Raw genomic sequence first — 105,985 nt, forward strand, 5'->3', positions numbered from 1 at the left:
AACTAATCAGTATTTTCTGCCTATGCAGCAGAGCCGCACCCTTTCTCCGCCATCTCTCCTAAACTACAGAAGCCCACATCTGGGGTGACATCATTAGACAAACAGCCCTGCAGGCAAAGTGAACCTCTGAGCAGATTCATCTCACATTACTATATACCGTTAGATTGTGATTGGATGTACCAAAAGTTCATTTATAAACCAGCAAAACTTTGAAAAGATCCCTTTATTAAAATGACAAATCAGTAGGCAGCTAGAGAAAAAAGGAAAAGCCAACCAAAAGGCAGGGTTTGTTAATGTGAAGTGTATCTCACCAAATGTCTGAGCAGCAACGCCTGATAACAATCCACACATGCAGAGCAAAAGTCTGACCAGAGCAACAAAAGCAAAGGCACTCTTGGTACAGACCCCCTGAGGAGATCAATTTGCTCTCCTCTTGTTGCAGGCTATTCAGCAGGGTTGAATAGAGGACAAAGGGCGGCTTGCAGCAGCAGGAGGTTCAGCAATGTTTTCTAATGGGGTGTAAAGACAAACAAATGACTGGGATAAGGCGTGCTCTTGTCATTTGGGATGAGCCTGTGATTTACACCTGGATTACTCCCCTTGATAAGGGATAATTAGTCTGGGATTTCTGTGATCAGTCCTGATTTATCAAATTTCAGGGATGGTTTCAGGTCATTTCTATAGAAATAACACAAGGATAATCATAATTCCTCAATTATGGTTTGATGCAATCTAAGTTGAAGACAATAACACTTAATTGGTCAGAAATTGTGAGTATTTTAAATAACATAGCAGTATGTTGGACTTTATTATGACAGGAAATAATATTTCATCAAAACAATCAAAATTCTGATCAGGAGAGTTTATTTCTAGATGCATATTTTTCAGATTATGTCCAACAAGGGCTAGTTTAAAGTCTAAATTAAAGTAAAACAGATTGTTATAAATAGAAAATCAATAAAATGTATTTGTATAGCACATTACAGCAGCAAAATATTTCAAAGCTCTTTACATCATAAAAAAATAAGAATAAATGTGCAATAAAATCATGAAAAATATCACTCAAATACTCACTAAACATCAGAATTCTCACACAAAATCATAAACGCATCAACTAGATACACTTGATAAGGGATATGGTCAATGTGTAATAAGATGTTTTGGTTTGAGCAGCTTTTCACCTGGATTTGTTTAATGGACTTCAAATCAAAGGAAGCTCTAAACATATAAAGTAATTTCCATCAATCTTCTGCAAGAGCTTAATCCAAACTGAGTTACCTGGGGTGCAGGTGTCAAAATTTCTTGTAAGGAAAAGATTTATTAGCAGTGCATCCCATTTTATACAATGAAAAGAAGACGACAAACATTTATTTGTTTGAATAGAATAAAATTGGAAAATGGGCTTTAAGGGAACAAGAATTAAACATAAAAACGTAACAGTATACTGCAACTTTTCAATTTATGTTTGCTGGAGGAAACTATTAAATTGCATAATTCAGTGTTCTGAAGTACCATAAATTGAAGAAAAAAAAACAACCCAGAAAAAAAGAGAAAAATCATTACAATCATAAAGATAATAAACACTTTAATTAACTTTAATTGAATAACTGCGTTTGTGAATACCTTTGGCACTGCTATTGAGCGACTTAATGAGAAAATCAAGAAATAAGTGAAGATATAAGGAAGATAGTTACCTCCAGGTTTCTAGATTTCTAAGGATAATTTCAGGCTAAGGAGGGGGAGGGGTTTTTGTCCCAGAGAGAAACATGTGAATCATCAAATACCTTCACTATAACTGATAATAGAGTCCTTACCCATAGTTAAGCAGTTCATCCCAATTTTTTCCTTACATCTTATAAGGGAATTTAACCAAATATTAGGGAAATCTGTGTATTATACTGAAGTTAGAAATTAACTGAATACTACTGATACAAAAAGGATTTAGCAAATAATTTCAGCGATAAGAAAACATGTATTTGTATTTAATGCCAGACAGCTAGGAAATCATATAGTCATATGACTTTTTAAACAGTAGATGTACATATTTGTTTGCAAGTGTATACCTTTATGATTGAAGACAATATAATACAATACTAATGTTTTAAACTAGACATTTTGAAAAACTGATGAGAAAGGGGCCAGAATGGCTGCTGAAAACATCACACTGAAGGAATTCAAAGATGATCTATTAGTATAAGTTGTGCTTTACATGTGAAAAAAGCAAACCTTTGTTTCATGTATCTACACTAAAGATTTGTAAAGGTGTTTCATTTTCATTTTAGTGTTTAGAAACATTAACATAATAAAACATAGAGGTAGCAGCTTCATTATCTGGGATTACATTTGTTTAATTGGTACAAAGAGATTGTTTTTTGTTGACAAATAAATCACAAACCTGTCCAGAAACTAATCAATTTACATTCAAAGCCTCCATGCATTTGTAAGAGAGCTAAAGCTTTAAGTTTTATCATAAAAGAGAGTCAGCATGCACCAAATTTCAGATAAGTAGTTTTGCTGATTTCAGGAAAAAATGGCCTCCAGAGTCCGGAACTTCACTTGACCGAAGCCTTGTTAGTAAAACAAAAGTGGACCATTTAAAGGAAATATCTTTATTTGGAGAGCTTAAGCAAAGTGAAATTCATTTTTCATTTTTTTTTTGGATGCTGAAGCTGAAGTGCTGCAATGAATTGTCAGTTTACAATGCTACAATGGCATAACTTGTGCAATGTATAATGTACAATTACTTATTAATACCACGTGCAATAACCTGTTTCTTTAAATTTGATACCCAGTGCAATAGCTATATATAAATATCCATCTATATAAATACCCATGTAAATACCCGGTGCAATAACCCTGTATAATACTATAAAAAGAAAGGAAAAAAAAAACAAAAAACACTTCATCTGTCATATGTGGACGCACTGTATATACTGTATATACTCCATGCACCTTTTTCTTCCTTTGGCACCTTCTTCTTCTCTTTTTCCCTATTTGAGCGGATGTAACGAGTTAATTTCTCTGCTGTAAGATCAATAAATTCAATCAATCAATCAGTTTAAACATTTTGACACATATAGAATCATGTTAATGCTGATATTTTTATTTCAACCATCCATTCAAACAGGTTTGTTCATCATCCAGATGTTTGTCACATAATCAATGATTTATTTTTATTTTTATTTAACATTAATCTAATTTATTGTGCAGGATTCAATGCAGATGCTGATGCTTTTGAAGAACCTCTTTTTTTCATATCAGTTTTTTATCATCCACACAAATTGTGCATAGAAATCATATGAATCTACTGAGATAAAATGGAATATTATATAACCAACACAAATAAAACAGTTTTAAACCCTTATGCACAAAAGAGATGTAGTCCCTTTAATGCACTGCGTTCTATGTAAAACTTTGGTTGTTGTTTTTTTTGCAGCTCAAATTACCTGAACGCAGTGATTGGCACCTCGGTGCAACCCTAAGTACTATGATAATAACTGCGATAAGTAAAGGTAACTTAAAAAGCAGAGAGAAAGGGGTATGTGTAAAAAGAAAATAAAGGAAACGCGCATTTTACGGTGAGAAGAGGAAAAAGAACTCATAGAACGGGTTAACTTTGAGTCATAGCAGACTCCGCCAGAAGTAGAAAAATGAGAAAAAAAAATTCCTCCGCCACGACAAAACTGAGAACGACTACTTCTTTTTTCTTTTCTTTTCTTTTCATTTTTTCTTTACACCACATATTCCAAGCAAAACATAAGTCATCTCACGTATTTAAAAACGTTTTGAAAGGTACCCTATTCAAATAAAGATCTTGGGTGTAAATACTTTAATTATCTTTTTTTAATTCGACGAATAGATCCTGTGACTTTGAGCGGAAGGATATGAGTTTTGGAGGCGTGTTGACTTCAGCGTAAAGAGGTGCGAGACTTTCTCAGCGCCGCGACTGCGAGGATGAAGCCAACTCTTTTTGGGGACGATATCTTTTAAACTTTTTTAAAGTAACAGCTAATAGAGCGCATGTAGACAAGTAGTGGTATTATGTAAGTAGGCGCTTAAGTTGTTTTTAACCATTTGGATTTAGCGTTAACCCTCATAGTAAGGCATTTTTTTTACCGAGAAGTAACCGTTGAAGGGAGACAGCTCAAATTTTGGGCTGGCTGCCCTATGTGGATTTTACAGAAGATATGGAAAACATACCCGGCTTCTTCTTAGGCACGGTTCTTGTCCTGGGCGTCTTCTTCCCGCCGTTATCTCTAGGTAAGTTTTCTACCTGTCGAAGACATGTTTTGGTGGTAGTTTATAGTTGGTATTAAACACGTTTTGTTGCCTCGGCATCTGTGGGACATGGGGCACGCAAAGCATCTCTCTTTCTCGCTCACCGCCTGTTTGCCTCTTTCTGACTTTATAGTTAGGCGACCTGTGTCGAAAAAAGTTAGTAAATTAAAATCCTCCTAATTTAAGCGAGACCCATTTTGGCGCAACTTTTTTCGTCACGTAAAATCTATAGATTTACCTATACGTTTAACAAAACATAAACTTTTTTTTGTTAAGTTTGGGTTTCAGTTGCTTAAAATGGTTGCCTTTCTCTTAAAACGCTGGAAAGGAATATGATTAGTTCTATTTTATCCATACATTACGGTATTAATCTGAGCAGCGTTGCACCACTGTCCAGATGTTTACATCTAGATGAAAATAATTCAAAATGGACATTTAACCTTCATTAGGCTGCTGTGATGAAGCAGAAAAACTGTCAGAAAGGATGAGGTGGATACTAAATGGGTTTTATGTTGCATACTTTCCAAAGGCATTGGGCTTTTCTGTTCTATCAGCTACCTGGCACGTTTTGAACCAGTTGAAATGTCAAGTGCATATTTTCTCAGTGTGTGGGATAAAAGGGACAGCAAGGGTGAAGTTTAGAGATGCACTGATCAGGCCTTTCCTGGTCTGTTCAAGTTTTTGCTTTTCTTTGAAATCTGACCTTCTGATTAAGGATTTTTGTTTTCTTACTGATTAGGATTGATTTATTATTAAAATGTTTAGGTTCTCTGTTTTACTTTTTTCATACAACCATTCAGTTATGAATAGCTGTGTAGAGATCAGGTAATATGTGAATATAATAACTCTCTACACACATTTTCTTTTGAATATAGGTTTCTTTTTTGTTGTTGTTTTCTTTAAGGTTTGATAGGCAGCCATATTGGATTGTGAACATGTTGTAGGTGATAAACTTCTTATTTCACAGCTTTAAATTTCCATTTGAAAACATAATCCTGTTGTATTATATGATCAAGCATAGAGGTCAATGCAACCAGTATCTATATGTGCAACATCACGCTAGTGAAGGATGCAAAATTATTCAGGCTACTGTATTTCAGGTGATATTTATACATTTTTTGCTTGCAAATAACAGATATATCCAGTAGAATAAAGTCTCACTGAGCTTGATATTTAGATCAAAATAGATACGGATGTGAAATAATAATGCTTAAATATATGGAAAGGGTTAGGGAAATGATGATGGAAAAGAGGCGAGTGATGATTAAAAGAAACTGATGTAATCATTTAAATATTAAATGACATCAGAATTGAATATTTTAGTGTTTCGTGTCACCTTTAATAACAAGCTGGAAAAGTAAAGATTTGCAGTTTGTTGGGTCTAAAAACAGAAAAATGTAGAAGATAAAATCTCATCTGTGAAGTTTAATCTTTCTCAGTATTTAGATTTCTGATGACTGTAACCTCATCAATTTTAAAGGGTATTTTACATGTCTGTTCAGAGGTGCTCATCATTTTCCCCCTTCACCATGTTGCATTTTTGGTGATTTTGTATAACTGGGTTTATAGTCTGTTATCTTTTATAGGTTTAATACATGGGAAACATGTTTTCATTGCTTTGCTTCTAAACTATCCAGTAGAAATTGACTTGGCTTGCTGAAGAATGAGTCATTGGGTCTATACAAGGACAATTAAAGCAATTAAAGGATGCATGGTTTAAACCCGGTAACAATTCAATAAAAAGCATCTGATGTTTGTTTTTATTTATCTCCTCATTATTTGAAAAAGTGCCTAATTACAATAAGAATTAAACACAAAGCGATTATAACAAAACAGTTTGGTTGCAGATAGAAAATAGCAATACACTACCCAGTGTTTCAGTGTACCCAAATGGTAAAATGTTAGCCTGGGTGCCAGTCAGAACTTAGTCCCGCCCACAAGGTTTGAGTTCGGGGAAGTTCGGTCTGGCTCTGCTCCATAGTAGCGCGAGTATTAAAGCCCACTGTCAGGCGATCCAATCAAATTGTCAGGGCGGACTTTATACGATGATGGACAGATGATCAACACTAATGTAATCAACCACGTGACCAAAGCGCGCTAGGGTGACAACAACAATGGCTGCCGCTGGAGAGTTTGGGTGAGTAGATTCTGCTATTAGGTCTGTTCTAGAAGATATCGACAGCAAATTAATTTTAAAAGAGGAACAGAGAAACGCGAAACTGCACGCTTTGATTTTTGTGGACAACAACTATGCCTCGCTTAACATACGTCACGCACTCCGTTGCTCTTATTGGTTGTAGATCTATCCAATTGAGTGCAGAGGCATTTTTTTTCCTGGTTCGTTCGAAACACGCCCCATAATCACAGCTCTATGGAGCAGTATCAGACTCATATTCTGACTAGAATTGAGTCGGACTACGTCAGGCTAGTAAAATGTATTTATTATCACAATTTTTTGAAACCATTTAGCTTAATTTTGTGTGATGGTTGTTGTTTTTTTCTTCTTCACTTATTCGTGCTGTATTTTTCATGCACTGTAGGTGAATTATGAATAGTGATATCAGACAAAAGAGGAAAAACACAATGTAAAGGGCTGCAGGCTGTGCAAGGAGAAACACTGGAATGCTGTTGGTGTTTGACATTCCTCCCTTCTCTGTTGTTTCCCTCTCCTCCTTTCTCTTAAACACACACACACACATTTCCACTTGGTGCACAAAGGCTTACTTTTCTTTTTTGTTTTTTGTGCTTTTACCTGCTAATGATTGTTTTAGACACTGCAGCATGCCTTTCCATTTTAAAACAGTTGCCTCCTTTAGGTTTTAACCCCTAATGGATCTGCTTTTTTTTTTTTAACTGCAGAAAATTTTTACATGGATCCTTTTTTTTTTTACATTTAGACAGCTTTAATGATTATTGGAAAGAGAAGATACCTCTATTTAGTTTTAAAGTAGTTACTTAATAAATGCAGCATTTATTTTTTGCTGATGTTGTAAAATTTGTGATGATTCTGCTTTCTTTTTGTCATTGAGGTCATTGCTTTTTGTGTTAAAGTGTCTCTTATATCTGTGCTAAAAAAGATTAATACATGGCCATTAGCTGTAGATAAGAAGCTAGAAATAATTTCCATGCTATTTTACATTTACGCTGCTGTTTTCCTGGTGGAATAACACAACCATAACCATAACAAGCTTTATTATGTTGCTAGTTAAATGGGCTTTGGTAGCCGATCTGTTGTCCAGTGCTCAACACACACAGTGCTTGTAGCTTCCTAAACAGAAGCTAAAAAATCAGTAACCTTAATACATGTGATGGCTGACGGTCCTTTAATTTCAACATCATGACTCTCTTTTGTCATTTTTTTTTTCATTTTTTGTTTTAACAATTGAGATACACTATATTGCCAAAAGTATTTGCTCACCTGCCTTGACTCACATATGAGCTTAAGTGACATCCCGTTCCTAATCCATAGGGTTCAATATGACGTCGGTCCACCCTTTGCAGCTAGAACAGCTTCAACTCTTCTGGGAAGGCTGTCCACAAGGTTTAGGAGTGTGTTTATGGGAATTTTTGACCATTCTTCCAGAAGCGCATTTGTGAGGTCGCACACTGATGTTGGACGAGAAGGCCTGGCTCTCAGTCTCCACTCTAATTCATCCCAAAGGTGTTCTATCGGGTTGAGGTCAGGACTCTGTGCAGGCCAGTCAAGTTCATCCACACCAGACTCTGTCATCCATGTCTTTATGGACCTTGCTTTGTGCACTGGTGCACAGTCATGTTGGAAGAGGAAGGGGCCAGCTCCAAACTGTTCCCACAAAGTTGGGAGCATGGAATTGTCCAAAATGTCTTGGTATGCTGAAGCATTCAGAGTTCCTTTCACTGGAACTAAGGGGCCAAGCCCAGCTCCTGAAAAACAACCCCACACCATAATCCCCCCTCCACCAAACTTTACACTTGGCACAATGCAGTCAGACAAGTACCGTTCTCCTGGCAACCGCCAAACCCAGACCCGTCCATCAGATTGCCAGATGGAGAAGCGCGATTCGTCACTCCAGAGAACGCGTCTCCACTGCTCTAGAGTCCAGTGGCGGCGTGCTTTACACCACCGCATCCGACGCTTTGCATTGCACTTGGTGATGTATGGCTTGGATGCAGCTGCTCGACCATGAAACCCATTCCATGAAGCTCTCTGCGCACTGTTCTTGAGCTAATCTGAAGGCCACATGAAGTTTGGAGGTCTGTAGTGATTGACTCTGCAGAAAGTTGGCGACCTCTTCGCACTATGCGCTTCAGCATCCGCTGACCCCGCTCCGTCAGTTTACGTGGCCTACCACTTCGTGGCTGAGTTGCTGTCGTTCCCAAACACTTCCATTTTCTTATAATACAGCTGACAGTTGACTGTGGAATATTTAGGAGCGAGGAAATTTCACGACTGGATTTGTTGCACAGGTGGCATCCTATCACAGTTCCACGCTGGAATTCACTGAGCTCCTGAGAGCGACCCATTCTTTCACAAATGTTTGTAAAAACAGTCTGCATGCCTAGGTGCTTGAATTTATACACCTGTGGCCATGGAAGTGATTGGAACACCTGATTCCAATAATTTGGATGGGTGAGCAAATACTTTTGGCAATATAGTGTATATCAAATGGGTATACTTGTCTTAAAATGTAAAATAGCTATTTTTCAGCAAGTTGACTGGCTGTGCACAACAACAGGTTGGGGTGCTGCATCGTACACCCAGACATAAACCTCTCGATCACATTCTCCAACATCTTATTTAAAGCACTTAAAACATTCTATGTTATCTCTAAGAGTTTTTTATTATTTTAACCATAACCTCGCTCCTTGATACTGGTAACTTCAGTATGATTTACCTCTCATAGCTACGCATGTTCAGATATATAGTTTTTGACAGTAAAATATTCAGAAAGGCAACATTATTATTGTCTTTGTTGTCTCTGCTACCCAAATGTTACTCATCACTTATATTTGTTGCAAAGGGCATTTGTTCCATAAATGTTGTTAACATTATGACCATGTAAGCTGGTTATGGATGCATGAATGCATGGCATGCAACTCTTAGAGAGTAAGCTAAAACAAAATTTATCTGATTAGTAACCTAAAGTTTTTGACATGTTTTAAAGACTCTTACAATCAAACAGTATTAACTTTAAAAAAAGCAAATTATGTAAGGAAAGGAGAACCTACAAAAATAGGTATTTTTAGAGATACCTTGCATTTCTACTGTACTCTGAGTAAATTGTACTTGTGTTTTTTCTTTTTTTTTTCTTTTTTTTTACTTTAACTTATATCATCATCTATTTGTGGTCTTTTCTTTTTTAGCAATGTTGTCCTGAAGTTTTGATTTGCTTCATGGCTGGGGCAGCAGTGAAGCCAAATGTTTTCAGTGAGATTGCCAAAAAATAAATCATGAATGTGTAGTTTATGTGCAGTCAGTGATTAGGGGTGAACAATGTGAAAAGATGATAACTTATGTTTTATTTGACCCACTATGTGGTAATGGGGAATGCCTGACTAAAATTTACTGGAAATAACACTGATTCTTTTTGTGACGTTTTTACAAGTCTTTACCTCCTGTTCATTTATATAGAAACTCCCAACTCAAGTCCCTTCCATTTCTCTATTTTTGCTGTTGATGTATGAAGAGCTAAATTGTATTTTCATTTAATGCAATGAGCTAAACCCTGTCCTACTAACTAAATTAAGATGATCTATAAATCATTACATCATTTCCCATGGTACAAACACTGCTGCTTACACATTTCTTATTAAATTGACATTATGCTTTGTATTATCTCAATTTATTATTTCTTTGTGGTTTTTGTCATGCTTTTCATGCATTAGGTTGTTGCATATGATAATTTTCTAGTGCATAATATCGAGAAAATATGCCTTGATTAGATTACGAAGAATTGATAAACTAGAATCACACCTGAAAACGCAGAACTTCGCCAAGTCGCTAATTTCTCAGACATATTGCAGCTTACACCTTAAGTTCATACCTGTATCTACAAAATCTTTCAAAAAATTCTTAGATCCAGGTGGTGATCCGGATCCTTACTAAAATGTTATAATTTGTTGCCAGTCACAATACGCACATTCTCTAAAAATTTCAGAGAAATCTGAAACTTTTTTAGTTATTTTGAAAACAGACAAACTAACGGCAATGAAAACATTACCTCTATGGTGAATGTAACAAAGCATTTTTTTGATGTTCGAGACTGTTCGGAAAAGTAATTGCTCTGAAATTATTGCTGTCAGAATTACCCAAAATAAGCAGAGTGGATCCCAGCTTAGTGAGGCAGATGCGAGCAGTTTGACAGATCAGTGGCCCTACAGTGTTCTTCTTCTTGAACGAGCGTAGGTGTCATTGTTGTGCCACACGACCTGGTGCTACTCGCTGGGTGTGGGCATACATATGGCTGCATATTTTACCCCAGTGCGAACAGTAGGCAAACCACCGTGCGTATGTGCATCTGTTTAGGTGTTTGTATGTGCTGCCTTGTGCAAGCCGACAAAGACCAGCAATTGTGCCATCCATGGTTTACTTCCATTTGACTCTTGCTGAAGCGTGGTGTGAAATGTGATTTATCTGCATCAAGCTTTGGCCTGAGTCCTGGAAGACAAAGATTTTTATTGAGCAAGCCCACATAACTGCATTATTTACTGAACTCCAGATTGGACTGACACATTGTGGCTGTTTGAAATGATGTGACTTAGAATATCTTCTTTCGCATATGTTTTAAAGGTTTCTTATTCTCTCAGAATTCTTACTTTCGGTGCGCTACATTAACTTTAGTTTGGGTCTGTTATTTCGGCTAGTTTATTGCGGTGTGTTGATGGCTTGATATCAGAACTTATTATGTGAAAAAGCAGAATTCAGGTAATTGGTACTTCATTATTTTAACAGTATCTTAATTTTTTAGTATGGATACAAAAAATCAAAAGACAACATGGACAATGGAATATTGACTACCATTTGTGAAGCTGATATTATGGCAGATTATTTCTTTTTATTCGTGCAACTAAAAGTTAGGGTCAAATTATGAAAAGGGCTTTAAAGCATGAGAGCATGGTGGATATTTTAAAACTGTGGGATATCTTGTGACGGGTATGTAATCCAAGCCTATCTGGTGCCGTTGAAGTCATTTGTTGAATCTGCAATGTTGCTTGCTATACTAACAACAGAAATACAGAGGAAAATGAACAAAAGAAAAAGGATCAAGGCATCAAAGTTAATGTATTTGGAAATGGTTGCCTAGAAAATAATTTCTCTATTAAAATGAATCACATTTTAATTTGAATCGGATAGTAAAATATTCTTGTTCAATACTTATAATAAACAGATATCAGAATTTGCAGCTCGAATGTCTCTTTATAGTTTATGAGCTAAAATATTTAGCTGATATAGTGTTGGTCAAGATTGCAGGTTGACAACGCAGCTTTAGTGTGTGAGAATTAGCTTTTTTGAAACATGCTGATAAAGACGATTGTCTTAATATGCATCAGGTTTATCCAGCAGGTTTAAAATGAAGTGAAATGATTAGACATAATGCTTTGAAAGGAGGATAAATTTGAATCTGAAAAGGGTGGGGAAATTCCCTACATTTGTCTTTTCTGGACTGCTCACCTTGTTTTTTGTCTCTTTCTGTAATCACACTCTGACGCACACTGACAGTAACATGTGCACAACAGTATGTTCTGGTGTCCTGGTGTTTCAAAACAGCTCAGCCCAACTTTATATTCTGCTAAAACTCTCCTTAGTTTTCCATGTGTTTCGCAGGATCACATTAGATTTGAGCTTAATAGTTTTCTTTTATACCTCATTTAAATCGCCCCTTTATCTTTCAAAACTAATAACCTGCCTTTATGTATGTGGCCTGTCGTGGTGTGTTACTGTGTTTGTGCAGGAACTTGTGTGATTGATTTAGTCACAGAAGACAGGGATATTCCTGTGCACATTCATTCCGTAGTAGATCAGGATTTAAGAAGACTTTAAAGTTTTGGAGGGGGGGATTCTTATGAATTAGCTTCAGACATCCCAGTTAATCACATGAATTACCTGATTTGGCTGGCTTATCTACCTCTACAGTTAGACACCACCCTGAATCTGATGCAGAACTGAAATGAATACTTGAAGCCTGCGTGAGGTTTAGGCTGAGATTCTCTGGTTGCCGTTTGTGTGGGCCTGGAAAGCTCCCTTCAGGGGGGAGGCGTTGAGTTTGAGGTTTCTCCTTTACTCTCTCTCTCTGCTACATGCTGAGCTAAAAGTATTTTATTGCAAATTACCAAGGCAACATTGTTTTTTTTTTTACCTTGCTAGATGAAGAGGCTTGAGGAGCAATTCCAGGAAATGGGGTTACTTCCTCACTCAGCGCCAACAACTTCCTGCCCTCTTCTGTATGGATATCTGCAAGTAGTCAGGGACTGCCATTTGAGAACAGCCTTTTGTCTAGTTTCATAATTGCTTCCCCATATTGATCTACAGCTTTTAGCACCTTTGCCATGGTGAAGTGCTGTAATGCAAGGGACCTAGGTTTGACTACCTGTTGCGTCATGAAGGGCATCAAACGAAAAATCTCTGTGAACAAGTCATAATGAATTGTTCTGGGGACCCCTGAGTAAGGGAGCAGCTGAAAGGACACAGACATCAATCTACAGCTTTAAACTTGAAACACTAAACTTTTTTTTAAACTTTATTTTCTTTTTACTCTTTACTAACACAATTGTTTTTCAATAGAGTGCTTTAAAAACTAACACCATAAACAGCAAAAAACAGTAACTGTTCAGCTGTGATTTGAGATGTGCTGAAGAATTCATACCACAAGCATTCATCACCTGTATCTCCCAGTATCTGTGATAGGCCGGTATGCCACCTTATCACACAGGTTGTGACATGTTTTTGATACTAGCACAGTGTAAATACACTGATTTGTTATCCAAGAGCTACTAAAATATTCAAGATGTACAAATGGCTTGATCAATTTCATCACATAGTCCTTTGCATTTTAACAAAAAAATATGTATTTTATTTTATCAATTTGTTATATTATGTACCGTATTTTCACGACTATAAGGCGCACTTAAACGTCTTTTTTTTCCCTCAAAATGTGCGGTGCGCCCTATGGTGCGGTGTGCCTTATGTGTGTTGTAACTGCGACTTTTGAGACCACCTCATTGAGGAGATGATGAAAGAGTGGCTGAATGTAAGGAGACCAGGTGTTTTTTTTCCACCCCTCACCATCGCTGTTAATATGTAACTCCATGCGTGCCCATCTCACAGCTGATGTGAAAAACATGGGGAAACAAATTAACGCTGCTCGACATCGGTGTGAACCGGACCCAGCAGGTGCAGCAGAAGCAGCGAGTTTACATGCAAAGTCAATGGTTAACGCGCATATAGGTGCAGCAAAAGGTCCCGCAGCGCATTTTGGTGCAGCAGGTCGGGAGCGTTTAAGCATCTGAAGCGCCGCGCTTCTGCTGCTCGAGATGGAAAAATTGAAGTTTTGCTGCTGGACGCGCCGCATCAACCAATCAGAGAAGCTGATCTGGGAGCTGCCAGCGAGACAGACAGCGCTCTGATGACATATGATATTAACGCAAATGGAAAAGGCTGGATGGATGCGTGGCTGAGGCAGGTGTATGTGAGAAGACTAGGTGGTTTTTTTCCACGCATCACCATCGCTGCGTGCCCATCTCACAGCCGATGTGAAAAAAAGGTGAATCAAATGAACGCTGTGCTCGCCGTTATCCCGGGGGTCTGACAAAGGAGCTTCAACCGCTCGACATCTGTGTGAAGCAGCCGTTCGAAGTAAGGCTGCAAGCGGCGTGGGAGCGATGGATGACCGACGGAGACCACAGTTTCAGGATAAGAAGGCAGCGCCGGGCAGATTACGCCACAGTTTGCGGATGGATTGTAGATGCTTGGACTAAAGTGTCTGCTGGCTCTGTTGTTCAAGCTTTCGCAAAAGCCGGCATTATTTCTGAGGAGCTGCGCTGCACGGAAAGTGACTGACAGCGAAGAAGGGGAAATTGGCATTTCTGATTTAGCGCAGCTGTTTTATTCAGAAACAGAGGATGATGACTTTGATGGGTTTGATTAATACTTTGTAATAAATACATGAATAAAGCACAATCATACTCAGTTTTGCTCCCGCTGTATTTTTCTCCCTGAAAACTTAATTCAACAGCATCCCCGGCGCGTCTCCTCCTCTTCATCCCGGTGGCTGGCAGGTGTTTTTTCATCTAAATAATCTAAATCTTGCAGCTATATTTGCTGTGATCAGTGGGAATAAAGTAGTTTTAATATGTTTTTAAGTGAGAAAGTCCACCTGAAAACTTAATAATTGCAGTCAGTTCATCCAGATTATCTATTTCTGTCGGAGGCGCTCAGACCCCCACATACCAGCGGTGCGCTGACAGCAGAAATCTCTTCATCAGCAGCCTGTAGGCTGGGCAGCCTGGGGTTCACCGCGGCTGCTGGCAGGTGTTTTTCATCTAAATAATTTTAGCTGCAGGCACCAGGATACCGGCAATAAAAGCGAACATATTCCGTCAGCAGGTTTCAGGATTTTAAGTTAATTTAGGAGTGATCACAGCGCTGTGTCATCTGCGATGTCTCTGTCTCACGGCCAGCTGCCAGGTTTGATTAATACTTTGTAATAAATGCATGAATAAAGCACAGTCATACTCAGTTTTGCCCCCGCTGTATTTTTAAATACGCAGTAGAGGTATTTAAAGGTAGTAGAGGACTTGTACCTGTATATAAAAAACGCGCCCTATAGTCCGGTGCGCCTTATGTGTGTGTTAAATACAGAAATGGGACACATAACTGAGAGTGCGCCTTTTAGTCCGGTGCGCCTTATGGTCGTGAAAATACGGTACATTTATTTAAAGAGAAAAGTCCTGTTGGTGCAAGTCTTATTATAAACAATGCATCCATACAGAAAAGCTTTTTAAATAAGTGCCTTGTCTGTCTCATAACTACTGGAAAGTGTTTCGCAATGTTAAGGGCGAGGACCTGGTTTATTTATATTAGAAAAACATGGATTAACAAAAGAGCTGACTTTTGGCTTTGCTATACTAACTTCTTTTCCTACTTCTTTGAACTCAAATCTCATGAAAATGGGGGATTGTTAGGTTTTATTTTCCCTCTATATTATACTTTTTAGAACATGTTATTTGCACTTTCCACATAAAGCTACTTTTATGTTTTATTTCTTTATTAAATACTACTTTCTGATAAAGTTTCAAACTCGGCCCTTCCAGAAATGTCCTCCATCAGAAACCAGGGGCGATGTGGTTTCCTAGAACTCCCTCTGCTATTATCCTAATTATGTGAATAGTTGGTGGTAAATAAAGCATGACAATAATCTCAATGTTAAACTGAAGATAGAAACAAGCATGTTTCTTTATCAGACATTTCTTTATTCCTACTAACTTATGGCAAAGTCTTGGTTGTCCTGATTCCAGTACTAAGATTTTGAGATAATATGTTTGTAGTTTTAATTGTTAAAATTGAAAGAGACATTTTGTCTTTACAAAGAAATATCTTTACAACAGCCCTTTGATTACAAGCAAAACATATTTTGATGAGAGTAGTTCAGCACTGACGCATCTATTAACCTATAACTTATTTTCCCTGAATGTACTCCGGGTCGGCAGTTCACTCGCTGTTTTGCGGATGTGACGTCAAGCCTGTCCATTTTAAATGGGTCTGATATAGCAAACAATGCGTTATATTCATAATGACTTTTTTTGAATACTCAGAAGCAACCTGCATCCAGCTTAAAGGTACAGTGGAGGATGTTCTTTTCCAGGGTGGATCGTCAAAATAAGTGGTCCTCCTAATTGTCAATCATTCTGGTGTTATTTAGGTAAGACCGTTCTACGTGCTCGTCCCCATTTTCACTTACCGGTGGTGAGTCTGACATAGTGGAAAAATTGCAAATCTTCTTTTGGAAAGTAGGCTTGTATTTAAGGGTGCTCCGATCAGGATTTTTGGGGCCGATCACCTATTGCTGAAAGCAGTATTGGTTGATACCGATCACCGATCACCAGTCACCGATCACTGGGTCTATCTGAAGCCTTCTATTCAATTTTAAGTCTTAACAAAAATGTATATGTATTAAAATTAACAGAAGATAATGTATTGTGAATTGTCAACTGTACTTTTATTGACAAGAAACGTTCAACATTTTACTAGAAACATCTTAAACAGCTTAGAGCTTAACAAATAAGCCATATAAATAAGATACAAAAAATCTGTCATTGTTAATTTACACAAACTTAAAGTGTACTTAAACTTAAAGTGCAGAGCAAAGAAAACAAAATCACTGATCACCGGTCACAGATCACTGGGTCTATCTGAAGCCTTCTATTTATCATGTCATATATTCAAGTATAATAGTCTTAACAAAAATGTACCGGTATATGTATTAAAATAAACAGAAGATAATGTATTTTGAATTGTCAACTGTATACTTTTGACAGGAAACGTTCAACATTTTACTAGAAACATCTTAAACAGCTTAGAGCTTAACAAATAAGCCTTATAAATAAGATACAAAAAATCTGTCATTGTGAATTTACACAAACTTAAAGTGTACTTAAACTTAAAGTGCAGAGCAAAGAAAACAAAATCAAATATTTTGGGATGCCATGGTAAAAAGGCATAAGGTATGTATTTTAGGCTTGTGCGGTAATGAACTGAAAATAGAAGCCAAATAGAAGCTAACTTTAAAAGTTCTTTTAGCTCCTTTAACTCTACATACATTTAAAGTGCACAGCATGGAATCATGAGTCAATGAGAAAGAAAGAAGAGGAATAGAGATTAGTAGAGCCATTTCTCTTAAAGCTTACTTGTTAAGCATCAATGGCAGATTTTTCTTTAGAAATATAAGCATCTCTGCATTTTTGGCAGACAGCTTGTTCCTCTTCTCATCTACAATATTCCCTGCTGTGCTAAAAAGTCGCTCACTATCTACACTTGTGCATGGAGCACAGAGGTAGGCTCGTGCTGCTTGTGCGAGAGCGGGGAAACGACTTCTATTGTCTCGCCAAAAAACAAGCGGCTGTCCGCTCCGTGGGATGACTGGCTCTGATAGGTAGAGGTTCATCTGCGATGATGTTGAGCTGCTGATGTCACTGCCACCATGTTCCCCGTCTTCATCCAACAACTCAGCATACATAGCGTGTAAGGAGCCAGCTCGTGGGACTTTCTCTGGGGGCTCGGTGCCAGTCTCTTCCAAACTTGCCTCACCATTTTGCTGCTCCTGTCCAGTAGCAAGGACATCAGAAAGCAGCCCGCGAATCTGGGGCTTGAGTGCGTCGGAGAAATATCTGTCTTTATACCTGTTTTTTGGTTGAAAAGAAAAATAAAACTTTAATGGATTTACTTAAACAAACAAGAATCAGAAAAACTTTTTGATCTCAAAGGGCAAATTGGGTTAAGTTACAGCCTCTCCTTTCAAGAAAAGAAATAACACCATAGACATTGTTCCCTTATTTAATATATTTCATAGTTTATCCTCTGCTCTTGTTTTGATTAGGGAACTAGTTTTGCCCAAATAAGCAATAGCATACTCCAAATTTGCATTTTTACTCTGTAGTCTTAACTCTTCTTCCAAATGTTTATTTTTCTAGGAAATCCCAGCCAGCCTGCCTACTAAAAGATTAGAACACCAATCATTTCAGGCATGTATCAGTCATTTAGGCCAAGATGGATTTTTTTCTTATAAGAGGAATTTGGAAACTTACTTAAGAATTCAATATATTCAATTAATATTGACATGAGACACAGAGAGAGAAAGAGTTGTGTGAATTAAGTTCTCACCTCGGATCGAGCACTGTTGCGATGGTATACAGGCGCTTCGATTGAATGTCACTGAATCTGTTCTGGACCGCTTCCAACAATGTGGCTTTCGAAGTCTTTACACCTTGGTCCGTCTCAGCGGCTTTCTCCAGAAGACGGGTTAAGGCTCTGATGGATGGTATAACATCTGCAGCCGATGCAGTTGATGAGCTGATCTGGTGCGTGAGCTCTTCAAACGGGGCTAGTAGAGAAATCATATTTTCCACCAATTTCCACTGGCTGCCAGTGAACATGGAAGGCAAGTCATAGTCAGCTCCATAAGCACATAGGGCACGCTTCTGTTCCATCAGACTACGTAGCATATTAACTGTACTGTTCCACCTGGTAGGTACATCCTGTTGCAGCCTCTTAATAGGCTGGCCAAGTTGCTTCTGAATATTTTGAAGTCGAGAGTAGGCAAGCTGGGAATGTTTGAAATGACCGACGATGCGTCTTCCACAGGCTATTATATCAGCGATGCTGCGTTGTGATAGAACTCCGTCAGCAACGGCAAGCTGCAGTGTATGAGCCATGCACGGCAGGCTGGGTAGATCTGCATCCCTCATAGCCTTTACCATGTTCTTGGCATTATCCGTGAGAATAACGTGCACTTTTTCCTTCGGGATTCCCCATGCGCGAAACATGTCGCAGAATGCGGCAGCAAGAGCCTCCGCGGTGTGTGACCCCGAAAATTCTTGAGAATGAAGAACAACTCTTTTTAACTCAAAGTTCTGATTAATAAACTGCGCAGTTAGGCTCAACATGGACATGGGACATACATTTGAACTCCAAATGTCACTTGTGAAGCTGATTGATGTGATATTGTCCTTCATTAGGGTGTCAACATGTGCAAACACGGTTTGGTATAACTGCGGCAGGCAAACATCAGTGAAATATTTACGTCCGGGCAGAGTGTAGCGGGGATCCAAGTAATACATGAGTCGCCGGAACCCTTCGTCTTCCACAATTGACAGCGGCTGGTGATCGAGGCATATGAATTCCATTATTTTGGCTGATATTTCCTTTTTTTTCTTGCTGTCATTACTGTAGGGTTGCTGTCGTTGCAATGTCTCCGTAACAGACAGCTGAGTGAGTGGCGCCGGAGCTGCACACCGCTCTCTCTCTGCCTTAGCGCTAGCTAACGTTGAAAACTCCTCGTACTCCTTTCTGTGACTAACCTTCAAATGTCTGATGAGATTGGTGGTGTTAAAATGTCTTTGGAGCTTTCCGCCTCGAGGAATTTCCTTGGCACACACGTTGCAAATCGCTAATGTATTGTCATTTTCAGACACCTTGAAGAACTGCCAGACTGGTGAATGTAGGGAGGCCGCCATTTTAGCCGTCCGTTTTCTTCTTCTTCCCCACTTCCAGTCGCATACCAATGCAGATCAACTACAGCGCCCCTAGAGGAATCGGAGGAGTGAATCCAACAAGTAGTGCGTCTAATCGGCCCGTCTGATCGGCCTTTATGGAGACCGCCGATCAAACTATTTAAAGCCTTTATCGGCCGATAACGATCGGTGACCGATCAATCGGAGCACCCTTACTTGTATTATTGATGCAAACAGTAACAATTAAACTGAGCATGCACGAGTAAAAATGGGCTCATGTATGTTCTCGAATTAATTTAATAGGTGTTCCCTCTTAGAAGCGGGTACAGGGTTTTCACACGTGCAACCCTACGTCTTTTCAGAATTTCGCGAAAATCCTCCACTATACCTTTAACTCAGACACTAATGGAAGGTGAAAAGAGTAAAAATATGCAATTTTTATACATGTACCGCTGTCAGCATGGTGACTGCATGATGGGTTATTTTTAAAAATAAAATTTTTATAATCGGTCAAGTTTTACTTACCCATTTTTTTTACTTAACGTCAGAGCTTATTCGAAAATTTGTTGTCATTTCCTCTTAAGCACATTTACGCTTTTTTCAAAGCAGTCAAAAACCACCTCAACTGAGTGTAAAAACGTTTTTGTGAAATTGTAGTAGGTTTCTTCGAATTTAACCGTTTCAATCATTTTAATGAGCGACTTCAAGATGTGCGGAAAAAGGTTGATGGAGACGCATCTGCTATATCAGTCAGAAGTAGGGTACAAATACTTCACCAATATCCACATTTATTAGGGATGGGAGTCTTACACCACTTACAATTTAAGTTGATTCAAGTGTAATACAGAAAATTATTTAAAATAAGCTGTGCTACCAGCTCTTGAAAAAAAAGAAATATTTTTAAGAAAGTATTAGATTACAGTGACAAACAGCTAAGGAACATTGTTAAAAACACTTCCAAAGGTGTGGCTTCCACAAGGACAGAACTGTGTTTTACCTTAAGAGCACCATACCCATAGTAAAACATAGTGGCAGGAATCCATGCTATACGGTCACTTTTCCTTCAGTGAAAGCAAAGCTATGGTTCCGTATTTAAAATTATGAACTCTTCTAAATACCAGTCAGCCTTTAAGTATCTGCTAGAATATTCAAGATGATTCAGTTTTACAGCGTCACAGTTAGTCCAAACAGACATTTAAATGAACAAAAATATTTTTTACTTAAGAAATGGAAAGTTTGAAGAAGCTATGTCACCTAGATGGCGAGGAATCTGCCTCAGTCTCAGAGATGTGTTGTTTCTGCAGGGTAGAGTTGACAGATAGTTTCAAGTCCGGATGTTGCATGCTGATAGACTTCCACCAAAAATTTAATCAGATGTTCTTTAGGAAGTCTCATAGTTCAAAGGTTGGTAAATAGGAAACAGAGTTTTTGCACTTTTCCTTTTTGAATCATTTTCAACCTAAATTATTTAATTCAATTGAAATATAGCTGATTCTTATCACTGCAAAAAGGGAAAAAAAATATCCTTGAAAATTCTTAAAGATTGGTTTCACATTTGTGGTAAAATCAATACACGTTAACGTTACTAATTTTGTTCATGTCCTTTCTACAGTTGTTAGAACATTTTATGGCACTTAGCAGACCACCCTGATGCTTTATATGTGCATTGACGTTATCATCTGGAGGTTATTAAAGGCAGTAAACTGCTCTTTGATGGCATCTTAAAAGACGGATACTTTCAGTAGACTTCCTTCAAGGCCCTTTGCCTTATCAAATTGTAATCACTACAACTTGCTTTTGTAGTAAGTTTGTTTTGCATTTAATCTTCACATGATGATCATGCCTACACACATTAAAGCCCAAACTACTAAAGATAAGTCAAAAAGAAATAAAGACTTTATAGGCAAAGGGTGCCATTAATAATTAAAATCAGTCCACGCATTCTGTTTTGTTGTTTATTGTTTGCATGGCCAGTTGGATCAATCAAGGTTCTCAATGCTTGCAAATATTCCTTGATTACTGTGTTGATATTAGAGCTTGAGGATAGCTACAGCTAATGCAGGTGTTCAGAGTCAGCACCTAAATCTGAATGGGTGTTAACTTCCTCTTTGTTTTAATTTCCAATAGGTCTGCTTTGGAAACATTTTCTAAACTTTCAATCAGAGAATCTGTAAATTCTTCATGATGAGATAATTGACTTTTGAGGGTGTGTTGATGTGGTTTTATACTGGATGTTCCAAATTTGGTAAATAACAGGCATGATACTGCCTGTTATTACAACAGGTTAGATTGGATGCTTGTTAGACCTGCTGAGGGAAGTAAAAGCTTTTTCTTGTTGTTAGCTCCTGTTTAATAAACGCTACGTTTGTTTAAAGGTGATTGAAAAACTAAAAGTAGCAGTAAATTCCATGTCACAGACCAGACTAAATACAGTGATAGTAAAAATAAATAAAATTTCTTCAGTTTGATGGTTTATTGGCTCCAGCCAGTGTCTTTAGTTTCTGCTTGTTGGATATGTGAACATTTTGTCAGTGTTTTAAGTTGAGATGGACCAGTAAATCAGCTGGCTGATATTTTTGGCCCATATTTGTGTTTTTCTCTTGCAGCTGCATGTCTGAAACATTCATGCATTTGCTATTTCATTAGTGCATTCAGCAGCCATGCATTGATGTCATTTATCAATATAGTTTATAAAAGTCACACAAATGGTAGAAGGAGAAGGCAATATGGGCTTTAAAAATGAGCTCAAGAAGAAATTGCCTAACGTATTGGGGATCAGTTAGACTGATTTCAAAATGAAAAACACCCATATCGCTCAATCTCTATTTTAAATGGTTAAAAAGCTGCCCTACTTAATGTGTCGTAAAGATAATTCAGCAAACAGCATGTAGTGTTCTAATTGAGGGTTCTTAGAGGTTTAATCATAAGTCCGGCCGGATGAGACTTTTTTTGCTGTGACTAGACTTCAAGTTGGGGATAATTTTAGCTGCAATAACTTAAAATGATGATCTTCTGAATGACCACATTGTTCCCTCACATCTTTTCAAGCACAACTTTAAAGTGCAGTGAGGATTGTGGGCTTCTGTCTATAAAGATGGCTCTTAAAGTTCTTTTTGCATAGTTTTATATGCTTGTCTGGAAATTGTCTAGGAATGCAATGACTCTAAAAGGAAAAAACGAGAGAGTTTAGCCTTTCGCATCCAAGCTTGGCAGTTAATGCTTAGAAATATTCACATAAGCATTGTTTTTCTGAACAATATTTCTCGATAATTCTTTTTCTTTCTGTCAGTTACAGCTTGTAGAATCTGGGCTCTTGCAGCATTTTCCTCCTAGAGATAACGTTTTTTCTTTCTAATATGCTGGATGAAGCCATGCTTGCTCAGTTCTCCAGCTGGCTATTATCAGGAAGTTTCTTCTGATTAGTTTTGATTGGGTCATCAATCGGCAGGTTAAATGCAGCTGGGAACTTTGTAATTGTTACAAGAAAAGCTATCATGCCTTTTAAGCCTTGTTAAAGTCACCTATAGGCAAGTATATTTCTGTTTCTGATTCCTCTTTGATGGGACAGTTGTTGTGAATGAAATGGTGCCCAGCTTGAAAGAGCTCCTGTGTGTCGTGCTTTGATGACTGCAATCTTTTGCCTCCATTTATCTGTTTACTACAGTGTGTTGAATTCATGTTAATGACTATTTAAAGACATTTTAATTAGAGGACCCCTTAGGGGTCGCAGATCCCCTGTTGAAGACCTCTGCTCTAGACTATTAATTCCTGGTAAAAGATATTAGCATGCTGATGGAAACACTTTACTTCTGATTATATAACCCGTGGGTTATTAATAAATGTGGAGTTGTTCTCTGATCCTGTTTTGTTTAAAAAAAAAAATTGAGTAATATCACTTGATCAAGCGTTTTCTGACATTTTAAACAAAATAAACTTAGTGACAAATGTTAGCATGATTTATGCTGATATATCGAGTCAATGTCGGTATCAATCAGTACTTGAGCTGCAATATCATCTCTACTCGTCCCTTCTGAAGGCTGAACAAAGTCTGAGACCTTTCACAGCCAAAAAAAAGATTATTGCAACTTAGATGTGAGCTGAAAAAGTGATGCCCTGCGCAGATTGGCTGCTAAAACAGCCAACTCTTCCTCTGTTTGAATTGCAATAATCTTGCTCTGCCTCAGATCCCCTCTCTCTCTGATCAGAGAAATTTGCCATTTGGAAGGTCCTTCTGGAAGAGGGCTATTCATTTCTTATTCATTTCAATTCATATATGATTTGTGCGTGATTTAGATGAAGGAATATGATTATAACATCACTGAGGAATTTTACCCAACACTTCTGTATTTTGGCTTAGTTTTGTTATAGTGGTATTGTTTGGTATTTGTCTTTATGTTTAAATAATTTTAATACTTTGCATGTTCTGACATGGAGTTCTAAGATTTACATAAGATTTATTTCCTTTTGCCCAAATTATGAAGAAATGATGTCATGTATTTACATGATCTACTCAATATTCAGTAGTACTAAAATAGCACAGCATATTCTGTGGTCTCTTATTATGCATCAGTTCTAGGAAGACAAGCTATGTTTGTTTACAGAGAAGACATCCAGTAGAGTGTACATTTAGAGTCGACCGAGTGTCTGTCTGTGAGTGTTGGTGAGCTGGGATGTCTGTTGGGATTATAAATTTCACAGGGTTTATGTAGTGTATCTCCATGTCTAAATGGGTATGTCTGCTTGCCACACTCTAAACCATTAGTTTGCAGTTGTTCTCTGGCTTCAGCAGTTCAGACATGCTTTGTACGTAATAGCCCTTTGCAATAAAACATGTCCCAATTTCTGGCACTGCTTGGCTACCTGACAGGACGAATATTGGTCTTATTGTGTCATCACAAGAACTGCTTAAGTGGAGTGACATTGAGATTAATGTAGGTGCAGGAAGTAACACAAGTGCTGAGTGCACTTCCTGTAATGCAATGACTGTTTTGCAAAAACAGAGTTTCTTCAAAATCAGCTGACCCACCCCCATATTCTTTCAATAAGGTTTTGACAATCTGGTAATACTTGGACTATAAAATACTATTCAGCATGTGGATAAAATTCACTGCAGTTTTTTTAGTTTAATTATCATATTATTTGATAAAACGTGAAAACCCTACTTCTGATTGGCATGAGGTCTTGGCTTGGTGCGCATGAGGACCTCTTAAGTCACAAAGACCCAATGGGTGATGTGTCAGGCAATAAATGTTTTACAGGAAGGGAATAGTTGGGCTTTGTTGTCTTCGTCATTGCTAATTTTTCTGCTGCCTAGCCCTCTGGCTTGCTTGTGGCAAATTATTTCTATCAGGATGGCTCTGCCAAGCTGGAAAAGAGTGTACCGATTCCATTGCCTTATTACTGCTAAAATAACCAAAAGAAGAAGAGTAAGCCAAGCTTTTGAGATTCCATTATTTCCTTAGAAAGATTTCCAGGGGGTAACAAACACAGCCAAATTAAACTTCTAATTATCTTTAGCTTTGTGTATCCATGTAGTTATATTTTTACCCAAAGTGTTTATGTGTCAAGACAATAAATACAAACTGTGGCATACAGTTCATCCAGAAAGGCACTCCGTGTTTTTCAACTTTATTTATGTTATAGCCTTACTTCACATGTTTTTAAATTAATCTTGTTCCTCAGAATTCTACACACAGTACCCAATCTTGACTTTTCAATTGTTACATAATTAAGTATAGAAAACTAAGCAGTCAAAAATAAGTTCAGGAGCACACTGTTTCCACTAATTACCCTTGATGTTTCTACATCCTAAAGCTTCTTACAAACTCTGCAAGAACTGAGAAATGTGTTCCTGTTGTCAAGGTGGCAAGAGCAAAAAAAACCTTGATTGTTGAGGAGGTATATTTCAGATTAAAAAGGAGAAGGGGGAGAGCAAAACGCTTCATGTCGCACTGAAGATGTATCTTACAAATGTTTGTACAAAACTTCCTCTGCAGCGAATCCTTAACATTTTTTCACATAACAAATTACTCCACTGGTTTCCACACCTGAAATAATATCCAAATGTCTGGCCCAAAAACAATAGGGGAAAATCATCTTTGCTTTTCCTATTAAACAACGGCCATCCAAATCCTGACCAATTGCACAATTCTTCTTGGACCTGCCACAAGAAAGTTTCACCCAGGTGTTGTTGAGAGCAAATGGGTAGAACCCCAGAGACAAGGTTGTGAGAAGAAAACAATGCTATTTTCTTTTTGCTGCATTGAGAGTTAGAAAAAAGTTTTTTTCTTATGGATTATATAACAAGCCTACCGTATTTTCACGACCATAAGGCGCACCGTACTAAAAGGCGCAGTCTCAGTTATGTGTCCCATTTCTGTATTTAACACACACATAAGGCGCACCGGACTATAGGGCGCGTTTTTTATATACAGGTACATGTCCTCTACTACCTTTAAATACCTCTACTGCGTATTTAAAAATACAGCGGGGGCAAAACTGAGTATGACTGTGCTTTATTCATGTATTTATTACAAAGTATTAATCAAACCTGGCAGCTGGCCGTGAGACAGACACATCGCAGATGACAGTGCGCTGTGATCACTCCTAAATTAACTTAAAATCCTGAAACCTGCTGACGGAATATGTTCGCTTTTATTACCGGTATCCTGGTGCCTGCAGTTTAAATTATTTAGATGAAAAACACCTGCCAGCCACCGCGTGAACCCGGAGGCTGCCCAGCCTAGAGGCTGCTGATGAAAGGATTTCTCCTGTCGGTGCACCGCTGGTATGTGGGGGTCTGAGCGCCTCCGACAGAAATAGATAATCTGGATGAACTGACTGCAATTATTAAGTTTTCAGGTGGACTTTCTCACTTAAAAACATAATAAAACTACTACTTAATTCCCACTGATCACAGCAAATATAGCTGCAAGATTTAGATTATTTAGATGAAAAAACACCTGCCAGCCACCGCGGTGAAGAGGAGGAGACCCGCCCAGAGGCTGCTGTTGAATTAAGTTTTCAGGTAGAAAAATAGAGCGGGAGCAAAACTGAGTATGATTGTGCTTTATTCATGTATTTATTACAAAGTATTAATCAAACCCATCAAAGTCATCATCCTCTGTTTCTGAATTAAACAGCTGCGCTAAATCAGAAATGCCAATTTCCCCTTCTTCGCTGTCAGAGTCACTTTCCGTGCAGCGCAGCTCCTCAGAAATAATGCCGGCTTTTGCAAAAGCTTGTACAACAGAGCCAGCAGACACGTTTGTCCATCTACAATCCATCCGCAAACGGTGGCGTAACTTTCCCGGCGCTGCCTTCCACTTATCCTGAAACTGTGGTCTCCGTCTGTCATCCATCGCTCCCACGCCGCTCGCAGCCTTACTTTGAACGGCCGCTTCACACCGATGTCGAGCGGTTGAAGTTCCTTTGTCAGACCCCCCGGGATAACGGCAAGCACAGCGTTCATTTGATTCACCTTTTTTTTCACATCGGCTGTGAGATGGGCACGCAGCGATGGTGATGCGTGGAAAAAACCACCTGGTCTCCTCACATAGGCTACACCTCCCTCAGCTACGCTTTCATCATCTCCTCATCCATCCAGCCTTTTCCATTTGCGTTAATATCATATGTCATCAGAGCGCTGTGTCTGTCTCGCTGTCAGCTCCAAGATCAGCTTCTCTGATTGGTTGATGCGGCGCGTCCAGCAGCAAAACTTCAATTTTTCCATCTCGAGCAGCAGCAGCGCGTTGGCCGTGCGTCAGATGCTTAAACGCTCCTGCTGCTCAAAACGCGCTGCAGGACCTTTTGCTGCACCTATACGCACGTCAACCATTGACTTTGCATGTAAACTCGCTGCTTCTGCTGCACCTGCTGGGTCCGGTTCACACCGATGTCGAGCGGTTGAACAGCGAGCACAGGGTTAATTTGTTTCCCCATGTTTTTCACATCAGCTGTGAGATGGGCACGCATGGAGTTACATATTAACAGCGATGGTGATGAGTGGAAAAAAAAAACACCTGGTCTCCTTACATTCAGCCACTCTTTCATCATCTCCTCAATGAGGTGGTCTCAAAAGTCGCAGTTACAACACACATAGGGCGCACCGCACCATAGGGCGCACTGCACATTTTGAGGGAAAAAAAGACGTTTAAGTGCGCCTTATAGTCGTGAAAATACGGTAAATTGAATCAATCTTTGATAAATTTAGTTGATTAGACATGATTAAAGACTATTTTATGCTCAGAAACCAGGTTGTCTGTGTGTGTGTTGCAGTTAACGCAGATATAGGCCACACTTCAAAATTGGGCATAAATCAAAAATATCTGCGTCATACCTGCGACATGCTAACTGCGACACACTGCTCCGGGAGTATACACAGCCCTTTAGGCACATGCCTGTCTATTTAAGGTTCCACATTTAACAATGCATGTCAAAAGCACAAACGCCAAGCATGGAGTCAAAGGAAGTGCCTGTCATCCTCTAAGACAGGGTTAACTTTAGATAGAAATCTGGAAAATCTGGAGATAAAAGAAATTCAGATGCCTTTAAGTTAAATCAGTGGCATCCATCAGTCATAAGTGGAAGATGTTTGGGAACACAAGGACTCTTCCTAAACTGAGCCAATTGGGGGAGGAGGGTGTTATTCAGATAGGTGACTAGGAACCACATGGTCACATCTCCTATCCAATCCGATAGGTTTGAGATGTACTGCAAACAATAGACCAGACTATGTAAAGAAAGTAGTACTAAGCTGGTGTTATCATTTATCAAAAAAATACTTGAGGCTATAATTTCTACCAAAGGTGGATCTACAAAGTCTTAAGCACAGGCTGCGGATACTTACATTAATGGGATCTTTTTATTTTCTGTATTTAATACATTACCAACCTAAAAATGCTGTTTCACATTGTCATAAAGGAGTGTGTGTAATTTTGTGGTAATGTATTGACTTTATGACATTTGGAATAATATCCATATTATTAATAGAAACCAAATGTGGAAAATAAAATGCAGTGAGCTTCTGAATGATCTGTATGCTGGAAAATAATTAAATTTATTCATTTGACGCTGTAAAGCTTTGAGAACGATGAAATATCACTTGCAGAACAGGTAAAAGCAAAGATGCTTAAAGTCTTGAGAGAAATGTTGAGTAATGTAATTTACAAGAAAACGTGCCTTCACCTAAACTTTATTAAATGTACTGTATTATCCATATTTGTACCTTAACTTTGGCAACAAGTTAAAATTAGTGTTGCTTTTTTAATCTAACCTGTGTCATGTCTCTTGCAGCTCTGCAGTGTGTGAATGATAAGGCGCCATGTGTTAACGAAGCAACATGTCTGACCTTTAGCAATGGCACCGAGTACTGCAGGTAAGATCCACTGGTTGGATGCACCAACTTACACAAACTTTGCAGTTTCATTTAAGCAGTTCTCACTGTGATCTGAGACCTATAAAAATATGAGGTAGAACCTCATAAATAATACTTGAATATGAAAACCCAAGCCAAAAATATGGCTTCTAAATCAACCCTATTCTCTTCAGGGGCTCATGAGGTTTTCTTGATAAATGGACTCTTTGTTTTACTGAGTGCATAAGCACTGGGAATAAAACCAATATAGTCAGTGTTTTTTTTTTTTTTTTTTTTTTTTTTTTTTTTTTTGGGGGGGGGGGGGGGGGGGTTATATTAGATTCCTTGTTCTTCAAGTTTGGGCATAGATTAAAAACTAACTAAATTACTTGCTGCTTCCAATTATTATTATTCCTATTGTTACCAGAAAAAAAGAAGCATAATTCGTGTGAGGAAGTTAAAGAAAATTCACCCAAATAAAAGTAAAGTTCTCGATCAAAGAATGCCAAGTCTGTGTTGGCTAAGTAGCTTTTTTTTTGTTTTTTTTTTCTTCCTCTGAAGTAATGAGAGCAAGTGAGGAAAGGATTGTCGCATTCAGAGTGCAAAAACTACTACTTTTTGATGATTTAGCGTAGTTTGTAATTAGGTTTGAGCTTTCTTTTTAATTCTGTCACCACTCCCAAGCCCAATTCCCAACAAAAACGCGCCATAGCTGGTTCATGAACCTGATCATGTTTCATAGGAAGTGATGAGAATGCTGCAACGTGTCTGTTCCCAGAGCTGTTGGAATGTACTTGGCTGCCATTGTAGAAAGAGAAGATAAAACCAACAGCTCTTAATCACCATTAAACATTTTCTCTGTTAAACTGAAGGTCAAGCAAACATGTTTCCTGCAGGTGCAGACTTACCTGTTGTCAGTTTGTATGGGCCTCAAGCTTTACTTCAGTCATTATTTCTCAGGGGGGAAATTAGGCTGGAATATGATTTCTAGTAAAATACTACACCGTTAAAGGCAAATGGTGTTGAGTCTCAGAGATTAATACAACTTCTGGACTACATATGGTAAAGGTATGATATTCTCTAGTCTGAGTACAGCTTGTTATATCCCAAGAGACAAGAGACTATCTAGATGACCACTTCTAGTACAATCAGTGTTGTAACTGTCATAAAACCAGAACAAGCCTCCAACGAAAGCTTGTTTTCTTAGTATTTTTAGTCACAAATGACTTAAGCATCACAAAAAAGCAACTTCAAAACAATTTTAATTTTATGAAACTCACACACCCCTCTTTAATGTAGAGGCTGTTACTGATTGAAGAGGACTCAAATGCCCCATTTACACTAGCCCTCTGAAACCGATCTGTGACAAGTCCGAACAATGCTTGGTTCTTACGACCATTTACACATTATGCTTGCACAGTTCCTTGCCTCCTATCGGTGGTCCGTGATATTACAGCTTTCAAGGCGGGAATTACGCAAAAAAAAAAAAAAAAATGGCTCGCCCATAACATTCAGGAACTTATGTGCCTGGATAGCATCCTCCACCCAAATTTCAATGAGAGCCTTGGTCTCAGCATCATCCCAGGTTGCACCACTCTCTTTTGATGCTATTTATTGTTAATATGCTGAGGAAGAGGTCTGTGTTGTGAACAGGTGAAGAGATCTATGAATTTCAAAGCCGAACACATTGGAAAACCCATGAAATGAGCGGGCTGACTGTTAATAGGCGATGACGCACTCTACGCATGCGCTCTTTGTTATCAGAGAACCGAGCCACAGCTGAACCATGCCGAGCCCTACTGTTGAACTAGTACTACATTTGGAGCGGTTCTGTTGTCTGGCACGGTCCAGTTCAGTTGCGTTAAATTTTTATTCAAAGTAAGCTCTGTTACCATGCTCGGACGGTTCTCGACACGGTTTCAAAAGGGTACTGTAAATGTGGCTAAAATTAAGTCATGCGCATAGATTTGTAAGAAGCTGTTTCAAAGGAAACAATTATTTGAAAGATGTGTTTAGGCATGTTTCTAGTGTTGATACAGATACAGTTAGAGAAGCAGGACTTTCTGATAACAAAAAGACTGAATGGAGTTTCAGCAAATGTACTCTCTTCTGAACTTTCAACCTCTGTGAGGGATGATGCTGGGTTTGGAAATGTTTGCACAATACCCACATTGACTTCAGTTATATTAACATTAACTTACCGTCTGTGCTAATTGCTAATGGATGATGGTGTAGTCAATTTAAAACATTAACTCAGTAATCATTCTGTCTTTGTTTAATAAAAGAAAACCTCCACACAGTAGGATGTCACCTCTTTTACATATTAAAATAATTGATTACAGCTCATGGCAGAAATATTTGAAAAAAATATTTTAAGTTTGCCAAAAATACAAAGAAATGTGATCAGAACATCTTAAGGTAGAATGACAAGCAACCCTGAGGACATGCAGACATAAGTTCCTTAACAAAGAAGAGGCAGCTGACCAAAAGCAGGTCTACTGTTAGACTTATTAGCTAGTTTTCTACTGTTTACAAGTCATCATAAACAACTTGTACATTATCATACAGACGCACAGATGCCTCTGCTGAGTCTCTCCAGTGCTCTCTGTGCTGCTGTTTAAAAGACACATTGTGCAACAATCCGATTAGAGGTCTGCTGTAAATGTAAGCCAAAGAAACAGACTCTGTTTTTTCTGTGTTTTTTTTTTTTACATCAACCAGATAAAATATCACATGGGCCCTGGTTGGAGGGTCAAACACAGCAGCTTGATAATTAAATAAACCCTTAACATGAAAATCCTGAGATAGAAGATCCACTCAGTTACTTCCCCTGTTTAGAAATGCAGGATTTTGTGAAGAACTGAGTATTTTTAAAAATGCGTCTTTTCAGCAGATGGATGATTTAGGAGAGTCATCATACTTTTCTTTTATTAGCTTTTTTCTTTTCTTTTATTATACAGAGACATTTCTACACTATCAACTTTCCCCATTCTGACATACATTAAATCTCTATGAAATTTGGAAGTGGAGTATAGCTATGTAGATGGAAAATATAACTTTCTTTTTTTTTGTCTTTACAAGCACTTAAGTAAACAACAGTTTAGAATACATGCAGTTAGTCCCTGTTATTTGTTATCCTAAAAAAAAAAATCAGAAAAACCCAAATGTCTTCAGGAGTAAGCAAATGATCAACTAGTCTATTTTTCCGACACGGGTGTTAGGTTAGTTCGTGAATATAACCAGAAACAGTTTTGTTAGAGCCAAGGAATGCATGGGGGAGAGAGAAAATTTAAAGCAGCTAGATTGTACTATAATTTCCCAAGATCTGAAAATCACAGAACACTATTCAATTTAGCATCTCATGTTTGAGAATAAGGGCGGATAGAGAAAATGTTGGTAGGAAATCTGTTTGCAAAGCACTTCCCAACTAAAGCAGCCATTTATGAAAAAGAGCCAAAATAAGACGACTTCAAAGTTTGCCACATGTTTTTATGGCACACAGAAACATGTGAAAGAAAACTGCATATAATTTGCTTCCCCTACACATTCATTCACTTCTCTCCTTTGCAGAATTGCATGAAATTCCGGCCAACTAGATTGAATTGTTTGGTTTTGATGCTAAAAATATAGCAAAGGAACATGAACAAATCTGAATGCTAAAAGAGTGTAACATGAAGGTGTTGTCCTGGCAGATGGGAGGGGCGGTTTTGTTTTCTGGTAGAAGAAGGAGCTGCTGATCATAGTTCATCATGGTCTCACTGACCTGCAGAAGTTTAATGCATTCTCAAAATTCTGCCGCTTTCATATTTTAGTCTCGATTATTGTCATCTGTCTTATTTCCTTTTTTTTTTCCTTTTAAAAAGAATTGTTTCATTAAACCTTTTTGATATTTTAACGGAGTAATAAAGTCTCTACCTAAAATAACATTGCAAAAATGTAGAGAGATCTTTCCTAAATTATCAGATTTTTTCTAAACTCCAACTCTTAATAGAAGGGAGGCTTTTGTTAGAGAAAGCTAACGTCCATGGGAGAAGTCAATTGGCTGCTTTTGCAGGGCAGGGTGCAGTAATGTTGTCAAACCGGCGAAGCTACAAACCATCAGCTTTAGGTGTGAGAAGTGCAAGGTACACGTAAGTCCCTGTGAGGATTTGTGAATGCCATTTTGAATGGTAGGTATTTGTAGCTTACATCACAATAAACAGGGCAGGCGCTAAAAGAGCTAAAACTATGGCCTACATTTTGGGTTCATGTTAAAGTTTAGCATTAAGCAGCATACCATGCTGTCCATATCTTCTGCACAGCACAACTCTTTGTCTTAATCTCCCTTTAGTATTAACTGATTACCTTCCTTCCTCTCTCATTTCGTGAAGCTTTTTTTTTTTTTGGCAAAGTTTTTCTACAGATTTTTGAAGAGATTTACTGGGTTGAGTGAGCCTGCTGCCTGTTTGATCTGACAGGAAGAATTAACCTGCAGGGCAGGCAGAGGAAGAGAAAGGGCCAAAACAAAAGAGGATGTCTCTTTTTAGGTAATTTGAGAGGGAATACCTCAGAGCACAACTCCTTACTAATGATGAGAGACTTTTGGACTGGGGGGATGGTGGAGCCAAAAGAATTGGAGAGAGGAGTGTCATTTCCCGTCCTGCCTCACCTCCTTCATCAAACTGTCACTCTGTGATCCATTCCCCAGTCCATCCACTGCTGTAGGGATTTAGATGGCTCTAGAAGAGTCACCTGCTTTATTAATCTTTGCATAACTATTCTTTTTTTCTTAATAGGGTTAGAAGATCATAAATCCCTTGTCTGTGTTTAAATAATCAGTACCTAATCTGTATTTTGTATCACATGACTTTACGAGCTTTATTCTGAACTTTCTCTTCCTCTGCCTTTTTTCTTTATTAGTCACCTTGGGAAATCACAAAACTTTAAAAACCTCTCGGGCTCACAAGCATACTTTTTAGACATCCAGAACATTTTTTAAATGGATTTAGCATAGAATTTCAACAAAAGCTCTCATGCTGAAACGTAGGGGAATGAAAGCCAAAGCAGTGATTTTTCAATCTTACACTCAAAGGTTTATCTTCTTCCTGCAACTTAGCCAACAGCAGTAAAGCTGTGGTTCACATCCAAACCTCAGTGATAACAGTTTCTTTGTATATGTGTGTTTCTATCTGGAGGTCTGGGGCATATTGAGCTGAGAGCAGACTCACATGCTGCCATGTAAAAGCCTGGGTCATCGTTAGCGCGTCAATATATTTGGATAACTGAGTTTTAGCTTAGCATGACTCATGGTATGCGTGACCATTTGTTAGTTCAAAACTGTGTTGCACCCACCTTATGTTGCTGTATCATTTGCCTTTTTTTTTCTTTCTTGCACAGTTTGGTGGGCTGGAACCCTTAAAGAAATTTGGTTTCCTCAGAAAGGGGAAGACTTTCAAAGAAGTGGGGAATGTAGCAACCAGATCATAAACCCACATACTGTGGAATGATAAGTTTCCCTCTGCCACTCATAAATGTGATACTTTACAGGTTATTTTTTAGGCTGTATTGGCTTTTATTTAGTTATTATTTAAAGTATGCAGACATGAAAATGTGGTATAAGAGAGGGAAGATACATCCAGCAAAGGTCAGCAGGGCTGGGCCTCGAACCTGCAACAGGTGGTATTTGGGTTCTGCAGTCTACCTCCACTTTGAGGTTAAACGTACCTCTATTTGTCATCAGGTTGAACGTTGTCATTGCATCTGTTTTGAAAAGAAGAGCTTATTTAGCTGTGCCGTAGCAATAAAATCGAGTGTTTCAACCTATTTACCTTCAGGTTTGGATTAAAAAGATATTTCATTTGTTAGGGCTGAATGATTTTGCCAGAATTAAAGTGTACTTTTTTTTTTTTTTTTTTTTTACAAAAGGTATTAATTACCCAGCCCTGTTTTACAATTTTACTTAGAGATCTGAGTAAACTGCTTAGGGCAGTGATCTCAATCTAAAATATTAGAGGGTCGGCGTCTTGCATTCCCTAGGGGTGTGTTCGATTTCAGTGGCTGTGTCCACCGAGGACCCGGTCTACCAAGACCTGGTCCTTCGAGGTCTGTGTAAATAAGGAGGCCAGAAGAGTTTGGCTCTGGATTCAAACAGGTCCACCGCCTGTACGCTCTGTCGCCTAGCAACCGTTAAGGTTCTCACACAAAGCAGGAAAAGAATGGATAACAAACTTCTCACTACATTTCTGGGTGCTAGTAACATTTTCAAGATGCTTTAGCAGCAGTACTGTCGTCGTGAATATCCAATTTATAGTCCTTGCACAGATATTGGAATATGTGCTTAAATGTCAGCCAAACCCATTTGCACAGGGACAGATAAAACCTTTCAATAAACCAAACATTACCTGCCACATATTTAACTCAAAATCCATTTAAAACTTAATTTCACATAGAGCTATTCACATGCTTGTATTATACTAAACTGCACTTACAATGTTCACCACTATTCGGCGCCATTCACCATTTTCCTCTGAGCACGCAGCAAGGAATCCTGGGATACGTAGGATGCACCGGAACTCTCCTTCAAAACATGCAAATAGAAGGATGCATTTATCCGCTGCATAACGAGGAGTCTTTCAATCCGAGCAGGCCACGGCACCACGCTATGATGCAATCACCCAACGAATCTGGCCTTTGGAAGATGCAGCCACTGAATTTGAACTCAGCATAGATGTGTCCCTTGCCTGAAAAACTTCAGTCAAATAGCTTAATTACCTTACTGGTGGCAGTCAATTAATGCAGAGCACCGCTAATGAGTAAATATTGGAGTTGGTTGTGTTGAAGCGAAGACTCCTCTAGTGTATTGGTCTAACTCTAAAAGTGAAGCTCTACTCCAACAACCTGACTACATACATCCTAAAGGGACAGGATCTGTAAAGATGAACCTTGATAAACTAATGGGCAAGCTGGAGTAGGAATAGGGTACAAATGGCAAAAACAAACCCGGTCCTTTGATCGCCCAATAAAGAAAACTTGACATTTGTTGGAAATATAGTTGGACACAAACTTTTGATATATCAATTTATAACAAAAGTTAATGGATATATATATACATGTACATAATATATACATGTACACATCCTAAAAAATGCTTTGGTTCTGATTTTATTGTTTCATTTCCGATTCTTTTAAGAGGAAGGATAATAAAATTTACATTTTAAATTAACTAACTGAGTTCTGTCTGGATGAAATGTCCTGAACTTCGCAATTAGATGAAATTCATTGAACATATAACATTATTCAACTGTTACGAAGTTATTTTCAACCGGTATATAAATATAAAACTTATGAACCTCAGTATAATCTTGTAAATTTTCTTTTCACAGAGTTGCATTTCACACGAACATTTATTTTTTTCTTATAAACACCACAAATGGACTAAAATAAACAATAGATGAAGTTTTGCTTTAAATAAATCATAAGCTTGGTAGCTCATTGTTAAAGTGCTTTTCACTCTATCCGGAATGTGTAGAAAAAAAGATGGGCATCTGTTAAGTAAAGTAAGAGGAAAAAGAGTATAAAAAGGCTCTGCTCTCCCTGCAGAAGCTGTGCTAATTTAGAGGAGGACAAGTCCAGGAGAATTCAAGGAAGTTAGAACCGATTCCACTTGATTCTCGATCCCCAACCCTTAACGATAAAATACCAGAACGCATTGTATCACAAACATAAACAACATGATTATAATTTTTCCTACATTTCCCACAAACATGGCCTCAAAGATATAACATTTATGGCACAAATCCCTCCCTCCCCTTAAACAATACCTTAGAAACACAACAAGAGTAAAAAAAAAAGCTTAGAGAAAACCCAAGGAAGTGGATCTGCTGCCATAATTGTGTGTTAGTTACACTGTTTGTTTTGTGTATTTCTAAATCAGCCAACAGTGTACTATGCATACTGTAGAGCTCGATGTGAAACTTATCTGGCAACAGACATATTGTTGAAAACTTAACTTTAAGCAACCACAGGGACAGGATAATGAAAGAGCAGCATACAGACACGGGCACTGAGAACATTTTCAGGCTAAACGGGACTTGTGCTGTGTACCACGCCAGCATGGATGAGTCTTTCTGGATGCATTTCTAAACGTGGCATGTGATTTTACCATTTGATGCTCGTGTGGACTCCACCCAGAGCGACACGCCTTTTTTCGGTCAACACTGATGGTTTTAGTCCGCCTGCCTGACTTCCTTTTCCTTCTGGTATGTCTCTTGCTCTTATTTCTTTTCTCTCATTACTCCACCTCATTTGTACTCTGATCTCTGTTTTTTTTTTTGTCGTCATTTAATTTTTTAACTATAACAGGAATGCCTTGATGGAACCTAGTCCTACAAATGAACTGGTATTTTTTACTACCTTTGCTCTTTTGTTTGTAAACTAGTAGAAAATATTGGAAAAAGCATAGTGCGGCAGCATTAAGTCACCTCCAACTGATGGGGGGGGAGAACAGCTATAACCGATGTATTTATCAGCCACTGTTGACTAATGATACACTAATCAGGCATTGCCTGTGTCTCACCCTATTTTTCAGTGTTTGGGGTATGATGGGCCAATTCCAATTTTAAGAGAGTATGAGGTTTTTAGTGATCTAATGTGAGGAAAAATGTTTCCATCAGTATTTTTGAACAGAAATATAATAAATCACAGATATATCAGATTTCTTACTGTTGGAACCGTCAGAGCTATAAAAATTGTCAACATGGAGGCCGTAAATGGAACAGAAGGGAAACAGAAGGGAGCTTATACTTAAAAACGGCATCAAATGTAGACCTCTTTGATCGGTTTACTGATTAAACTTTTTTAATTTTGCTGCTTTTTAATATCCTTTGAAAAATTTGAAGCCTATTCAGAGTACCAGTCTCCAGTTATACCAGTTTTTAATCAATTGATTACCTCATAACTAATACTTAGAATTTGTTTATTTCTAGATAGAATTAAATGTGGCATAATTTGTATGTATTCATGTAAAAAAAGAAAATCTGTGAATAGACCATCTATGCTCCAAGTAAAGGAATGATCCAGGGATTGAAATTTGAGCCGGTTAATGCTGTCTTCTTTCTCCGACTCCAGCTCTTCGGGATGGCCGCAGGGGTAGAACAAATTATTAACCGAAGCTGAGAATGGAATAGTAGCAAGAGGAAGTGGGGGTGGCTCTACCATAACTAAGGATGGAGATGTAGGTGGAAAGCTATATAAAAAAAAAAAACACACACAATCAGACAAAAGGACCACTTAGGATAAAGGAATTGGGAGCAAAGACGCTTAGATGAGTGAGTGCAGTGCTTACTAAAAAACCTCCACTGCTAGCCAGGATAGGCAGAGGTCAGCATGAGTTATAGGAGAGACGAAGAAAATGAAGGAGCGCAGAGTGAGAGTAAAGAAGGGGTGAGCATGAGATGGGGGCGCTAATGTGAACCAGCTGTGGAAACCTGACACCTCAAGAATGGGTTAGAAAGAAGAGGTGGAGGAGTGAGAAAGAGAAGGAAAGAGGGCCTGCAAGGAAACTGCAATAAACGTAGAGAAAAGAAGAGGGGGGGAAAAAATCCTCATGAAGTAAAAACAAAGGAAGCCATAGAGTGAGAGGCAGCACAGTCTTTCTCTGTTGGGCTGTTTCATAAAAGCAGAGGTTTTGGTTTGTAAAGGTTTCTGTCCAATGATTTGTGTGAAAATATTTGACTTGGTTTTATGTTTAGAAATATTTCAAAAGAATCACATTGTGACCTGTGTTGTTTTTAACCACAGTGTGTGTGACAGAGTATTTGGTTAGAGCTTCCTCCGTGAGACACCACTCCCTGACAATAATGTGAATCATGCACAGCCTTGTCTGTTTGCCTCGAGCTCTAGTGATACAGCCAGCGGCTAATAATGAGCTCTCTATCTGGTAGCGAAACCTGAAGGACAGGGTATCGCTTCCTGACGCCACTGCCTTTAGCTCTGTCAACACTGGTTAGATAGCAGCGATAGAATTTTAATAGAGCCTACCATGCATCTTTCCTGTCACCACTTTGAAATTTCTACAAAAAAACAATCTTTGACAGGCAGCTAATTCTTGACAGGTGGAGCTGAGTTCAAAGAGACTCTCAGAACAGATGTTATAGCAGTTGAGTGGCTCTGCTCTCAGAAACAACACATAAAAGATGTAATAAATCACCATCAAACTAAAAGATTTCAACATTTAATTTCATATATCTCATGAGGTAATTAGACTTTTTGGTCTGTGTTACCCTTTGTACTTTAAGACGGATATTAGAGGAAAATGTTCCCAGGGAAAGGTAAACGTTACATTTACTAGGACACGATTTTCTTTGTGTGACAATCTGCTGATGTGATATATGTTGCAGGGCAAAAGGCCGTGTCATTACTCTAGCACAGGGGGCATGGAGGTGACCCGAACAAAAACTAGCCAGCTTCATTCCCAGGGCCGCCGTCTTGCTGCGATATCATGACCAAGCTGTGTTTGTGTTTACTGTGGGGAGTCAGACTGGGGAGGAAAGTCACTGTTTGTTTGTGTGTTGTCTTGAATACTCAAGTGTGTGGAGGAGTGGTTGATACAGAGAAGTTGGGAGATTGACTGTGACCATGTCTAATCTGCACTCTGTCTTCTTTCTGAAGATTTCACATCTCTAATTTATCATCTTGTCTGCCTGTTTACTGACCTCACAGCACTATTCACGTACATCAAATCACATATCCCTCATCGCACATCTAATCTTGTTGTTTAATTATCATCTGGAGGTCAGCAAAAAAAGAAAATACAAAGAAAATGAAAACGATGAAGCCTGTGTTTTGTCTTGCATTTTCCTTTGGTATTTATGAAGTAATTTAGGACAATTAGGACAAAGAAAGCCTGTGGGGTTTGCTAACACATCCAGATATATGGATATTTTGAATCAATGTCAGTAATACAGGGAATTGAAAAATGTGTTCTGGTTCTTCAGGAAAATAGGAGACCATTTGCTAAAGAGAATCCATTTAAGGTGACTTATGTCAGTCTGTTAGATGGCTACGACAAAAGTCTTAATAAACCTTAGTCAAAGGTAGAAAACACTTGCTTTTAAGAGGTTGGGAATCCTAACTTTTTACTCAGTTCCTCAACCTTTAGCTTATTAAATAATGTATTTGGTTTATTGTAATCTAAATATTATCCTTCAGAGGACGTATATTTCACCTCAACTTGATTTTGTTTACAAATGTAGTTAACAAATCCCACTCTGCAGGGACTGGAATTTATAGTTAACTTCCACCTAGTTTTTACACTAATGTCCAAGTTCAAAATTTCTGTTTTCAAATCTTTCATAAAGATCAGATAATTTGTGAATATATTGGTGAAACATGCACACATGGGCATGAACAAATGTGAATTTGCTTTTCAGCCAATGCCTCTTTCCATTCAGTGAGGTCTGACATGCATCTGGGTTTTAAGTTTTTTTTTAGTATTCTAAAATGTGCTGCAGATGCCTTTAATGAAAGTATTAGTACTCTTCCCATTGAAAACTTAAGGATTTATAAGATTATCCTGTTTATAGATCAAGAAAATGTTCCTAAACTTTTCAGAATATTTATCATACTCGAACAAGTTAAGTGAAGTAACTGTTAGGATGTTTAGAAAATATATTTTTTTGTTTAATTTCTGATAACTGTTAAAAAAAAACAACAAAAGAAAAGTGTCAAATTCCTGTTTCTGGCTTGTTTGCTGGTGCATCTCTAGCCTAAAGAGTTTCACTCCAAAAATATGGTTTTCCTTAGTCTGCTTATATGTCAGTGCCTTTGCACACTGCATCTATAAACAGGCTCAGTTAGAGTGGGGCTTTACTGTCAGATGTTTTTTAGTTGAGGAGAGTTTATTTGTGACTCACACACAGAACCAGGCAGAAGTTTCTAGGATATGATCGATCTGTGAGCCTCGGGTTTGACGTGATTCATAACGCCCCTCCTTTCCCATGCGCTTACAACCTAATAGCTTCAAGCTGCTTTGGGGTGGAGCAGCAATTTCAAACTATAAGTTATGTGTGAGACTAAATTTAAGACAGTTCTCCACTCCACTACCTCATTTAGACATTACAGCACTGTTTTCTGCTTCTCTTCCTTCTTGTCTTAAGTTTTTTTTGTGATATGGTTTAATATGGAGTGTTAACATTCCCGTGTATTAGTCCCTGCGACATGGATCTCTGTGCCCTGTTGTTTTACCTCGGCTCCTCTTGGGAGGAAAGTTTAGATGCCTCTATAAGAAGCAGCAGGTTGCTCTGTCGCCCACGGTCCCCAGGCAGCATGTCTGCCATGTGCCTCTGCAGACACAAAGATGACGAATCTATGCAGCTTACACAGGAAACTACCTGACTACAGACATTTTTGTCACTAACAGTATACTATCTCTGACCAAAAACTGCCTTGCATAGAGAAGTGATGAGTGAGAGTGGGAGTGACTGAGAAAAAACAGAGGAATAGAAAGTCACAAAGGGAACATTGTGCCAGAAAAGATCCCTAGTGGACATATTGTGCAAGAGTATGTCTCCAAGCTTTGCAATATGTGGAGGAAAAGCTTTGCTGAAGCAGAAAAGGAAGTAAAAGGAAAAGGCTGATGAATACAATTTTTGAAGTGCAATGAGAAAAAGACACCTATGATGACCTTGGTTGAACCGAATATATTATGCAGAATAACTTAACAATAAGTGTGAAAATATTGGGTTTTGTACAATGTCTGTATTACGCTACTAACATTTCTTCTTTTGCTTTTCTGTCAGGCATTGCCAGCAACTTCCATATAACCTTACATAACATCCTTCTGCTTTTTAACTTCTCCTTGTCCCATGACCCTGGTTTAACCCTTCCAGGTTACCAGCCCTCTTGGTTTTCTCTGAGTTAGATTCAGGGGGCAACAGCTCTGGGTTCACGCTCCTTCCTGTAGCACTTTTAGGATTAGGATGTCTGTCAGCTCCTTCTGTCATAGTGGAGTGGATGAAGGTTGAATAAAAAAACCAAACTGAAACCGTCTGAATAACTAAAAAAAAACAATCAACTCTTAAATGTTCAAACTACCTGATAACCACTTTCTCTTAAGGAACAACCACACATTTTGCTAATTTCTCTTATAGGGATGTGGTTCCCCACATGCTGCTCTTTAGGTCACTTTGTCGCAGCAGAAAGCAATTAGACACTGGTGCATTTTGATGTGTGCTGTAGAGCAGGATTTGTTTTGCAGATGATACTTGCAGCACTTGTTAGCAGTTGTCTGATGTGGTGTACTACATCCACCTAAGTGAAACTCACTCTTGTTGTGTCTGTTTGCGTCTCCTTAAAGCACTTAAGCACAATTGTCCATTTTTTTCAATTCACGTTTTTCTTTTGGTTGTTGCCGTATTGTCTGCCCTGAATGCTGCTTACTTCAAATTCCCTTGTGGTTTTGTCCATTTGATAGCTGATTTTTTTTCCCATGTTTTTTTTCATGTGGCCACAGGTGTGCTCCAGGCTTTTTGGGAGAGTACTGTCAGTACAAGGACCCCTGTCACCCAGGATACTGTCGGAATGGGGGGGACTGTTCTGTTTCCATGTCAGCTGGCGGGCCCGTTCCCGGTAGCGCTTTCTGCACCTGCCCTCTCGGCTTCACTGGACAGTACTGCCAAACTCCCAAGAACTCCACTTGTTATCCTAACAATCCCTGTTTAAACAAGGGTACCTGTACCCTGCTGTCGCTTGACAAGTACAAGTGTGAATGTAGCAGAGGATGGACAGGTAAGATGATGTTCACTAACCTTTTTGTTCACCTCATACAACTATTTGTTAAAAGAAAACCAACCAGTGAAAATTTAATTGTATTACTTGTTTGTGTAGTTTCTGGACCTTGATTGAGTTAATTGTTTTTTTTTATTTTGGTGACCGTGGCACAGTTCCTTTCATAAGAAAAACTTAGATTTTATTTTCAGCTTTTTTATTTAGCAGTGTCTCAACATTTCACTAAAAGAGAGGGGGCCTATGAAGTGAAAAAAAACAAGGACAAGTTTAATAAAGATCCAGTTCAGGAAATTCCACCAAAGATTTTGAAAAGGCTCTGATTGCCTAATCTCTTGCATTTCCCCCTTAAATGTCACAGTGCTGAGTCATATTAGGATCTGACTGTGAGCATGACGATTATTTGTTTTCTTTCTCATCGGGCCCATTAAGAGGCATTCCCCCAGTGTTGCCCATTTTCACCAATTTTATCAACCTATTATTTATATAAAGTTATCCAAATCTCAGGAGGAACTCTAAAACTTAACTTTACGTGAACCACTAATGGTTACACATTAGTCATGGGGTTGTCAAAGATTTTTTTAGCATGGCAATAGTTAGTAAAAGTACATAATACCATTAATAATAACATTAGTTAGAAACTTGTACTTATAAAAAAAAAAAAAAACGACAATAAATTACACCCATTTCTGGTATAACATTGATTATAGGAGCTATAACGATTCGCATTATTAGAACATCAATAAACTTAAATTTTTATTTTCTCCTTTTAGAAAAAACATTGAATAAATACATGCTACATGTAGCTATCTTCAAATAAAATCTTTTTTGGTTCTGAATGTTGATTATTTTTGCTGTTGTCCCCTTTGTAGAGTAGAAATAGTCTGACTATATACAGGGTTTCCACGGGTCATTAAAAATAATTTAAAGTCATTAAATTATTATTGTCTAAATTAAGGCCTTTAATTGGCATTAAAATTCATTAAATGTATTTATTGTGGCATTTTAAATTGCTTTATTCAAAATAAATGTTTATAAAAACAATTTCGTCAGACATATCACGATATATTTGCGTTGAACTGCTTCCGGTTGATCGCACAGCTGTATGTTCAGAAAAGAAGCTTGAGTCGAAGAAAAAGCTAGAGAATGAGGGGAAAAAAGCTAATTTCAACAAAAGTGGTTGGAAAACAAGGAATTTGGCACCTGGCTGCAGCCTGTCGACGGGTACCTGTTGGTGGCATTAAAATTATTTCTAAGAGCATTAAAAAGCATTAAATTTGAATTATTAATTCCTGTATAAACCCTGTATATAACATTGCCTCTTAATTATTAGGCAGTGATGATGCTTTTAGCTTATTAACTGTAGTTTTAAACAATCATCTTATTGAAACAGTGGAAGGTGCTTTTGTAGGATGCACACCATTACTGCCTGATGGTTGTGCCCAGAAATATTTATTTCACCGTTTACATGTTAGTGAAAATTCCTAACAATCTGCCTGTCTTCCAAGCAAAGGAAAAGTGTGGCAGCTTTCTATAAGCAAATTAACAAACAGAGAGCAGCTATCTGGTTCATGCAAGAGAAAAAACAGCCTGTGCAGCTTTTTCCAGCTATCGATGAGAATGACTTAAACCCATGTGAACTGTATGATAGTAACAAACTTGGTTTGTATTGTTTAACACCAATTATTTAAGCCCTAAACATCTGGTACTATTCCTGGACTCCTGACAGCTAAGGTCCTAGTGTTTTTCCCCCTCAATCCCCAGGTCCACGCTGTGAGCATGAGGACAGCTGTCTCTCCAGTCCCTGTGCCAATGGAGGAAGGTGCAGCCCTCTGCCTGGTGGCAGCTACACCTGTTCCTGTCCTCCTGGCTACAAAGGTCCGCGCTGCCTTAACGACACAAATGAATGCGCAGACACACCCTCTCCCTGCCAGAATGAAGGCGATTGTGTCAACACCGCTGGCTCTTACAAGTGAGTTTACGGGGATCACATGTGAAAAAATGTTGCTACTTCCAAACATTTCTACAGAAGAAGTAGCAGATTTTTTTCAGTTGAGATTGAAAAAGTTGATTAAATGAAACTGACTCTGCCTTTGCTACAGGTGTATATGTAAACCAGGGTTCACCGGCACCAACTGTGAGAGTTCATACATCCCATGCTCACCTTCACCGTGTCTCAATGGGGGCACCTGCCAAATGCCCACAGATACCACCTACACATGCCACTGCCTTGCAGGTGGGACAATTACAGTAGTGTCACAGCGAATGTAAACGACAAACCTACACAAACACACTCAGTGAGGTGTAAACATGAGAAGCAATAAAATCTATTAGAAAATTGTAACACTGTGGCTTGTATAGCAGTAATTGTAGCACTTTAGTGTTTAAATCACAAACCGCTTGATCTAGCTGTGTTGTATTGGAAACTTAGGAGACGGTTATAGTTAGCTGGTGGAATCAGCTAACACATATATTTAATGTTTATACTGCACCAGGACATGTGTTCAAACTTAATGCTAGAATAAATTTACACAACAACTGTTTGTCTGACATAATGAATACATCATTCAAACTATGAGCACCATATTTAACAGATAATTCTGTATTTTACTTATTCTAGGTTTTAATGGAACGAACTGTGAGAACAACATTGATGACTGTCCTGGCCATCAGTGTGCCAATGGAGGAACATGCATAGACGGCGTTAATACCTATAACTGTCAGTGTCCTCCAGAGTGGACTGGTAAGACATTATGTTTATCTATTGAGCAGTTGAATTATTTTACTTCCATTATCCGATTTGTGCCTTTGATGAATTTAAATTACACTATATGGTGGTAATAATTTTATATACATGCAGACAAATCTGTATGGATTTTGTCCGCTGGCTGCTTAAACACAATCAAAAAAACTGTGAAATGGATATCTTATTTAAAGTTAGGAACACTGGGAGAAAATCAAGTGTCTCTTTTTTTAAATGAAAGTTCAATAGACCGTCCTTCCAAAAGTGGGTCATTTAATTAGTTTTTCCACCAGTCTACCTCAATTACATTAAAAGTTAAATCTAACCTTTTCGCCATTATCATTTATTTCCCATCAACAGGTCAGCACTGCACAGAGGATGTGGACGAGTGTCGGCTGCAGCCAAATACTTGCCAGAACGGTGGCACTTGCAGCAACAAGATCGGGGGCTACGTCTGCGTGTGCGTCAACGGCTGGAGTGGTCTGGACTGCTCTGAGAACATCGATGACTGTATGACAGCCGCATGCAGCCCAGGCTCCACCTGCATCGACCGTGTTGCTTCTTTTATCTGTGTCTGTCCCCACGGAAAGACAGGTGTGTTTCTGATGAGAGGACATATTTAAAGATCGAATGCAAAAGAGTGTTCTTTCACTTCACCTCAATACTGCTGTTTTTTTCTTTCTTTATCTTGTTGAAAGAATCATCTGGTACATTTGATGGAACAGATAAAAGCAATTAATTGTTACTGATTAAAAATAAGAGCTTATTAGTAAAATTATCACTGTAAAATGTCTAAAACATGAGTTAAATGCCTCTAGTTAAAACATAAAAGCAGTATTTTCTGCTATGCTGCCAATGTATTAAAAAATATCAACATCTAGAGCGTGTATGTATGACTTTGATAATGACTTACATTTGACCTAAAACACCCGTAAGGTTAAGTATTAGATCAATACTTGCTGTGCACAGCAACAGATGGGGCTGCATTAACAACCTCTTACCGTTTTTTGTCAGATTTGACGCTGGTAACCAGCCTATGCTGTTTCATTTTTGAAACTGGATGGAGCTTCTCCTTAAAAATAATGCAATGGGTTTCTTGCATATCTCCCATTAAATATTGTTTGTAATTCTATGTGTGAACACTCAGCACAGGCTGGAGTCTTAGCAGTGGTATCTTAAGTTTTCTTCACATTATTATATATACTTTAAATTGGAATATTCTAACCAACATTTTTTTTCTTTCTCAGGTCTGCTCTGCCACAGAGATGATGCATGTATCAGTAACCCCTGCAGAGAGGGTTCCCATTGTGACACCAACCCCATCACCGGGATGTTTAACTGCAACTGTCCACCAGGATATAAAGGCACCACCTGTAACGATGACAGAGATGAATGCAGCATTGGTGAGAGAGTGTCTTTAAATGTTTACACGTTAAGGTTTTTGTGCTTTGTTTATTTTAATTTTTTCTAATTGTCTTCCTATTTTTCATCTTTAGGTCCGAACCCATGTGAGCATGGTGGTCAGTGTGTGAATACTGATGGCTCCTTCACCTGTAACTGTGTCAGAGGTTATTCTGGACCAAGATGCGAACAAGATGTCAATGAATGTGCTTCAAACCCCTGCCTAAACGATGGCACATGTCTGGATCGGATTGGAGAATACTCCTGCATTTGCATGCCAGGTAAATTTCCGAAGAACCTTCTGAACTTTCTGATTTCTTAGGAAAACCTGATTTCCTAAGAAATTTCTAAAAGAGACAACAAAGGGTCGCTTTTTTAAACTGCCAGTGTTTTTGTTTGTCCTCATTTTGCTCAGAAAGCATAAAGCAAACAAAACCGTAATTGAAACTTCTTTATATCTGTAAAATTAATGAAACCACACTCATTCTCACTCATTATTCACACTCATTATTCTGTTATTGATTTTTCTAGGGTTGGATTGGTTTTTTGAGTAGAAAAAGGATGCAGTTCAGTTTTTTGGGTTTTTTGTCTCTTTTTTTATGTCTTGATGTAAATTCACTCACAAAAAGCCTTGTTTGTGTTCTCTCTAAATACCCACAGGATTTGAGGGGACTCATTGTGAGATCAATGTCAACGAGTGTATGAGCTTCCCCTGTCTGAACCAGGGTAAATGTGTGGATGGGATCAGCCGTTTTGAATGCCTATGTCCAGCAGGTATGTGCAGTTCAAAGCTGCTTTACACATTTCTCTGACAAGTCATTTTAGAGTCTTTTAGAACTTCTTTATATTAGTAATTTCAGCTCGTTTTTAATCAAATATCAACAGGTTTCAGTGGAGATATGTGCCAAATAGACATAGATGAATGTTCCAGTACCCCCTGTTTAAATGGAGCCAAGTGTGTCGACCGACCCAATGGATATGATTGTGAATGTGCAGAAGGTGAGGGCGAATAACACCAACCTCATGTTTGGCTTCAAATATAAGGAAAACTTCCTGAATTTCTCATGCCTTCCCGTTAAATATCTATTATTATGACTTGAACAGGCTTTACAGGTGTGCTTTGTGAGCAGAACATTGATGAATGCGACCAAGGGCCTTGTCACTATGGTGTGTGTAAGGATGGCATTGCGACCTTCTCTTGTGAGTGCAACCCAGGGTACACTGGCTCCATCTGTAACATCCAAGTCGAGGAGTGTCACAGCAACCCCTGCCAAAACGGAGCGCGCTGTATCGACTTGGTTGATGCGTACCAGTGTAACTGTCCCCAAGGAACTTCTGGTAAGTTAACACAGCAAAAACATTTACTAAATGTCTTTTTTTATAGTGGAAGGGATCCATATTTATGGAGATTCACTTTATTTGACTAAGTTTATATGCACATACAAGGAGTGTGACTTTGATTCTATTTAGCTCTCAATGAAGTGTTTCATAAAGTGGCCAAAAATTGTGCTTAGGACCTTCTGCATCTATGTCCATCTATGATTTATGCATTTATCCTTTAAAATATACTTCAGCTTAGTGCCACATGTGGTGGGACAGTAGAAGTAAAAATAGACATGTTCTGTGGTAGAGCTGCACAATATGATGGATTGCAGACGATGTCGCTCTATTGTTGTGTGTGCGTAGTTTGGTGAGTTATTATCTTTCAAGTAAAATTTATTGTGCTGGTTGGATGAGCCAATGATGCAAAAACCTGCTCTAAAGTTTGATGAGAAAAATAAATAAGTTTATGTTAACTTAGATATGTTGCAATTACTGAAAAGAAAATATTGATTTATTTAGAAACACTTTTGTTGTCACACTTATCAATAGTTCATTGGTTGATTGGAAAAAGGGATCTGTAGAGATTTTGTTTTTTTTATTCTCTGCTTTAAGTAAAAAGTTAGATGCATACGATAATTTAATACGATATTTGATTATCCAGCTCTAATTGATAATTAATATGGGCAATTTATTTAGTTTTTAGTTCATAGAAAAGCATTTATTTTGTCTTGCCTCTGGTGTTTTAATTTAAGATATAGTATTCTAACCACCCTGTTCTTAATATGCTTGAAATTCTTTTTCTTTATCGTCAAGAACAAAATCCTTTACTCTTATTTTTTTTTTTTATGAGATTTGTAATGTCATCATCAATTCATTATGAAAAAGCTAATAAACATGACGGTCTCACATGATGGTCTCTACATTTTTATAATTTATAAGGCAGTATTTTTATCTACCAGACATAAAAGATTTTGCTTTGGATTTGAGCAGATGTCGCTTTCTAGTCAAACATATGTACAAATTTGTTTAGAATTCCACCTTAAAAAGTTTTAGGCATGTGCTTTCATTTCCCAGTGTGTGTATATGTGTATATATATATATATATATATATATATATACACACATAAAAAGTATATTGTTGAAGAATGTGGAGCGTTTTAACTGTCCACCTGTTTCTTTCTGTTGCTTAAACCAGTGGTAGAGATATAAGAGCTACATAGCTATATAGATGACTGGGTCCAGTACCACCTTTAGGTCTGGCACCAAAGACTGAGTCTGTCTTTATTGAGCCTGATATCCGGACACCCTGTAAGGTTTCATGCTCCACTTCCTCTTCTGGGCCTCCCTTTTCTTTCTCTTTCCCATTTCTCTTCTCACTTCACCTTTAGTAAGCGTTCTAATAATGTTAACCCCTCCTGTTGTCTGCTTCAAGTCTGTCCTAGTTCTCCTTTTTGTAAGGCCTCGCTGAAAGACCTTTACTTGGCGTTCCATGCCCCCTGGTGGTTAGATCCAAATGAATAAAAATCCCCTCCCCACTGTAAGGTCAATTTTTCCTCTAACTCCAGCGTTTATTTAGGACGCTCATCAGGCTAATCAATTTTATGATTTTTTTGTCCAATTTCTAAAAGGGTTCTAAAAATGTGTAATATGTCGCTCAAAACAAGTTTGTTTGATTATTTGCTTTCCTTTACTCTACAGGTGTGAACTGTGAAATTAATGAGGATGACTGTGCCAGCAACCCGTGTAAAAACGGAGAGTGCCAAGATGGCATCAATGAGTACAAATGCGTGTGTTACCCTGGATACACGGGTATGTTTTTGCTCTGTCTGAGATTGATTCATGATTTATCTGGCCTATGTCAGACTGCAGGCTTAATGTGGCATATATCTGAATTACTCTTCAACAGGAGTTAATTGTGGTGTCAACATCGACGAGTGTAACTCAAATCCATGCATGAGTGGGGGAACCTGTGTGGACATGGTGAATGGGTTCCAGTGTCAGTGCCCACCCAACACCTATGGCCCCCTGTGCCTCTCAGGAACTGATCACTGCGCTTCCCAGCCTTGTGTTCATGGAGATTGTATCGAGCAGCAGCATGGGTAGGGCATGGAAATAATGATACATTAAAAAACAGAAGTATTGAAAAAGTTGTATTTGGTTCAGAATGCTGCAGCAAGGCTTTAACAAGAGCTAACCGAAGGGTCCAAAGTACACCAGATTGATCTGCTCTGTAATGGTTATCTGTTAAATTTAGAATAGATTTTAACATTTTAGTCTTGACTTTTAGAGCTTTAACGGAACAAAAACACCCCTCGTATTTAATATATATGTATTTTACTTTCCCTCTGTAAAAACACTCATGATTTTTGTCCATTTAAGTGGATTTATTTTCTAACTTGCTCTATTATGCTTTTTTTTATTATTACCTTTTAAATTAATAAATTACTCCTCACATTACGATATACTGGTTTGTGCATTTTTTTTTTATCAAATACTGCTCAAACAAGAATACATATTTGGAAAAATATGTTAAGTGTGTAGCTGTTAGAAAATGTTTGCAACATAAATTCCTTCAAATTTATCTTGCTTTTTTTTTTCATTATTATGACAGAAAGCAAAAGAAAGGTATTCTTTCCTTATTGATTAATTTGCTTATCCTTTTCTCAATTTATTGGCTGATTCATTCCAGTTGATATTTACTATAAAAACCAGCATCAGCACTTGTTTTCATTTTATTTTGAAGATGAGTTCTTATCCCATTGTAATCACATTAAAGGAATAGTACACCCAAAACATGATTAGCCTTCAGTTTCTACTCACCCCCATGCTGAAAAAACACTCTGGAGTACTTTTTTGATATCTCAAATGCATCTGGAGATCTGGGAGGCTTCTTGCTGTCTGCTGACATTCAAATAATGGAGGTCTATGGTGACCGAGACAGAAAGGTCCATAAAAGTCCACAAAAAACGTGTCAATATTCCTCCATACTGCTCGTCCAATGTATTCCAAGTGTCCTGAGTGGGTAGCATCCAGAATTTACTCGAAACGAAGTCATTTAGAATGTTTTTAGAGCATAAACAGTAGTGTATAGGATTTCCTGAAAGCGCGCACCCGCACGTTCACGACGCTACGGAAGCCGGCAGACCAAACCAGCGCATTCAGCTCGGCAAAGAACTCATGCTCTTCCTCAACACTGAAGTCCTCAGACATTTTTCTTTCGTTGTTTCTTTCTTTGCACAGGTAAACAGCACATTTCTTCTTCTACGCTTGCATTATCGGCAGAGCAGACGCTGAATGCGCACTTTCATCTGGTTTGGTCTGCCGGCTTCCGTAGCGTCGTGAACGTGCGGGTGCGCGCTTTCAGGAAATCCTATACACTACTGTTTATGCTCTAAAAACATTCTAAATGACTTTGTTTCGAGTAAATTCTGGATGCTACCCACTCAGGACACTTGGAATACATTGGACGAGCAGTATGGAGGAATATTGACACGTTTTTTGTGGACTTTTATGGACCTTTCTGCCTCGGGCGCCATAGACCTCCATTATTTGAATGTCAGCAGACAGCAAGAAGCCTCCCAGATCTCCAGATGCATTTGAGATATCAAAAAAGTACTCCAGAGTGTTGTTCAGCATGGGGGTGAGTAGAAAATGAAGGCTAATCATGTTTTGGGTGTACTATTCCTTTAATAGCTATGATCAGAAATAGATTTCAGATTCATTTAGATCAGCAGAATGAGCTCTCATTCTGAATGTTTGCTTGGCCTCTTATCCAGGTATCGCTGTGAGTGTAAGCCTGGTTGGACGGGGCAACACTGTGAGCAGGAAAAGAACGAGTGCCTACCCAATCCATGCTCAAATGGGGGCAGCTGCCAGGATAGACTAAATGGCTATACCTGTCATTGCAAACCAGGATTCAAAGGTAATACATACTGTGAACTATTACTTCCATGGAACTTGTTGATGTTTTTTTCTCATTTATACCGTTTATTTTAAGGTATAGCATTTTTAAAAAGTATTTATGAAATGAAAACCCTCTTAGTAAATTAGACTTATCATAAAATCTGCTGGTGCACACTGCCCCTAATGGTGAAAACCAGGAGATGTGGGAGAAGGAAAGCTCAATTATATCTTCTCTTGTTAGGAGTCAACTGTGAAAAGAACATAGATGAGTGTGCATCAGGACCATGTCTGAACCATGGCATTTGTAGAGATGGAATCAACAGTTACACATGCCAGTGTATTCCACCGTTTACAGGTTAGTGAAGTTATTTACCCCAACATGTAAATCCCAGCTTTGTCAGATGCAAACAAGACAACTTGAGTGGTTGGTATTTCATAATATATGTGTTGTGTCAACATAGGGGCACACTGTGAAGTCGAGCAGGTTCCCTGTGCCTCACATCCCTGTGAGAGGGGAGGAACATGCAGCCCATCTGCAGATTATACTTCGTATACCTGCAGGTGTCGACCCGGCTGGCAAGGTACCCGTTTCAGACTGATGCTTGATATTATAACTTCAAAATTGAAGGCTGTGCTAACATAGTTTATCTGCACATAGGAAAACGCTGCAATGAAGATGTAAACGAATGCTTGAAAAACCCCTGCCAGAACAGTGTTCGCTGCGTAAACACCCAGGGAAGCTACATGTGTAAATGTCAACATGGATACAGTGGACACAACTGTCAGATAAACATAGACGACTGTTCACCAAGTGAGATGGACTAAAGCTTTTTTGTATGATTTCTTATAAGATATTTAGAGATTAAGTGAATTCTAATGGTTTTTAAATGGCTCTTTAGACCCATGTCTGAATGGAGGCTCCTGTGTGGACAAAGTGGCCAGTTTCTCCTGCAACTGCCGTGCGGGTTTTGAAGGCGATCGCTGTGAGATTGATGTGAATGAGTGTGCCAGCCAGCCCTGCAGGAATGAAGGCGTCTGTAGGGACTATGTGAACAGCTTTGTGTGCGATTGCCCTCCAGGCTTTAATGGAATCCAGTGTGAAAACAACATTCAGGAATGCACTGAGAGGTGAGCCACTCGATAAACTTTGTAGCCATATGATCGATGTGTTCCTTCACAGATTTTCTATTGAGTTCAACCTAATATGTTTTTTTTTCCCTCCTTTAGCTCCTGTCTTAATAATGGCGAATGCATCGATGACATTAACACCTATTCTTGCCGTTGCCGGCCTGGTTTTTTCGGGAGGTTCTGTGAGTTTGAGAAGAACGAATGCGACTCTCAGCCCTGTAAGAACGGCGGCACCTGCACAGATGGCCTGGGGACTTACCGCTGCACATGTCCAGTGGGATACAGTGGACCCAACTGTCAGGTAAAGAAGATTTGTTCCTTCAATTAACAAGCTGCAACTACTTCATCTTCAGGGTTAAAAAAAATAACAAAAAAAGTATTGCAGTGATGGCTATAGTGCATTACAAGATACATTGGATTAGCTGTCTGTTTGGATGATGAATCAGCTCATATTTTATTCAGTTAGAGAGTGTAGATTAGTGTTTCCAAAGGATTTTGGGTGGGTGTTCATGGTGTAACGCTTTCATTCAAAATACTTTTTGTTTTTATTTGCAGAACTATGTGAACCTGTGCAACCAGGTTAAATGTAAGAACGGTGGAACCTGCTCTCAGACGGTCACCTCCTGGACCTGCCACTGCCAGATGGGCTGGACAGGACTTTACTGTGATGTCCCCAACATGTCCTGTCAGGACTATGCTGCCAGGAACGGTGAGGGGTCAATTTATAGCCCTAATAATCATGAATAGTTTTATCTGCAAACTACCTTTACCCGCCTTCCATGTTATTGGTTGTCAGAGGGCCCAGTGGCCCTGTCAGTCTGCCCCAGGTCAGCTGTGGCTGAGATGTAGCTTACCACTAACAGTGTGAATTGGTGAATAACTGAATCGTCTGGCCATTGGTAAATGACTGCTAACTGAGTTGTCATTTAATAATTATCTGTTTTCTGCTGATGTTTCTGCTTCCTGTAGGTTTGGAAGTGGAACATGTGTGTAAGAATGCAGGTCACTGTGTCAATGTGGGGAATTCCCATCAGTGCAAGTGTCAGTCAGGATACACGGGCAGCTACTGTGAGGAGATGGTGGACGAGTGCCAGTCAAACCCCTGTCGAAACGGCGCTACATGCAAGGATTACCAGGGCACATATGAATGTGTAGTAAGTACATTTTGAAGTTAATTTCATTACTTGTGTCTAAAATGGAACAAACACGGTTAGGAAACAGATAAAAACCTAAGTCTCTTGTTTCATTGTGTCCAGTGTAAACCAGGTTACCAAGGAGTGAACTGTGAGTATGACGTTGATGAATGCCACTCCAAGCCCTGCCTCAACGGAGGTACATGTGTCAACCTTATCAACCACTTTACCTGCATCTGCCCACCTGGGACACGCGGTATGTCTAGATACCACATTGGTGAATGGATTTTAAACGTTTCAACATTACCTTTTAAAGAATAGATTAACTTTAAAAGGAAATACTTGTGTACAGTCTGTAAAGACTGTATAAGAGAAATTTTTTCTTTTTACTGTGTTGCTTATTTGTTTTGGTTAGCAAACCCTCAGAATTAAGAAACCTGAGGCTTTAACTGATTTATAACAACTTTGTTTGGCCTGAAACAAGTAAACTGCATGTAAAATGCTCTTAAAGAAAGGCTTTATTTGATGCACTTGTTAATTAAGATCTTATCACTGTTCTGCAGGACTGCAGTGTGAGGTGAATGAGGATGACTGCGCTCCCAGTCCAGGCTCATCTGAACCGCGCTGCAGAAATGGAGGGCAATGCATCGATGGCGTAGGCCGCTACACCTGCTCCTGTCCTCCAGGGTTTGTTGGAGAGCACTGTGAGGGTGATGTCAACGAATGCCTGTCCGGACCCTGCCATAGTCCTGGCAGCCTCGACTGCATCGAACTGGTCAATGATTACCAGTGCAACTGTCGCCTTGGTTACACAGGTACTTCCATATTACTTGCTCAGATTTGAGGAACATAAGCACCACTGCCTGCTACTATCGGTGGAAGAACATCATGCAAGACGGCGTTGATCTTTCCATAACCTTCTGGCTGTTTCTGCTCTTCTTTTTTCCATTAGGTCGTCATTGTGAATCCATGGTGGATCTGTGTGTGTCGAAACCATGTCGAAACGGTGGCACCTGCTCCATGAACATGAGTTCAGTGTATGGCTACACCTGTTCTTGTCCCCCTGTAAGTCATTGTTTTTTTTCCACAACATATTTAAATAACACTCATTTTTCAATGCTTTTACTGTTATTTTATTTTTTTGATTGTGTACATGTGCCATGTAGCTTTCTTTCTTGGGGTTAACGTGATGCAAATATGATAAGCAACCCAGTGTAACGAGAAAGGATAGAAGTATTCCCCCCTAATGGCTTCTGATGTTATTTCTGCTTTACATTCCTCAGTAATTCTATCTATTGCATTCCTTTGTCTGTTGCTTTGAGAAGAGGCTGAGATTTGGTTGTCAGCTGTTTTATTTCCTTCTGCCACAGTTTTCAGTCCCTCTTTACTAACTGCTTGTTTTCCTACCCTAACTACTTGCTAATTCTGTTTCCATGCTTGCCTCAGAGGGCTAAACCATCACTCAGGTAAAGTAGAAACTCATTTCTAGGACTAACTAGTGGCACTGATTATAAAAATTAATTTAAAAACACAGTATTCAAGCGCCAATTAGTTCTTTTAATCTATTAAGAGGTGAAACTAGATATTTTAGATGTTATATATTGTTAAACATAGTTACCTGTTGAATTTCAATGTGATAACTCAACATGAACTCTTGTGTTTTATAGGGTTATTCTGGATTCAGCTGCGGTGAAACACAGAATTTTAACTGCGCAAGGAGTTGCCAAAATGGCGGACGCTGCATGAAGGCACCAACAGGAAACTTGTACTGCCATTGCCAGTCAGGGTTCAGTGGGGATCACTGTGAGAAGTGCTCTGTGCCCTGTCAGAATGGAGGAGTCTGTGTCAAAGATTCATTCCACCCATTTCAGCCCATCTGCCGCTGTCCAGACAACTTCTTCGGGAAATTCTGTGAGAAAAGAGCCCCTATGTCAGGGCCCCCAGAATGCCCATATGAGCAGTGTAAGCTGCAGTCTGGAGATAAAGTCTGTGATGAGAAGTGCAACAATCATGAATGCCAGTGGGACGGAGGTGACTGCTCACTCAACTGGCCGCAACCATGGGCCAACTGCACTGCCAGCATTCCCTGCTGGGATCGCTTCAATAACGGACGTTGTGATCCTGAGTGTGACAACCCTGGGTGCCTCTTTGACAACTATGAATGCAGGGATACCCAAACAGACCCCTGCAAGTATGTCAAACTCATTGCTCTGTTGAAGAAGATTTATACAAAGCACCAACATGATTTAAAGCTACATAAAATATCATGTCATGTTTTTAAGGTATGATGTCTACTGCAAAGACCACTATGGAAACGGTTTCTGTGATGAAAGCTGCAATACAGAGGCCTGTGGCTGGGACGGACTGGACTGTTCTGATGGTGTACCAGCCGATCTAGCAGCTGGCACGCTCATCCTCGTGGTTCGACTGCAGCCAAATGAGCTGCTTGGAGACTTGAGAGGTTTCTTGCGCTACCTGGGAGCTCTGCTCCATACTAATGTGCGAGTGAAGATGAATAATAATGAACCAATGGTGTTCCCTTATTACGGAGATGATGACCAGCAGAAAAAAAGCGGTCTAAGGAGCAGAACCAAGAGAGAGATGGAGAGAGAGGTCATTGGGTAAGAACGGCTCCTTCCTTCCTTCCTTCCTTCCTTCCTTCCTTCCTTCCTTCCTTCCTTCCTTCCTTCCTTCCTTCCTTCCTTCCTTCCTTCCTTCCTTCCTTCCTTCCTTCCTTCCTTCCTGCCTTCCTTCCTTCCTTCCTTCCTTCCTGCCTTCCTTCCTTCCTTCCTTCCTTCCTTCCTTCCTTCCTTCCTTCCTTCCTTCCTGCCTTCCTTCCTTCCTGCCTTCCTTCCTTCCTTCCTTCCTTCCTTCCTTCCTTCCTGCCTTCCTTCCCTTCCTTCCTTCCTTCCTTCCTTCCTTCCTTCCTTCCTTCCTTCCTTCCTTCCTTCCTTCCTTCCTTCCTTCCTTCCTTCCTGCCTTCCTGCCTTCCTGCCTTCCTTCCTTCCTTCCTTCCTTCCTTCCTTCCTTCCTTCCTTCCTTCCTTCCTATTCTTTTATCATTCATATTTCAGTCTTGATCACTGTCAGGATATGTGCTATAGATGCTTATCTTTATGCTATCAATTTAAATAAAGGAACAAGAAATGTGGAAAGTGCCTGGCTTGTTATTAAATGGGTTTGTGTTTTGAAACAGCTCTGAGGTCCACCTGGAGATTGATAACCGTAAATGCACCAAGATCTCATCTGAGTGCTTCTTCAACACTTCTACAGCTGCCTCCTTCATTGCAGCGGTTCACATCAAATCCGACCTGCCATACCCACTGGTGTCTGTTAGAAGTAAGCAGATTATCATGGCATATTCTGTTTTGTTTAGCAGAGTGTAATTTTGAAAGATATCATTAGCATAAACCGGAAGTTCAATATTCACACAGATATGATTATCCAGATGAAAATACACCCTCATTTGTTTTTCTCTCAAACAGGTGATCCAACAGTGGGGGAGAAGTCAATGTATCCGTACTTTATTGGAGTTGCTGTATTCCTCATTCTTCTTATTCTATTGCTGGGGGTGCTGGCAGCTAAGAAGAAACATAAACATGGGGTCCTGTGGCTGCCTGATGGCTTCTCAGCCACTAAAAACGATAAGAGGAGAGAGCCTGTTGGACAGGACGACTTTGACATGAAGTGAGTGAACATACACGCTGATAGAGTGGAAGAAACAAGTGAAACCCAACAGATGAAAATCCTGTAGAAGCCTGAAATGTGTTACAGTGGTGTTTTCTACTCATGGTAGGAACTTTAAGACACATGATGGGAGCTTGGTTGATGGAGGTCAGAGACAGAAATGGCTTGAAGATGAAGCGCCATCCAAAAAACCAAGAGTAAGTGGATGATAACTCGCATGTAACGGTTTGCAGCATAAAAAATGTGAGTTTTGATTTGAGCTTTATTTGTTTTTAGACTGAAGACAAACCTCTGCTTCCCATCCCGATGGATGGAGGAGTCGACCATAGAGAGTGGACTCTGCAGCACCGTAAAGCTGCTGACATCACTCTCACCCCACCACAGGCCGACTTGGATGCCGACTGTCTGGATGTTAACGTCAAAGGACCTGGTGAGACAGCTTTTTTTTTCTTAAGCATGAATATAATTTTTTATCTGCAAGTTCAGACATGTTTATTTCTTTTATTTCCCCCTCTTCAGATGGCTTCACCCCTCTGATGGTGGCAGCCCTGCGCAACGGCGGAGGCCCTGACTGCAGCCTGCATGGCGAAGAGGAAGACGAGAGTGGAGGAGACGAACCTGGGCCCAGCGTTATTTCAGATCTCATCGGTCAGGGAGCAAATACGACGGCCAAGACTGACCGCACAGGGGAAACTGCTCTTCACCTGGCTGCCCGCTACGCCCGGGCTGACGCAGCTAAGAGGTTGCTGGATGCTGGAGCAGATCCCAACGCTCAAGACAACATGGGCAGGACTCCACTTCACGCCGCTGTGGCAGCTGACGCACAAGGAGTATTTCAGGTAACTCTGCTTTCATAATCCTAATGTAGTTTGAATGTTTTATGGGATAGAGCAACAAATAGCAGTTTATATTACGTAAAGATTGATGTCAAGTTTTTCGCTATTTTACGAATCAAATTTAAAAACTTGTTTTTTATTTAGATTATAAGTCAACACCAAACACTTTTTACGAAGTAACATCTGAAAATATTTTTTTTTGCTCATGTCTTTTCTTTGTGTTTTCCTAGATTCTGATCCGAAACCGTGCTACGGATTTAGATGCCAGGATGAACGACGGTACGAGTCCCCTGATCCTGGCAGCAAGGCTCGCTGTGGAGGGCATGGTAGAAGAGCTGATCCACTGCCACGCTGACATCAACGCTGTAGATGATCATGGTATGAGAACATTAGACTTGATCTGTGACTTTCTAAGGGTATTTGTCTGGATGATTTAATGTTAGCATGACAAGTTTTAAAGAAATAAAGAACATTTTTATCTGATGTCCGAACTCACTAACACAACGTTTTGATTCCCCCACCGTTAAGGTAAGTCTGCATTGCACTGGGCAGCTGCAGTCAATAATGTGGAGGCTACCCTTGTGCTTCTGAAAAATGGTGCCAACCGCGACATGCAAGACAATAAGGTTTGTTATTCAGCATTTTTTTTGTTTTGTTTTTCCTTTAGTTGACTTAAGAGCTGCAACTAAAATGGATGATGTGAAAATAGGCATAAAATCTGCAAATAAATGCTTTTTGTAAGGCTGATCAGCAGAAAGCTATTTTCTGTCATTTTGTTAGTAAATGAGCATTGCACATTTTTTAATAGAGAATATCAAAGAGTGTTTCTTTTGTTTTATTTAAATGCCTGATGTTTTTTGATGCATTTGTTTCAGGAGGAGACGCCCTTATTTCTTGCAGCACGAGAAGGCAGCTTTGAGGCAGCTCAGGTTCTTCTTGATCACTACTCCAACCGTGATATCACAGATCACCTGGACCGACTCCCGCGTGATACTGCTCAAGAGCGAATGCATCATGACATCGTCCGTCTGCTTGACCAGTACAATCTGGTTCACAGTCCACACAATGGGCATAACCACATGGGTGGAGGGGGAAACTCCTCTGTTATGTGTGGGGCTAATGGAGCAGGCTTCATCGGTATGAGGTCTGGACCACAAGGCAAGAAGAGCAGAAGGGGAGCCGGGGCGAAGGCTGGAGGTGTAGGTGGGGGACCAAAGGAGATCAAGGACATGAAAGCCAAGAGACGGAAGAAGCCTGCTGGAGGAGAAGGCCCAGGTTTGGCTGCTACAGGAGGAGGCAGCGGAGGAGGCGCTGGTGGAGGGAGCAGCAATGGAGTAAAGGCAGCAGGAGGACTTTCAGAGAGCTCTGTCACCATGTCACCCGTTGACTCCCTGGAGTCCCCTCACTCCTACACTGGGGAGGTGTCTGCTGCTGTCTCAAACACAGCTAATTCCCCTCCTCTCCTGAGCAGTCCCACCTCCAGAGCGATGCTGCCCCCTGTCAGCCACATGCTGGGACAGCAGCAAAACTGGATGGGCATGGCCAAGCAAGCCTACAACGGCCCCATGTTTGGTCTCCTCCAGCACCCGATGAGAGGAGCACACCCCGGCATGAGCCACGGCCAGAGCACCATGATGACTCCCATGAACGTCACCATGAGCAGGGAGCAGCTGCCCCCCATCGTCACTTTCCAGATGATGACCACGGGAAGCAGCCAGGCCATGCTAAAGCAGTCTCAGTCGGGACAGGTACAAGTCACACAGGCCCAGGGGCAGAACCAGAATCCATGTCACACTCAGCAGGTACCGGGCCATGTCCACTGCAACCCTGGAATGATTTACCCAAATCAGATGGGTCTGGGGCAAGGTCCATCCCACCCCCTGCATCCTCCCCACACCATCAACCCTGCTGGAGGAATGGAGGGCCAGTCTCGACCGCTGCCCCCCTATGTGCCCATCCAGAGCCCTGTGGATAAATACCCAACACCCCCCTCCCAACACAGCCCTCCCAACGGCTCGGAAGGCACCACTCCAGGTCACTCTGCCCACCCACAAAACGAGCATCCGTATCTCACCCCTTCCCCCGAATCACCAGACCCCTGGTCCTCCTCCTCGCCTCACTCTAACTCGGACTGGTCCGACGTCACCACCAGCCCCACCCCACTGGGGAACTCCCACCATGCACTGCAGGCTACACGCCACACACACATTCCAGAGCAGGGCCAGATGCAGCCGCCGTCGCAGCAGATGCAGCCGCCCGCTCAGCAGCCTCAGCTCGGAAACATGCAGGTGTTCGCATGAAGCAGCCAGAGGAAAGCAGAGACAGACTGACTCTTTGGTTCAGCAAAAAAAAAAAACACAAGTGCCTTTCTATAAATCCATAATCAGCCCCCTCCCCTTTTATTCCTCCTTCCAGTTACAGTGTATAGTTTTATAATGTTACTCGGTACTTTGAAAAATCTTTTCTGTGCTTTTACATTAATCATCCGAGACCTTTGCTCTTCATTTGGAATCAAATTTGCACAATAATAACCACTGCTACGCCATCCAGGGGCATCACAGACTGATGCTGTGATTTCTGAGCGATCACAGAGAAAACTCCACCACAAAGAGCTCAGCTCTTGTTGCATCAGAAAAATAAGACTGTTAATGGGACGCTCTCTACACTGACACTCTATTCTCAGAAAAGTTTGTTAAATCTGTTCGCTAGATATGACCCTTATATGTTCAGTGTTTTAAAAACTGCGGTACTAACTCCTAGCTGACACAGCTCACTAAATGTTTTAATTTAAGAAGTTTCAATCAGTTAAACTATTGCTTGGTCCTGTGGGTTTTTTAATTTTTTTTATGTAGGGCTACTTTCAACAAAAGTTCTTAAACTTTTGAAAAGTAAGAAACGTAAATGATGCAGTTTGATGTTTTACTGGTTTTGCATTTCCTTTTAGTTCCAGTTCCTTGATCAAATCTGGAACTTCTTTAATTTGTGTTTTACATGCAAACATCAACTTAAACTGTTTGTTTTATCCGTTTTCATGCTTTGAGTAGTAGCGAGGGATTTATTCTGTTGCTTTGGTTGTGTCAGTTTTTACCATTGTTGTCTCCAGGTTTAATATGCTGTAAGAAAGAAAATGTATATATATATATATATATATACTTAAAGCAGTTTCTGCTTGTTTTAGTAGAGCTAAATGTTGTTTAGCCTTCTTAAAGTTCCCTTTTTTATATATATAAATATCTGCACTTCCTGAATGATTTTGAATGTTACAAAGCCGCATGTTTTTACCGTTAAACTGCCTCCTCCTCTTTTTGCAGCAGCTGTCTTCCATAAATCTTCATTATAATCAATTTTCTTTTGTCCTGATCAGCATATGTCATGATTTATAACCAAGTCTGAACATGAGCAGTGAAAGATGGGTTCTTCTCTAGTTTTCCTCTGTCTCAAAGCAAATGTTATGTATTGATTCTCTTCTTTATTCACAGACCATAATGCATTTTTTTTTAAATGTTGAGGATTTAAAAGAAAAGGAGTGGGAGAGCAATTTTTCATTTATTAAGCCAAAAAACGCTCTGTGCGTACATGATGTATTTGTTGCTTGTCTTGGATTTGATCAAAAGTTGGAGACCTTGGGGGAATACATCCAGCACCAACCAAAGTGTTGAATCACAGTCGGGGAGGACAAGCCAATCAATATTCCTGACCTTTGCTTTTGTACACAGCGTCCCTTTAGTTTAAAAACCCATGTACTGTACATGTCAGTCTACACTCATAGTTAGAACAATCTGGTACATATAAAAAGCTGTTTCTGTTTTCTGTATATAAAATGTACTTTGTTTACCATTTTTCTATGTTATCCAATTAGCCTATATTATCCGTAGAGTATGAAGTAGTTGTCATCATATTTGTATAAGGTAGAGCTAATGTCGATTGAGGAGATGATCTTTGGTGAAAAAAACAAAACAATAATAAACCAAATATGTTTACGTAAATGAAGCCCTGATCATGTGTCCACGTTTTTCTTATTCTTGTTGGTATATTTTAACGTTTTATCACACCTCAGCGGTTATATAGTCAATTGTTACATTTCCACATTTTGTAACACTTAACAGTTTTACCAGGTTTTTATGTGACAAACCAAAAGTAACACAAAATTATTATACTGAAAGGAAAACATGCAAAAACAACATTTGCTGTTCCCTTTTATAAATTTAGTAAAAACTCAATGTTCTTTTAAAAGCTCTTCAGATTTCTTTTGATTTTCTTTGTTTCAGATAATCAGATAAAAATAACTTTAATACTAAATCTAGGTTACAAATGAACATTTCATGTATTTAGAAGAAATGTTTCACACCTAGCCCAGCCTCTGCCAAGGAAGCTGTTTTCAAATTTTCAGAGAAGGTGCATTTCTGTGACTGGCATCATTTTGGTGAGGATGTTGATCAGCATCTCGATCCAGATTCTAAGAATACAGGAGGAAGTCACAATATGTTGAGGGAAATGAGCTTCTTGGTGGAGGTCTGAGCTCTCAAAGTGCTTCTCTAGTTAGGAACTGTGGAACCACATTTATGGGGAAAATGGGCTTAATATCAACATGATCCGATTACTTCTTGCTCAGAACAACTGAGAGTGCCGTCATCCTTAAATAAATAAAAGACTACCGGTAAAAAAAATCAGAAAATGGATCAATTGTGTATTTTATTTTTAAAATATATTTCTTTAATATAAAGCCTCACAATAAGACTTTAAGGTAATGCTGCCCACATCAGGGAAACTGATAGGACAAAAGGGGAACACTTTGGGAAGGAGTGCATCCTTTTATTTTTGAAACAGAACTCAACATTTCAGGAAAATAATATATATAATCTTGAACTGCTTCCAGGGACGAGTTGCTGCCTGCTTAGCAATTGTGAAGGGGGGTCATCTGGCCTTCAGTTCATGACTTTCAAGCGTAAACAAACTTGGGTAATACTTCATGATTATTATCCAAAGTACACCAGCATGTCCACATCTAAGGCTCAAATAAAAAGAAGTAGAATACAGGTTTTTAAATGGCCACATCAAAGTTTAACTTACATGCTGTTGCATGGCATTAAACGGACGTTTATATTTCAAAAATTCAAATCAAAATCTAGCATGTTTTTAAAAATCAAGTTCAATGCCACTTAATATTTAGGCCTGCGGTTTGTCCTCTGGCCAGCAGGTGGCGCAAGGTGCCGCAGTCAACCTCCAAAGAAAAAACAAGGAAGAGATGTGAACAAGGAAGTGATCCAGGACTTCGGAGGCATGAGATAGATTACTTCTCTGGAGTTGTTATCTTTTGTTTGCATATGTTAATCTCAAACTGTAGTTGAAAGGTTATGGCTGTAAGAGTCCTTAGAATCAGTACGGAAAGCCGGGTGGACATACGGCGTTAAGGTGACGGGTGGTTGAGGAGCTGCTGTTTTGACAGCTGGGTTTTAATCCACTGTCCAAGCTACAGAGGGGTCCGCTGGATCCTGAGAGGAACCTGCGGGGCTGTTTTCAGACAAAAGGTGAGATAATTTCCCATCTCCACTTTTCTCACCCCTTTTTCTGGTCCTTAACGTCAAAATGGATTCTTTACTGCCTCGCTTTCCCTCCCCGTGTCTGTAGGTTCCACCGCCTGGCAGCCATGGCTTCAGCCCGGCTGAAGTACCTCTCCCTGGGCGTGCTGGTGTTCCAGACCACCTCTCTGGTGCTCACCATGCGGTACTCCCGCACCCTGCAGGCCGAGGGCCCGCGGTACCTGGCCTCTTCAGCCGTGGTGGTGGCTGAGGTCATGAAGATCCTGACCTGCGTGCTGCTGGTTTTCAAGGAGCACAGTGAGTGACTGGGAGGGAGGAGGGGGTCCTTCACCTGCATGAGAGTACTGATCTCTCTAAAGATGTTAGGGTCCTTCACCTGCATGAGAGTACTGATCTCTCTAAAGATGTTAGGGTCCTTCACCTGCATGAGAGTACTGATCTCTCTAAAGATGTTAGGGTTCTTCACCTGCATGAGAGGACTGGCCCCTCTAAAGATGTTAGGGTTCTTCACCTGCATGAGAGGACTGATCCCTATAAAGATGTTAGGGTTCTTCACCTGCATGAGAGGACTGATCCCTATAAAGATGTTAGGGTTCTTCACCTGCATGAGAGGACTGGCCCCTCTAAAGATGTTAGGGTCCTTCACCTGCATGAGAGGACTGATCCCTATAAAGATGTTAGGGTTCTTCACCTGCATGAGAGGACTGATCCCTATAAAGATGTTATGGTTCTTCACCTGCATGAGAGGACTGATTCCTCTAAAGATGTTAGGGTTCTTCACCTGCATGAGAGGACTGATTCCTCTAAAGATGTTAGGGTTCTTCACCTGCATGAGAGGACTGATCCCTCTAAAGATGTTAGGGTTCTTCACCTGCATGAGAGGACTGATCCCTATAAAGATGTTAGGGTTCTTCACCTGCATGAGAGGACTGATCCCTATAAAGATGTTAGGGTTCTTCACCTGCATGAGAGGACTGATCCCTCTAAAGATGTTAGGGTTCTTCACCTGCATGAGAGGACTGATCCCTATAAAGATGTTAGGGTTCTTCACCTGCATGAGAGGACTGATCCCTCTAAAGATGGTAGGGTCTTCACCTGCATGAGAGGACTGATCCCTCTAAAGATGTTAGGGTTCTTCACCTGCATGAGAGGACTGATCCCTCTAAAGATGTTAGGGTTCTTCACCTGCATGAGAGGACTGATCCCTCTAAAGATGTTAGGGTTCTTCACCTGCATGAGAGGACTGATCCCTCTAAAGATGTTAGGGTTCTTCACCTGCATGAGAGGACTGATCCCTATAAAGATGTTAGGGTTCTTCACCTGCATGAGAGGACTGATCCCTCTAAAGATGTTAGGGTTCTTCACCTGCATGAGAGGACTGATCCCTCTAAAGATGTTAGGGTTCTTCACCTGCATGAGAGGACTGATCCCTATAAAGATGTTAGGGTTCTTCACCTGCATGAGAGGACTGATCCCTATAAAGATGTTAGGGTTCTTCACCTGCATGAGAGGACTGATCCCTCTAAAGATGTTAGGGTTCTTCACCTGCATGAGAGGACTGATCCCTCTAAAGATGTTAGGGTTCTTCACCTGCATGAGAGGACTGATCCCTCTAAAGATGTTAGGGTTCTTCACCTGCATGAGAGGACTGATCCCTATAAAGATGTTAGGGTTCTTCACCTGCATGAGAGGACTGATCCCTATAAAGATGTTAGGGTTCTTCACCTGCATGAGAGGACTGATCCCTATAAAGATGGTAGGGTTCTTCACCTGCATGAGAGGACTGATCCCTCTAAAGATGTTAGGGTTCTTCACCTGCATGAGAGGACTGATCCCTATAAAGATGTTAGGGTTCTTCACCTGCATGAGAGGACTGATCCCTCTAAAGATGTTAGGGTCCTTCACCTGCATGAGAGGACTGATCCCTATAAAGATGTTAGGGTTCTTCGCCTGCATGAGAGGACTGATCCCTATAAAGATGTTAGGGTTCTTCGCCTGCATGAGAGGACTGATCCCTCTAAAGATGTTAGGGTTCTTCACCTGCATGAGAGGACTGATCCCTCTAAAGATGTTAGGGTCCTTCACCTGCATGAGCGGACTGATCTCTCTAAAGATGTTAGGGTTCTTCACCTGCATGAGAGGACTGATTCCTCTAAAGATGTTAGGGTTCTTCACCTGCATGAGAGGACTGATCCCTATAAAGATGTTATGGTTCTTCACCTGCATGAGAGGACTGATCCCTATAAAGATGTTAGGGTTCTTCACCTGCATGAGCGGACTGATCCCTATAAAGATGTTATGGTTCTTCACCTGCATGAGAGGACTGATCCCTATAAAGATGTTAGGGTTCTTCACCTGCATGAGAGGACTGATCCCTATAAAGATGTTAGGGTTCTTCACCTGCATGAGAGGACTGATCCCTATAAAGATGTTAGGGTTCTTCACCTGCATGAGAGGACTGATCCCTATAAAGATGTTAGGGTTCTTCACCTGCATGAGAGGACTGATCCCTCTAAAGATGTTAGGGTTCTTCACCTGCATGAGAGGACTGATCCCTATAAAGATGTTAGGGTTCTTCACCTGCATGAGAGGACTGATCCCTATAAAGATGGTAGGGTTCTTCACCTGCATGAGAGGACTGATCCCTCTAAAGATGTTAGGGTTCTTCACCTGCATGAGAGGACTGATCCCTATAAAGATGTTAGGGTTCTTCACCTGCATGAGAGGACTGATCCCTATAAAGATGTTAGGGTTCTTCACCTGCATGAGAGGACTGATCCCTATAAAGATGGTAGGGTTCTTCACCTGCATGAGAGGACTGATCGCTCTAAAGATGTTAGGGTTCTTCACCTGCATGAGAGTACTGATCCCTCTAAAGATGTTAGGGTTCTTCACCTGCATGAGAGGACTGATCCCTATAAAGATGTTAGGGTCCTTCACCTGCATGAGAGGACTGATCCCTCTAAAGATGTTAGGGTTCTTCACCTGCATGAGAGGACTGATCCCTCTAAAGATGTTAGGGTCCTTCACCTGCATGAGAGGACTGATCCCTATAAAGATGTTAGGGTTCTTCACCTGCATGAGAGGACTGATCCCTCTAAAGATGTTAGGGTTCTTCACCTGCATGAGAGGACTGATCCCTCTAAAGATGGTAGGGTTCTTCACCTGCATGAGAGGACTGATCCCTCTAAAGATGTTAGGGTTCTTCACCTGCATGAGAGGACTGATCCCTCTAAAGATGTTAGGGTCCTTCACCTGCATGAGAGGACTGATCCCTCTAAAGATGTTAGGGTCCTTCACCTGCATGAGAGGACTGATCCCTCTAAAGATGTTAGGGTTCTTCACCTGCATGAGAGGACTGATCCCTCTAAAGATGTTAGGGTTCTTCACCTGCATGAGAGGACTGATTCCTCTAAAGATGTTAGGGTTCTTCACCTGCATGAGAGGACTGATTCCTCTAAAGATGTTAGGGTTCTTCACCTGCATGAGAGGACTGATCCCTCTAAAGATGTTAGGGTTCTTCACCTGCATGAGAGGACTGATCCCTCTAAAGATGTTAGGGTTCTTCACCTGCATGAGAGGACTGATTCCTCTAAAGATGTTAGGGTTCTTCACCTGCATGAGAGGACTGATCCCTATAAAGATGTTAGGGTTCTTCACCTGCATGAGAGGACTGATCCCTATAAAGATGTTAGGGTTCTTCACCTGCATGAGAGGACTGATTCCTCTAAAGATGTTAGGGTTCTTCACCTGCATGAGAGGACTGATCCCTATAAAGATGTTATGGTTCTTCACCTGCATGAGAGGACTGATCCCTATAAAGATGTTAGGGTTCTTCACCTGCATGAGAGGACTGATCCCTATAAAGATGTTAGGGTTCTTCACCTGCATGAGAGGACTGATCCCTCTAAAGATGTTAGGGTTCTTCACCTGCATGAGAGGACTGATCTCTATAAAGATGTTAGGGTTCTTCACCTGCATGAGAGGACTGATCCCTATAAAGATGGTAGGGTTCTTCACCTGCATGAGAGGACTGATCCCTATAAAGATGGTAGGGTTCTTCACCTGCATGAGAGGACTGATCTCTATAAAGATGTTAGGGTTCTTCACCTGCATGAGAGGACTGATCCCTATAAAGATGTTAGGGTTCTTCACCTGCATGAGAGGACTGATCCCTATAAAGATGTTAGGGTTCTTCACCTGCATGAGAGGACTGATCTCTATAAAGATGTTAGGGTTCTTCACCTGCATGAGAGGACTGATCCCTATAAAGATGGTAGGGTTCTTCACCTGCATGAGAGGACTGATCCCTATAAAGATGTTAGGGTTCTTCACCTGCATGAGAGGACTGATCCCTATAAAGATGTTAGGGTTCTTCACCTGCATGAGAGGACTGATCCCTATAAAGATGTTAGGGTTCTTCACCTGCATGAGAGGACTGATCTCTATAAAGATGTTAGGGTTCTTCACCTGCATGAGAGGACTGATCCCTATAAAGATGGTAGGGTTCTTCACCTGCATGAGAGGACTGATCCCTATAAAGATGGTAGGGTTCTTCACCTGCATGAGAGGACTGATCCCTCTAAAGATGTTAGGGTTCTTCACCTGCATGAGAGGACTGATCCCTATAAAGATGTTAGGGTTCTTCACCTGCATGAGAGGACTGATCCCTATAAAGATGTTAGGGTTCTTCACCTGCATGAGAGGACTGATCCCTATAAAGATGTTAGGGTTCTTCACCTGCATGAGAGGACTGATCCCTATAAAGATGTTAGGGTTCTTCACCTGCATGAGAGGACTGATCCCTATAAAGATGTTAGGGTTCTTCACCTGCATGAGAGGACTGATCCCTATAAAGATGTTAGGGTTCTTCACCTGCATGAGAGGACTGATCCCTATAAAGATGTTAGGGTTCTTCACCTGCATGAGAGGACTGATCCCTATAAAGATGTTAGGGTTCTTCACCTGCATGAGAGGACTGATCCCTATAAAGATGGTAGGGTTCTTCACCTGCATGAGAGGACTGATCCCTCTAAAGATGTTAGGGTTCTTCACCTGCATGAGAGGACTGATTCCTCTAAAGATGTTAGGGTTCTTCACCTGCATGAGAGGACTGATCCCTCTAAAGATGTTAGGGTTCTTCACCTGCATGAGAGGACTGATCCCTCTAAAGATGTTAGGGTTCTTCACCTGCATGAGAGGACTGATTCCTCTAAAGATGTTAGGGTCCTTCACCTGCATGAGAGGACTGATCCCTCTAAAGATGTTAGGGTTCTTCACCTGCATGAGCGGACTGATCTCTCTAAAGATGTTAGGGTTCTTCACCTGCATGAGAGGACTGATCCCTCTAAAGATGTTAGGGTTCTTCACCTGCATGAGAGGACTGATCCCTCTAAAGATGTTAGGGTTCTTCACCTGCATGAGAGGACTGATCCCTCTAAAGATGTTAGGGTCCTTCACCTGCATGAGAGGACTGATCCCTCTAAAGATGTTAGGGTTCTTCACCTGCATGAGAGGACTGATCCCTCTAAAGATGTTAGGGTCCTTCACCTGCATGAGAGGACTGATCCCTATAAAGATGGTAGGGTTCTTCACCTGCATGAGAGGACTGATCCCTCTAAAGATGTTAGGGTCCTTCACCTGCATGAGCGGACTGATCTCTCTAAAGATGTTATGGTTCTTCACCTGCATGAGAGGACTGATCCCTCTAAAGATGGTAGGGTTCTTCACCTGCATGAGAGGACTGATTCCTCTAAAGATGTTAGGGTCTTCACCTGCATGATAGAACTGATCCCTCTAAAGATGTTAGGGTCCTTCACCTGCATGAGAGGACTGATCCCTCTAAAGATGTTAGGGTCCTTCACCTGCATGAGCGGACTGATCCCTCTAAAGATGTTAGGGTCCTTCACCTGCATGAGCGGACTGATCTCTCTAAAGATGTTAGGGTCCTTCACCTGCATGAGAGGACTGATCCCTCTAAAGATGTTAGGGTCCTTCACCTGCATGAGAGGACTGATCCCTATAAAGATGTTAGGGTCCTTCACCTGCATGAGAGGACTGATCCCTCTAAAGATGGTAGGGTTCTTCACCTGCATGAGAGGACTGATCCCTATAAAGATGTTAGGGTCCTTCACCTGCATGAGAGGACTGATCCCTCTAAAGATGTTAGGGTTCTTCACCTGCATGAGAGGACTGATCCCTCTAAAGATGTTAGGGTCTTCACCTGCATGAGAGGACTGATCCCTCTAAAGATGTTAGGGTTCTTCACCTGCATGAGAGGACTGATCCCTCTAAAGATGGTAGGGTTCTTCACCTGCATGAGAGGACTGATCCCTCTAAAGATGGTAGGGTTCTTCACCTGCATGAGAGGACTGATCCCTCTAAAGATGGTAGGGTTCTTCACCTGCATGAGAGGACTGATCCCTCTAAAGATGTTAGGGTCTTCACCTGCATGAGAGGACTGATCCCTCTAAAGATGTTAGGGTTCTTCACCTGCATGAGAGGACTGATCCCTATAAAGATGTTAGGGTCCTTCACCTGCATGAGCGGACTGATCTCTATAAAGATGTTAGGGTTCTTCACCTGCATGAGAGGACTGATCCCTCTAAAGATGGTAGGGTTCTTCACCTGCATGAGAGGACTGATCCCTCTAAAGATGGTAGGGTTCTTCACCTGCATGAGAGGACTGATCCCTATAAAGATGTTAGGGTTCTTCACCTGCATGAGAGGACTGATCCCTATAAAGATGTTAGGGTTCTTCACCTGCATGAGAGGACTGATCCCTATAAAGATGTTAGGGTCCTTCACCTGCATGAGAGGACTGATCCCTATAAAGATGTTAGGGTTCTTCACCTGCATGAGCGGACTGATCCCTCTAAAGATGTTAGGGTCCTTCACCTGCATGAGAGGACTGATCTCTCTAAAGATGTTAGGGTCCTTCACCTGCATGAGAGGACTGATCCCTCTAAAGATGTTAGGGTCCTTCACCTGCATGAGAGGACTGATCCCTCTAAAGATGTTAGGGTTCTTCACCTGCATGAGAGGACTGATCTCTATAAAGATGTTAGGGTTCTTCACCTGCATGAGAGGACTGATCTCTCTAAAGATGTTAGGGTCCTTCACCTGCATGAGAGGACTGATCCCTCTAAAGATGTTAGGGTCCTTCACCTGCATGAGAGGACTGATCCCTCTAAAGATGTTAGGGTTCTTCACCTGCATGAGAGGACTGATCCCTCTAAAGATGTTAGGGTCCTTCACCTGCATGAGAGGACTGATCCCTCTAAAGATGTTAGGGTTCTTCACCTGCATGAGAGGACTGATCCCTATAAAGATGTTAGGGTCCTTCACCTGCATGAGAGGACTGATCCCTCTAAAGATGTTAGGGTTCTTCACCTGCATGAGAGGACTGATCCCTATAAAGATGTTAGGGTCCTTCACCTGCATGAGAGGACTGATCCCTCTAAAGATGTTAGGGTTCTTCACCTGCATGAGAGGACTGATCCCTATAAAGATGTTAGGGTTCTTCACCTGCATGAGAGGACTGATCCCTCTAAAGATGTTAGGGTTCTTCACCTGCATGAGAGGACTGATTCCTCTAAAGATGTTAGGGTTCTTCACCTGCATGAGAGGACTGATCCCTCTAAAGATGGTAGGGTTCTTCACCTGCATGAGAGGACTGATCCCTATAAAGATGTTAGGGTCCTTCACCTGCATGAGAGGACTGATCCCTCTAAAGATGTTAGGGTTCTTCACCTGCATGAGAGGACTGATCCCTCTAAAGATGTTAGGGTCCTTCACCTGCATGAGAGGACTGATTCCTCTAAAGATGTTAGGGTTCTTCACCTGCATGAGAGGACTGATCCCTATAAAGATGTTAGGGTTCTTCACCTGCATGAGAGGACTGATCCCTATTAAGATGTTAGGGTTCTTCACCTGCATGAGAGGACTGATTCCTCTAAAGATGTTAGGGTTCTTCACCTGCATGAGAGGACTGATTCCTCTAAAGATGTTAGGGTCTTCACCTGCATGATAGAACTGATCCCTCTAAAGATGTTATGGTCCTTCACAGACTATTTTCAAAAACACTCATGATCAGTAGTATGAAAATTGGGAGAAGTATAAAATCAGAGAGAGCTTTGGATTCAAAATGTCATTCTTTTTGCATCATTTTATATCATGGGATGGAAATAACCTTTTAAACCTAAAATAGAGATTTAAATGAGAAATATTAATTGTAGTTGATATAAATGACACTCCTAATTTTACTCTAAGATGTTAGAAGCTTTGCAGGATTTACATTGAAAAAAAACATTTCCAGAAATAAATGATGTTTGCTTTCCTTAGAGAACATCAGCTCTGGTTAAAAGGTATTCGCTCTAAATTGACTTTTTTTTAACAGCGGCTGGAAATTTCTTAGATTTGAAGCAAACTCAATCATCCCTGCATCATAATGCAGAGATTGATGGAGAAATGGCAGATTGTCTCACTGTTTGAAAACTGCGGCTCAGCTTGTGCTGCACCAAAGTACTGGTCCCCTCGCTGTTGCCAACCCAGCACAGCTGTTGGATCTGTATAAAGATGGCATTTTAATGGCTCTCCCTGTTCCGCTGTCCATGTCCAGGTTACAGCATGCGAGCTCTGAACAGCATCCTACGTCAGGAAATCCTCCATAAACCCATAGAGACGCTGAAGCTGGCCATCCCCTCTGGGATCTACACACTGCAGAACAACCTGCTGTACGTTGCACTGTCCAACCTGGATGCTGCGACCTACCAGGTATAACCAACAGATAATGGGATGGATAAATGCATCTAGGGGTTTTATACTAACTTCATTCCTCTGTGTTTTTTTTTAAAATTCAGGTGACGTATCAGCTGAAGATCTTGACCACAGCCCTATTCTCTGTGTCCATGCTGGGCCGCAGGCTGGGGGTCTACCAGTGGCTCTCCCTGCTGATCCTAATGGCTGGAGTGGCTCTTGTGCAGGTTGGGTATACTGTCCAGTTTTAGTTTGCTTAAATAAAGCGGAAAGATGTTGCTTCAGATTCAGCAATTTGCATCTTTATGACACTGACTTTTAAGCAAGGGAAAAAACTTATTTTGTTCTATATTTGCTAATTTTAGCGAGAGTGAAGCATTTACGGAAAAATGTCAGAGCTGGAAGTGTTACCGTAATACAACGTAACTTTTTGCAAGAAAGCTTTGTTGTAGCAATACTTCTTGGCAATACTGTGCAACATTTCTGGGTTGAACCCAAGAAAACTTTCCAAGTAGGTGTTGCTGGAGGAAGCATCGTAAATTGTTTCTATTAAAAAGTTGTTGTGTTAAAGTTTAATCATCCAGTCTAATAAAAAAACAACCAGAATCAACCATTATAGATGCAAACCGTGGTGTTAAGCCAACAAATGCATTTCTCTTACAAAGTATCACACCATTAGAGGATAATAAAGTCTGAAGGTGGGAGATTTATTGCATAAAAACAGTGTAACAATAAACTAATAGTCATACAACACATGTTCCTTTATTTTTTTGAGAGCTGGATCTTTATTTTCCATATATTTTTTTTGGGCCCTCTTTCTAATATTTGAATAAAACTTTTGATTACATAGAAATAATAAAGATAATTGTCTACTGAACTTCTGCTTTTTAAGTAAAAAGTTAAAGACTTGAAGTTCAGAGGTTTTTATCAAGTAGAGTTTTGGTGGCTTTTAGGAAAACACACACGCAGAAGAAAAATGACAATATATAAGTTTTTACTTTTATGAAGCCTATGATCTTATAAGATGAACATTGTAACCTTTTAAAACAATTCAGAAAAGTGTTGAGAGGAATTAACCTTTTCCTGCTCAGCTTATTTTATGAAGATTCGAGGGCAGGAAAATGACTGATCATCATCACCTCAATTTGATTCCAAATTCAATGAAAAAGAAAAAGAAACGCAGTTGTTGTTTGGTTGTCATTATGTTTCATATTCATATTTATATCTAGGTCTAACCTCGGGCAAATAAGCAATACTTTGAGAGCCACTGCTCACCATCTCCCTGTTTTTTTCTGAGCATGTGTCTCCTCCTTTTTCTGGCTTACGGCAGCATGTAGCGCGCTGGAAACAATTTTCTCACAACTCAGCAAAACTGTGAAGATGCAGACGTATGAATTTCAGACCCCAGGTGTAAATCCAATTTACTGGGAACATAAAGAGTTGTTTTACATGTGCGATACAAACTGGGCTATTACTGAAAACCAGTTGGGTTTGGTGTCGTCAATCAACCTGAGTCAAAGGATAATCCCTCCTGTTTTTCTCTCCATTCATTCTAGAGGATTTAACACGTTTGTAGGGAATGTTTGCTCAGAAGCACAGCCACACCCCTGACTCACTTCAAAATATTGTAAAATAAAGTTCTCAGTTTTCATATTTCAAACTTTATATTCATCATGTATATATATATATATATATATATATATATATATATATATATATATATATATATATATATATATATATATATATATATATATATATATATATATATATATATATAAAAGGCTAAAGTTAAACTGTTTTCTATCTGTGCTCACAGTGGCCCTCTGACTCCACGGCGGCCCCAGAGAAGGAGGCCCACTCTGCAGGCTCCCAGTTCGTCGGGGTCACAGCAGTTCTGGTGGCGTGCTGCTCTAGCGGCTTTGCAGGGGTCTACTTTGAGAAGATCCTGAAGGAGAGCAAACAGAGCGTGTGGGTCCGCAACATCCAGCTCGGTGAGTGAAGCTGTACGTTTGGCTGTAAAGGGAGAAATGAGCATGGATCATTACAGAGGCTTAGAAGTTAGAACAAAAACAGCTTTTTTTTTCTCGCCTTCTATGAATTTCTGTGAAAACAGATGTTCCTGTTGGGTTTATTTTTACCTCGGGAACGTGTGAGGCATGCACTCTGTCTCCTGTGACTCCTCCTCTGAGCTCAAAGCTTTTTCACCTGCATTAAACATTAAACAGCTGACTGTGTTTTTCTCCCTTCAGGCCATAAGGCCTCAACTACCTATATTTGTATCCTGTTAAATGTACTTTAATGCTCCCCAATTATCCTGTTTACCATCGACTTGTTAGATTTAAGCAACCTTCAACCGTAAGGGTCCAAGCTGGATGTCAAAAATCCTGTTGCGATTGCCAATTATTAACATGATCTCTTTTTCCTTTTAAACGCTAACTGAAGTTCACTTTTCTACACTAGCAGGGTGCCTAGTTGTGTGATTAAGGAATTGAAATCATGACATTAAAACCTTGTTTTTTTTTCAGTTCATCATTAAATGATATTAAGCTTTAGCCCAGAGTTTAAGTCTGTTTTTAACTTAACTTTTGTAAATATTGAAACAATAGTTTCATTTTAAAAAAAAATGGAATGCTATGCATGAGCAAGTTGTTTCTAGTTAGCCAAGTCTTACTTGGACAGACTTTGAAGAGATCTATCCGATAAAATACCTTCTAAGTTTAGAAGCCTGATCCAGAAGTATTTTCCTCAATTTGGGAAAATAATCAACCCAACACTAGGGGGCACTATAATGGGGAGGAGTTCATTTTTTTCATTTGAACTCGGAGCTTTAACATGACTGATTCCGCCTAACAAGATCTGTTTCTTTTAGCAAATATCTTAACTGAACGTGATACATGAAATATGCATTTCAGCTTCTATCTTAAACTCCACCTTTTTAAGACATTTTTAATAAAAACTAAAAGTTTGATCTATAATTTGAAGTAGACGACCACAGGAACATTTTGCACACATCCTCTGCACCGTTGGGGTCAATGCTAAGCGCTAGGCATAGTTAGCATGTCTGATGAAACCTTTGATTTTTCAGACATGAGAAAATCTAGGCTTGTTTAACTGTGAATATTTATAGTATTTTTTATTATTTAGGCTCAGAGCTGCAATTATAGTATATTAGATTGTTGTGAATTGGAGACTCGTCATCTTTAAATTCTCTTTTTTTATCTATTAAATCGAAGGTTATAGAAAGATTGTAGTGCAGGTCAAACACAAGGGGGCGCCAGAGATGAGATGCTTATAACTTTTAACAGTTTTTGTTTTTAAACATGAGGAAATTTGAGATAAGGGGCAAGTTTATGAATTGCATTTAATTCATTGATAATGTGTTGTGTTCTTGTTTTAAACTCTCAGGGATGTTTGGCCTGGTGTTTGGTCTTTTCGGGATGCTAGCCTACGATGGAGAGAGGGTCAGGGAGTCGGGGATGTTTCAGGGATACAACACAGTCACCTGGACCGTCGTAGCCCTGCAGGTAACCCTTTATCTCTATCAACAGATGTGATGGGATATTTTCCCATAAACTTGTCTAACTTTTGAAAAAAGAGTGTTGGCCCCTTCAGGTCGCGCCTCTGTCCATCTGCATCTGTGTGTTTGTTGTTTCTTCAGGCGCTGGGTGGTCTGGTCATAGCAGCTGTCATTAAATATGCAGACAACATCCTGAAAGGCTTTGCTACATCACTCTCCATCATCCTGTCCACTCTTATATCCTACTTCTTGCTGCAGGACTTTGACCCCTCAAGGTAAAAGAGTCAGAGTTTTTATTTATTTGTTTTTATTAGTTTGTTTTTTTTTTTTTCTGATTATAATCTCTCTTTCTGAAGCTTAGAGTTTTTGTGTCTACAGCGTGTTCTTCTTCGGGGCGGTTTTGGTCATCGCCGCCACTTTCCTGTACGGGTATGAAGGCAAGCCGCCGACCAACCCCAGCAGGGCGTAGAGTGATTTAACAGCAGCTAAGGAAGGACCTGTTCAAGCCTCAAGATGGTGGGGAGGAGGGAGAGTGGTGAGGGGATAGAAAAAAGGTCTTCAAGCACAACAATGAGGACTCACTCACACCGAAAGTGCCTCAGTTCTGAAGGAGAAGCAAATTGGGGACAAAACCCACCCACCCACCATTAGAATGTGTTTTTTCCTTTCCTGTTTTTTTTTTACTGTAGCAGAGAAAGTCCCGGCTGCCACGTCTGCAGACAAAAGACAAGAGCCTTGTTCATGATGGACCAGTTTGGCAGCCAGGAACTGTTAACTGCCACGTCAGTCACACCCATGCAGTAAATGAATGCTCGTCTGCAGCCGCAGTATTTATTGTTCATTATGTGTTTAACTTCTGTATGCAAACTTTAAGGCCTAATGTGAGTCATTGTTTAACACATCAGTACATTTCCTGACAGGGGAAATAAGTTTGGCTGAAAGTGGTCCAGTGGTGTTCAGGTGTTGCAGACTTGAAATATTGTGCTCTGCACACTCTATGGCAACCCCTTAGAAATCATTGGGGAAGGCTGTACATCAAATAAAACTGAAATGGCTGAAGAAATTATTTGTTTAATTTAACCGTTAAGCAGATTTATTCAACTGGGATTATTTAAAAAAAAAATCCATCTGAATATTTTTTTTTCCCCTGCTTCTCTGATGCTTAAATATTACTTTACAATGAATCCCTTTTTTAAGCCACTTTTCAACGTGGAAAACACTGGAAAACTTCATGTTCATAGAAGACAGATGTGTCTTTTATGAACTTTTTCCTAAAATGTTCCAAGGAAACAACTTCTTGACAACACTAATTAGGAAAGTTTAAATCAATCTGAGCCAGGTGTCTTTGTTTACTTTTTCCAGATGCTTAGCAACAACGATGAAAAGGGAGGTAAAAAATGGGTAAGCATCATAGTTATAAGCAGGATAGTGATGTAAACCATCTGCTGAGATTAACACAGCAGGAAAATCCACATTTCTTTATGTCCACAAACCATCTTCCCTTTTAGCCAACTTGTTTGGCGAGTTGAGAAGTAAACACAGATTTTCTCAGGTGCAGTAAAGGCTTTTTACATATCTTTACTAGAGGTACCAGTTGGGCTGAAAGGTGCTTTATACACACATTAGGGTATGGTTACGGAGGCCATAACTTGTTTTTTAGTTTAAATTATGGCTTTCTTTTTCTCTCCATACTGTGACAGGACAGACTCCCCAGCTAAAACTTTTAATTTGTTTGGAATCAAATATTTGATCATTGAGCGAATCAAACAGTTTCTGTAACACACAAAAAGTTAAAAACTGGGGATTTTAGTTAATTATTGAACCAATAATCTTGAACAGACAATCCTAACCCTAGGTTACTTGGTTCCTTTGGGATGATGATGATGATGATGATGGTAAGCTCTTATTTTTTTTGGCCATATATCCTGTTTACTCTGTGACCAAACAATCAGACAGAATCTATGAAGGGAATTTTATGATTTAAAACTTTTCATTGATGTTTTGCTTGTTTCCTGAGCTACTTTGAGATGAAGCGGGTATAATTATTCATTTTATTTTAATTATTTGCTTTTATGACAGGGTCTAACTTATAAGTAGGACTTCTGTTTGAAATTTTCTCCCGGGCAACACATTTACAGCTATGTTTAGACTGGAATGTATTAAAGCACATTAAACTGGTAAAGGACTGGTGCTTTTTTACTGTCTTTATATTATAGGGTTAAACAGATTGTGCTTGAGCTGAGAAGAAATGGAGGAAAAAGCTAAAAGTTCTGCATGAAGAATGTTTTATTGGTCTCCATATTGTTTACCTTTTCCAGCAGAGTTCTGATGTGTGGAGTTTGATTCATGGATCTTTTTTTCAGGTTTTTGCATATATCGGTATGAAATAGAAAATGTCCTTACTCTATTTCCTGTTTTAGATAAATGTTTTTTTCCTTCTTCCCTTCCTGCTTTATTGTGTTAATTTCATTCCACCATTAATTTCCCTTATTTTTACTTTCTATTTTCTTTTATTCTTTTCAATCCTTATGTTCTTTTTCTGTATTGTATTGTTTCCTTTCTTTCCTCTTTTTCAACTTGTCTTTTTTCCTTAAAGTTACGTTCCATCTTTCCTTTTGTTTTTTGCAACCTTTTCCTCTTTTCTTCCTCTATCCTCACCTGTATTTCGTTCCTTCTATCCTTACACTTTTCTTTCATCAGTTCACCCATCATGAAGTAATGATGGAGACCCAATGTGAATCCTGGAAAGGTACCCCGCATGAAAACGCTGCCAAGTCTGTGAGAACGTCATAATGATTTGCTGCGGCAATCCCTGGAAATGGAAGCAGCCAAAACAAACAAACTTCCTCTCATTAGTTCACTTTTCCAACCAGATTTTCCTGTCTTATATCTTTTTTTTTTTATTATTATTATTTCCTTTCATCCGCTGTCATCCATTTTTAACATTTTCATGGTTCATTTGGAGAAATGTTAAATGCTGATTTTACTGGAGAGGTTGTTTTTATTGTGTGAAAGACTGAAATTTGTTTTATAATACATGGGGAATTATAGAAACACCATCCAAATGGAATAACATGCTTTTTTTTAATAATCACTAGAAATCCTGCTTTCTATTCTTTTTTCTTTCCATTTGTCCTTCAGTCTGTCTTTCATGCTTTTCTTTTTTCCTTCCCTCCCATCCTTCAGTGCTAATTGTTTCTGATATCTCCCTATTTTGCGCGCCCTTATGTCCACGCCCAGAACCAGTTAGTTGACATTATTGGATTTTTAAAATAACTTTTTCTTTCAAATTTTCACTCTCTGTAAAGACAAACTCATCCACAGCCGTCACTGAGAAAGACCGTCTTACACACAGGCAGCATAAGTGATCAGATATAAATATATTTTCATTTATTTTTCTTCATTCAAACATTCCAGTTTTCACCTTTATTACACTATAAAAGCCACGATTTGTTGAATAATATTGAATTCTTCTGCTCTGTAGGGTTTTTTGTGATTATCAGCAGGAGTTCAGAAGTTTGATCCACAGATTCATTTTCGCCAAGCGGCTCCTGATTGGCATGTCGGTTTTCTCAAGCAGAAAGCATCCGGCGGTCCATCCGTCTCTCTGACCAGGTGTGTGTAGGTCTGTGTGTGAAGGCTTGTACGGCTGGCACCATGATTAACAAGTAGCATTGAAAGAACAATGTGGGAACATCATCGGCTGGACTTTTCACTCTGACCTATCGTGGTTTTGTGTTGATGAGGCTGAGAACGAAAAGGAAATGATACAAGAAGAGACACCCAACATTGGGACAGATTGTTGCGTTTATCCATTTGTTTTTCAGCAAACATCTCAACCACTATTTCAATTTGTTACAGATATGCAGAGGGCCTAAAGATACAACACTTGTGAAAAGTAAATCCCTACACCTTCAACTGTTTTCGCATTTTGTCACATTACATTACCACAACATCAGTGTGTTTTCATTTGGGTTTTTCATGACCGACCAACACAAAGTACAGAATATTTTTACAACTAAAAAATGTAACAAATGTGACAGGCATTTAAATTCAGCTCCCTTTACTATGATGCATAAAAAAAAAAAAAAAAAAAAAATAGAGAGACTTTAATGGATCATCTGATTGATAAAGGTGGTTACTCTGTGTATAAATTATAAATGCAGCTTTTTTGTGTGAAATCCTTTAAGGTTATTTTAGAGAAAAACTTCATGATGACCAAGAGATACAACAGACAAGCCAGTGGTGCAGATGATGTGAGAAATGGTGCTCTGATTACATAGAAGATAAGTGGCAGAGAACTAACCCTCTGCACATCAGATTGAAAAAAAGCATCTCTACGGAAAAAATGGCGTTAAAGGCTCTAGAGCGGGGAGGACAATGTAGGGAGGTTCAAATCAAAGCATAAAGCAAAAAAAGAAAAGGGAAATCATTTCCTCTCTGGGTTAGGGTAGAAAATACCTGCTCAAATACACCGACTGCTGTACCTGCAGCAATATGGTCCAAATGAACACAGGCCTTTTAATCGTAGAAGTTTGGAGCTGGGAAAACAATATAACTTGGATAAAACTGTATTGAACCTTGCTGAGGATTTTCAGAATCGCTGTAAATGAATCACAGTCCACGCAATGAAAAATACATGATAAGTTTAGCAAAACCAGACAGACAAATGCATGTTTTCAGATTTTCAACTGATATGCTTGTTTCATTTCACTTTAACACTATGCACCTCTTTGTGTTGGTCTGTAAATAAAATCTCAATAACTGTAGGTTAGAACCCACCGAATAAAAGAGAAACCCAGAACAAATCAACAGGTATGAATATTTCACAAGGCATCATAGTGAATTGTACGGAAGAGGATTAGGGCCAATGGAAAAAAAAAAAAAAAATTAACTGATTTTTTAATTTTATTTCAGTTTAACAAGTCATAATTCTGACTTTTTTCTCACAACTCTGACTGAATTATGACAATAAAAAAGTTAGTTCTGAGATAAAAGTCAGAATTCTGAGAAAAAAGTCTGACGAAGAATTCTTTTTTTCTATGTTAAACTGAAATAAAATGTAAAAATCAGTCAACTTTTTTTCTTTTTTTTTTTCAGTGGCCCTAATCCTCTTCCATAGAATTGGATTACCTAGACAGGACATTTTGTAACTGATTTTATCTTCATTAACTTGTTGAAACAACTTGCAGTGTTTGGATTCCTTTATCATATTTGAGAAGTTTATAATTTTGACAGCAACTTACTAAGTAAAATCCAACAGTTTTTTTAAAGCAACAAAGTATTTTTTGTTTTTGTTGTTGGGAAAAAAATATATGTGTGCAAATTTTTAAAACCTTATCCTGCTGGCCATTGTTAATATATGGATAAAAGGTTTAAGAGCTATCAATACACATTTGATGTGCCGTTAGCATGAAATAGGCATAAAATTAGGAAGCTTTGACTTTTAAGATTTGATTGTTTTGAATTTAATGTCAGCAAAATAACTACCCAAGATATTTTTTTGGCTGACAAGGGACACAGCATGAAAAATGTATTAAAATGGCTAAGTTATACAAAAGCGAGAAAGTTATAGAATTAAGGATAAGATGTTTTGTGGAAAATCTTCAAGGACTTGATTTTGTTTGGACTTTTTCCCAAAATGTTGTTGTTGTTTTTTTATTCTTCTTTCTCAATTTCCATAAAAGAATCAGAAACTCTTGAAATATTTCTGCTCAAAACAGAGGAGGGTTATAAAACGGTATCAAAGTCTTGACAATACTGCGTGAAAAACACAATTGTGTAAAACAACGCTGGCTTCACCACAAAGACACTTCCAATCTGTTACGACTGAAAAAAGTCATCACAGCCCATCAAAACTTTAAAATTGTAGGGGAAAAAACAACGGCAATAACCCAGAAAAAGGGGTCAGAGGTTAATTGTTCAGGGGTTGGATTATTAAAAGCTTTACTCCAACATTTAAGAAAAGCACAAACCTTTAACCTGACCACCCAGGAACACAGAGCAAATCCACCAAGAATATCAAGAGGTGAGTAAACATATGACCCCTGCAGCTTCCAAATCAGCAAAGGCACCATTAATACTGACTGATAAATGCATGTACTGGTGCAAACTTTACTGATAATACTGATCCCTGGTCCAAATGTTTTACAGCAGGTAATCTCTGCGGTAAAATAATCTAGATGTTAAACAGACCCGCCTGCATGTCAGAGCTGATAACAGCCCAAAACAAAACTACAAGAGCATCAAACCAGTTATCAATAAAATCCCTTAATTCACACAAGAAACAGACACTGTTTACTTTCAACACGCCAGCTGCTGTTTCTCTCATGTTTTTGAACACTTGGTTCTGTAAACAGGGACACCTTTATCTCTCGAAGCTACTATTTTTTTCAGCCTCTGAGATAGATGAAATATTGTTTACTTTATCGTTGTTGTCTAAGGCCAAAATTGTGTAGAAAGAGCATATTTTCGTTTGAAAACGCAAAGATCTGTGTTTGAATTTAGCGCGCTATTGACAAACTGTAACCCCCACTTCATCCTTCATCCTTTATCCTTCGTTTTTCAGAGATTCGGTTTCAGAGGCAACTTATCTGTTATGGAAACCCTGGTATAGGAAGGTAGTGTTGGGATTTTGCAGGTTTCAATCTAGTAAACTATGCCAAACCACCTCAGCTGACTTTAGGGTTTATCCAATCCCTAACCCTGATGAAGCATGTTACCTTATCTCTAACTATAAGCACATCCGTCTCACAGAAAAAGCTTCTTTCATCCACTTAAATCAGATATTTTTTTTTCTTTTGCTCATAATCTGTATGTTACATGATCCTGGATGATTGTCAGAACATTGATGAAGTATACTGGTTACTTTTTGATTTTGTTCTTTTTTTCATCCTTACTGCAGATGGAGCAGCACATTTGGCTCAGAGTCTTTGCTGCTTCACACCTGATTGTGAACCAACAAAACATCAACTGCAGAAAAGAAAGACCTGCACCAAATCATGACACATCTTCTCTTCTATATCTTCAAGTATCCTTCGTCTAAAGGAACCTCTAGAGATTACAAACCTTGTCCAGATCCGCAAAAAACATAAAGATCGGATAATCACAGCTCTGGAAGGGTGTAGATCTGGTTAGTTGTTCCTCTCACGTCAAGGTGGCTTTTTTATATAAATAATCTCAGCATGGATCAGATACCCCGACCCTCAAGCACACCCTAAAACGCTGTAGGTAACACTGAAAGATGGAGTTGAGGGGGTGGGTCTATGAGATAATACTGTGGCAAAATGCTTAGAGGGATGGTTTTCTAGCAAAACAGCTGGTCACATCTCATTGACTTTGTCTCCTTCACAGACTAACACCAGCGGGCCTCTCTGACTTTACAAAGGAAAACACTGTAATACCTGGGAAGCTGTTAGAAAAGGAAGGTAGGTTTCATTCATGTGTCAGTGTGGCTATAATGTTTAACTGTTATAGGTCAACACTTCAAATGATCTAAATGCTGAAAGTTGAATCAAAAATGAATCTGAATGAGGCTTTTTGTGTGTGTGAGGCAGTCTGGTGTGTCAGCAGCAAGCCTGAACCCAGCACTGGGGGCTCCATTATAAAAACAAACCAGCACAGACTAATGCACCTGAATACCTACATTCATACCATTCATCTGAAAATAAAATGATTAGTTTCCACAATACAGTTGTCTTTCTTAGACCTTGGCCTCCAATGCATTTCTGTATCTACAATAGATTTGGAGCTTTAAGGCTGTAAACCTTTTTTTTTTTTAAATAACTGCCTAGATCAAGGCTTGGTCGTGTCCTCCTGAGCCTGAGGAGCTACATCAGAGATTAAAGTTACATCCCAGCACTGATGGTGTTTTCTCAGAGTTAAACAGCACTCCTCTCAGATGTGCTATGAGGGAGGGAACATATGTATACTCTCAAAGTTCAGCAGCACCAGAGGCAGAGGCTGAAACCTTCTGGATGGTCAAAGGCAGCGGTGGGGAATTAAGGCAGCTGTCCACTCTTCATCAGTTAAATCCTCTCCATCATCGTCTTACTCATCTGTGGCTCATTGTCACTTTTAAGCAGAAACATTAGTAAGAAACCAGCCCTTGCTCTATTTCGGCGGGATGACAACAAGCGGGGGACCTCTCCTTGGCCTCCACATCAGAACCTGGGCGTCGTTGGCGTTTGGCTTCCCCATGGCGTTTGGAGGGACGGGCTCCATGCGGTTCAGAACTCGTGGCTGCTCCTGGTACAACCGACCCACCAGCCTTGCTCTGGAGCCAAGAGGCTGGGATGGATCCACCACAATGTCCACCCTCATCCTCCACTTGATGGTGTGCAGCAGGATCTTCTCCTTAGACGTGGTGTTTAATGCCACCAGCCAGGTGGTGAAACTCTGGTCCCTCTTGATGTTGGTCAATAAGGGTGTGTTGGACTCACTGACCGGTACCGCCCAGGTGACGCTCGGGTAAAAGTTATCGTTCATGCTGACGGTGAAGCGCGACGGCTTAGAGGTGGGGCCAACTATGGTGACGGTCTCTGTTGTGTTTCCATACCAGGGGTAGCTGATGCCATCCGAGTCGCTAATGGCCCTAACCAGACCTTCTCTCAGCTGAGGCAGCTCCCAGCTTGACCTGCAGGGAGACAGAAATACAGCCTCTTCTGAGTAAACCAGGAAAACATTAAATTTATAGAAAACAAAGGGCTTCTCTTCTGCACAAAACCATCCGTGTTTAACCTGAGTTCAAACTTTCGGGTAATTGTTGTAAAAAAGGAAGGCTGTAAATTAGAAACAAATAGATAACTAATCAAAGAACTGAAATGTTCGGTTTGTGTGATTTTATTGTAGAAATGCCTTCCAGATATTGTTAAAACATCAACTTAAACCAGTCTTTCATTAGCTTTATATTTAAAAACTGTACATTTCTATATTGCAATGAGAAACAGAAAAGACTGATGTTTTACAATTCATTGGTAAAAAGCTAATAACAAAGCACATGTTAGAGCTATATTTACGTTCATCAAGTTTTATCTTACCTAAAGTTTTATTCAGTGAACATTGAGTAAATGCTCTCTATGGCTATTTTTCTAGTTTATCATAAGAAATTCCAAACTGAAGATTTTATAAATAGCTTTCTCAGACCTTTGACAGCAAAGAAGTTACAACACTCAGTGTGTTTATATAATAATAAAGAATTGTGTCTGGTCTTGTTTCAATGTTGTGAAAAAGTGAAGTTTTTGATTAAAAAATATGTATATTATTTTTTTTTTTTTAATGAAAACAACTGCTTACTTGCCAATCTGGTCAAAACTTTTTTTTTCTGTACACAAATAAATTTAAAGAGGAGGGTTCAAAGTTAAAAGCTGTTTGTATTCTTTTAAATTTTCTGTACTATATTTAAAGTTTAAAAAGAAAAAAGATAAACTACAAGCTTTAGGTAGACTTTAAACAAGCCTGACTAAGATAAAAAAAAATGTCTTTTACTTTCTAAAGTAATGTAAAGCATAAAACTATAGCACTGATCACATTTCCGCCTCTGTCGCACATTTAATATCGCACAGCTCCTCTTAAAGCAGGGGTGTCAAACTGGTTCCAGAAAGGGCCGTGTGGCTGCAGGTTTTCTTTCCAACCAAGCAATGGCACACCAGACTCCACTCATCTCATCAAGTGAGTCCAATCTGAACATGATAACTTGATGAGATGAGTGGGGTCTGGTGTGCCATTGCTTGGTTGGAAAGAAAACCTGCAGCCACACGGCCCTTTCTGGAACCAGTTTGACACCCCTGCTTAAAGGTTTTAAATGTTTTCTTTGGATTTTTGTGCTCCTTTTACTTCTCTTGAAAATGAAAAAGGATGAATTCAGAATATTTTCTGCCCCCCCCCCCCCCTCACCGTTTAATCCATAACATTAGTACAAAAGAAAGACATTTATGATTCGCCTCAGTGTAATATGTATTAGTCTTAAGAAATGTCTTGGAAATTTCTAAACATTACACTAAATCTAACTTAGATAGATGAAATAAAAATAAATGAAACAAAAATCCTCCCCAGCAGGAGAGCATTCAGTCTCCTGTTATATTATTTAATGTTCAAACACCCAGTGGGGGTTAAGCTTTGTACCAACTTTATCACATGCGCTTTCTTCTCTATAACTCATCCCAATGGAATCTCATTCTGATGTCGGTCTGATGAATCTTTTCTGTATTGATTTTTCCAGATGTTTTCAACCAATATCTTGTTGACTCATGTCCAGTGTTCTGTCAGATGTAGCCAGATTTGTGAATAAAATGTCCTGAGAATTCAAAGATTTGATAACACGCCTTGGAAAAAAAAAAAACAGGCCCACAGCATGACAGATCCCCCACTGTATTTAACTGTGAGCTCATTGTTTATCCTAAAGCACACCTACTTGCAGCACAGCTCTGTCCCAAGCCTGCACCCACTAAAATTGACCAAAAAACATGTAAAAGTATCCATGCTGTAAAAAAAAGCAGACTTTTGTGGAATGATTTCCAAACACCGCTTAAGATGTAGCTTGTTGATGCATTTTCGAGACTCTGTGACCTTTAGATGTCCACCTTTGCTGCAGTTTATTGACAGTGACCTTTGACAAATTTTAATTTTTAAAACTTTAACCCTGTTCACTTTGAATAGTGACAAAGCAAATAGACAATATATCCTAGGAGTGGCTGAAGGTGCTGGATGATTTTGCATTAAATGAGCATATAATGAATGAATGTTTCACCTGCATGTATTGTAAAGAGATTGGAAAAGGGGTCAATAATTGTGAAACCCTAGAAATGCATTTCTCTCCTCAGTCTATTAGATCAATATTTAGCCAATGTTGTGTAATATGAGTTTTAATTCACTTTACACGTCTTTACCAAAGGTGGCAATAAGTGAAACCTATCACTGCATGATCACCTCTCTGCTTTCAGTTTGGTCATCTGATGTTGCTGTTCTGATCAAGAAGCCCTCTCCTCTCCCCGGTTTGTACAGTACACCCACCTTGGACCTGAACCCAGCAGGATTAAACACCCCCTCACATATGCCTTCCCTGATAACGCGTATTTGTGCGTGTTGTGGGCGACGGCATGTCCCCGTGGGCACAGTTTGAGTAGCAGAGAGCGAGCAGCAAATGTTGTTTTATCTAATAGCAGCTTTTCTATTTACGTGCCAGAGTCACAGGAACAAAATCTGTCGGTGGGCGTCTGAATGAAGAAGGCTGACAAGCACAGTGAATCTACTGTGCGCACAAATGCTCCAACTCTCCAAACCGCACCGGCATCAGCATGCTGGTGGAGCTTCCCCTAAAATAAATGACTCTGCTTGCGTGTGATGGGGACTGTTGTGTCAGGGCTGGTAACTCACATGCCGATGTCTCCGTAGGTGTTGTAAAACTCCATCTGAGTGCACGCCTGGATCCAGCCTACTACCCAAGTCTCGTTGCGCGGAATAGGAGGCATGACAATCCGCGCAGCGGCTTTAAAGTAGGGCGTCTTATATCGCAGCACAATGGGGGAGTTTTCTTCAATGACTGTCGGACAGTGGTCTATTGTGGCTGACAGGTCGTGCACCAAGATGTTCTCTCGTTTGATTCGCGACTTGTTGCAGGCAATGCTCTGAATGCAGCCCATGACTGTGCAGGAGAAGGAGAACCTCACAGGCCCGGGGAAGCGCGCAGCTTGCTGGGACTCGACCAGTACCAACACTATGAGGCCGTACATCAGATGAGACTGGGAGGCAGAGGTGTGTGTCACCACGCTGGAGGTATTAGAATAATGATTACATTGACTTTCTGACTCCTGGAGGCTCCAAATCAGAAGGGTTGAACACTTTTAGAGAATAACTCTTAGTCTCTGTACCCTTTCCTTGAGGATTTGCTTCATCAACCCCAGTCCGCAACATTTGATCCTGGTCCTCCTGCCCGGAGCTGTCATGTCATAAGAGGGCTTTGGGGAGCGACTGGAAGCTGGGCGCCGGCTGAGAGACCCGGTGATCGAGCGGCAGCAGCTGTGTTGGCGACTGCGGCTTCGGGCATGAGAAGATGAAGCAGCTGGACAGAACCCGAGCGATGGTGTCAGTGGATTCCGTCATGCCTTTCGACCCGAAGCAAAGCAGACCAGGCGAAATGAACGTTATCTGTGAAGCACCCGAACATCCGCGATACAAGATGATAAAAACGAATCTGCTTCCTGTGTAAAGGCTTCCTATGGATGGATAAAAAGATGTCATGCAGAGTAAAAACGGAAGGAACCCGGTGTGATGGTGCTGAGCAGCTTCCCCTGCATCCTGGACCGATGGAAGGGCTGAGAGGCGCTGTTCACCCTGCGTGGTGCTGAACCTGCTGCCTGGACCAATGAACTGCAGGGGAAGACTCGAGGCGTAGGAGTCTACACTGTAGTAGACCTGCGACCTGGTTCCTCCATATTGGAATAATGCTTTCTAATCCTGCAATAATAAAACTCAAGCCCCCAGTGGATGAGGCGAAGACTACACCAATCTAGGCGGTGCCCTGTGGGTTCCATATGGGGTGCTGTGATTCAGTGCTGTGTGGCTGAATCAATCCTGCTCAAAACTTCATGTAAATAAAACAGTTTCAATGTACTTTTCTAAATCCAACAATGCAAATCATGTCAAAGATATTTATGTGACAGGGGAAGAAATAAAACTTGTGTCAGAGTTCAAATACCTAGGCATCCTAATAGACTCTAAACTGACTTTTAAAATCCCAGATCAAAAAGGGGAGCAATAGAGTCAAATTCAATATTACAAATTTCCGTTTCATAAGATCAAACTTGTCACTCCACGCAGCTAAATTGCTCATGTACAGTATGGTTCGGTACCAGATCACCTACTGTCTTACAACATGGTCACAGGCAAATAAAACAACACTAAAACCTTTAGAATCTCTTTACAGACAATAAACATATCACCATTGTGCCATTTTACTAAAACACAAGCTTTTTAGCTGGGAAAATGTCATCAAATATGCAAACCTCTGTCTGTTTTACAAAATAATTCATGGTCTTTCATCTTCTCCAGTCAGTCTGTTTGTAAAGAGCAGAGACTCTTGGACAGTAACATGAGGGTCGGCTAGAGGAGACTGTGTTGTTCCTTTGCGTAAAAGTGCTTTTAGTCAAAGAGCCTTTGCAGTCACAGCATCGAATAGAGCTATGTCCCTCAGAACATCAGAGAACTTACAACTTACACTCTTTTCAAAAAGCATCTCAAAAACTGGCTCATAACACATCAGTCATGTCAGCATTAGTTGAATGTCTATCATTAACAAGCCATGCTGCCACTTGTGTCTCTGCTGTGTGTATGTATCTATGTATGTGTATTTGTACAAATGTATATGTATTCATGTATGTATGTGTATATATACATGTATATAGTTTAATTATTTTTATTTAAATGTTTTATTCTATTTCATTAGCCTAAAATATGTACTCCAGCAAACATGTATTCTGTATACCAGTTTTGAAGAGTTATAGCTGTTTTTTTATTTCTTTTTATGTTTGTCTTTTTTTATTGTAAAATGCTTACCATTTAAATTTTTTTTTTTTTTTTTTTTTTAGTTAGACAATTTTAAGATCTGTCCAGGGACAACAGATGAAAAATTGCCTTTTGGCTAATTCTGGTGCATTTGCAGGAATGCTTATTAATGTACACTGTCCCTGTCAAATAAATAAATCAGTTACTTTAAAGTTAAGCAGTCACAAATTAGGAGCAATATTTATGGTTATTTAGGCATGTTTAAAGAGAAAAATACATTTTTTTTTTTTTGTCCAAGTCATTTTTTTACAGTGTCATTCATTCATTTATAAAAATATTTCTTTGTTAAATAAACATTCAGTTTGGAGCTAAATATTTAGTCTGCAAATTAAATATTTAGTTTGTTAAATAAATATGAATTTTGGAGCAAAATATTTAGTTTGCAAATGAAATATTTTGGTTTTTTTTAAATAAACATTTAGTTTGCAAATTAAATACTTAGTTTGTTAAATAAATATTTAAATATTGAATTTGAAATAAATATTTAAAAAAGAATCCACTAATATCTGGCTAAAATTGCACCCTGTTAGTCTTTCCTGTAATCATTTTTCGTGTATCATGATTCTACCACCACTATGCATGGCCCTAGTGAAACTATAGGAAACTATACCAACGTTGAGCATGTTCTAATAAAACAATAATAATAAAGAAAGTCTTTTATGTGTTAAACCTATAAGATTCCTTTCTTTCCATTTTGGTAACGTGGCTCTGTCTCATCTGCCTCTCATCTGCCTCCAAAATCCCATTGTTGACAGAACAGCATGGTCTTAAGATGTTACACTGCAAATCCTTAACATTAAAATAAGAAATACTTGAACATTTTATCAACTGTTGAAGACACTAACTTTCATGCCAGCTAAATGCTTGGCTGTTTTTGTGGGGGAAAAAAAAAGAAATCAAGAGGATATGTGAAAATAAGTCGAATTTCTTTGAGCTTAAATGTTTCGTCACAGGTTTCAGGCATTGGTAAAGACTCCATGCAGCACTGCTGTAAAGCAGTTCTCATTTTCAGTTTTTAAAGTAGGCCATCATGTTTACATTTATAAAGGAACATGCTGATATGCTATTTTCTTTCTTCTTAAAGCTTGATATTAATTTTCCTGACTTTCTGTAGATGGATAAGTAGAACAGGTTTTCCCCATATCTTCATTTGAAGTGGAATGTGTGTTACTTCTAATGCATTTACATATAGAAAGAGTTTGGGGTTTTACTCACTTTTGAAAACAACTGCTATCATTTTTAGCACACCTTCAAATCTAGCATCACAGTGTGCAGTGTCACTGGGGTTCCAGCAGTTTCCAGTTCATTGCAGCCATGAGCTGCTGTGATTTGTTTCTTCCTGTCAGGGGGACTCATTGGGTCTTCAATGCCTTTGCAAACCTTTATATTAAAAGCCAATTCTTTGAACTGATGATTTGCAGTTCTACAGCAATGGCACAACTTAGACTTTTCAAGCAATGCATATATATATATTTTTCTTCCTATATCTTTTCTTGGTTTGTGGGGTATGCCGCAGTACCTTTGTTTTGTAAGTGTTTGGTGCATCCCGTATATTAAACCTGCAGCCATTTTGGAATTGTACACCATGTATATTTTTTTATTAGGCTCATCTTTTTTCCATCATGATTCACAATACATATACATTTCCCCCTAAAATTGTATTATGTCATTTTTTATTAAGAAAAAAAAATGCTTCTGTTTTTGTTACAAATTATGTTTCACTTCCATTTAAAAGTATAAAGAGAAATAGTATTTTAAGATTTTTAAATTATGTAACATACTTTAAACAACACTGGGATCTGATTAAACTTAATAATAATAATGAGGGGGAAATAGCTCCATGCTTTTATTTTGAAGGTCAATTGTTTACATCCGTCTCTATAAAAACTTCCGGGTCACTCAGAACACATCGTGCTGATTCACAAAAAAGAAGATAAAATAAACTTGCTGCGTTTGTACGTGTAGACATGTTATTATTATTAAAAAGCTAGATCAGGTTGACGGTGTCTTACTATAGAACGACATGGTAAGAGGCTTACAAATTCGTTAACCATTTAAAGCTAGCTAAGCTAATATTAAGCTAATACTCTTCTACCTTTGGTTAGCCCCTAATTTGAACAATATAGAAACTTTTGAAAAATATTTTTAGATCTGTTTTAAGCCATTCATTTTTCAACTATTTTTGCCGTTGCTTTCTATGTTGGTTGTTAATCGATATCTTTTCCGCACCAGAACACCTGCTTTGTTGTATTTTGTTGTTAACTTTGTGTATCCATCAGGTACCAGCAGACTTAAAGGCTCTGATCCAGAGGTTTTACCAGCTTCAGTCAGAGCGGGTAGAAACTTATCGACTCTTTGAAGAGTGAGTTTGAACTTTAAATTAATGCTTTGACTGCATAAACACACAAACACAGATACTGATCTTCCAAGATTCAGAGTAAGGAGCAATAATCAATAATTATCTGGTTAAGAATCTACTTGGAAACAAGTGCTGCAGACCATCTGCATTGAATTAGATGGATATTTGTGAGTGACATATGGAACACATGGAAAAAAATTATCCAGCAATTCACTTTAATACAAAATAACAAACTTTGCTGAATAAAATAAGTATCTTAAACATAAGCCTGTCCTGCTTAACTTCAAACTGTAAAAATGAATATAAAACAATAAATAGATGGTGCACATTTTTGGTGCAGCAGCAAACTTGTGAAAACTTGTAAATATATTTGTGCCTTTAATGTAATGACTGTAGGCTATAGTTGTAAAATAGAAAAAAAACAACCATTAGCTTAATGCCACATTATATGGCGATAGCCTACTTTTTCCAATTGTATTTCCTCTTAGCTCCTGCAAACTGACAATAAGCTGAACTTAAATTAATTCAGTGGAAAAGATGTTCCGCACCTTAGTCCATTTTTTCTTAATTAAAAGAAAACCCCACAAAACCAATGAAAGATGGGATGCTCAGGATAAAGGACGCAGCATCTTGTATGTTGGGAAGGTTGGCTGCCTGAAGAACCTCCATCCACCTCTCTTGATTCATTTTCCTGAGTGAGGTGCTCCAGAAGACTGTTTGCAGTTACACATTCTTTACCACATAAAATACTCAGTTCATCCCCCATACTGCTCTGTTGTCTCCTGCTATCTTCCCCGTGAGCAACACTTGGCTCAACCAATGGGATGAGGGCATTCTGGATAGTTGCATATATGTTGTCAGCTCATTGGTCACAAAGCAGGACAGAGCATTTTCCATTAGCTTTTTACTGACAATTTTTTTACTCTTGCAATAATAAGAGAAAAAGTGTGTTCCTTTTCCACTGAAAACGGGACAGGTACTTCTATTTCTAATTACAGAACAATTCAGTTTTTTCAAGGGACTGTTGCCAACCCTAATGGTATCAGACCATAGATGTTAATACGGATTAATGACTGAGGACCAGAGGTCTGATTCATGAGGTTAGCATAAATTAGGACAGAAACTTGGATATATCACTTTCAATGCAAAGGTTGGGATCTATTAAAAGGAAACTTGGTATCCCTCACACCAACTCTACCAGGCCTATACACATTTAGGAAGAAATGGAACAATCGAACGCTCAACATCACTGTTATGTCATCATAGGCGTCCAACGCAGCACTGTAATCCGTGCTTGGACTGGTGAACCACAACTATACATGAGGACCATTGAAATGAATTAAAAAGGCCTATTAGAAACTCAAATCCCTAATCAGAGCACACACAATATTTAAATTAGTGCTGTCAAAATTATTGCGTTATTATCACGTTAACGCAAGGCCATTTTAATGGCGATAATTTTTTTAACGTGAGATTAACGCTATGTGGTTTTATGGTACAATTTTTCAAGTACATCCCGCTGCAGCCTGCGGGAAGGTGGGGCTATTTTCCCGCAGTCTATGCATTTTCCATAGGCTTCGAGAGCGGAGCTCCTCAAGGAAAAAAGACGCACACACTGGGTGGCACTAGTGCCTTTTCTTTAAGCCCCACCACCAACAAACAAGTTGAGTGTCTTGTAACTAGTAGCAACCTGAAATACGCTGAGAAAACAGATTACTGAGGTGAAATGGAATCTGCTACGGCACTCTTGCTGTCTGTGTACGCCACAGGTCGGTATCGTGTGTGTGTGTGTGTGTGTGTGTGTGTGGGTGGGTGTGTGTGTGTTCTCATTTTTGTTAAGAGGCTGAAAAGTAACTTTCTAGAGCATAGACTACCTCCATCTAGTGATGTCGGTCTATTGATTTTGATGTATTGATTGAAAATTGTTCATTATTATCTTGGTTAATTAACATCTAATGTTAACTGTACTACATTTTATAGCAGTAGGGTAAAATGCTTGTCTTTGTTCAACAGACTGTATTAACTGTAAAGACTGTCTTTTACATCAGCCTGTTTTCAGGGCCTTTTTTGGCTACATATTTGTTATTTTTTGCTACATGCCTCCCTATCTTCTTGCCATATGTTTCTATGGCATAAATCAGTGTCTGTGACCTGTCCTCATTTAAAAAAAGAACATTGGCACAAACCTAGCCTGTATGTATTTTTTGTATGTCATCGAGAGTATTTAAATGATTTTCAATCAGAAAAAAAATGTGATTAAAATGCGATTAATCGCAAGTTAACTTAGGCATTGATGCGATTAATCGCGATTAAAAAATTTTAATCGATTGACAGCACTAATTTAAATGTTTTTTTTCACCAAGGTATCCTGACCAATGATACTGTTTATCTGCTGATCAGACTCCCTATAGCATTGCTCTTGGATTTATGTGCTGAAGGGGGTTCAGTATTGATGCACGCCACCCATCTTCATCAGGGGTCAGTGTGCATATACTCCAGTATAGCTACAGAAAAACTAAATGGTAGCAGGGTGCATGGCACAAAAGGGTTAGAAATAAATATGGATAGTTAGCATTTCATGGTATACATAGGATTTGATATACATTTAGCTGACCTTATTTCCTTCACAGCTCTTAAACATTAATCAACATTTATTAACTATCTGGCTGAAGCAAATTTAAGGAACAAAATAGTTAGTTGGTTTTTTTAATTAATTACGATGTAATCTTTGATAAATGAAACCCCAGATTCATTGTAAAAACATGGATGGGATGCAGTCTAGGCGACATTTGGAAGAAAGAGTAAAAAGGTAAAATTTCCTTTGAATCTTTGAAGATGGGCTTATTTGCAGCCTTTCTTAACTTCCATGAAATCATTTTTTGTCTTCAAGAAGGTTATTTTAATCTAAACTAAAACTACATAACTCTATATTTTCTTGTCAAATTGAACTTGAAGACAGTTAGCAGAGGCACACAGTTTGATTTGTATTGATTTAGCTTTTCTTTTTTTCTTTGGTGGCTGCTATACTGTTCAGAGGACACGAAGCCTACTTGAGGACTGGGCCCCAATATGACTTTGAGCACTATAAGCAGTTGGTGCATGAGATAACGCAAGCCTTCAGCGGCATTTCTAAGGAAGTTCTGGAGATCAAGGGGAGGCTTCATGGAGAGTTTGACCGAGCCGACCTTTCTGAGCACATCAACAAACTACAGAGCAAAGAGAAGCAGAAGCTGGAACTGGTGGGTAATCATCACAGTTTTACACATAAAAACAGACACATCCACACATTGCCTAAACTCTTACCTGTGCAGATGATGTCTTGCAATGTTACTTTTTGTGATTTTGCCTTAGTAATTAGTAATGCCTTAGTAAAACAAGCAGAACATGGCCTTTTCATTAAAGGACTGGTTACTCTGTAGATAATGATGATACCAGCTTTATCTGCAATCTTCTTAAGGTTGCTGTCTTTTCTGCTGGGTTCTTTCAACTGCTTCTCACAAAAACTCAATCACCTTCCTGAAAGGTTTGAGGTTTTGACATGGCTACAAGGTCTGGGCTTGTGTAAAGCTAGTGGACCAGTTATTTCTCTCACTCATTATTCTGGCATTTACCAAATAACCATCATTTGTATTATTGTAACTGACCTACAACTGTAAAGGTTTAATCTGGTTTAATGTCAGAAAGTTAAATAAGCTCTCTGAAGATTTGAGTACAGTCAGCAGAACAAAAACTAGTATTTATACCATTATTTCCTGCTTCTTGTTTTGTTTTTATCTTCCCAACATTCCCATTTTCTGCATCTTCTCTGGAGAAGGGATGATAGAATTACTTTGCTAATCCTTTGCGGGAAATTCTTTTCTTGCAGTGCAACAATTTACAGCAGAGAAAAAAATAAGATTGTAAGTAAAATAGAGCAAAATAAAATATAAGATGGAGTAAAATAAGTAAATAAAATTACACCCTTCACATATAGTGTTAAATTAGATATAAGAATAAAATAAGTATCAAAGTATATGCAATCAGCAGTATTTACAATTTACAATGCTGCTCATTACCTACATCACAATTATTGCACATGACTGTGTTACTGCACATAGTGAAGTAATGATATAAATAATTAAGAATTGAAATGAAATGACTGTCAGAGAGATGAGTTCTGATATATATTTCCTGCTGTGAAATTTCCATTATCTCCTGACTTTTTACCTGCTGTTTCTTCTGGACAGACGGCCAAGCTGCAGCTGGCCAAGCAGCAGGCCCAGGATCACCCAGAAGATGAAGGCTATCGAGAAAGAGTTCAGGAGATCAGGCACGAGTAAGGAACATCATCCCTGCTGCATCATTGGTGCATTAGCTCATTGACCTCTTGTCTCAGTTATTTTGATCTGATAAAACACTTTTATTTTATTTTATAAAATAATTGTGTAGATAACTGTAGTTATAAAGAATGTCTTTGCTTCTATCATTGCACAGAATTATAAAGAACAAAGAGGTTCTGAGTGAGATCATGCAGGACTTTAAATACGATTCAGAAGATTGTGATTGACAGCTGACAGCCTGCACTATCAGCCGTCTCACATGACAAGGCCACGGATCTGCCTTCACCCCTGCGCTGCTTCCATCTCCAAGCTCTCGTCAGCTCTTATTGATCGGCCTGGGGCCCCACCCCGCTCACTGCTGCAGTCTGATTCCACCCAGGGGGCCTCTGCCTTTCCCTGTGTTAATATGTGAATTGGTTTGTTGGTTTTGCTGCATTAAGCTAAGAAGAATTTTTATAATCTGATGAAATGTTTGTAGAAACACCAAATGAAATAATTACAGAAGCTTGTCCAACGACTTAATTCATCTTTTTTTTGTTATTTTTAATAAAAAAGACTACAAAAGCAATGTTTAAACTTTTTGTGGCTGCAATATTACGGTAAAAAAGCTTAGCGTTTACTTAAATAGGCAGTTACAAAGTATGAGTGCTCACAATGTTTGAAACAGGGATTCTGGTTCCTACAGGGAGGCTAAATTACCGATGCTTAATGAATATGTGGATGTATGTTCTGAGGAGTTTCGATTAATGTTGATAATTTTTGTTCATCCTATTCCCTTTTATAGTGAACAGTATGTGATCTGATAATTATGTAAAACATTTCTACCTTAGGGTCAAAGGACCCTAAGGATCAGAATATCCTCTTATTGACATCGTTTTACATTATTTCTTTTCAAAAATAAAATAAAAGGCTCTAATGATCTTTTGTCACACTTTGTTTTTATACAGGTGCTGGTCATAAAATTAGAATATCATGAAAAAGTAGATTGATTTCAGTAATTCCATTTAAAAAGTGAAACTTGTATATTATATTCATACATTACATACAAACTCATATATTTCAGATGTTTATTTTGTTTAATTTTGATGATTACAAATCAAATATCAGAAAATTAGAATATTACTGAAGACCAATAAAAACAAAGGATTTATAGAAATGTTGGCCAACTGAAAAGTATGAACATGAAAAGTATGAGCATGTACAGCACTCAGTATTTAGTTGGGCCTCCTTTGGCCTGTATTACTGCAGCAATGCGGCGTGGCATGGAGTCGATCAGTCTGTGGCACTGCTCAGGTGTTATGATAGCCCAGGTTGCTCTAATAGTGGCTTTTAGCTCTTCTGAATTGTTGGGTCTGGTGTATTGCATCTTCTTCTTCACAATACCCCATAGATTTTCTATGGGGTTAAGGTCAGGAGAGTTTGCTGGCCAATTAAGAACAGGGATACCATGGTCCTTCAACCAGGTACTGGTAGCTTTGGCACTGTGTGCAGGTGCCAAGTCCTGTTGGAAAATGAAATCTGCATCTCCAAAAAGTTGGTCAGCTGCAGGAAGCATGAAGTGCTCTAAAACTTCCTGGTATGTGGCTGCGTTGACCCTGGACCTCAGAAAACACAATGGACCAACACCAGCAGATGACATGGCACCCCAAACCATCACTGACTGTGGAAACTTTACACTGGACTTCAAGCAACGTGGATGAAGTGCCTCTCTTCTTTTCCTCCAGACTCTGGGACCTTGATTTCCAAAGGAAATGCAAAATTTACTTTCATCAGAGAACATGACTTTGGACCACTCACCAGCAGTCCAGTCTTGTTTCTCTTTAGACGCTTCTGACGCTGTCTGTGGTTCAAGAGTGGCTTGACACAAGGAATGCGACAGCAGAAACCCATGTCTTTCATACGTCTGTGTGTGGTGGTTCTTGAAGCACTCACTCCAGCTGCAGTCCACTCTTTGTGAATCTCCCCCACATTTTTGAAGGGGTTTTGTTTCACAATCCTCTCCAGGGTGCGGTTATCTCTCTTGCTTGTACACTTTTTTCGACCACATCTTTTCCTTCCCTTCGCCTCTCTATTAATGTGCTTGGACACTGAGCTCTGTGAACAGCCAGCCTCTTTAGCGATGACCTTTTGTGTCTTGCCCTCCTTGTGCAAGGTGTCGATGGTCGTCTTTTGGACAACTGTCAAGTCAGCAGTCTTCCCCATGATTGTGTAGCCTATAGAACTAGACTGAAAGACCATTTAAAGGCTTTTGCAGGTGGTTTGAGTTAATTAGCTGATTAGAGTGTGGCACCAGGGGCCATCAATTTTGAACCTTTTCACAATATTCTAATTTTCTGATATGATGAATTTGAGATTTTCATTTGTTGTCATTTGTAATCATCAAAATTAAACAAAATAAACATCTGAAATATATGAGTTTGTATGTAATGTATGAATATAATATACAAGTTTCACTTTTTAAATGGAATTACTGAAATCAATCTACTTTTTCATGATATTCTAATTTTATGACCAGCACCTGTAGCTTGGAGAAAAAAAAGTTATTTCAACAAATGTGTAAGAAAAAGGAAACAAATCACCTTAAGACTTGAATGGTTTCTTAAGGAGAATGCAATCTCAACTAACCTGATGCAGAGTGAAGAAACAATTTTCCCTGTTTATAATCGTCTGTGGTGTCAGCTTTTTTTTAAAGGTTGAGAATTTTCAGAAAAAAAATCAGAAGAATCAAGATATACCTTCAGTAGAGCCTGTTTACCAATATAAAGTAGTTAAGAACACATAAAATAAGTTGCTCAAATAAAAGGAATTCAATTAACAAAGGAGATATTATTTTGCCTGGGTCAGTTTAGAGAAGCACTGGAAAGCCATGCCTAATACATCTGCAGTGAGCCGTTTCTCAGAGACATTACCAAGTGGAGTTAACGTGGAACTGATTATCTGACTGTTCCAGGTGGTAAAAAAAAAAAAAAAATATATATATATATATATATGTATATATATATATATATATATATATATATATATATATATATATATATATATATATATATATATATATATATATATATATATATATATATATATATAAACTATTAGCCTCACTTGTTTTAAGGTCATATTTAATTAACAGATGATGGGAAAAACACCAAAGAGAGCACATCTCCCTTTTTATGTTTTTTAAAGAAAAAACTTAATAAACCCTAAGACTCTTAGCAGAATATTTTACAAAAGTGTAATATATTTAACACTTATTGAGAGTAAGGACATCTTATACCTTACAAGGATTGAAGTGCAGGGTGCTAAGGAATTATCGGAACTGCTGGACAGTCAGTTCATATTTCTGCAACATCATGCTAGAACAGATCTTCCCATAACATGCTGCAATAACAAAACAGATTCTGAGAGAACCAAATTGGCTCTTAGTGAGTTCTTGCAACCTTTTCTTAATGCAGATGTTTTTGGGTTTGATAGCTTTTGGTATTAATAGCAAATAAACATGGTGCAAAGGCAGGAGTTTTCATGAGTTCTGCAATTAAATTTTTGTGAAATACAAAATGCCTTTTTCTCACCAACACAAGAGAGAAAATACATTTGTTTCTGAGGATTATCTTAGCCTTAAAAGCTGTTACGAATTTCTGAATTAGAACAACTATTAGAACGACTCTATCAGTATGTTGTTGGTGGTGTGATGGTGTGCGGTTGCTTGGCTGCCTTAGGATCAGGGAAAATAGACAATAACTGATGGAAGGTAAAAGTCCTGAAGAAGAATGTTTGCCCATCAGTTTGTGGCTTTAAGGTTAAGTATGCTTGGGTTACACAGGGCAGTGACCGAAATGAAATCAGTCAAAGTTATATCTAAATATATTTAAAAAAAAAGAAAACAAAAATCAAATGAACAATACACCTAAAAAATAGATCAGGCCAAAGTTCCTCCACATTAAAATAAAGAACTCATTACCAGTTAGAAAAGTCACACAATAAGTTATTCTTCATCAAAGGGCCAGTACTTTTTCACATATGGCCTGCCTGCTGCAGGCAGCTTTTCTCCATAAAGAATAATGAGGTCATAACTGTGTGAGATCATATTTCTCAGATATTAAAATGTGTTTAAGGATCTGACGGTGAACTATTAACTGAAAAAAAAAGAAAAAATGTGAAGGAGCAAATTACCTTTTCACAGTAATATATCTGATCATGATTATAATGGATCATCTTTTGTTCTACAGTGTAATTTAATTTATCACAGAAAAAACCTGATTCAGAAATAAGCAGTTACAGTCTAATTCCCTTAAAAGAAAAAAATAGGTTTGTTTACAATTATGTTCTCTTGGGGAGACCTCCTGATTGTATTGCAGTACTTGATGGGCTGCTTAGTTTTTTCTTTTACATAGGATAACTCTGCTGTTCTCCTCAATTCAGTTTATCTATAAAGTGCCAATTTACAACACATCATCTCAAGGCAATTTACAGAGACAATTCAACCAGCTCATACAGTCAGATTTATTCAGTTTTCTATCTAAAGAAAACCAGCTGATTGCGTTTACTCATTGAATTGACAGCAATCCCTCACACTAAGCATGCTTGTAGCGACAGTGGAGAGGACAACTCCCTTTTAACAGGAAAAAACTCCAGCAGAACCAGGCTCAGTGGGAGCAGCCATCTTTCGAGGCCAACTGGGGTTCAAGAAGACAGAAGCAGAGATACAAAATGCAACTATCAACCAGCTCCAGAGGCGGTCCCCTCCAGGAAAGAAAGAGCCAGGAACATAGAGATTACATACAGTTAGTCATAGTAAGAGAAACAGGACTACACTAAAAACCAGGTCAATCTCCAACATCCATAAACAAAGGTTTTGCTGGCAGCAGAACACAGCTGATATTTCTCTCCAGGATGATGTTACACCCAAACAGGAACAGACCAGATGAAGCTACTATGAGAATAAGCAGAGAGAGCATAACGTTAGAGGTATAACTAACATATATTGCAAAATGGGAGAATAGAGATAGAATGAAGCAGAAAGATGCAAAGGGGTCTCCAAGTCCTCTAGCAGTCTAAGCCTAAAGCAGCATACTGTTACTGTAAAGATAGTTCAGGATAACCTGAGCCACTCTACCTATAAGCTTTTATCAAAAAGGAATGTTTTAAGCCTTGCCTTTAAAGTAGGCAGGGTGTCTGCCTCACAGACTAAAACTGTTAGTTGGTTCCACAGGAAAGGGGGCTTAATAATTACAGGTATGGTGGAGGATTTTCTTTTTCCGGTTGGATCATCAAAATAAGTGGTCCTCCTAATTGTCAATCATTCTGGTGATATGTTTCCCTTACTGGTGGTGAGTCTGACATAGTGGGAAAATTGCAAATCTTTTCGAAAGTAAGCTTGTATGAGCGATGCAAACAGCAACATTTAAACAGAGTGTGGACGAGGAGAAATGGGCTTGTGTATGCTCTCGCACGTGTTTAATAGTTGAGAGGGCAAGTCTTTTCAAAAATTCGCGAAAATTCTCCACTAAACCTTTACAAAAACAGCCTCCCATTCTACTTATAGAAATTCTAGGAACCATTAGCAAACCTGCAGATTGAAAGCAAAGTGCTCTGTTAGGGGTATAAGGAACAATCCCTCTCTGATATAAGATGGAGCCTGGCCATTTAAGGCTTTATATGTGAGAAGGAAGATTTTAAATTCTATTATGGATTTCACATGAAACCAATAAAGAGAGGCTAAAATAGTAGAAATATGATGTCCCTTTTAATTTTTATGTGAACTCTGACTGCAGCATTTTGGATCAGCTGAAGGCTTTTAACTACAGTTTGTGAACTTCCTGATAGTAAAGAATAACAATAGTCCAGCCTTGAAGTAACAAATGCATGGACTAGTTTCTCAGCATCACCCCTGGACAGGAGATTTCTAATGTTTGCAATTATCATGAGATGAAAGATGGAAATTCTGGAAACCTTTTTGATATGGGATCTAAATGACAGGTCCTGATAAAAAAATAACACCAAGAGTTTTTGCTTAATTATCTGACATCAATTTAATTCCATCCAAATTGAGTTACTGACTAATCAGCTTCTTTTTCAGAGACAGAACATAAGGTTTATAGTAATCCAAGTTTTTATGTATTTAGGACATGCCTGTGATCTATTTAATGGTTTAGTTTAATCAGGATTTATAGACTGATATAGCCGAATATCATCAGCATAACAGTGGAAATTAATCCAATAGTGTCTAATAATTAGACCAATTAAGACGATATATATATATATACAGTATTACTGTATATATATATATATATATATATATATATATATATATATATATATATATATATATATATATACAGGTGCTGGTCATAAAATTAGAATATCATGAAAAAGTAGATTGATTTCAGTAATTCCATTTAAAAAGTGAAACTTGTATATTATATTCATACATTACATACAAACTCATATATTTCAGATGTTTATTTTGTTTAATTTTGATGATTACAAATGACAACAAATGAAAATCTCAAATTCATCATATCAGAAAATTAGAATATTACTGAAGACCAATAAAAACAAAGGATTTATAGAAATGTTGGCCAACTGAAAAGTATGAACATGAAAAGTATGAGCATGTACAGCACTCAGTATTTAGTTGGGCCTCCTTTGGCCTGTATTACTGCAGCAATGCGGCGTGGCATGGAGTCGATCAGTCTGTGGCACTGCTCAGGTGTTATGATAGCCCAGGTTGCTCTAATAGTGGCTTTTAGCTCTTCTGAATTGTTGGGTCTGGTGTATTGCATCTTCTTCTTCACAATACCCCATAGATTTTCTATGGGGTTAAGGTCAGGAGAGTTTGCTGGCCAATTAAGAACAGGGATACCATGGTCCTTCAACCAGGTACTGGTAGCTTTGGCACTGTGTGCAGGTGCCAAGTCCTGTTGGAAAATGAAATCTGCATCTCCAAAAAGTTGGTCAGCTGCAGGAAGCATGAAGTGCTCTAAAACTTCCTGGTATGTGGCTGCGTTGACCCTGGACCTCAGAAAACACAATGGACCAACACCAGCAGATGACATGGCACCCCAAACCATCACTGACTGTGGAAACTTTACACTGGACTTCAAGCAACGTGGATGAAGTGCCTCTCTTCTTTTCCTCCAGACTCTGGGACCTTGATTTCCAAAGGAAATGCAAAATTTACTTTCATCAGAGAACATGACTTTGGACCACTCACCAGCAGTCCAGTCCTGTTTCTCTTTAGCCCAGGCAAGACGCTTCTGACGCTGTCTGTGGTTCAAGAGTGGCTTGACACAAGGAATGCGACAGCAGAAACCCATGTCTTTCATACGTCTGTGTGTGGTGGTTCTTGAAGCACTCACTCCAGCTGCAGTCCACTCTTTGTGAATCTCCCCCACATTTTTGAAGGGGTTTTGTTTCACAATCCTCTCCAGGGTGCGGTTATCTCTCTTGCTTGTACACTTTTTTCGACCACATCTTTTCCTTCCCTTCGCCTCTCTATTAATGTGCTTGGACACTGAGCTCTGTGAACAGCCAGCCTCTTTAGCGATGACCTTTTGTGTCTTGCCCTCCTTGTGCAAGGTGTCGATGGTCGTCTTTTGGACAACTGTCAAGTCAGCAGTCTTCCCCATGATTGTGTAGCCTATAGAACTAGACTGAAAGACCATTTAAAGGCTTTTGCAGGTGGTTTGAGTTAAATAGCTGATTAGAGTGTGGCACCAGGGGCCATCAATTTTGAACCTTTTCACAATATTCTAATTTTCTGATATGATGAATTTGAGATTTTCATTTGTTGTCATTTGTAATCATCAAAATTAAACAAAATAAACATCTGAAATATATGAGTTTGTATGTAATGTATGAATATAATATACAAGTTTCACTTTTTAAATGGAATTACTGAAATCAATCTACTTTTTCATGATATTCTAATTTTATGACCAGCACCTGTATATATATATATATATATATATATATATATATATATATATATATATATATATATATATATATATATATATATATATATATAGTTAAGAGCGTTGGGCATAGCACTGATCCCTGTGGGGCACCACAAGTAACCTTGGAGCATGAGGAAGATTTATCATGAATGTGAATAAACTAAAGTCTGTCAGATAAAGGAGATTTAAATCAGCCAGTGCTGTTCCCTTAAACCCTACAAACTACTCAAATATTTGCAATTAAATATTATGATCAATTTTATCAAAGGCAGCCTGGACATCTAACAGGATAAGTACAGATACAAGTCAAATATTTGAGGCCATTAGAATATAATTTGTGACTTTGACCAGAACTATTTCCATGCTATGATGTGCTCTAAAACCAAATTGGAACTCTCCAAAAAGTTTGTTATAGTGTAAGTGGTCACACACTTGGGTGGCAACTATTTTCTCAATAATTTTAGATAAGAAAGGAAGATTAGATATAGGTCTATAATTGACCAAGTAATCTGGATCAAGAGAGATTTTCTCATGTAAAAGTTTAATTACAGCTACCTTAAAAGAGTGGGTGATATGTTAATCATATCTAAAATGCAGGTGGAAATTTGAGGAAGCACTCTCTTAAATAACCTGGGTGGAACTGGATCTAACATACAAGTTGAAGTCTTAGATGAAGATAATAGATTTGCTAACTCTGAAAGTTCAACTGGATCAAAGCAGTCTAAACCCGGTTCAGATTCTATGGCTACCTCAGATGCTGCCTCACCTTCCAGAGATAAACCAATGATAATTAGAGGGGTCCCAATGTTCATATTTTTAATAGAATCAATCTTATTTACAGTATAAAAAATCACATAAAATCATTACTGCTAAAAGCAGGTGGGATTGATGGTTCAACACCGATATGGCTCTGGGTGAGTTTCACAACTGTAATTTAGGATTATTTTTATTTTCCTCTAATAATGAGGAGAAATATGCTGCTTGTGCTTAAAGAAAGGATAATTTTATCCAGCAGTAAACTGTTTTTGCATACTAGCTAGGAAGGGTAATAAACCAAATGGGCGAACTCTGCAGTATTCTTTAGTGATACAGAAGAGATAGAAAGTGGAACAGTTTTTTTTTTTTTATTTATAACATGCATGCATTATGAATTATCTGATATTTATCTGCTTAAGTGAAACCATATTTTGGGGGAGGAGAACGCTGTTAAAGGAGAATTCC

General features: G+C 39.2%; 4 protein-coding genes across 5 annotated transcripts; 3 read left to right on the forward strand and 1 right to left on the reverse strand.

Annotated features, from left to right (window-relative positions):
* The first annotated feature begins 3,915 nt into the window (after positions 1-3,915).
* Positions 3,916-61,157, forward strand: notch2 (notch receptor 2). The gene is made up of 35 exons (XM_038279042.1): positions 3,916-4,260; positions 28,777-28,858; positions 42,327-42,601; positions 44,363-44,570; positions 44,701-44,834; positions 45,219-45,341; positions 45,702-45,935; positions 46,589-46,744; positions 46,838-47,023; positions 47,403-47,516; positions 47,628-47,741; positions 47,847-48,080; positions 49,764-49,874; positions 49,972-50,164; positions 51,842-51,987; positions 52,210-52,323; positions 52,430-52,549; positions 52,627-52,779; positions 52,868-53,096; positions 53,196-53,397; positions 53,652-53,805; positions 54,066-54,250; positions 54,353-54,485; positions 54,793-55,044; positions 55,182-55,294; positions 55,897-56,420; positions 56,512-56,850; positions 57,425-57,567; positions 57,714-57,915; positions 58,025-58,112; positions 58,192-58,345; positions 58,435-58,754; positions 58,982-59,129; positions 59,280-59,377; positions 59,627-61,157. Exons 1-35 carry the CDS (start codon positions 4,188-4,190, stop codon positions 61,049-61,051), a joined length of 7,479 nt encoding a protein of 2,492 aa, XP_038134970.1. The 5' UTR covers positions 3,916-4,187; the 3' UTR covers positions 61,052-61,157.
* A 2,824-nt stretch (positions 61,158-63,981) lies between these two features.
* slc35a3a (solute carrier family 35 member A3a) lies at positions 63,982-77,634 on the forward strand. The gene is made up of 8 exons (XM_038279043.1): positions 63,982-64,279; positions 64,380-64,588; positions 72,912-73,066; positions 73,153-73,275; positions 74,868-75,042; positions 76,457-76,575; positions 76,710-76,843; positions 76,947-77,634. Exons 2-8 carry the CDS (start codon positions 64,399-64,401, stop codon positions 77,035-77,037), a joined length of 987 nt encoding a protein of 328 aa, XP_038134971.1. The 5' UTR covers positions 63,982-64,279; positions 64,380-64,398; the 3' UTR covers positions 77,038-77,634.
* Positions 77,635-84,311: 6,677 nt separating this feature from the next.
* On the reverse strand, positions 84,312-89,046 carry fam78bb (family with sequence similarity 78 member Bb). Its single transcript, XM_038279055.1, has 2 exons — positions 87,942-89,046; positions 84,312-85,203 (listed from the first exon to the last, which is right to left on the reverse strand). Exons 1-2 carry the CDS (start codon positions 88,295-88,297, stop codon positions 84,681-84,683), a joined length of 879 nt encoding a protein of 292 aa, XP_038134983.1. The 5' UTR covers positions 88,298-89,046; the 3' UTR covers positions 84,312-84,680.
* A 2,958-nt stretch (positions 89,047-92,004) lies between these two features.
* On the forward strand, positions 92,005-97,579 carry rex1bd (required for excision 1-B domain containing). 2 transcript variants are annotated; one of them, XM_038279057.1, is made up of 5 exons: positions 92,005-92,154; positions 92,408-92,490; positions 95,522-95,726; positions 96,714-96,832; positions 96,961-97,579. In XM_038279057.1, the coding sequence occupies exons 1-4, from the start codon at positions 92,152-92,154 to the stop codon at positions 96,804-96,806; spliced, it is 384 nt and encodes a 127-aa protein (XP_038134985.1). In that variant the 5' UTR covers positions 92,005-92,151; the 3' UTR covers positions 96,807-96,832; positions 96,961-97,579. The 2 variants fall into 2 exon arrangements, with proteins under 2 accessions (XP_038134985.1, XP_038134984.1); XM_038279056.1 differs by having other exon boundaries at positions 96,714-96,802.
* The last annotated feature ends 8,406 nt before the right edge of the window (positions 97,580-105,985 follow it).

The sequence above is a fragment of the Cyprinodon tularosa genome, unplaced genomic scaffold, assembly GCF_016077235.1.
Source record: "Cyprinodon tularosa strain WSP-4 unplaced genomic scaffold, ASM1607723v1 ctg147, whole genome shotgun sequence".
Taxonomy (NCBI): domain Eukaryota; kingdom Metazoa; phylum Chordata; class Actinopteri; order Cyprinodontiformes; family Cyprinodontidae; genus Cyprinodon; species Cyprinodon tularosa.

Bases quoted from the DNA above. Each gene is read 5' to 3' on its own strand.
- notch2 (XM_038279042.1), top strand. From the start codon at position 4,188: ATGGAAAACATACCCGGCTTCTTCTTAGGCACGGTTCTTGTCCTGGGC. The intron at 49,875-49,971 runs GTATGTTTTTGC...ACTCTTCAACAG, and splicing joins GTGTTACCCTGGATACACGG to GAGTTAATTGTGGTGTCAAC. The intron at 57,568-57,713 runs GTAAGCAGATTA...TCTCTCAAACAG, and splicing joins CCCACTGGTGTCTGTTAGAA to GTGATCCAACAGTGGGGGAG.
- slc35a3a (XM_038279043.1), top strand. From the start codon at position 64,399: ATGGCTTCAGCCCGGCTGAAGTACCTCTCCCTGGGCGTGCTGGTGTTC. The intron at 73,276-74,867 runs GTTGGGTATACT...CTGTGCTCACAG, and splicing joins CTGGAGTGGCTCTTGTGCAG to TGGCCCTCTGACTCCACGGC. The intron at 76,576-76,709 runs GTAACCCTTTAT...TTGTTTCTTCAG, and splicing joins GGACCGTCGTAGCCCTGCAG to GCGCTGGGTGGTCTGGTCAT.
- fam78bb (XM_038279055.1), bottom strand. From the start codon at position 88,297: ATGTACGGCCTCATAGTGTTGGTACTGGTCGAGTCCCAGCAAGCTGCG. The intron at 85,204-87,941 runs GTGAGTTACCAG...GTCTCCCTGCAG, and splicing joins ACCTACGGAGACATCGGCAT to GTCAAGCTGGGAGCTGCCTC.
- rex1bd (XM_038279056.1), top strand. The intron at 92,491-95,521 runs GTGAGTTTGAAC...TATACTGTTCAG, and splicing joins ACTTATCGACTCTTTGAAGA to AGGACACGAAGCCTACTTGA. The intron at 96,803-96,960 runs GTAAGGAACATC...ATCATTGCACAG, and splicing joins GTTCAGGAGATCAGGCACGA to AATTATAAAGAACAAAGAGG.